This window comes from Salarias fasciatus, chromosome 18 (assembly GCF_902148845.1).
Source record: "Salarias fasciatus chromosome 18, fSalaFa1.1, whole genome shotgun sequence".
NCBI classification, from domain to species: domain Eukaryota; kingdom Metazoa; phylum Chordata; class Actinopteri; order Blenniiformes; family Blenniidae; genus Salarias; species Salarias fasciatus.
In genome coordinates, this window is record NC_043762.1 from 20256993 (window position 1) to 20400154 (window position 143162).

General features: G+C 45.2%; 5 protein-coding genes across 13 annotated transcripts; all 5 read right to left on the minus strand.

The window, feature by feature from the left end:
- Window positions 1-320: 320 nt before the first annotated feature.
- LOC115405977 (ras-related protein Rab-3A-like) lies at window positions 321-7174 on the minus strand. Its single transcript, XM_030115805.1, has 5 exons — window positions 7100-7174; window positions 4641-4865; window positions 3416-3534; window positions 3111-3235; window positions 321-2498 (listed from the first exon to the last, which is right to left on the minus strand). The coding sequence occupies exons 2-5, from the start codon at window positions 4863-4865 to the stop codon at window positions 2308-2310; spliced, it is 660 nt and encodes a 219-aa protein (XP_029971665.1). The 5' UTR covers window positions 7100-7174; the 3' UTR covers window positions 321-2307.
- A 1186-nt stretch (window positions 7175-8360) lies between these two features.
- pde4ca (phosphodiesterase 4C, cAMP-specific a) lies at window positions 8361-59789 on the minus strand. 8 transcript variants are annotated; one of them, XM_030114632.1, is made up of 17 exons: window positions 59252-59789; window positions 57291-57529; window positions 19854-20045; window positions 19235-19279; window positions 18071-18107; window positions 17331-17404; window positions 17178-17230; window positions 16177-16289; window positions 13762-13855; window positions 13430-13602; window positions 13252-13350; window positions 12957-13121; window positions 12707-12806; window positions 12469-12623; window positions 12250-12372; window positions 11980-12162; window positions 8361-11893 (listed from the first exon to the last, which is right to left on the minus strand). In XM_030114632.1, the coding sequence occupies exons 1-17, from the start codon at window positions 59291-59293 to the stop codon at window positions 11399-11401; spliced, it is 2382 nt and encodes a 793-aa protein (XP_029970492.1). In that variant the 5' UTR covers window positions 59294-59789; the 3' UTR covers window positions 8361-11398. The 8 variants fall into 8 exon arrangements, with proteins under 8 accessions (XP_029970492.1, XP_029970494.1, XP_029970493.1 ...); XM_030114634.1 differs by lacking the exon at window positions 19235-19279; XM_030114633.1 differs by lacking the exons at window positions 57291-57529; window positions 59252-59789 and adding an exon at window positions 52077-52587.
- A 189-nt stretch (window positions 59790-59978) lies between these two features.
- Window positions 59979-63935, minus strand: ifi30a (IFI30 lysosomal thiol reductase a). The gene is made up of 7 exons (XM_030114641.1): window positions 63750-63935; window positions 63037-63225; window positions 61330-61404; window positions 61118-61204; window positions 60862-61014; window positions 60707-60775; window positions 59979-60520 (listed from the first exon to the last, which is right to left on the minus strand). The coding sequence occupies exons 1-7, from the start codon at window positions 63873-63875 to the stop codon at window positions 60464-60466; spliced, it is 756 nt and encodes a 251-aa protein (XP_029970501.1). The 5' UTR covers window positions 63876-63935; the 3' UTR covers window positions 59979-60463.
- An 8514-nt stretch (window positions 63936-72449) lies between these two features.
- Window positions 72450-93951, minus strand: pik3r2 (phosphoinositide-3-kinase, regulatory subunit 2 (beta)). The gene is made up of 15 exons (XM_030114640.1): window positions 93509-93951; window positions 84489-84581; window positions 82247-82321; window positions 81734-81883; window positions 75643-75853; window positions 75477-75562; window positions 75282-75384; window positions 74544-74642; window positions 74271-74451; window positions 74059-74178; window positions 73714-73856; window positions 73435-73611; window positions 73270-73341; window positions 72828-72998; window positions 72450-72745 (listed from the first exon to the last, which is right to left on the minus strand). Exons 1-15 carry the CDS (start codon window positions 93825-93827, stop codon window positions 72532-72534), a joined length of 2214 nt encoding a protein of 737 aa, XP_029970500.1. The 5' UTR covers window positions 93828-93951; the 3' UTR covers window positions 72450-72531.
- An 11704-nt stretch (window positions 93952-105655) lies between these two features.
- On the minus strand, window positions 105656-132718 carry mast3a (microtubule associated serine/threonine kinase 3a). Of its 2 annotated transcripts, XM_030114631.1 has the most exons (28): window positions 132448-132718; window positions 130957-130988; window positions 125090-125178; window positions 124157-124229; window positions 121632-121652; window positions 121359-121440; window positions 118460-118617; window positions 116069-116144; window positions 115699-115908; window positions 114649-114750; window positions 114045-114177; window positions 113873-113958; window positions 113421-113506; window positions 112847-113055; window positions 112629-112767; window positions 112327-112459; window positions 112079-112244; window positions 111861-111962; window positions 111581-111703; window positions 111305-111417; window positions 111010-111191; window positions 110687-110808; window positions 110411-110599; window positions 109792-110015; window positions 109463-109585; window positions 109205-109341; window positions 108742-108926; window positions 105656-108618 (listed from the first exon to the last, which is right to left on the minus strand). In XM_030114631.1, exons 1-28 carry the CDS (start codon window positions 132484-132486, stop codon window positions 107753-107755), a joined length of 4200 nt encoding a protein of 1399 aa, XP_029970491.1. In that variant the 5' UTR covers window positions 132487-132718; the 3' UTR covers window positions 105656-107752. The 2 variants fall into 2 exon arrangements, with proteins under 2 accessions (XP_029970491.1, XP_029970490.1); XM_030114630.1 differs by lacking the exons at window positions 130957-130988; window positions 132448-132718 and adding an exon at window positions 127928-128395.
- Window positions 132719-143162: the final 10444 nt, after the last annotated feature.

Genomic DNA, 143162 nt, shown 5'->3' on the forward strand with positions numbered 1-143162 from the left:
GAATGTATGTGTACGTGCTGAAAAAGAAGAAGAAGAAAAAAAACAACCCTTATGTATCCTTGTAATGGACAGGTGTCTGCCATACATTTATTAAATTCACTACATTACTAAAGCTGCGGTGCTTCATTGGAGGATCTTCCCCATCTGCCACTGTGGGTGTTGTTAAGAGCAGCTGAACCAAACCATAGATGGTCAAACAACTCAAAAGGTGGAAAACCCAGACATTATTCCAGTGCTGTGCCCTCTGCTGGGCACAACACAAAGCTGCACGACAAATCAACTCCAGCTTTTACAATTCATTTATTGACTCCTCAGTTTTCAGTAAACCTGGTTTTACAGAATTACAGCACGATTCACACGACGAAGGCCCGGCGGGCAGAAAGATCCTTTTACAGGGGTTATTATGACTGACAGGAGGAGGAGGAGGAGGAGACGCTCTGTGTGTGTGTTCCTAAGTCATCGGCGAGTTTACAGCTGTAGCAAAACAATAAATACAGTAACAAAAGAGAGAAAAAAAAAAAAACAACCAAAAATCCAAACAAGCAAAACGTGAACCAATGTAGTAAGAATCACTTTTTAATGAAGTGTTCAGTGTATTCAGTTTACTTTACAAAAATCTATCCCTATTCGAAAAGTTAAAAAAAATAAAAATAAAATGAAGAACTAAGTTGGAGAGCACTAATCTAACATGCGAGATTTTTGGCTTTAACTTTAGAAAAAAAAAGAAAAAAAAACTTCTATAAAGACTCTAAATACAAACTGTACATTCACCTGCGTTGGAAACTTTCAGCAGAGGGCCGAGTCTGCTTTGCTTTTACACTAAACGGCTGACGTCAAAATACAAGAGATTTTTTTTTTTTCCCCCACTAAAGATACTCGATAAAGAGTTTCATACTCTGGAATGTTTGGTTTGCCTCCCGACGAGGCGTCTCAAAATGTAAACACACGCGATTTCATTTTAAAACCTGGACAGCTGAAGCAAATAAATACTACTGAACATCTCTTTAAAAAGTCAAGTGCAGAAAATGCGAACGCACAAATCTAGGAAGAACCGTGCCTTAAATATAAATTAATTTATATTATAAATAATACAAAATAAATAAGTGAGGCGGCGAAACGTTTGCTGTGAGCGGCTGACATGCGCCTTACCGTAACGAGACTCACAGCTCCACAAGCTTAAAACCAGCTAAAAAAAAAAAAAATCCTCAAACCAGATGAAAACCTTTCAGAAGACATGAGGCTGTCTGTCCCTACTTTCAGTTCATACTTTAACTCTATAAAGACATCTCAAAATGCACATATATATTGATTTTTAATTTTTTTTTTTAAAATAAACTTTCATGTAGTGAAAGAGATCCCATCATTTCAGATTTTCTGGTATGACGTTAAAAACAAACAAAAGGTATAAAAAAAAAAAAAAAAAGAAAAGAAATGAGAATGGATATGTAAAATGTGGTGGCCTGGAGGCAGGATCATCTTTTTTTTTTTTTAATATCTAAAGCAAGGGCCTAAAATCCAATATACGACGACGTCACTTCTTCTAGTAAACCGATATGCACGACTGCCTGCGCTTAAGAAGAGAAACACTCCGGAAAGATGAGTTCACAGGCCGAGAAACAAAAATACAACCCCACGTCTGACCGACTCATGGAAATAAAAAATAAAACAATCAAGACATCAACTATCCACAGCAACAAACAGATTTCCAGCAGGATTCAAAGCAGAATGATTGCAAAATAATCGGTCTCCATTCAGGTTTGAGGCGCTAGTGCTGAGTGGGACAGCAGGCTGGAGGAGGAGGGGGGCGCTCTCTCACACCCTGATGAGTTCAACTCCATTACAAACACACACACACACACACACACACTCAAACACACACACGCACACCGATAAGGGACGTCTGATCTCAGCCTGGACTGGCCTTTGTTATATTCTTTTGCTAATACAGGATGCAGTAGAGTGTGTGTACGTGTGTGTGTACGTGTCGATAAAGAGCAGGTAAACGCTCTGCACTCCTCCGACTCAATCAGCACCATCGCATAATCTGTGTTCCTGAAAACAAAAACAAAACTGAACCATAAGTCTGACGCTGGTAAATCTGAAAAGACTTTGGAGAGGCAGCTCATGTGGACGGTGGATTCAAGCAGCCTGTTTATCACTGTGTGTGTTTAAGGAAAAAAAAAAACAAAAGAAAATGTGAAATATAAACAGAAAAATCAAATAAGGTGTGAGGCGTTCAGGGCAGCAATGTAAGTGTTAGTGTGTGTGTGTGTGTGTATCTGTATGTGTGTGTGCGTGCGTGTGTGTTCAGCAAGCACAATCCTGATGGGACCTCTGCGGCTGCTCGTTGAGCTGCGGCCCCTGCTTGGCTCCGGTGATGGTGGGGTCGTTGTTGTCCAGACTCTCGGCCATCCGCTCGCAGATGATGTCCACCAGCCGCTCGAAGGTCTGCTTCACGTTGATGTTGTCTTTGGCGCTCGCCTCGAAGTACTCGAAGCCTGCCGGACGGAGACAGATGCCAGCTGCAGTTACACTTGCCGCTCCAATGCCAGGCTTATCCGCTTAATCCATTTATCTCGCGATGTCAGGACATATCGAGGCCGCAGGCACGCATGAGCAACCTCATCCTCATCCTCGTATCGGAGAGGGGGAATGTTTGGAAGCAGGTTAAAGTTGTTTTTAACGAGGTAGCTGGATAATTTCTTCTTCATTATTCAGTGGATGTCGTCTGTGACGTTTTGAAGTTTTCATTGAGCACAGAAATGATGAAAATGCACTTTTTTGGACATTTGGCGGTAAGGAGAGCGGAACCCGAGCGTGGCTCCAGGTCTTGAAGGGTTAACACCTCACATATGCTGCTAGTTCAGTCTTATGTTAGTGTAAGCTGTTGGCATGCCTTTGATATGGAATGAGTTCTTAAAAAATGAGATTTTAAATTGCAATAATATCTTAAAATAAACCTGAACGCCTCATTACGACGTAACAACACAGCCTTAAAGAGTTAAAGAGCTTCAAGCCTGGACAGATTCTAAAAACAGTGCAACATCTGACCATTATAGAAACGTAACGAGGGATAATAAGAACAGACACATGGAATCACGTTTCCTCACCCAGCTGCTCTGACAGCTGCCGGCCCCTCTCCGCAGCCACCACGCGCTCATCCTCCATGTCGCACTTGTTCCCCACCAGCAGGACCTGAGCGTTGTCCCAGGAGTAGGTCTTGATCTGGGTCGACCTGCGAGTGGACACGAGGCGGTGAGCGACACGCATCGTCCAGGTTTTAGATCCACAAGGGACAAGAAACAGACGGAACCTGACTCTCAGGGTTTCATTAAGTGACCGGCGAAGGTCGGACCGTTACCACACTGCATGGATTCTCAGCAGAATCTGCCTGCTGCACACAGACGTCCCTCACCAGTCCTGCACGGCGTTGAAGGACTCCTCGTTGGTAATGTCGTACATGAGGATGAAGCCCATGGCCCCCCTGTAGTAGGCTGTGGTGATTGTCCTGTAGCGCTCCTGCCCTGCAGTGTCCTGCAGACACAACACACACACACACACGGTTCAGGGTTCATACAGTGAAATAAAAGCCAAACATACAACAAGCGGCCTGCTGAGAATTTGACACTTATTACATTTAGGACGTCTCCCATGAGCATTGCAGCTTCTTCTGGCGTGGCCAGTAAGAAGCAGCTGACCTCGGGGTCATCAGGCCTTGTGGAGCAGGTGAAGCGTCGTGTCGCTACATTACAAACACAGCGGTCCTGAATTTAAGTGGACGGTTTAACAGCTGATCTTCCGTCCTCCAAACAATCAGGAACATGGTGAAATCAAACCGAAATATTCTGTTTATTATGAAGGAGAACAGAAAACTCTGCAGCCTCGCACTATCAATTCAATGTGACTGAACCGTTTCATTAACGGTCACATTTCAGAGGTGTTTTAATATCTGAGATACAAACCGCTACTTTCCTTTGTTGTAAAATAATTCCTCTTCAGTCAACAGCTGAACCACAGAAGGTTGAAGCAGCAGCTCACAGCCTGACGCCTCCTACACATAAAGCTGCAGCTCAACATCAAACCCAAGAATCAAATCCTGATAAGAAAATATCTCCAGAGTGATCTCTGTCACAGTGAAGGGTGTTCATTAATTAGTCAGCTAAACAATTAAATGTCTACCGACTCTTTGGTCAGCCTTAAAATGTTTATTTTAGTCAACAGAGAAATTAATCATCTGAACATTCACATCTTTCATCAGCCCAAACGAGAAGAAGCATGAAGAGGCCAAATCAGCCCCGTGTCTCCGCTTCAAACGGATCCACGGGCTTTTCAGGATGTGTTTACACTTTTCACATTTGGTGTGACTGAAACAAATCCTGCAGTCTATTTCTGGAAGTGTGAAAGCCGCCATCTGCACTCAATGAATCCCCCGGAAAAGTCTGATTAAAGTTGAAACCAAAATGCGGTTTGTTGCTATTTATGCACTCATGATTTTCATTTGCTCCCGGTGAGCTGGTCATCATCATAACGGGATTATGTTTAGGTTATCTTGCAGAATAATACGTCGGAATGTTTTCTCCAAACTGGAAATAATAGAGAAAACACAGACTACATAACATCTCATGAGTACAGTCCCTCACCCAGATCTGCAGCTTTATCCTCTTGTCGTTCCTGTAGATGGTCTTGACCTTGAAGTCGATGCCCACCGTGCTGACGAAGGCCGGCGTGAAGGAGTCGTCTGCGTAGCGGAAGAGGAAGGAGGTCTTTCCTACGCTGCTGTTGCCGATGATGAGGATTTTAAACATGTAGTCGAAGTTCTGGTCCGAGGACTCCTTCTGTCCGTACGTGGCATTTGCAGACGCCATCTGCACAAGAGGAGAGTTCGGACAGTTACCGGATGAAGAGGTGGGTTCTGCTGTGGTGCGCGTGCACGGCGAGGGGTTCACAAACAGCCCGAGATCAGCGTCAGATGTTTCCTGATTGAAGTCTGAGTTCGTGGTGCAGTGTCACCGTTGCTATGAGCTACAAGCAGCAGAAAATGACGATCAAAGGACAGAACAGCTCCGTTTCCACAGAGGAAAAATGCTGAACCATGTTCACATTGTTTCTGAGTCAATGATCAGATGTAACCCAGTAAATAAAATACTACTAGATCTGCTCCACTCTGTTTTTTTTTTTGGAATCTTGGCGGATTCACTTGAACCCCAGAGAGTGTTCACGAACACGATTCCCTTGATGTACATTTGCATTTTAAAATAAGATCCTTTTATAAAGTCTCCTGACAGAAAGTTATGAGGATTTGTGGCAAAATTTTAGTGAAATTATTCAAAAAGAAATGTGAAAATATTGCATGTTTGACATGAAGATATCTGGTTAGCACTGATCCAGTTTACAAATAGACTCCAAAAGTCTGATTCTGAGGTTAACCTGTGACTCTATCCAGCCTCTGGGTGAGAGCGCGTGACTCTCTCAGGTCCAGAATGAATGCCTCCATCACATCACATCCCGCTACAGACACCCCAGGCTGAACTGAGCCTGATAAAAGATGGATCAATAGATAATACTCTACGAGAGCAAATCATACTCTTATTTGAGGAATTTCAGTCAAGCAACAAAAGCACAAGCTTTGTATATGTGTACTGAGAAAAGGTCAAAGAGAACAATATGTCTATCATTCCCTGACTCTTTGTTGTCCTAATAACTGGAAATAAGGTAAAACCTATTCCATGTATGATTACACTGCTCCCTTTCGGAGCAGCAAGTCATTCACTACCTGAATCATAAACTTTTAGCTAGTTTTTATTCCGGGAGTTCCTCCTGGATTCAAACCCAGCCCTCCCACGCCCAGTGTTTCTAAGACTTCACTCGATGCCTCACCATTTCAGAATACATTCAAGCAAAGTTTCAATTTCAATTACAAAATTCTTCACGGTTTTCAAAGTGCTGTTGAGGCATAAAATACAAGTGACTCATAAGAAGATGGCATAACACATCTCAATATGCAAACAGAAACATGATTAACCACATTTTGTATGCTGCATGCAAACCCACACATGATCAAAGTCTGGATAAGATCTGCGAAAAGGTCAGATGAGTCTTAGCTGACTGAATTATTATTTTGTGATATTTTTGGCAGCTAAAAATGATTTGCAACACACAAAGTGGCCTTGACAGTCAATATGATTTATAAAGCTGGTTATACTTGTCAGACTGGTCGATCAGCACATCCCATCTCAAGCTGTGCCACTGAAAAGATATGATTAGTCTCTTTCACCTGACCAGTTAGTGCTAAGTCAGTCATGTGGCTGATCGGAGTGTACCTGTGATGGGTTTATGTCTCAGACCAGGATCAGGTTCATATGGGTCCCAAACAGTCCCACCCACTCTTATAGAGGTGCAAACTGAACCCACAGCCTGTGCCCCCCCCTTCCCATCCCTTGGTGAGCGTCGATGCTGCTGGTGGGATAAGGAATGCACACCTCCTCTCAGATAAGAGGACGCAAGTAGCAGGGCTTAGCAGGCTAAGCATCAGCTAAACTGACTATCCCGTCCAGGAGGGCAGGAGCCTCCGAGGAGCGCCGCGGCGCACAGCCAATTACCCCGCACCATATGGTTACACACGATCCATCCGGCCGGCCGCCCTGCGTGCATGGAAGACAATAACCGCGCAGTTTTCTCCGGATTTCACACTGATGGTCTGAGACACGGCCTGAACCTCATCACCTGTCCACAGCGCAGTGAGACAGTCTACCAGCAGCAGCGGGGTGGAAAAAATAACACAAACCCCCTCTACCTCCCACTTGAAAACACAGGTGGAACTAACGAAAATGAATACGATTCTGCTGTAAACGCATCTGTTCTGTCAGAATCCCCGTATTGAGGCGAGCATCGTTCGCCGCTAGCAGAGCTCCCGTTACAGCGCCCGCCGCCGTTAGCTAAGCATCCCCAGCTATGTCAAATGAAGGTTACTCTTGCTTATTTGCGACTAAAATTTCAATCCAATTCGGCCTTCCCGTCACGGAGAAATAACCCGCATCCTATCCGCTAACGCCGTAACATCTAAACCGGCCCCGCAGAGAGGAGAAAACGCTGGCGTTACCCTGAAATGTGTGTTTTTTCCTCGGCTAGCTCCGAGCCCAGCTTTACACCTGCAGCAGCAGCTCCTGCGTCTCTGCCTGTAAGGATGATTGACAAGGCGATGGGCCAATCAGAGGAGAGGACTGCTCCCGCAGACCACGCCCACCCACCTTTAAATTATGCAGGGTTTCGATTCATAATTATTTATAAGAGTAGATTACAGCGTAAAGCTGATTGAAGACAGTAAATCATGGCCGCTTCGGTCTCAAAAAAGACTATTTTGTGTTATAATTCAGCAGTTTCATCTAAAAAAGCTTGTGAGCATCATTGAAAAGGTAGTTTGAACTAAAAACTGTTCATTGTGATGAATTTCACCTCCACTTTGTGAAACTGGAGTGTGAATTTGTAAACATGAAGATATTCGATCCTGTTGAACATTTTTACTAAGTTGAGATACTGCATATCTGTATGCTCTCAGGAATTGTAAGTCAAAATCAGACAAAAGGAAACAAAATGGGCTTCAGGTTGTAAACAAGTGTTAATTGATTGAAGCCTCACTATCAAACTGAATAAGTTAAACGAATGTTTCTGTTGTTATCATGTACCTGTAAGTTCTCTCTGCTTTGAGTGTTGTTCCTTCACACAGGTCAGCAGATGTACAGTAAAAAAATATTTAAGCTTGATAGTTTCAATTTCAACTTAACTAATTTAAATTTCTTTTTAACTGAAATTTAGTAGAAAAAGGCATCAACAAGCATGGCAACAAAAGCAATTAGCGCAGGTGCCTCTTTGCAAAAGTAGTCTCTTAACTGTACCCTTTTCTTTAAATGATCTCAGTAGATTACGCTCTTATTTTCTACAGATTTATTCAATAAATATATGACAGACTGCACTTCATATTGAAAAGGTTTGAGTCTGGTTTGGTCTTGCAGATCTTTCTCTGTGAAAATAGATGCAATAATTACCATAATGTATTCTTTTCACTGCTGTTTGATACGCTATAGTTTTGTGCATTTATGTCAGCACCCTTTGCATATTTAAATCTCTAAACAGTGTATTCGACATGCATTGTTTTCTACATCTTATCTAAGATTAGGACGTCACATGAAATATTAGTACTCAAAATTCTTTCATTCTTCAATGCAGGAACACGACCTGATAAAGTGATTCGGTTGTTTTTTTTTTTTTTTACAGAAATATTCTCTAATATATATTGACCATGTGAAAACTTAATCCATCCTGTTTTCCAGCCACTGTTTTACACAAACAGAGTCGACAACACATCAAAGAGTGAGGAGCTTTTCCTTTATTGGCAAGGCATACAGTTCTAGTTGGAGAGAGGGCTAACACACCCACAGTTAAACAGCAGAGTTTGGATTGTCAAAGCTGCAGCATCTCAGTTCGTCCCCCATATTCATAAAATCTCTACCAACAGAAATACTGGTACGGGATGACATTTGAGGCTGTGTGACTATATTACCATTGCTATGAATAGAAAAAAAAAAAAAAGAGTCAGAACAGCACACAATCAGTGAGATCTTTGAAGAGTATGTGATCTGCACAGGAGGAAACAGGAGCGAAGAAAGAGATGCTTCTGAAAACCCAAGCAGAAATCTGTCAATCATTTTTATACCATGGAAAACAACGAAAGTCAGTATTTTGCTTATGTAAAATGTTATAATCAGACATATAGAAGGAAACAAAGCGGCGTAATAGCTGAAATCTGTCCCGTTTGACTTTGTCACAGGTGAACCTACACATACACACTAAACCTCAGACGGAAAAAAAAAAAAGTCTACCTGTTTGTCTCAGTTGCTGTTGACAGATAACATAGAAATAATAAATAAGTTCTGTGAGGAAAATGTACAAAATCAAACAATAAGTGACATGCAGAAAGACAGACCTTGCATGTTGAGCTGGTTTAGATGTTAAATAGTCCTTAGTGTTGAAGGCATCCTCGAGTGTTGGTCTGTTCGATGCGGTTTATGGCTACAGGAAGGATTGCACATATTTGACTCCAGCATGTCAGTGAACACAACTGTGACCTGGAAACATTTCCCAAGTTCAAAAATAAGGCGTCAAAAAAAAAAAATCTTTCAACTCATTCGCACATTAACACACAATTTAGAAGGTTTGTGGCAATAGAATAAAACCTTTCTCCATAGGCAAATGTTTGTAAGTAGTTCTTATGCTATCGTTTGAATCCTCCAGCCAACGTCATGCATTTCAACAAAACACATCTTTTGTACAGTCAGGTATAAAAAAAGAATAACAACAAAAACACGTCTCATCCCTCTGAAGAGTCGAATGTTTTAGCTTAAAGAGCCGTAAAGTTCCAGCTCACGCCATTCCATCGAATACCAGACCCTCTGTCAACAGACGAGAAAAGATAAACTGCTACGAAACAGTCGTGTTTTATGTCTTCAACTGAACTGGAAGTGCAGAACTGTTGTAAAAGTACCTTACAAAGTGCTTTGGTTTTTTTTCTTTTTTTTTCTTTCTTCCCTAAAAAAACACTTCAGAAAAAAATCTACCTGCTCATTCATCCACACAAAACACACATACATACACACACACACACACACCACTGTTTTAAGACAATATCAGTTTCTGTTATTGTGTTAACAGGAGAAAAAAAAAAAAACAGAGCAGAGACATTGAGGTCAGATTGGCACACAGGGTGCTACAATCAACCAACTTTATCAGTCACTGATGGAAAGTAGCCAGTGGCAAAATGGAAATTACAGTACGGGTTGTGTCATGCTTGCTTGGCACTTGTTTTGTCATTGATTTTGTCCCTGTGAAGAGCTAAATATTGATCAATGAGAGGAAAAAGAGGAACATTTCTGGCACACGGATCTGTCTCCTGGTAACCTCCTGGGTTTTTACAGTCGCAATGGCGCCAACGTCCAGCCCTTGCAAACCATATGCTCTGGTATTTAATGCAAGAGGACGTCAGCAGGTGAAACACACTGCGCGTTGAAGATAATGGATCTGGAAGGATGGTTTAATGCATCGGTGGCTGTGCTCTGACGTTTAGTTTTTGCATTATGTCTACACTAGCTGCTGTTTGTCAGTCAACAGCCTCCGTTGTGTTCATGTTTTGGCTCAAGCCCTTAGGAACCCACGGCGAGGGCCAGCTGTGAACAAAAACCACAAAGTGCTAAACTCAAAGGCAAACTGATCACCGAGGCGCCGGACATCGCCAATGCAAAGTAGTGTGACCACAAAAATTAAAAAAAAAAAAAAAAGAGAGTAAAAAGGAAACGTGTGCAACAAAACCACAACAGAACTGACATTTTGTGACGCTCTGTTGTCAGTTAATGCATTTTCTTGCTGATCTTTCGCCTCAGTATCTTCAGTACCAGGTCTTCAGTTAAACTTGTGGACACCAGGTGGCGCCACATCCACATTGCACTGCATATAATTCCTACACCGTCAATCGTCTATACTGACCAATTCTGCTGCAGACAATATCTCGGTCCAAGAGCGTTAAAATGGAAACACGAGATTAATGTGAAGTGCCTGCTCTGTTGCTATTATCGGAGTCTTGAGGAGAAGAGGAGTTGTGCAACACCGGCTGAAAGGAGCGTCCATGAACACCAGCGATGGAGTCACTCATAAAATGTGCTACATTTAAACTTTCCTGCATAAAATATGTGGATGGCTTCATTTCAGCCATCACTTAGCTTACACTGCTTTCAAGTGTGCTGCGGACTGCACCTTCATTTAGTGTGAATGGATCTGAATGAAAGGATAAACAAACATCAAAAGAGGAACTAAAAAAAAAAAGGCAGGCAAAACAGCAATGTCCCTGTAAAGTTTGGCAAGAGGTCTTAAAAGACTGTCGTGTTCACTCGTCACTTCCTCACGTTCCTCACAAAATACTTCAAAAGAGGAAGACAGATCTGTCTCTGGCCATCGGAGACCACAGGCAGGCTGGTGGAAAAGGGAGTCTCCTCGACCGTCTCGCTGTCGCTGTAGAACTTCATCCACTTTAAGTCTGAATGAAAGAATACAAAACACCAGCCAGAAACTTGGTTTCCCGTCCGTCCTGGAACAGCGACTCCGTCCATCCGTCCGTCTGTCTCTCTCCAGTGCAAGTGACTGCTGCCTCAAACTGCAGACCTTCCTTATACCCTCCACACTCACCTGCGCTCCTGTTCACCCCACACCAAGCCTCGCCTGCCCCCCCCCGCCACAGGGAGACAAGAGGCGGTGTTTGCTTGGAGGGGGACAACAGGAGTGTGGCAGAGGAAGAGGGACAGAAATGAAGACGAATCAAACGAAAAGGCCAAAAGAGGAACTCTTCTGACAGGTGCTATGTGCCGAGTCTGAAGCGTGGAACCCCAGACACACTCTCCTGGTCTGTTTCTCTGTCTTCTGCCATATCTTTTTCCGAGTCTAGAGAAAACGTCCTGCCCGAGTCGCCCGTCAGCCTTTTGGGGAGCCGCCTGGACGCCGGGCTGAACCCGCTGGACTCAGTTCTGCGGAGCTCGGTCCCCCGGACGCTGCCGTAGCCCTCCTCGTCTTCGGGCGGACTCTCCGTGTCCGACTCGCCCTCTTCCTCCAGGGTCAGCTCGAACTGGAACTTGTCTGCTGAAGAGGAGCCGACCCCGCCCCCGAGCGCCGACGCCTCCTCCGTGAGGGCCTCCTCCTCCGGGCCCTCCGGGTGTGGCGAGGGGCTGTGGGGGATCATGCTCTGGTACCACTCCCTGTTGTCCTCCAGCGTGTCCAGGATCTCCTGAGCGTCGGGATGCACCAGGTCGGCCCACGTCTCCCACAGCGGATGAACTATGTAGTCGATGAAACCCACCTGGAGGGCGGATGAAAGACCGTATTGATTCCTTTCTACACCCCAAACACAGCAAAGACTTGAAGTGAGTTTCACGTATTCCATACCTGGTTCTTCTCTATCGAAGCATTGTGCTTGTCACACATTGGGCTGATCTCCATGCCTTTGTCCCGTTCCCTGTCCCCCTGCGTGAAAAACTCCACCATGATGCGGTCGGTCCATTTGCGGTACAACTCGAGAGGTTTGGTGGGGTTACTGAGGTCTGCACAGTGAACCATGTTCTGGAGAACCTGCAGCGACCAACACACAACACGTAACTATTAAATACACAGATATATTCACGGCAGAGCAGCGATCTTTAATAACGCTGTTCTCACCTGGATGCGGTCCGAATAGTTGTCCAGGAGCAGGACTCCGAGGCTGGTGACCTTTTTCGTCTCCACCATGGTCTTCAGGTCCGCCAACAGATTCATATGTTTAGACATATCTGTAGCCAGCACCTGCAAGCAACCACAATGAAATCACACTGATTGGAATACAAAGTCTGACGGTAGAGAGGCGGCGTCTGAATCAAGGCTGAGACAAAGCGGTCTCACCATGTCGATGACCATCTTGCGCAGTGACTGTCTCTGTTTTTTGCTGAGGTTCTCAAAGATGTCACAGTTGTCCTCCTGCAGGAGCTTGAAACCCACAGCCAGGTGGTGATTCTCCAGCACCGAGGAGTCGTTGTACATCAGGGCCAGCTCCGAGTCTGAACGCAGAGCAAGAAAGAAGACTTTAGACTACAGATCCAGCAGCCGCACAGATCGATGTGATCGAGTTAGGAAGACTCACTGGTGTTGATGAGAAACTGATTGGAAACTCCGGGGTGATCTACATCATGGATGGCGCTGGCAAACAGGGCAGCGAGGATCTCCAGGTCGGTAAACACAGCCTGGGACAACACACACAAGACGAAGAAGAAGAAGGAGAAGAAGAAGAAGAAGAAGAAGAAGAAGGTCAGCGTCAGCGTGTGGGAACTCAACATGTCAACATTAAGAGCTGCGATCTGATGAGGTCTGTCTGCTTCCTGAACAGTGATCACCTCCAGAGCAGGGGTGGACAGGAGCACATGTGTGGACTGGACCACGTCTGCAGCGTGGATGTTGTTGTGGTACGCCACGTCCGCGTGGTAATGATCCTCTAAAGTCATCATGAATGTAATGAAGGTGTCCACGGGAATCTTGAAGGACTTGAGCAGGTCACGCTCCTGCAGTGATAAGAAGGATGGCAGGTGCCGGGTGAGTCGTGGAGATTGTTCATCAATATTTTATCCCACTGTGGTCCAAACTTTTAATATTCATTAACTCTTGTTTTGAACAAAATTATTAAGATGTTACCTGGAAGATGGTGTACATGGTGACCGTCAGTGGGCGATTCCCAGAATACTCTGAGATTTTAAAGATGTCAATTCCCCATCGGTTTACATCCTCGAGCTCCTGCCAGTGATTAGATATAATTAAGTATTAAAAAAACACACAGTGGATTGCAGAACATACAGTATCAGCTGCAGTGTACCTTGGCGAGGAGTCCTTCCTGGCTTGCGTTGACCCCGAAGCGAGGGATGGTGGAGGGGGCGAGACTGGGGCTGTGGGTGGCCTTCTTGACTCCACTGATCTGGGACATGGGCCGCTTCTTCTTGTCTTTCTCCTTGGCAGGTGGAGACATGATGTCCATGTCATGCTGCTTCTCTGTCGGGTGAAGGAAATCACCTTGTTAGAGCGTCACCCCGCTGCATTTTAAAGCCAGTTTTTCACCGCAGACCTTTCAATCCAACACGTGCCGGCTGTCGGCTCACCTGTACACCGATCACTGTGCAGAAGTGCTTTGTACGAGGAAGAGAAATTTACCTAGGAAGGTGCTGGAGATGAACTCAGACACCTGGTTTCCTGACCGGCTGGTTTCTGACAGCTGGCTCAGCTCTCGGTTCAGCATCCTCTTGAACTAGAGTCCAACAGAAACACCGGGACAAGGACACCATTTCAAACAACTGCAACAATGACATTTATGCAGGAACGCTACAACTGTCATTATACTATAGTATGCATCTGTAGCTTGCCTAATGCAAAGGTTGATGCAGATTCACTTCACGCATAGATCTGTGGGTGAATTGCTGCATAGTAAAACGGCAGATTTGCTCCATCCATGTGGAAATGCACAGGTGCGACTGAGCAGAGAATGAGCTGACATGAAGATCTCAACCATCAGCTGCACTTCACATTCAAGCAAGCAACATGTGAGCCTCAAGCAGCCTCGTCCCCCTTCCTCCCCGCCTCTCCTTACCTGAATGAACATCCACGACGCGGAGATGAGATTATTCACTTCTGGCATTTCAGCGCAAAGTCAGGCATGGGAGCACAAATAAAACAGGGTGACAGAGCCGGGTTTTCTAGTTCTCCTCGAAAGCTGCCAGTTTGACAGCCAGACCGACAGCAGGGACACTTTGTGCTCCTATACTGCTTGCCTGAGCAAAATCCACTGCAAGCAGACAATCCACTGGTAAGTGCTGTGAAAGCTTTGATCGGCCGGTGCGGAACAGATGCTAAAAAACCACTGACAGGTCCACAGAAAAAGGAGGGGGATGGAAGCACAGCGGCGGGAATGCCGTGGGATGCGAGGATGCAAGGCAGACACGCCACACTCCCTCGCTCCCCCAGACTCTCCCTCATTCACTCAGTTACTGGCTGCTCACTATGTGTGTAAACAGAGGCAGAACGAGGTACTCTAATCTCCGCCTCCTTCCAAAAATGCCTAAGAATAGCAGCCAACCGGCTTCCCGCTGCAGCAAGAAAGGAAAAAGAGAGCGCGGCGATTGGCCGGCGCAGGCACGAGTGGGCAGGGCCGAGCCTTCAGCGGCTGAGGTTGTGAGACACACCATGTGCATCAAGTTTGAAGAAGATATGAAGGAAAACCTTTGAATGGATGGGGAGGGGGCTTGTTCTTTCATGGATCCAAAAATAAAAACAGTACACAGTGCACCACAAAGATGTGGTTACATCAACCATCGTGGCGATGAAGATGAAAAAAAGACGGCAAACTGTGTGTCCGTGCAGAAGCACTTTCAAAGCAGACTGTTTGAGGTTGATGAAAACCACCTGGGAATCAGCACAAGTCCGTGCTTCTGAGAAAAATGGACATTTTAAGGCTTCATTCAACCGACTTGGTCAGAAATATCCAATAGCTTCATCAATATCACAGAGCTGCTGCTCTTTGCAGCCAGACTGAATATCTGTTCTCGCGCTGGCCGGAGCGGTCATTGACTGATCTGCAGAGATTGGAGAGGAGGGGGGGGTCAGGGGGGAAACCACCCACCAAACTCCAGCTGTGAGAACATGTGTAATCTTATATGCATCCCATGTATGTGATGGGAATCAAGCGCAACGTAAGCGATAGGACGGTGTGTGTGTGTGTGTGTGTTTGTATGAGGAGCACGTGTACTATGTGTGGGCGGTCCAATCGTGGAATCACACGCGAGTGGAGCTGCAGTCTGCTGGAGGGAGCAGGAGAGGAGGAGCGCAGGGATGCATGGAGCGAGGATGCATAGGGGGACGCCGTTTCATCCTCGGCTCCCACTACTCATTCACATTTTTCTACACGAGTGGGGGGAAGGGTGTGTCTCGCTTCTCTCTGCATGCATGGAACCATCTCGCTCATTCATGGAATGAGCTTCTGCCTATTCATGTTTTCATGCTGGATTCTTTTTTATTTCTATTCAGCGAACATTTTATAGTACATCTCACACAGTTCTCAGGTTTAGGTTTTTCCTTCAAATTTGCGGAAAAACAACTTTGGCCAGATAAAGATCCGATGTAACATTGATTAATTAAAAATGGTGAAAAATATCAACATATCTCATGCTTTTTTAACTGAACTGATCAACTGCTGAACTGATCTGACTGCTGTATTTTGTTTGAAGTTAGTTACATGAGAGAAGAATTTCAGAAAAGATAGTCACTGCATCTTTTTTTTTCTCCCTGAAACTCACGGCTCAGTTTCCATCCACACAGTTTGAATATGAATACTTGAAAAACGACAATATGACGCTCATGACTAATGAGATCCTTCATGAAGGAGAATCACAGTACAGACTGAGTGGTCCTACAACACTGCAAAGTCTTTCTGTAATAAATGTGAACCTGAACTATACTGTGGTCAATATGTCTGTCTCACTGTGGCAGGTTTAGTACATGACCCTGACTTTCAACACTGTCCTGCTCTCCAGGCTGTTGATAATGCCTTTAGCGCTCTTTGTTATGTTAATTTACCTTGTTGGAGGCCATTTCGCTGACGGAGTGTCGAGTTTTCAGCGTCTCCAGTTGCTCCAGACACCAGTCGAGCTCGTCCAGAGTCTCTATGGCCAGCTGCTGGTGAGGCTCCTCTGTAGCAGATCAACACAACACATTGTCTGATGGACATTTATTTAGACATTGTGGATGCTTTACTTCTTCACAACGCAAAAAGACGAGTTGTCGTTAACACAGAACGAGCTATAATCATATATCGTTGCTGACAATATTGTGACACACATCATGAAACGGTATGATGTTGCAAATTTATGGTACTGTCCATAATGCATGTAAATGAGTACTTATATCTGAACCCCCAGACTTTAAGTGAAAAATCACATTTTTGGATCTGTACAACTAACCTCTATTATCAAAACACAAACATGCTACCATTAAATTCAGCATCCAGGCTATAAGATAAGATAAGCTACGAGAGGGTGAAAGCTCTCGATCTCTTGTGAAGCTGTGAATCAGTGATAACAATAACATAAGATATAATACAGTTCTAAGGTGTGATCGTTTAACGTGCATTGTAAAGTGAGAGAAAAGCAGTATTAAGTGTGATCTCCTTTTGGCTTCGAAGCAGTGTCAGTTTTTCTCAGTGCGAATTTTTCATGAAACTCACACATATTGTTTTCAGACATGCTGGAGAACTAAGCACGGACCGCCTGTGAAAGTATTCTGGCTCAGATCTCTCTCGTCTTTGCAGTAAACCCAGACAGACTCGATTATGTAATAATCAGCGGGAACCACACCATCACTTCCAGGAACCCTCCGTTCTTCAGGCTGGAGGTGGTTCCTTAGAAACATCGGCTGCATGTTTGGGGATTTTTTTTTTTTTTTTTGCCTTTGTTGTAGATCACATTTGGAGCCAATCAGACTTACTCTGCTGGTATTGATAAGTAGCATTACATTGCACTAATCTAAGACTTCATCACGTCACAATGTGTTGTTCATGGGATATCGATTAGCTGACGGACCTGCGAGGCTAGTCTTGCACATGGATGGCGGGTTGCTGCCTGACGATCGCGTCCTGCAGGGAGAGATTGTGAAAACAGCATGAAGATCTTTATCAGGGGAGATCAATCAGGAAAAAAAAAACAAAAAAAAAACAACTAGTGGTAAAACCCTACTTGCTGGCTGTGCGATCTTGCTGGCCAGTTATGATGGCAAAGTTACTTCGGACTGTCCTCAGACTTGCGAGGACCTACGAAATAGAAAGAAAAGGTTAAGTCCACATACTCATGACAATATTTGTGAGGTAATGAACTCATAAGTGGCCCTAAATAACTATTCGTGCCTGGACTTGATTCATCTCAAGCGGATTGAGTGTCTCTCAATATAAATTGCTGATGAGCACTTGATGCTGCGGCTTCCATCCTCTGCGCTGACGTGCTCTGAGGAGGCATCCCCCCCCCCGTCAACCCTCTGCTGTTCTGATGGCATCGCTGACACTCGGCCATGTAACGTCTGTCACTCCACCCGACTCGTCGCGCAGAGAAAGCCCGCGGAGGATCAGATGTCCAGACCCGACTCGTGTGGAGGCTTCATCAGCCAGCATGCAAATTTTAAACAGCATGATCCAGCAGTATTGGATTCGCGGCGTCGTTCGCCGTGTAAAGTGAGCGCAAGAGTGACGCACTTTCCATGCAAGAGCCAGGCAACAGCAGCGGGATGCCCGATCCTGTCACCGGGCCAGGCTGAGGGGCTGTTCCGGTGGAGCAGTGAGCCCACGCTCAGGCCATCTGGACTCGAGCTATTACGGCTTTATGATCCCCGCTGCCTGAAGGGAAGGGGCTCAGTGCTTCTTATGAGACCTCGCGGGAAGTGGAAGTGAAGTAGCCTCGAACGCTAAAGGTTCCAGAGGACTCACCTGTGCAAATGGAGTGACTATCATGTCTTCTGTATGTCTGCAAGTCAGAAGAACACAGACAGAAGAGAATATAAATGAAAAACAACAAAAATACTGACATTAATCCTAACCACAAACTTTCATTAAACAGAAAAAAAAAAAAACTGTATTAAATAACCAAAATAAACAGCTTTTTGTTAAGATTATAAACAGAAACCAAACTGCGCCTCATTTTAAGATATTATTTTGATAGTCCAGAGTTTCCCAGTCCTGGTCCTGGGGATACGCTTCCTGGCTTCCTTTAGATGTCTCCTTGCTCCAACACATCTGATTCAAATGAAGGGTTTGTTATCAGGGCGCTGCGTAGTGGTGCAGCGTTGAGGACACTTTCTAAATATTGAGAGTATCCCTGGTTTGAGGGACTTTCTGTGTGGACATTGACTGGAGTGCGGGTTTTCTCAGGCTACTCCAGTTTCCTCCCAGAGTATAAAAAACATGGATTTCAAGCTAATTAGCAATTCTTAATTTCCCGTAGGTGTGAATGTCTGTGTGTGTTCCTCTGTGTTTGTCCTGTGATGGACGCCTAACTCATAATCAGCCGGGACCGGCCTCAGCTCCCTGGAGGCAGAACAGAAGCTGGATGGATGTTTTCAGGTTATCTGATTACCTGTTCGTTTGAATCAGGTCTGTTGGAGTAAAAACCATCTGAAACATGCAGCGCAGCAGGTCCGTGTGACCAGAATTAGAGGACGTGATTAGTTCTTGTTTACCTGTGTGCTGCCTGTATTACATGCACTGCTCATAATTAAAACTGGTGAAGAAACAGACTGGGGGGAGGTGGTGAGGTGGGGGTGAAGGGGGGGGGGGGGGGGGGTTCTGTAATGCAAGTACATAAAAACACGCAGCGTGTTAATATACTTGACTGTCTCTCTGATTAAGCGTCACATGCAAAAAGAAAGAACAAAAAAAAAAAAAAAAAAAAAACAGTCCTGGGTGTTTTCAGGGAGCCTGACAGGGAGAACAGGTGAGGTGCTTCAAACATGTGGTGGGAAACGACCATGAAGCCATCTAGAGGGAATGCAGTGGCGGGGCTCCAGGAGGGGTGGGGAGGGGGCAGAGTAGAGTCAGTGTGTTGTTGTTTTTTTTTTTTTAAATCTACTTCTTGCTTTATCATGTTCTTCTCACCGAGACGACAACCAGTTGACTTCCCAGTGCTTCAAGCTTTCTTCCCTTTAAACACAGATAGGTAAGAGTCGATGAGGACACCTGTGAGCGCTCACTTTACAAAACTTAAAGGTGGTTAGGCAGAGCAGGATTTGCCTTTTGGACACAACGAATACAGTCAGTCAGAACGCATGAATGAGAGAGCACGGCGTCTAAACTGAAAGGCCGCATTTTGACTTTAATGGTCTTAAAGGGACGACCCCCAAAACCACAGCGTGATGCTAATCCTCCAATGTGGGGACCTCCCGGCACAGGGAAGACTAGCAAGAGGAAATAAACATCACAGGAACTGACAGAAGAAATAAATGTGATCCAGCTGTAGCATCACTGCAAGGCACACAGAACTGCTGAAACAGGAAGTGAGGCTAAAAGTTTCAAACTCTGAGAAACATGGAGTAAATGACGATTAGCAATTTGCTGAATGTCGTGAAAAACCAAACACTGAGAGGAGAATCAATCTGTAACTGATCTGCGGGGTAATATGTTGAAACTCCTGCAAAATTGTCCACAACCTGACATCAGAAACCGTGTGAATGTGATCATAAAGTCCATGAAGCAGCCGAGATGGAGATGAACTCACAGGTCACTGGCGGTGGACGAGTTTCTGGAGGGACCTTTGGGTGAAAGGTCAAAGTCGGAGTCGGAGCGGTACAGGAAGGACTCCCGCCGCTGGCTGTGAGGGAAGTTGGCCTGGAGGACCAGGCCCGAGCCGGGGCTGGCCTGGGGGTCCAGGGGGCTGCGCCCCACCGACAATCCATTCTCCACATCAAAACTGAGAAGGGAGAGACAAAACCGAAGTCCGTCATGGATGGATGGAAGACTGTAGAGACATTTTAACAAGTGGAAAAACAAACATGCGGAAAAAAAACCAAAGACATACATGGAAAAGAAAGGAAAGAAGCAATCAGTCCGTCCGCTGAGTCCTCTATCCACCTATCAATGGACTATTCATCCATTTGTGTATCCATTCTGGAATAGAGACTCTAAATCTGAATCTGACGGCTGTTTTTCCATCATTCAGTGTAAATCTTCCACAATCTGTCTGCTGAACTCATGCGTGAGTGCCACAGAATTCATGTTGTGAAGAGATTATTGACCCGCCCGTGGCAGAAACGGAGCCGTCGGCAGAGTTTTTGGAGTCGTACTGCCCGATACGGCTGGTCAGAGGACATTTTTGCGTCCTCGCGCCTGAAATTAGCTCCAGTGAGAGGAGTGGACCCATGTGAAGGTGACACAGAGACAAATAGAGGGATCAGGGAGGATAAACTGAGGAGATTGACTTCAGACAAACAGTTTCTCCACAAGCAGCACAGAGAAGTATATCAACTTTCCAAAAAACAAAAAAAAAAAAAAAAAAAAAAAAAACTGCACACAAGAGAAAGAGGGGTCATGACTGCAAAAAGACTGAAGAAATGTGAGACTGAAAGAGTAAAAATAACACCGGCTTTCATCACTGGTTACAACATCCAGCTGTTTAATGTCTGCAGCAGGAAGTGGCGTAATATAGACGGAAAGCCGCTGAAGATCATGATAAGACCGACACGTTTAGAAAGGTGGCAAAAAAGACCTGGCATTGTGTTTTACATGGGAATAAAGTTAAATACTGAATATATCCCAGGAAGGAAGGCAGAGTTCAGCAGCACGGCTGAAATTTCTCCCACAATGGGGGATAAGAAAACAGTGAGAAGCCAAAGTGAGGGAGGATAGATTTCATGTCTGCTGGCTGCATGGGAATGACGTTACTGCTGGAGGTGACTGATCATGAAAAATGACCCCCGGAGCCAATAATGAGCAACAACCAACATCAACAAGCGGAAAAGAGCACAGATGTCTTCATTTCCTCAGGGAATCAGACGTAAATATAAACTGTGACCATAAACAGCATCTTGGACATTATGATCTTCATTAAAGGTGTGAAACGTGCGCAGAAATCGTGCTGCTGAGTGTGAGAGCATCAAGTGGAGGACTGCACTGTGTGTATCCGTGTGCTGAAGGGCTGCGAGTGAGCGGTGGGTATAAAATTAGCATCAGGGTATTGACGTGGGGTCATGTGAGTGTGAGTCTAAGAATAGCCCGGCGTTCAGGTGAGGAGGAGTTCCTTCTGATCAAACACGATCCATCCCCAGAGGGGAAAAAAAAAAAAAAAAAAAAAAACACCAAACGAAGGCACCACAGGGTTCCTCTTCGCAGTCTGGGCACGTTGGTGCCTTGATCCACATCTCTACTTTCCCACAGCCCCTCCGCTGACGCGCAGCCCGGGAGATTCAGTCGGCTCACGGCTCCATTTGGCAACACGTCTCCCCTTTCTAAACAGTCCGAGGAACTCCGGATTAGAAATCCAGTCTCTAACAAAACAACTATTAGCTGGACGACGACGACGACTGGATGGACCGGCGCTGAGATAAACACTATCTTTTCCAAATAAATCCAGCAGAGGAACAAATATCTCTGAAGAAAAAAAGTAGACAATGTTGAATGTAACACTCAACACCACCATAAATATACGGTGCGGTTTTTTAAACTACCAGTAACCAGATTTTATACACACTATGCAACAAAATGCACGTTGGTTGAAGACATGTGAAAGTCGTTGACATTATCAGATGCCTAATCCCTCACACAAAGCGCAGCTGAGGATGATGGGAATGTGATTCACTCGGAAGATAATCGTTCATGAGCCAACCATCAACTGATGTTCACACTTGACGAAGCAGCAAAACACGAAGTCAAGAAACCGCCTGCATGGTAACGATTCATCCAGAGGTGGATACAAAGAGTAAGATCACAATAACTTTGACTGCAGACTTAAAGATCAATTTTTGATGAAGGATGGAAGAAGTCCTGATTCAAACCTGGATCCTCCATCCTCCAGGTTCAACTCTTTACTGAGCAAGCTGCCTTCGGAAAGCGATATATTTCTTCCAAACAAATAATTGTAAGTCATAAAATAGATGCTTAGGTGCTAATTTAAACTTAGCAGAAGCACGGTGAGTTATTTAGGGTTCTTTTTAAAACTGAAAACAGACATTGTATGTCAGTAGCACTCCATCATGTATAAGATTTGAAAAAATGCGAGAAGCCTGATAGAAATGATTTAGATGTGTTTGAGTTACAAATGGTGGAAAAACGTGTTTTGATCAGTTTTGCACACAAATTTGATTGGTTAGCAATACCATCAAATTACCAGCCTATTGGAATATGATTATATTGAGACTACATGTCACCTTAGTCAACAAAACAGTATCGGTCGGACTGATAATTCTTAAAAGAAAAAGCCGTTCGTTGATGTTTTTGTCTGATTCCAGTTCAGTGTAATCACAGCATCACAGTGGGGGATACCAGTGATAGAAGTCAGTCAGAAACAATCCGCTTAAACGTTCCAACTAATAAAAAGTTTGCAAACTAAAGTAATTCCTTCTCCTAAAGTATTAACTTGGATGTGAATCGTATGTCGTCTCCCTGCAGTGAAACATGCAGACTGACAGCGTCCGTGCATCCAGGGCTGCGTGCGAACATCCCATTCATCCCCCCGTCCTCCCCCTCCTCCTCCTCCTCCGCCCTCCACCCCCCAAGCTCACCCTGCTAACATCCTCGGATGCTGCATGAGTACAAGACATCGGTGTGTTACTGGCTATTACATAACAGCAGCGGATACTGCTCCATTCATGTGATAGGCTCAGACACACTGACTGCAGGGGGTGGCGGGATGGTGGGAGGGTGGGGGGGGGGGTGGGGAGGGGGGGTGTTAAGGCTGGGGTAAAATAGAGAAAGTACGGGAAGCTAAAATTTCACAGGCGAGGAGAGGACAGTCTGTTCTGAGATGTGTGGCCATAAGCGTACACAGTGTTACTATGCCAGTGTGAGCCGTGTTCGTGAAGCTCTACTGATATCAGTGCACTATCGTCAATGCTTAAAATAATATATATATATTACAATAACAAATCATGGTGATGCCTTCAACACTCCTATTTTGACTGTATGTCTGAAATATAACGACATTTAATTCATGAATAAAACAACACAGTGCACCACACACACACACACACCATCACTGTCCAGTTACGAACAGAAGACATCCATCTATCTGCTACTGTCCACCTCCCTAATGATGCTGCGGCCATGGCCGCTCCTGCGTGCTCTGACCATAAACTGGTTTCTATTTTTGCTCCTGCACCACGCTTCTGTCTCTATGCAGCTAAATTTAGCCTCCACAATGCGGGAAGAGCAGGGGGGGGGTGCAGACCGAGAGAGGCAACGACCGGGCTAAAAATAGAGTTTCAGGTAGAATACACACTACACCCCCTCCTCTCTCCTGCTCCGCTGCATCACACAGCAGCAGACCCCCCCCCCTCCTCCAATCATGAATATTCATGAGGGAGTTTCTATTTGAAGCCAACTCGGAGCTAAAATTAGATCACAGATGAAAATATCGCCTACGTCTTTCCCTCTCTCCCTCGCTGCTATTTCACTTCCACTTCTCTCTTTATCTTGCTCTCAGCTGCTGGGAGTTCAGTGCAGGGAAGCGACTGAGGAGCCCTGACTTCATCGTGACAGAGGGCTGTTCACGGCGGAGTAACGCTCTCAGACACAATACTGGAGTATTTTTGGCACAATGTGTCAGCTTCGCACCATCTCGAGCCACGCTTTGTCGTGTCACTCCTCGGGGTTGTAGTAAAAAAAAAGAAAAGAAAAAGAACACAGTTGATAATTTAAAGAAAATATAACGACTATGAACTATAACATCCCTATTTCATACTCAGCTAACCCGACTTCAATCCCAGGCAGGCCACCACTCATACATTCACTTCTACAAATTCAATGAATATGAATGTGTTTGGACTTTGGAGAGAAAAAACACAAACATGCAGGGGAATAACTTGCAAACTCCAGGAAGGACTGGACTTGGGTGTATTCTCTCAGTGAGATGGATGAGAGTGTGAGCCACTGCATCGCGGTGCAGCCCGAGATCTGAAACGATCAACACCGGCTTAGCAGAGCATTTCCAGTCATTCTGCAAGTCCAAGGTTCTCATTTAGTTTAGATCATTTTGTTGTTGTTGTTGTTGTTGATTTACAGCTACAATTCTTTTCATCCATCGTTTATCCTGCTTTGTCCAGTTCAGTGTTGCGGCCGAAGGAGTCAAACTGTGACTGAAAAGTCGCTTCGTTTCCAAAGCCGGGTGACATGGAGGCGAGCGAATTTCTCACGTATATATCCGAACGCGGCCGCCGCGCCTGATCCTTAAGCACACAATTTACAACGTGCATACTAAATGTGTCAACTGAGGCGTTCTGTGTTTCTAAGAGGTCAGGGGTCAACGGTCAGGCTCAGCGTGCACGCCGTCCGGACAGGAAGCTCCCATAGACGGGCTGCGACTGTTTGGACGGCCGGTCTTCAAAAACCGCCCCATTGTCTTTGTGGGACTTTCACATGCCAGCCAGCCAGTCGCACCCGCCCACCCTTCACTCACACCCCGGCCGCCCCCTCGCCGCCGCCTTTCTCAGAATATAACTAACTGGCAGGCGACAGAAACACAGAAAGGGACAGAATAGGGCTGGCAAAAATAATCCTGAGGCGTAGGAGGACCAGTAACACGGCGTGGCGAGAGATGGCTGGCTGGTGTGTGTCGCCGGTGCTGAATGGGGAAGGGAGATGAAAGTATTCAGTCACTCTGAGGACAGACGCCCTCTACTGGGCTCTGGGGAGACTGCAGCAGCAGAACGCAGCATCAACTGATGGAGCGAAGATAAGTTTTCTGTATATTTGATTTTATATTAAAAGAATCACATGGACACACAGTTTTTAGTATTTCAACTTACAATATTTTTAAATAAAGAATATAGTTTTATTAAAGCTTCTGTCTTATTCACATAAACTAAAATAATCTTGGAATGAAATCTATACAAGCTGAATTATCCTCCTTTTTTTTTGTTGTTAAAACCCATATTTAAAACAGAATTTGTTAAAATAATCAAATGTCAGGACACACATGTAGATGGACGATAATATTAGAAGGCCATTTTTTTGTCTGTATGCAGAAAAAAGACGTAAAGGTTCAATATCAAATAATAAAAACTAGCAGGGAACCAGGAATGACCAAGTAGAGTCATCCCAGTTCAAAATGGGCAGGTGTCTGTCTCTCAAGCACACCCTCACTATCACACACTTACATCCCGACGACTTATTGTAAACTCAAACACAGCAGCGAGTGTCTCGTTTAGAGACAGATGGAGATTGAACCACCAACCCTGGGATTTGAATAAAACCCGCTCGAAAACAGCGTCATCTGAAAATCTGCTGATTTCTTTCTCTTTCTCTACATTTGTCCCCACAGTGACACGAATCCCAGTGGGTCAGTGTGCAATCAGGTTAATGATCCGATCGTCCACACCGGTATAAACGACATCAACGCACATGCAGTTTACGTCTCTTTTATAAATCTGAAACTTGAGCCATCGAGCCAAAATTCCTCAGAAATTAAAAAGACTTCACCAAAAAAAAAAAAAAGTGTAAAGCGAGAGAGGTGTTACAGTGTTTGTTATTTAAGTGGCTGGCCGGTACAAAGTGTGATTGATGGCTCGCTGTCAGTGGCCCTGATACTCGACACCCTGCCTGCGTCACCGCCTGTCATGGCAACGTCAATCCCATCTGGGGAGCATTAAAATACAGGAGCTACGGGGCAGGAGCGAGCGAGAGGGGGAGCGCCGGCGACAGATAGGCCTGTAAACCAGGGCAGGCTGTCATCTGAACCTTCATTCATCATTCGCAGGCCTTTTTGCTGCGACACAGCCAGGGGTAGAGTTAGCTGCACCGCAGCAGACTCGCACGACCGGCTGGGGCATTTACTCAAAACACATTGAAAAGAATGCAGGGCGCGTCTGTTATACGTGAGACAGAGCTCGTCCCAACGGTGCGTGTGTGTGTGTGTGTGTGTGTGTGTGTTCTGCTTCCCTCGCTGATGTTAAATAACTTCCACGGCGTGACGGAGAGTCTGACTGACGCTCGTTTTCGTCGAGCGCTGATTGAAAGTATTTAACAGTCGGCATTGTCAGTGCGGCTCACCGGCTGACACATGAGAAGTGCCGGGGACCAAACGGAGATTAGGACGGGCTTTAGCGAGACCACAAAATTCACACGCGCAGCCCCACAGCTCAACACACACAACAATGGCGAGGGAGGGGGTGGGGGGGGTGGGGGGGCAGTCGGGGGCCTCTGGGTCAGAGGTGGTAAATCTGCCCGCATTAGAAATCCACGGTGACATTTCTCCGAGCATGAATTACTGCATGGCACAAGTGCTGCTGAATGTTGTTGTTGCTCTGCCGATACCGTGGCCCTTCACACACAGGCGGGGACCACCCTGTTTGTTTGTCCTGCCCTTCCTCTCCTTTCCTGTGACATTTAATGACGCCCGTGCCCGCACACGAGCCAGACGGCGGCGGCTTATACCAAGACATCAGATGCCTCTGCGCGCGGCAGCCGCCAGACAAACAGGTTGATCTTCTCATACGGGGATCGTAATTATAAATCTGGTTTAAACAAACAAATCAGACACGTAGTGGTATTTCTGGAACGCATTTGGAAAAAAAAAAATTGACCTAAATCAGGGGCATTAGCAATTTGTACATGAATGACAAGCATGAATGAGTGAGAGACGTCTGTCAAACCAGGACATCTCCGTCCAGCTGGTCGATAGTGCTGCGCCACCGTGACAAGACGTCCAGGTGTGAAAAGAAAGCTTTGAACAAATCTCCACAGTTTGGCATCTAATAAATGATTGATCGATGGATTTTTGGTTGAATTTATTCCATTATCACTGTATTGATTTTTCTTGTGAAGCATTTTGATCACACCAACCTGTTTGCAAAAGGAAACATAAATCAAAGCTTGATTGATTGGCTGATCGCTCTCTCAGGCAGTGGAGTCATATTCAAATACGTTCCGGTTCAGTTGAATTCTGAGTCTCAAGACAGTGAATTGGCAACGTTTTGGCACCACAGAAACAAGTGCCGCAAACTGAACGCAACTTTATATCAGGACACCTCAAGAGTGAAAACATCTGATCGTTTGTTTCATCTTCAAGTGACAAAGACATATAAACCAGAGAAACGCGGTGAATCTTGATCAAAAATACTATAATACTTGGTAACTGTAGCTATAAGTTATTCAACACTGATCTGATTAGAACCGTGTCAGGTAAACACTTCAATCTCATTCGATCAACCTGATCTGATTAAAAAAGACAATCACAGGAGGTGCTGTAATCCTGACGATGATCTGATCAGAGACCATGAAAGTGGCACATTGAACAGCTTCCTATATCCGGAGTTTGGCGTACATACCTGCCACAAGACCCTTCAACACACTGCGAGAAAAACTGAGCGACACCGAGAACAATGCATGTCAGATACGCAGTGAGTTAGATGAAATTTCCACATCAATTAATCAGTGACTGATAACGTAGTTCGATCTTTCATGGTATTTGGTGATAGAAGTCTCTATTTGGTTTTTACAGTTGAAATCACATACCGGTACACTTATTTTAAACCTAACTGCAAGTCTTCAAAAGAAACACATGTACGTGTGCCACTGTACAGCAATAATCCTGATAAGCAAAAAAAAATCAGTCAAATAAAAATAATAGTATTGTGAACTGTATTTTCGGTGTCCCCCCCCCCCCTTTCTGACGACTGTAATCACCGTCCGAGAATTCAGCCCTCTTCCTCAGAGCTTTCCTTTGGAAAACAATGCGACGTCGTCTTGACGCCTGTGAATTCTGACCTCTGACCTCCCAGCGTGAGGACCGTCTGCGTCCATCAGCAGAGGACACCACACAGGGACGGCGCCACGCTCACTGGTCTCAGGCGATGAATCCCTCAGTGTTAAGAAGCAAGACAAAAAGTCTGTTTTAACCAAAAAAAAAGGGTCATTTCAGACATCAGCTGTCACCCAAGACTTTTCGAAGTCACTGTAAGGGTTAAAGTATTATCATTACTACATGCCATTTATTACTGATTACTACAGTAAAAGCATAATACTAACTAAAACTGCTTACACTTCATGACTTCAATAATTGTGAAAATGGGGTAAATTTGTCAAATTTCTGTAAAAGATATTGAAGTCTTGCTGACATGTGCTTTACTAGTCATATCAAAAGCAGCTCAAACTTCCTCCAATGTGGCTATCAGACTAAAGTGAGCCTCAATAACAAGACCGTCGACACACTGAGTTTGAGGAAGAGGTGTATATTCGATTCAAGTGGCAAAACAATTCAGTATTTCAGTCATTTAATGTGTTTAAAGCAGAAGTGTCATGCCTTTTGTTCCTCCATTATTTACACGCATTCTAAAAATAGCACCAATTTATCATTGTTAGTTTGGAGCAAACGTAGAAATAAGGAAGTTAACCCATCATGGTGAATGATGGGTAAAAAGTTAAAGAGACTTTGATATCTATTTATCTATTCATTCATTTAGCAATTCTCAAAACTTTATTACAGAATTATTTTCTGTACTGTATAGAGGCTGATGCAGTGGAATTTGCATGATCTCCCTGTGTGGGTTTTCTTTGAGTTATGTAATTTTCCCGTAGGCGTGGGTCACTATCAGCACAGCAGGTTCCGACACCCTCGAGTTGAATAAAGTGGTTTATCGGATACCTGGACCGACCAGTCATTGAGAAATTCTTGCATTTTTGGCTCCCTCTTTGTGAAACTGGATTTGGAAAAGCAGCCTTCCACTGCAAACACATTCCTCCACTCCTGAACGCGGCGGGCTGTCTTTCCCTGAGTGAACTTTAAAAATGACTCTGATATCCTACATATAGTACATATTGTGCTCCTTCAATCTGCAGCCCATTGTTCCAGCTGGAAGCGAATCGGTCATATTCTTCATGCGATTTCTTAAACAAATACGTCTGCCCATGGAAAAACCTCACAATGTACGACTATAATCTTGTTTAAAGGACAAATGAGTGAATTTCCAAACCCTAGAGGTGGTCATTTTAATAAATCTGAGTGAGGCCAGAGGAGATTTACAGAGAGTCACAGGAGAGTCTTCATCTATACACACATTCGTACAAACACACGCCAGCTTGTGTTATCCTTTCGGATCGTATGGTAGAAAACGAGGACGTGAGAGCAGAGGAACCGGAGGGGAGAGGAAATGAGCGGTGGGTGTATGAAAACACTGAAAGACGAGCAGGTTTTCAGGTATTAGTGGGAAAGTCTCCCGAAGTGAGGAGAGACCACAGACAAACTTCAGACAGCATGTGGGAAGCGAGGCCCCCGCCGCCGCCGCACCGTGACGACATTTCGCCCGGGACGCCGCACCCCGACGTGAACCCGATATATGGTGCGTGAATTATTTCAAGCGCAAACCCACTGACCTCAAGTTAATCCAGAAAAATCCGATCCGGTAACACCGGCACATAAATTATCTGCAAAGTTTGCCGCAGAGGAGCGTTCAGCGAAGGCCTGAAGCTGCGGCGTGAAATCAGAGGTCGCTTTAAGAAAATATTTTCCAACACTGACCACATTTTTTTTCAACAATCGCTGAAAAACCGCAAGACGATCAGTCATTTTGACAGATTAGATCACGGAGGGCAGATCTTTACAGAGCTGCAGAGGAAGAGCTGCACAACTGTGTCGATTCACCTGAAGAAGTTTCAGTGATAAAAGTTACATCAAAATAAGAGGAATGCCAGGATATCCTGTTTAACTTGAAAAAAGGTGTTTTATATGAATTTCAGTCAAGCTATTAGTTATTTCAAAAATAATTTCATCGCTGATTCATACATGATGCTTCACCGGATAAAACTTGACTGAGAGAAATTTCAGAGGCATGAAACATAACAGAGATACTTTATAAGAATGTTTTTGGGCTATTCTGCTTGTATATGACGCAGGATATAATAAATCAATTACACAAAAGGAATTACATTGGTATCTTAAACCAATTACAATGATCGGATATCAAACAGGCCTTTGTTTTGAGGGTACAATGTTTCCAAACCAAATCCTGCAGCGTAACTAGATAAAAAGTTAAGAAATGAAAAGACTTGGAGGAAACAGCTGGTTTTAACTGCTTCCAGCTGGAGCAAACGGGGCATCAGTGATCTTCACAAACAGAGCAGGACAGGACATCTGATGTTTGTCCACTCTGAAGGATGCAGCAATGCAACATGTTGTTGGAAATCCTCCACTAGAACTGGGCCGGTGTCTCAGGTGAAAGGAGGCTTCCTCTCGAGACCTGAGCAAACCTGCAGAGGCTCGTCGACGCGGGATTATCCCGTCACGCTGCGCAGAGCCATGCCTGTGTGGCCGCGTCTGGAAAGTTCATCACTGGACAGTAAAGCTGTGGGTTTAAAGCGGAGCATGCAGTCCAAGACGTCTCTCACACTGTGTAAACGCTGAATCATAAACCCATCGGCTCCACCGGCTCAGGCTTTACAGTTTTTTTAGTGCTCAGGCACTGCGTACATATTATTAACTGAGGTGCTGCCAGGATGGCATGACAGATTCCTCTAACTGGTTTGTATCTGCACAGGTAGATTTGTTATTATTTCACTAAGCTCCTATTTACAGGAGTAAGAGTGTCTCAGGCGTGAAAGATTTCTAACTGTGACATCAAAATCAGCCTGGATCAACAGAGTTGAAGTATTTCTAGAGGTTGATGCTGATATTTGCTGATAAATCTATCGCTCACATTATAGAGCTCGCTGCTCCAGCTGATAACGTCACTGGAAATTGAGCTTATGCTCAACTAAACCCCGTTAAGCAAACTAAGCCTTTTAGCTTGTTGAAAAATAAGTTATATTTTAATTCCTGTGGCTCATAAAACAACTTTTTAAGGCACAACTTCAACAAACAGATTGCTACAAAGAAATCAATACTAGTTACAATTTCTCAAGCTTTCCTCAACTTGTTACTTGTTAGTTTTATGGATCAAAACATTAAAAGAGCTGCTGTCTCTCTCTCTCTGTCCCCAGGCTTGTGCTGGTAACTAGTTGCTTTTTTATTTATTTTTTTTTTAATTTAAAAGGAGGTAACAGGTAAAGCGGCCAGCAGCAGGGGTTTCATCGAGCGAGGCCTGCAGTCCAGGAGCTGCAGATAAACGAAGCGCTGCCAGACTCCCTGTGGACCACATCACCATTAGAGGCAACTGATGATTTAACAAATGCTGTGGAAACACTGTCAGACACATTTATTAAGACAAAATGCCTTTTGGCTGAGACGCCTCTCCTGGACCCTGCCAGGATCGGTGGGAGTAATGCTGCGTGCGGCGGGCACGGGACAGCTTCATCTTCTCAGCAGACGCGCACCCGCAACGCAGAGCTGGAATTCATCCATCACAACCGCACCGACCCACCTCATTTAGAGAGAAACTGACCCCTGGCACAAGCGCTGGGCGTCCATCTCGGAGACAAGAGTTTATGTTAACAGAGTTATCTGTAACAAGGAGGAAGAAGAACGGCCTGGTGAACGACACTTCAGCGAGTCCAGCGTTCACACTTAAAGGTTTTAATAAATTTGCCTGATAAAAGCATCTTTCGCCCCCCCCCTCGTCCCAGACTGAGGCAACTGTGCACAGTATTGGGTTTCTATGAAATGTATCTGCGCCTCACTCGCATGCAACCAGCCAAAACTGCTGGATTTGAGAGGCTTTTAATTCATATTACTCGAGTATAAATCACTCTTCCTCACTTCCAAATAGCCAACAAAGCCCAGTTTTATACTCGCTGACAGAGGTTCATCTAGAAATCTTTAAGGATTTTTCCATCTCTTTTCTCACTGTCGGAGCTGCAGAACGCTTCGTGCACGTTTAGACAGCACTGAGGGAAATTAGGCAGAAAGTCAATGGACCAACAGAAGTGAAATAAAAAAAGTTCAAGTTGGTGAAGATAAGAATGCCGTTTCTGTGATAAACAAGTATGGAGCTGCAACTCTCATTCACACGGGGGTGTAGTGGACAGCACTCTCATCTCATAGGTCCCCGGTTTGAGTCCGCAAGCCTTTCAGTGTGGAGTGTTAATGTATTTCTTGTGTGCATCCTTTTTCTGAAGATATTTAATTTTCTCCCACAGTTCAAACACATGCGTTTGAGATTAAATGTTCACTTTAAATTGCTGGTAGTTGTGAATGTGTTCAGCAGTCTTTCTCTGTGGGATCAGTTCCAGCGACTGCAGCTTGGATGAAGGGGTGCAGAAGATGGATGGACGTAGCTGTTAAAAAAACAGCTACTGCAAGCAAAGCAGCATCATTTTGTAAAATACTGTCTTTCTCATTAGATGCATGACGCTCTTATTTCCTTGCCAGCCAAACTGAGTTTTACTGTGGCACCACTGTTACATAGGAGATGAAGATTATTTGTTTTGCTCAATTTTGATTTGTGCAGTTTCAAAGGGATGAAGTGAAATATGAATTGAAGAGTTCCTTCTCTCTTACTCACACCCACAGATAATTCAGAGTAATGTTCAGGCCACCATGCCTGCGTTTGGAGTTGGGTTTGAAGCCGGAGGAGTCGTGGGGAACTCACCCAAACTGTAGGAGAACATCCAAACATTCAGAACACAGTCGGTTCTGAGCAAAGAGATCACCAAACGAAATGGAGGAGATAATTCATAAACCCACTAAAAACCATTACTGTCACAAAAAACACGATCAAATGATCTCCAGCTTAAGAAATATTCATCCAACAGCTGAAAGTGTTTAGTCTGGATCAGATCAGCCACCTCCAAGAGCTACAAACTCAACAAACCCATTTCCCAGAGGCTTTCTTCAAAGGTACATCTGAAAACAAGTGCAGGGAAGTTGATTTGCTTGATGACTGAACCTGGAGAAACCGACCACGAGAACAAAAAGCCTCCTGACAACCAAACGGACACAACAACAGAGTGTGCAGCGTTCTAATTCTCTCACGCAGCGACAATACTGTAAAAGCGCCCTCATTTCTCTGCAGTTTGAGTTTAATAAATGTTTTATGGTTGCACATTTAGATTACTGTAACTATAATCTTCAAGTGAGAAACGATGAATAAAGCAGCCAAACCCACATTAAAGAACCTTATTAAAGTTTAACAACGTAAAGTTCTGATGAATTGTGGAACTTTTTGGATAGTTTTCTGTCCTGCAGGCTAAACGTAGATGGGCCTGTTTCAAGAATTAATCAGTGAGGTCAAAATAAAGTCAAAAAAGAAATCAACATTTAAACATTAAACGGCCTGTCTGACCAGCGAGCTCTGAGTGAAAAGGTCACTGAACTTTACTTTGGAGAAAATTCATTAAAGATACACACGGTGTGTTTTTTCCCCCCCCTCATTCTTTTTGTTCTGGGAACTTACTGAGAAGCAAAATTGACACCGATTGACGACACAGTGAGGTTGCTGAAAGACGCTGAGCAGACCGCTGGTGCAAACATTAGCGGGAACTGAAAAGTCCTGCGACAGGCCGATGGAGGGATTTCTTCACAAAGCGCAGCTCAAACGCCAAGAAGTCATATTCACGGTGACAATCGGCTCGTACGGACACTCCGGCGGAGTCTGTTGTGCGTCAGAGCCAGGGCTACCACATCATTTGAATTCTGCCTCGTGTTTGTTTTCACTACTTCCTTCCATCTTTTCTCCGGGCGGCCGGAGCAGGAAGTCCTCTGAAACCGGACTCCAGCTGAGGATACTTTTTAGGAAGCTGATCAAAGCGGCCCGTTTCACATTCCTGATCAGATCATCCAAATCAAAGACCGGCCAGCTCCGAGTCTGGATATTCAGTAAAAAAAAATGTGCTTCACAGGAGGATTTCAAAGCCTTAATCCACGTTCAGACTCATTAAATAGAAATCAAAAGACAAATAAATCAGTCCTCTTTTAGTTGAAGCAGATCTTAAAAAAAAAAAAAAAACTAGTTGAAACTTATCTAAGATAAAAAAAAAAAAATTCCAAGCAAGCATATGATATTAGTAAATTCTAAAATAAAAAAAGATGATTTCAAATGTTTGCAGCTTTAACTTAAGAACATGTGAAAACATGCATAACAAATGTTCTTTGATCCGGCGTCAGTCTCCTTCTCCCGCGGCGAGCCGATATAATTACACTTTAAATGAAGCGCCGGCGGCACGTGAAGCGCCTCTGAGCGGAGCGGTGTCTGATTCCCAGAGCCGCGCTTCTCCGCGCGGGTTCGTCTTCTGAGCTCGTCTCGTTCCTACGGCCTCGTGCGCGAGTTGCGTTTTACACACCGAAAACAGCTGATGTGCCAAAAGAAAGCCCGATTTCCAAAACAGTTCTGTGCAGAAAGGCAGGGAAGCGGAGCAGAGGATGAAGTGTAATAAAGGTTTACTGTTGGACAGGCTGCAGAAGACGGCCTCCCTGCTGAATATGTGATATTAATAGATTCCCAAAAAGGGCAGCGATAATCTGGCTGGTCTCTCCCCTCCCTGCTCTCCTTGTCACTGTTCCTCTGAGTGAAGCGGTGAAGGAGACTCCAGCAGATTCTGCTCTTCTATCTTCCATCAGGATCGTTCTTGTTGTCTTAAAGGCCAATAACTCAGTCTAAATAAAGCGGCCTCCCGGCCTGCGACTCCCCTCTGAGCACGTTAACGGATCTGCTTCGGCGAAGACGACTCCCCTTAAAGATGTCGTCCGGAGTGGAAAACAGTCTTCTAGCTTGACCTTTTCAAACATTATCAATTAAAATTTTGGAAATCTGATGTTGTACAGAGCGAAGGTCAATTATTTTTCTTGGCACGGGTCTTTGAGTCATTAAGCGGAAAGGACGGCGGGCCTCTAAGATCCGCGGCGCTCACAAATGTTCTGCATTACATCTGATATACAGAGACCGTGCCGGAGGAACAGGACAGCGGAACGTAACATAAACAGGACTTTATCTCAGAGTTCCCCATCGCAGCCTGCCTGCTGGCACTGAGGATCCCGTGCGAAGCAGCAAAACTCACGCCGGGCTTTTCCTTGTGTGAAAGGCGGCGGCGGCGGCATTAGGGGATGAGACCCCAATGAGAGAAGTCTTCAGTGAACGAACGGGATTCCTTATTAAAGTCACGCATGACTGACTGGGCAGGATCGCTCCGCATCTTTATGTTTCCTATATTAATTCTACTTTTACAAGACGGATTGCCTTAAACCAGTCATCACTTTTCCAACCTCAGGAACTCCTTTTGGAGTATCTTTTACTTTCAATGTTTTCTTTTCCGTTTTGAGACAACAGCTTTGATTTAAATAAATAAGAGTCTGAATCTGACAGCTTGCGGGATGATTTTTCTGAGCCTGTTAAGCTGCAACTGTGGTCGTCGGCATAACGCACAGGGGTCACCAGTTTGTTTTCATTCAGATGCAATAAAAAAAGAAAAAAAAATTCAAAATCATCCAAAACTTTTCACACAACTCCCACATGGTCACTTTTAGTAGCAGCTGCCAGAGCTCTTCACAGCAACAAGATTTGTGGCGTGTTTTGTGTAATCATAATAAAAATCAGGCCTGGAGCAGAGCCTGGCCTGTCAAAAGTGGCGACTCTAGAAGATGTCCAAAGGAAATATGATTCACAAAGCATTGTGGGAAACGCTGATATCGAGCAAAACAACTGATAAGGACTAAAGAATGTTTTGGTAAATGCCACGGAAAGACCGTATGTAGACTTCGGGGTTCAGATATTTAAAGTTATAAATTATGTTCTTAAAAAGTGAGATACCGCAGATAATCAGAATCCCTCCTTTAAGCCCTCTGCACGTTTAAGTTTATCTTTCTGCTGCAGATAAATAACATTTAAAAAAGCCACAAATTTGCTGTTTTCTTTAATTCAACAGCTTGAAGCTCTTTTCTGAGAGCAAACTTTTGATCAGGTCGAACTGTGTGTGACATACACAGTGCGTGTGTGTGTGTGTGTGTGTGTGTGTGTGTGAAAGAGATGAAAGGAGACATGACACACAAACGGAGGACAAAACAGAGCGAGCGAGAATAAATGAGACAGCTCTTAATTACCGCCTGCGTTTCTGTACGATGTCAATAGGCCTGTTGACGGCGCACGGTGATCCCCACTTGTGCCCACTCCGCACCGTCACACTCCGCTCCACGGAGTAACAGAACCCGCAGTTGGTCGGCACACTCATCCTTCCCGAGCCTACTCTCTTTAACTCGTCCTCACCCTCCTCCTCTTCTCGGCGGCTCCGCTGATCTCCCTCTTTTGCTCCTCCTCGGCCGGCGGCCGCTCTCATCCCTCGGTCCGGCCCGCTTCCTCGTCTGTCTGGCGCTGTGGGGCTGCCCGGCTCTCCACGGCTTCCCGGGGCTTCTCATTACCGCCGGCGGGACGCTGGACACCAGCTTTTTAGGAGCGGCGGCTCCGGGGGAGAGCCGGGGCGACCGGGACTCTTCAGTGATGAATCTGGAGCGTGTTCACCTGAATTCCTGGGAGCTGCGCTCTACCGGCTGCAGACGGAGCTCCTCATCACTCCCAGCAGAGCTCCATTAACCGGCTCCCTCATGTACATCTCGCCTTTGCTCTGGGTCTAAATGTGGCGCTACACTCTTGCCCTTCGCTCTCCCCCCTCCCTCCCTTTCACTCTGTCTGCTCTCTCTCTCTCCCTCTCTCCCTTTCACTCGTCTTCTGTTTCAGCTTGCTCCAATCCCCTCCGGCTGCTACACCTTCAATCACACAGCGAGCGGAGACCTTTCCTCTCCCTGGGCAAACTTGTTCTCCTGCTCCAGTCTGTCACTGCAGCCCTCTCTTCTGTGTGTGTGTATGTGTGTGTGTGCGTGTCTCAGTGAGCAAGTGTGTGTGCAGGCATGTGACCGAGTGTGTGCGTGCGTGTGTGTGTGCATCACATACAAAGGGGAACAAGTTTCAGAGTGAGGTCAGAGCTGAGAAAGGGGGCGGGCTCAGAGCCAGCACGGCTCCTGCCTTCCCCAAATGTTTCAGACCTTTTAACTCCTTCACTTCTCTCTCAAGTCTTACACACACACGCATGCACACACACACACACACACACTCCAGATAACCCTGATCCTTTCCAGATGGAGCGTTGTGTATTTGTGTGTGTGTGTGTGTGTGTAGCAGTTAGGTCTCATCTTTGTTTGGTAACGAGATTGATGACAGGATGAGTATGATAAGGTATTACAGTAAGCAGCTCCTGAGACACAGCTTGCTGAGGAGGAGGAACACGTACACACACACACACACACACACACACACACACACACACACACCCTTGCATGTATACATTATGGGCTCACGCACAAGCTTACAGACGAGCATGCAAGGTCACCCATAGCTGGGGGGCAGAGTATTTCTGAAGCGCGCAAGAAGTGAAAAGTAAATATGAAACCGTAGCCGATGGAGCCTCTGCGAAAACCAGAGGAAATCTGAAACAGGAAATATCTGACAAGAGATCAGCTCAATCAGGCGGGAGCCACGAATGTATAGGATATTTTCCCAGGAGTACATGATGTGGATTTTTCAGAACAAAAATAGCTTCGTAAGATTTGATTCCAACAAAAACGCCCCTGTGCCGTGGTGAAACCCCTGAGGGAGTTTTTACAGCGTTTGGTATTGAATAGCAGCTGATAAGCTCCTCCCCCTTTAAAAGGCCGCCTGGCAGCACATTAAAGCAGGAAGGTCAAGCTGAAGTAGTGAAACAGTGAGAGCAAGGCTCCGGTCAGGGAAACGTGCTGATTGGTGCTCTTTTCTTTTCAGATTACTACACCAGTGTGGTGGAAATATGAGACACTACAGGATGACTGCTCAAATTTTCAGTTCAGAATAGAAACAAATAGTGAGACATTTGTTCTATACATAGTTATATATGATTTTGTAGACTTTTATATGACTTTTTTGTTTTTACCTTTCAAGGAGATGTTAATAATAAACCAACTCGTCTCATAGTTTTAATTCAAAAACAGAACAGAATCTCTCTGGTCTACGTGACCTTTCTTTTGCTTATTATTTTTGTCCACTTTGGGATCATATTTATCCGCCTTTAGTCATGAAATTCACTTCACCAGTAAACCTGATAAACATAACTAAACAACATAACTAACAAAACATAACTTTGCTTCAATATAACAAAAAACAAAAAAGCAGGGCTGCTATACATGCTATTAACTATTAATAATATTATCCACACTTAGGAACACTGTCAATGATAAGTAGTCATTTTTCAGCACTTTCAGTATTTTACCATCTTTAACTGTAATAACTAGTTGCATATACTTTATAGTTAAACAACCATCGTATATGTCCCACTCATGGTTTTCCATTGTTTATTTAATAACTTTAATCTGTCTTAATAACATTTACATGCTTTTATTATGGAAATATCAGTCTTAAAAAATGTTATGAAATGTTTTTTTTAGATTATTTACAGTTTTTTTCTCATTATTCTCAAGGAACCTGCCATGAACCTGTTATTTCAAAACGTGTAAATTTTGATGAACTTGCCATTATTTCACTGCAGCATTTGAAAACATCAGGACTTTGGTCAATCGTTGAAAGCATGTCTCCATAAATGGATTTATCCAACGAGTTATGCGTTGCACTACGACGCGGTTCATTTAAATCAGTCATTACCATCAGCTCATTGCAGAGGAATTCACAAATGTCAGGCAGGGGACCACAGGTGAGAGCAGGAAAGAAAAAACATGGAAGCGGCGATACAGCAGAGGCTCTGCGCGTATTTTTAATATGAACCAGGTTTAAAACGCACCAGACGATCACTGCTCCACTACATGCACTAAAGGCCAGGTCCCCAGACTCATGGTACCTGCAGTGTTTGCTCATGCGGCTCGTTTCATACACTCCTTTGCTGTTCTACAACAGTCCGTGATGGTCAAGAAAACTTCCATTTAAGGAAATCTGAGGCACACAACAAGGGCAGATCGTGGCCACAAAGCGAACCGAGGCACAATGCTGCCGCGTGTTGTGGCTTTCTGGAAACGGGTGTCGGAGCAGCAGCAGGTTACAAACCCGACAGCATGGCTCTGATGAGTTAAGAGGTGGGACACAGGGCTGCATAAACATTTCAGGAAGAATACTGCTTGTTCCTTCAACTATCGAAACGGAGCAGATCGGTTCTACGACAGAAATGAACTGCATGATCTGAAACTCCAAGGTGGATGAAGCTCCAAGATAAGGCAGATGGATCTGTGCCTTCTGCTGGAGGTGAAACAAACTGCCCCTGGAGGCATCGATGTCCATCTTTACCCAGCCTTGTAGCACAGTACTGCACGTGTGTCTTCAGCAGAACTGACTCTGCAGGAACGCCATCGTGATCGGGGTCGTCGCCAACTGCAGCGGATCAAAACGTTCTCGGGGAATGCTTTCCCCCTGCGGTCGCTTCGTTTGGTTTTCACGCTAAACTGGATACTCATGCAAACGTGCATTTTGCATGTGATAATGGTGTGATCATTAATACAGGTGTTGAAATGAAGTTGCTCATGTGTTAGTTTATAACTACCAAGAAAAGAGTGGATGTCCAGAAAATGTCTCGTTTCAATAACTCTTTAGCAATCTCCGCTAAAGTGAGCTGATCTGAGCCTTAGTATGAAGATGCAGTTATAAAAAGCACAATCGCTTTAAGGTCTTGTAAGCCACGTCACATGTAGTAAATTCATCTGTGCGTTCCACCTGTTATTGAATATTCAGAGTCAAAGACGTTAAATGAGCAGTGTGCACTGCTTTCTCTAAGACTATCAGCGTGGCCAGTTTAAAAAGCTCAGAATCTATGTGTTGACGTGCACGTTTGCGCAGTGTGCAAACTTTTAGAAAAGGGTTAGGGTTTCTGGTGATTTCATGCCATTTAAGGACATCCATGCTCCAGATTGTCACTAAACTGCTGCAATGAAATTTCGCAGATTTTTCCTCCATGGATCAGTTTACTATCAGATTGATGTCCTGTCTGTGTGTGTGTGTGTGTGTGTGTGTGTGTGTGTGTGTGTGTGTGTGTGTGTGTGTGTGTGGCCGCACGCGCACAAAGATGAGCAACACACATGCAAGCACACACTGAAATCCTGCGTTTTCAAGCCGTTCTATAATATTGCTTTGAACTGCATACACACACACACACACACACACACACACACACACACACACACACACACACACACACACAGTGTGTGACTGTGGGCAGCGTACCAGAAGATTTCACAGTGCTCCGTGTACCTGCGTCACCGTGGTGGAAGAGAGTGGCGTTCTGAAAAAAGACAGGCACTAAATGTTTGCGTCTGCACAGTGTCTTCGCGCTGCGCCTCGCGGCGGCTGACGAGCCCGGACGACGCGGCCGAGGTAATCTCCGAAAACTCATAAAACTGCGGGGCATTATAAATTCTGGCTGACCCCTCAGTCGTGGGTTTAATAGTCCATTATTTGCTGAGGGGCCTCATGACATCATGGCGTTGGCCGCATGGAGGCATGGTTAGCATTCCCGGATAACGAGCTTTGAAGTCACACAGAGCTGCGTGTCGGGCCGAACACACTGTTTGTTTTTGGTCTATAAAGCTGCCTGACAGTAATTATTAGCTGTCCAGAGGAGAGGATCCTCCACCACCGCTAAAACCGAGTAAAAGACGCTAAAAGAACGCAGCTTCCATCATCACTGGAAACAAAGTGAGAGCCGAAGACCGATTTGTTCTGGGAGTGATTTAAAGGCAATAAATGAAGACTGTTATGATGACTCAGCACAACTGAACAGAAACAGCTGCCACGCTGACAAGGCTGCACACGTTCACCTGCTGCTGTGCCACAGCAGCAAATGTCACGCATGGAAATACTGTCAACAAAAAAAAAAAGATTGTAGGGACTCAAACATGCAGCCTCTCTTCAATAACTTCAACAATAAAGCCACAAGAAAAGTTACTTGACGCCTTTGTCTCAATTTGTGGCATCAATTTATATTCCAGATCGTCACATCTGCGACAAGATTTATTCTTTTCCTTTATAAAGAAACAAAACAGACTAATTTCTCACTGATCCTCGAGATGGACCATTAATCTGTCCACAGTGGACTGGATCTGACTCAGCCGATTCACACATTAACACATTCATTCATTCATTCATTCATGACAGGCGCAGATAAAGCCGGCCTCATTTCACTGCTTTAACAGGTTTAACAACAACCTTCCAGCTCCATGACGGAGCCCCGCGGTGTAAATATTTCACATCTGATTTCCAAATCAATCAATGCGACACACACACACACACACAAAAAAGTAAACACAATCTGCTTCATTTCTTTACGACGCAGACGTCCCCTACACAAACTGTATAAAAGCAGCAGCACAGGTGTGCGTCTGTGGCGGTCCTATAATTAACCCCCGGCGTCTCTGAAGTGGACGTCGTGTTACACCGTGTTCTATAGTAAAGGCTCGTGTGTCGCCTCATGATTCATTAGGCTGCCATCTGCCAGCGTGACGGCGGGGTTCGGGGGACTCCACTGATTTGGGGATTGAGCGGATGACAGATCTGTACGCACACATGCAAACACACACACACACACACACACGCACGCACGCACGCACGCACGCACAGAGCAGGTTGTTGTTCTATTAGTGACGACGTGTTTATGGGACAACAAAAGATCCAATTACTGTAAGAAAATGGACAAACACAGAGTCACAATGCAGCTTAAGAGAAATGCGTTCAGGCTTCTTGTCTGTTTATGGATCGGAAAGCGCAGCATATTAACTTCGTTCAACTAACATCAATAGTCGTACCGTGACAGAGGAACTGTAAATCTAAAAATAAATCTAATAATAACTTTACTTTCAACTTTATTCTTTTTTTTTTTTTAAGGTTATTTCAGGGGTCAAATTTAAACTTCTGAAGCCACAAAAGTACAACGTTAACATTACGTGAAATTTAATATAACAAAATTTGTGGTAAATATCCCATGGGTGAATAATTGTTTAAATAGGATACACTTCTGATTACATTTCATTAAAAAGTGATATCTTGTTGATGCTTTCACTAAATGTTACAACGTAACATCAATGCACCTATTATTTTTTCTTTTACCTGTATAGTCTTTAAATATCTCAACTTTTTAAAACATTATTAATCAGATTTTACACTTTTAAAAGGAAAATAGACAAAAGACGTCAGTATTTTTATCATAGTGAGAAGTTTAAAGCAGAAGCTTTTTATCACAATTTCAAATCAAAATCAAACACAAACTGCACGTAATGTTTTCAGTAAATGTCATTAATTTCATATTTGTGCTTGTATAATTTAAATTTTGAAGCATAAAAACTGTAAATGTTTGAGCTTAAAAAGAAATATGAACCCCCACAGTAGTCTGGGTTCCAGTCCTGCTCCAGCAGGAGGTCGACTGGCTCAGCATCTGAGCATAACTGAGCCGGTTTCCCCCTCTAGTGGCTACAATAAAACCTCCTGGATGGAGTTCAGTTACAACGCTGACGCCCAGCGTTAGATTTTGTTTTGTTTTTTGTTTTTTTAATAAGGCAAACAGAGAAATACCAACTCTTCACTCTTTCTGATCAGACAAGACTAAATAACAAGAACAAATCCCCGACTTATGCTGTGATCTTCACACAGCAGCTGAAGCTGACGCTCCACCCCCCCAAACCCTCCATCCGGAGGTCAGGCTGTACCGCTGACAAACACACACAAAAGCACACAACCATCGGTTTTAGCTGCTGGAGTGAAAATGTTATCTCATTTATGTATTTGGATATTCTGTGAACTTTGCGGTCAGAGGACAAGCTGTTTGGATTCTCTTCATGTCTCCTTCAGATTCCTGTCTAATGATGCTCATCTGTTCTGTTTGTGAAGCCAAGCTGCCGAATAAGCAGACATTCAACCATCAGTGATGTGGCTGTCACAAAATCCATTCAATTCCTCAGACTGCTTTGTCTTTAAGTGCTGCATATTGTCAGAGTCGTGTTCCTCGTGGTCGTTTGAGTCCCGCCAGGAGAGAACAGTTTGCAGGTTTTTATCGAGTTCAAACGTTTCGAGTCTTTTCTACAAGTTGCGCAGTCGCTCCGGTTGCATGAAGGAGAAGCGCATTTTCCGCGTCCCGCCGCTCTCTTGACGAACAGGGAATCCAGTGGAGCCGCTCATTTTGAATTTCAGCAGCGTGAGTGCTGTCCCAGGCCGCTACTCAGGAATCGATGAGGCTCTGGAGGCGATTGGGGAAATCAGTCATGCTGAAAATATGGAGTACAGCTGTGACGCACGCAGCAGCCAGCGTGCCACAGCCTCACACAGGCCCTATTGACTAATCTGGGTGTGTGTTTGGGGAGGGGGGCACTGGCTGCTATATTAGGACCTCTGACATTGACACTGTTGCCCTTTGGTTGGGTGGCCTCACTTGACACTTTTTTTTTTGTTTATTTTTCTAATTATTTTTGTTGTCACACTCATTTTCTGCTTTGCCTTCGTTTTTGTTGGGTTGGGTTTTTTTTGTTTTTTTTTTTTTGGTTCACTTTCTGGCCTCCGAGCGATCGGCTTCGCCTCTCGCTCCAACCCTCGACTCCTCGCCATTATCTCTGCGTTAAGAGCACAGCACTATCTCAACCCAAGTCCCCCCCCCCCCCCTCCCCTCCTCCCCTCCACTATCGCCGCTTCACCGCCTTTTCGTCTGCGCCATTTCCGCGTTTGTCTTAATTATCTCCTTTTTCCAGCCACTCGTCATCTTCTGCCTCAGATAAAGCGACGTCTTCGCCAACTGCCGCAGCAGCGCCGTCCGCTTTGTCAGGGCAGCGGTTTGAGAGCTCTCGTCTAACGTGATGTTTAGATGCACCCCGCTGCCAGCGGAGCCATAGAGAGAAAGAGTTGTGCATTGTGGAGCAGGCAGCGAACGAGGAGGAGGGCGAGCACAAGATGAATAGTGTCCTGGTACTGTTAGTACAAGTGAGGATAAGAGCCGTCACTATTGTGATGGACACAGTTGAGATGACAGAAGCTGCTTTGTCTCAGGGCTGCGAGCATTAAAGTGTGTGTGTGTGTGTGTGTGTGTGTGTGTGTTTATGTGTGGAGGGGGGCAAAACCTTGACCTGAACTAATTTGACATTATTAATGCTACCCTAATGCTTCGCAAAATGAAACATAACTACAAGGAAACCGAACTTTGATCTGAAACTTCCAACAGCCGCTGATTCTTTTTTCTTCTTTCTTTTCGGTCAGGAAGCTCAGTGTACGGATCAGGTAATAGGGAGGAGAATAGAGGCTTGTTCTGTTCCCCTCTGCACTTCTGTATTTCTGGCTGTGGTCTAAAAATCTCCCACTTTGATCTCCTCATATGATCCAAACAGGCTCACGGCTGGAGGAGTTAGGATGACACTTGTGAGGCACATGCCTTATGGCCAGAGTTCAGAAAAGTTTGCTGCACCGCACACTGCGCTCACCAAAAAAAATTCCCACAGCAGCAGCTGGATGGGGTTTTTCTTCTTTTGGGGGAAGCCAGCAAAAAGGTTCTGCTTGAGAAGATTAATGCAGTCTTTCTGCAGCTCATGTAACTATCAGACAGCATCAACAGATATGTTGCCTGAAAAAAAAAAAAAAATCTATATACATATGTCTTTTTCTATGTGTATATTGTTGCATTTTTTTGTATGAAGCCTTTGTTTTTCGGGTCTGTAAAGTTACATAACAAAGTGACCTGCAGGGGATCTCATGACGGCGGTAGTAGATTTTATGCTCTTCGCGTCTCCAGTCTGCTGATTCCACATTTGTATCACGTTACAACTACAATTTATTTAATGACTCTCATCAGAAGGAAAATGGACCCATGTCAGCATGAAACAAGCTCATTTGACAGGTTTTTGGGTTTTTTAACATTTTTTTTTTCCCCCTCAGGGTTTTAGTTCCTAGAGGACGACATGGACAAGAAAGCTCCGATTATTCTTCAGCGTTCATCCCAAAAAACATGAAGCTGTGGCCCACATGATGTGTAACACAGAGCAGCTGGGTCCGGGCCAGTCGCCCTGAAAGCAACACGCAGCAGCTTCACCAGAGCATGCACACACACACACACACACACACACACACACACACACACACACACACACACACACACACACACACACACACACACACACACACACATACAGACACACACACTTGTGGTATTTGTTTGGGGCATTAAAAGGTCTTCAAAGTAATCCTGACTCTAACTCGGCAGACAGCTGCACAACTCACTACTTGACGCAGAACTTGTTTACGTTCGGGGATTTGCATCTCATGCACGTTTTCCGAGAGTGTATGAACAAAACATAAGTCAGACAGAACCTGGAGGACAAATCCCAGCAAACAATCAGATTAACGCCAAAACAATAGTGCGCCAGCACCATGACAACAGCGTGCCATGATCCCTCAACGCATCAGAGAGAAACAAGGAGAATCAAGTCTAAACTTTACACAAATGCATGGATGTCATTGCCTTTGCTGTCCATCAATCAGTAATCACCATCGCTCGACTCTGTACACAAAACATGATACCTACCCGATGCACGAGTGCCTGCGTGTGGAGAAGCCGCCGTGCGTCTTCCGAGGGAAACGAGAGTCTTTGTTCATCATCTTTGTTGAGCAGGTTTTGAAAAGTGCAGAGGGCCGAGTTCAGGGAATCATCAAAACAGCTGCTGCTAAGTGGCAAAGAAAGAGAATGAGCTTCTGTGGCGTGAATAAAGCCCCCATGCTGCCAGAAGGAGAAGCTGTCCGAACTCCTGCGAGCTGTCTGCAGTCACAAGTTACAGCGCTTCCTTTGACAGGTCGGCACCAGCAAAACACATCCAAGAAAGGAAAATGCAAAACAACGCTGGGATGCAAAACAGCAAAAAGTCTCATCGGGTGCACCTGGAGAGAAAAAGCGACGCACAACAGTGAGGCAGGCCTGTTGAGCCCGGCTCTGTGTTTATGAGATAAAACTCCAGCAGCGACGGGCGCCTCACCTCCGGCTCGCTGCGGGAACAACAAACTAAAGTGCATTCAAAAATATGCAGTTCATATTTCGCTCCCAGCGCTCAGGATATGTCCATTTGTTTTAGTGGAGGATGAGGAATCTGAAAAGTTCAGATCAGCTCGAAGTGTATGTGTGGGTGTGTGAGTGTGTGTGAGCGTGTGTGTGTGTGTGTGTGTGTGGGTATGAACAGCCTAAAAAGGCAAAGAGTCTTGGCTGCTAAAGACCTATCATCGAGAGAGTTAGCGTATCGTCTCACTGACAGAGAAAGTATGGGCTGAATCAAATCAAGGAAAATTGGGGCTAGTGTCAGCTGTCAGTGCTCATCTGGGATTAACTCCTCACCCTCCTCCTCTCAGCTCGCCACAGACGTGCCAAGATAAACGATTCTCTTGTGTGTGTGTTTTTTTTCCTCCTTTTTGTCTTTCTCTGAGCTCCTGAAGAGGAAACAAGAACAAGCTTGAATTCTTCCGAATGAGCTGCAACGCGATAAAACTGAATTCCTCAACAGTGACCCCCCAGGTGTTCTCTGTCTTTAAAAAAAAAAAAAATAGAAAAAAAATAGAAAAGAAAAAAAGAAAAAAGCCAGGGGAAACGGAAAACCTCGAGTGAACGCTGTTCACCGGAGTGAAAGCCCGCCTCTGTGATAATGCACCACCAGCAGACAGAGCAGAGTTATTCTTAGTGGGGAAAAAATGAGCTGGAAAGAGTGTTATAATCCCATCAGATGCTCCCTGGAGTGGGCCGTCCCACGTCGCCCCTGTCAGCGGGCCATAACGGACTTCTGCTCTCTCTCCTGCTCCCCGGCTCTCCTGAGAGTGGTGGGACCAAACTCGGGCTTAAAACAACAAACAACAACACTGTCTCCCCTGAGAGTGAGAGGCAACGAGAGCGAGCGAGAGAGAGAGAGAGAGAGGGAGAGCGAGTGAGTGAGTGTGGAGGGTGAGAGAAGGGGTGGGCTGCCGGGTGTTTAGGAGAGAGAGAGAGAGAGAGAGAGAGAGAGAGAGAGAGAGAGAGAGAGAGAGAGAGAGAGACAGAGAGAGAGGCATGGAGCAAACCTCAGAAAAAGAGAAAATGATAGTCCCTGCATGCGGACGTGAACTCCACCAGCGGAGGTGAGGCGACAGGAAAAATGTCGCCCTGTGCTTCATGAGTTTATTATCAAAAGAGTGCAGTTCGATGTCTGTGTGTATAAACACCCTGCCTCCACGCCGGCAGCAGCAAGAGTTTACTGGTCAATCAATACTTCAATATTGCATGCGCCAGCTGTTTTTTTTTTTTTTTTTTTTTTTCCAAAGGTGACTCAATTTTCCTTTTTATGTATTGAACTACTTGTTGTCATGTCACGATATAATCCATCTGATTTGTACAATATCCTGCGCGGTGTTTGAACAAATATTTGCCGTCACTCAAACGCATGACAGTGCAAATAATTGAGACAAGAGGCCGGTCGTCATGGATGGATATGTGTCGTTTGTTTTATCACCACAGTGAAGAGTCGTCCACAGGAAGCGACGTGGGGCACGGAGGTGTAAATATGAATGTAGGAAAAGGAAGAGAGGAGACAAAACGAAATAAAAAGTGTTGCCCGGATGACACTTTAAATGATTTTGAGAACACTGGAGGTCGAAAGTTCAGTAAAACAGCAGAAGAGGAAAAGAAGACAAACAAGAAAAATTAAGTGTATAAAGTAAGTAATAAGTTCTCTGACTGAGGAATAAATGAGGATGAATGTGAATAGGGATGAAACAGAGGGAAAAAGAACACGATGTATCAACGATCACTCCAACGCTGAAATTTCAACAGTTCAGCAACGCTGACATTAAGCAGCAATGAAGAGAAGATCCTGACACGACCTTCATCAGGTCAAAGTTTACAACGAGTGTGAAGCATGAACATACATAAACCAGCAGTAAATCCAGGTTATACATTCTCAAGAGCATAAATTGTTTATATCTGTAACCTAACAAGAGAATATACTTCACGGATTGATGAATCGCTCACTTTAAAGTATAAAATAAGTCAAACAACTGGAAGTGTCGGACTTTCTCGGGGAATTCTGCACAGTTTTTCCTTTTTCCACTATTCATCAAGTGTGTCAGTCTGTCCGGAGTCTGGCAGAAAGACGCGGCTGAATTCACCAAAGTGCTAACTTTGTTCCTCAACAGCAGCAGGCCAGAAGATTCTTTCAAACCATTTACAGTCTTCCTAAAATATGAGTCCCTGCAGAGTCACACTCCAACAAAAGCAAATGTCGACTGTGACCCGTCAAACAAACACAGTCCCCGCTGGCTCATGTTTCAAAACACAGCGGCCTCTAGTGGGCGATGACGGGAAATGCACGTGGATCTGAGTGAAAGACTGAATCTGAATCTGCTCAAACTGGACAAACGAGCGGACGATGTCCCCCTCAAGTTGCAGCATGTCGTCACTCCTACACCTTGTAGAAACATCACGGTCAACAGACGTCTTGTCTTTCCACTCACACGGTAAACACAGAAAGACGCACACTATAATCCCCGCACACGCCTTAAGGAAATTCATAGAGTCATTCCCTTCAACGTCTGAAAGCATGTCTTTAGAGAGGGGAGGAAGCCACAGAAAACTCACTTTTTACAGCACTAACCGCAGTTCCAACAGAGCTTCCAAAACAACTCCAATCTTTCACAGAAGCAGAAGTGCAATAACTTCTGTAGCTGATTGTGCTGAATTGTACCGACCCTGAATCTTCATTATAGAGGTTTAAACCAGTTTTAGGAATGTAAGGAGGAAAAAAAAAATAGCTAGCGTTTAAATGTAGGGAGAATCAGTCAAAAGTCACAAGACAAACAAATACTATGGTTCTAATTTTTAAAAAAAAAACTACTCAGAGTACTAAAGTAGAAAAGCATTTGTGCACTTGTCACTTCCTTTGAGATTCAGGAGTAAAATAAAACAGCTGAAGACCTCGTGGGGGCATAGAAATGATGACGTGAATATAAACTGAATAGTTCCTCAGATTTTAGATGGCGATAAACACGTCAGTCCAGACTGCAGTCTGTTTGTGAAGTTTGCTCCAAAACCATCAGCTGGATAAAGAAATATAGAAGATACTGCACGTGTGTATTAAAAATATCAATGCTAGAAAGTTATTGTAGCTCCGCAATGAGAAACAACACCAGACAGTCTTTCTAGTTTTTCCAACAATGCTCCAAGTTCATTGAGCACATGTCTGTCTAACTGAACCACCAACCAACGTCACCACTGAACCGCAGAACACACAAATTACATAATCAAATGTGATCGTCTCCCAAGATATTTAACAAGTCATAAAGAGCCGGGAGCAAATATTAGCTTTTTTGCTGTGTTCGTCCTTGGAGAGAATCCTCCCGGGCGACCAGAGAGCTGAAGATGCTCATCAATACAGCGATAATTACTGTTTGTTTGTGCTTTATTGGCCCATTAATAAGGTCGGCTTCCAAGTTTTCTTATCAGTGAAAGATGTACCAGCGAGAGCACTGACGGTCATCCTTGTATCAACAGTTTTCATGAGACGTTTTTCACCCGAATCTATTTGACGTTCTGTCACTGGAATGGAAGAAGGAGTTTAATCAACCCGGACACTAAGTGAAAATAACTTTGCGGGTATGTTCTATATTTGAGCCGCTTGCGACATTTATTTTCCGCTGGACCCCCAGTTTGTTTAATTCCTCCTCTTGCCAGTCATCCTGCAATAACTCAACTCCGGCCATTTATATCGCGTCTGACATTATGGGACGCTGCACAAACCCAGCGGAGAGGAAGCTTCCTCCACGGCCTGACTTCAGAGCTGCGCAGTATAAAAGCTGACATGTTGGATATCTATGCTTTCCTGACAAACCTCTGACTTTCCAGATGGAGCCCTGAAGCCCCCACGACTGGACTCTCCTCCTCTAATATTTAGACTTCGAACAGGCTCGCTGAAATTAATGAAACTGCTTGGCTCGTGTGTTCAATAAAGCTGGAACAATGTCAGATTCAAGACCATTAAACACCATGTTTATAAAGGTGAATGAACTTATAAACACGTTTCCAGATTTCCAGCAGGCAGCGACCTCTTGGGGAATGTTTAATACTCATTTCATGCCAATAAACATGCGACAGAGTTTACAGCGCCGTGTTAGGGCTTCTCTCAGGCCTTTAATTTTGTTTCACTAAGGTGGATGTGCTCTAACGTCACTGTAACAGCGCCTACGTGCACAGCGTCTACACCCAAGTGTGTATATGTGGAAAGTAAACACTGACGAAGAAACGGCGGGGACGAGCGTAAGTTTTTGTTTTACAGAGCTTTAAAATTTTCCACAACAGGCTCGTCCTTGGAAGTGTTTGTAACAGCCCAACAGAGAAATAAACCATCCCCTTCAAAGCTTAAAAAAAAAATTAAAAAAAAAGGCCAATATTTGTCTGTTTGCTTATCTCGTCACATATAAGTTTAAGGCCCTGTCAGGTCCGCCTTCAGTTAGGATGAAACGGTTTTACTGATCATTCAACTCTCATCCTAACATTGTTAACCAGGTAAATGTTTGATGTGCATTGGAATCATGCGCCTCGCATAATGCAGTTACGGCTCGTAAAACTAAAGCTGTCAACAGGTAGCAGAGCGGCGCTGGCTGATAGCGCGGCGGCTGTGTTCTTTACCAACCGGATTTATGGCCGCCATAACAAATAAATAAATTAAAGCGCTTGAAGCACCAGCAGGAAGCATCCAGCTTGTGTTAGGTGTGTTTCATTGCTCCGCCGGGACAATTACAAAAAGGCCGACAGGTTGAGGCTCAAGTGGAACAACAAACCGCGGGTCCAGAGGCGCCGCTGAGCCGTGTTTGCGGAGACGATGCTGCACGGACCAAACACAAAAGCAGGACGAAGCTCAGGACAAACACTCACACCTGCTACGAATTAAAACCAACGGCAGGCCTGGAGATCACATGTTACAGAGCGACTTCGGCTGAAAGTCAGAGAAGCACATGAGAGTGTAAATAATGTCCAGTAAAACAGAAATAAATGGGAGAAGATGCAGCGGGCAGGCTAGAGGCCCTACGAGGCCCCGTGGTCTTAAAGGTCTGCATATTTCCAGTTCGAATATGTTATCGTTGAAATCTAAATGGAAACATATTGCTTTTTAAACAGCAGACATGTTCATAATGTGGAGAACTGAGAGGTCCCAGCTTGTCACGAACGCCACTGATCCACAGCAACAGTAGATATCGGCGGATCTGTCCACTGGGAGTCACACACCTGGATAGTTTCTGACCCTGCCCCCACAGAGGGGCTTATTTTATCCCAGGAGCCGACGGTGTGCACGTAGCAGCACGTGCTCCCCGTTTCTCAGAATCAATTTCATAACAAAACCTTCGGGCCAGCCGGTTCTGGAGTGTCAAAGACGTCTTCCTGCATGGGAACAAACCAACTCCAAGAGGAGGAACCGTCCGGCCGTGGGACGAGAAGCCAACCTCAGCTTCAGCAAAACACACAGGAACCTAAAGGTCACCAGCGCCAACGAACAGGTAAGCAACGTTTAAGCTCGTGAAAACACAACTGTGATTAATGCTGGCTGTTGAAGGTCTTACACAAATAACTACAGCTGAGAGCGTCACATATTGGTGAGTTTTGTGAGTTATTTACTCGATGTGATAAGATCCTGCGTGTGACAGAACTGGGACAATGACAATGTTTTCCAACTCTGTAAGCCAATTTAAAATGCCAACACGTCCACGGGTTTGCATCCGTTCTCACGCACACACACACAGAGAAACTAGACGTATCGTATGAATCGTATGATTAGCTCATTTCAAGCTAATGCCAATTTTAAATGTCATTTTAAAGCCATCAGTAAACAGCAGAACTAAACATCTGCTTTCCCTCTCGTCCTCGGAGTGTCAGACTCTACCTGGGCGTGTGGGCCAGGGTGAAGCGGCGCCTCTGCAGGTTGATGCTGCGATTCACCAGCAGCTTCCTCAAAAGCAGCGGGGAGTTCCGGGGGGAGCCCCGAGGCGAGTCCCCGGGCGAGATCTTCGGGGATCCTGCCGCCGAACCCGCTCTGGACCGGGACTTGAGCTGGATGATGGGCAGCCGGGTCATCCTGCGCTCGAGGTCAGACTCCTCAACATCAGACTGCTCTTCCTCAGAGCTCAGGTCACTCATAGTGAAACTCTTTGCTGGGCCTGCGTCTGGCAGCCGAGCTGCAGGTTTATTTATCAGTTTCTCTTTCTAGCTGTTCTGCTTTTGTTCCCGTGACCTGCCGGCTCTGATTTCCTACTTCCAGGTGAGGCTAATGGCTCACGCCCGATCCTCGCTTCTTCATGTTCAAACAAAACTCATGCCTGCTCATGATCACTCCAAAAAAATCTAAGGCGCAAAGTTTCAAAATGCCAGAGAGGACAAAAACCCACAAAAACTCAACACGGCACCTCACTATCAGACATTTTACCTTCACGTGAAACTTATCAGCTCCGTCTTTCCTCGTCTCTTCCTATAAAGACCATGCTGCCTGCCGCGCTGGGCGATAGACTCAAACATTAGTGTTGATGTACTCTCCCTCCCTCCCTTCCTCCCTCCCTCCCCCAGGCTTTGTTTACATTACTGCTAGGCCTTCCCTCTCTCCAACTAAATATGGACGTCTGATTTACAGGGAGGAGAAGCATGACGGATCACCTCCTTCTGCTTCTCTCCCCCTCTTTCCAGCCCTCTGCCTCCCTCTATTTCCTCCCTCACTCGTAATCTTAAGGATCACATTGTTCATCAACTTCAATCTGTGCTTCATAATGACTTCCGCTCCGAGTTCCTCCGGTGGATAAACATTAAGCAGTCGCACGGCTCGGCCACGCAGCTCACCTTTCTGCTGCTCACTCTGACTCTCAACACTCGGGCTTTTTCTTCGCGTCCCTGAGGTGCTATTTGTTGTTGGGCTGCCTCAGTCCTCAGAGGCGGCCTCTTTGCCTTTCACATGCTCTGAGCGCACACCAGGAAGAGTCACATGAAGGACCTCTGACTATAAAAAGCTGAGGTAGATAAAAGCTATAGAGAGCATGGGGTGCTGCCACGATGGCGCTCTCTATCTGTGACCAGAGGCAACATCATCTTCGCCCTCCTCCACCCGATCGCTCCGTTTGTCGTCAGAGAGCGAGAAAAGGTCCTCCTGTGATTAAAGGACTCCCAGCTAAACACCGCTAACCCTTCTTGAGAAACTGAAATAACCTAGGGAGCTAGAACATCTGACACCAGACTGAACCTATGACAAACAGCTGGTGGAAACTGCAGGAGAGACTTTGTTCTCCGGTTGAAAGCTCTGCGTGGATAAACTCTCAAAGCCGTAGTCTGAAGTCAGAGGCAACAAACCCTCTGTGCTCATTGGGATTAAACTCAATCACGTCCAATGGAAATTTCAAAACGTGGAAAAACAGTTCATACGAATGTTTTCAATCAGGCTCACTCTGGCCATAGAGACATTTTCTTCCTCAGGTTGACTAGATGTGAAGTGGATCCCCGGCCCAGACCGGCCCTGAGGCCCGTCAGTCTCTCAGACATGTGGTCGACAGAAGATGTGCGAGCCGCACAGTTAACCAGAGCCCTGGTGAGAGCCGGCTCAAGTTCATCAATCATGAGAGTGAATATAATTCCCTAAAGAGTCGACTTTTTGACACATCATCCGTTTGTACACTACAAAATATCCCACTTTGCTCAGAAGAAGACATAAAGACAGCAGAGGGCGCTCCATGTAACTATGCATTCATCAGGACTCTTCTTTCATAAAACCAGAACACTTTCTCTTACCTCAATTCAAAGAACTTCCATGACAACCCAAAACTTCATCAAGATACTTTTGTATTTGGATTCTACCTTCCAGCAGAGCAGAATTTGGAAGCTTCCTCACTCTAATGGCGGTACTGTCAACCTGAAGAGACACATTTCCTGATTTTGGTCGACCTCGAATCCAAACTCCCATAAAATCTCTTCTCTGTTGACCGACGATACAGTCTGTTTCCACCGCAGTCTTTCAAGGGACGACTGTCGGTTTGGGAAACCCTGTTCTTCTTATTATTTTTGGGAGGCCTTCTGCTCCATCCTGGATCTATCTCCTGAGATTTTCCGGAAAGTTCAATCCCCAACAAAACAGAAATACAGACCGGGGCTCATTTTGCATAATCAGATTCGTCCATCTGGAGCTCCCATTTCCCACAGGTGGGGGCAGACGAGTGTACTCAGAGTATTCCCAAATCCACGGCTGCTCTCTCATCTAAAATCAGAGTAAAATAAGTGTCTTACATAGATTTTTAATTTTCTTTGCATACATCCTTGTTCAGGGAGCTGAGGTCATTACCATGACTGGTACCATTGCATGACCACTGCATGATCAATTGTATTGATAGATCGCTACGTAAATAATGGATCTATTAACAATCGGTAGATCGCGCAAATCGCACAAAAGCACTTTGCATGCTAACATCAGCTTACCGTTCTAAAGGCTCTCTGCTGCAGGGCACGTGTTTGGAGTTAATGTCAGCTGATTTGTTGCTTCTTATTTCCATCATCATGACTCCATAAATCAGTCTTTAAAGAACGGATGTTCTGCTAGGCGTTGCACGACTATATAAATATTATACAAATTAAAAAAAAAACAATATGTGAGCTCAACATTTAACTTCCTATTAACTGATCTAACTTCAACTGGCACACACAGTTTAAGAAACAAATTTGTTATTTGTGCAACTTAGAATAAATCTGAGAGCGTTACCATGTCAACAGTGTGTCAGCTCCTGAGAGAAGCTAAAAACTGAGCCCATGTGCTTATTTTGAGAGGGAACTTTTGTTATTTCTTCAGGGTGATTATATGACTCTGCAGAAATCTTCCAGTTAACAATTAGTTCCTTGATACACCGCAAGTACCACCATTACTCAAAAAAAACTCACGTTATCATGCAGCTGGAGGACTTTGTTCTCAGATTTCCTACTTTGTCTGACCCCCTTCACCTCCAGCTGTAATGATGTTGAAGACTGACGATCACAGCGATGTGAGAACATGTCAGATATTAAACTATAATTAACAACTTATCTGAGCACGGACGTCTGTCTGGATTCCCACCTAATAATATCCGTCCACATGCAGCGTCGGTGTTGCTGCCGTGGTCATGAGATTGTTGGAGCTGTGTCCTTGAGCAATGATTTGCAACACTTGGTAGAAAAAAAAACAGCGTTGTATGTACTTTGTGGCAGAGAGAAAACAACTCGCAGGATGTGTCTAACTGTCGCCTAAGTAAAATATTGTTCACATTTATTCACAAGACGTGAGCTCAAATTAAAGAGAATTCTTTCTTCAGTTAAACCTATTTCCATTACTGGTAAATCACACGGCGAGCGAGAGAGAGGAGAGAAACCCAGACTGCAGGACACACTAACAACCCATTCTGTGGCAGTTCTGTATCTCTGTATCATCTCACATCATTTAGCAGCGGTTTCACGTCCCTTCACAGTAATAATTCTTACAATTTCGGCCATTCTGAGTCTCACTTGGGTCTTGCTATGGTTGTATGAGGTTTTTGTTGCTGATTTGTGCTAATTGTATTGCTCTGGTTGCATTTTAATATTGCCGGCATCTGAATTTGGTTATGCTTTGCCAAATATGAGTCATGTTACATTTCTCTTCTAGTATCTTCTATTGGTTGTTTTGCGCTCTTATCTTTCTATTTTCCAATCACATTTTAAAAACAGTTAATTAGTAAGAGTCGAGGCTGCGATGGGGGCAGCGCTGAGGTGTTTCTCATAAATCAAGAGAGATGCTGTGGATGAAGATTTCATTACATGCAGACGATTGGTGTGAGGCAGGAGGAAACAGGAGGCTGAAAGAAGATGCTGCACTAAATTTCCAATAGAAAGAGAAGAAACAGATTAATACAAGATCAATTCTGGACATTTTGGGCCCCGGGGCCTCTCAGTAATCTGTTCACACTGCATCTATTTCACATGGGAAGAGCAATCACAGCAGTGATGATATATGAATGCTGCCTTCAGTCTCATTACTGCCGTGCGAGAGCTGTGGTGAACAACTAGCCTTTGACAGAAGCTGCAGAACATAGTTCACCAGCAGGTTGCTTTTAGATTTGCATGACAGACGAAGACTCTTTCTCCAGCCATCCCGCAGAAAAAAATAATGACGAATAATGGGAGCGTTAAAATAGAAGCAGAGCCTCTGGTCGGCGGCCACCCAACAACTGTGTCTTTATGGTGAAGTACAGCCACATCCGACCGCCTCCGAAACGCATTACAACTGCTGACGTATGAAAACCGATGCAGCTGCGTTGCCTCAAACACACGTGACACAAGAGAGCAGAGATACTATACACACACGCACACACACACACACACACACGCTATGCACTACAGATATATTTGCAGCAGGACCTTGAATGTCATGATGGAAAACAGCTCTGTCCTGCGATCATTTGTAGTGATAATTACAAAGCACGGTGTGACGGAGGGGGCAGCGAGGCCTGGAGCCAGAGACTGTATATCCAACACTCAAGAAGAAAATCCACTGTTCCTTAAAAGAAGCAGGAAGGCAGCCAAAAAAAAACAAAAAACAAAAAAAAAGAGGGGGGCAACAGAGCTGGAAGAAGGAGCTGCGGAGTTATCCTGTGTGTTGACTTCCATGAGCACAACGTGCTGCAGTCACAGGGTTTAGCTGCTGATTGAGCAGATACACGTTTAATCACTGAGCCTGAGAGGCTGCCCCACAGTCTGCTCACTGCACAGCAATTACCATGTTCAGAGGGAGCACGAGCCTCATAAACAATGACTAAATAAGGTCGTTTTTTTCCTTTTGAAAAAAAAAAACAAGTGAAATGAATTACAGCACAATTACACATTTGAAAATAACACCATCTTGTGATCCAGAGAAATAAAACTGGCAAAGTCACAATCTTGACTGAGGCTCGTATGCAGATGGAAACATTTGATTTACTAGGATAGAAACGAATGAAGGAGATAAAGACAAAGGCAAAAACAGGATGAAAGAGTTTACATTGTGTTATCTTGAATTGTGGAGGATTAAAGTGATAATGATCATAACAGCGGTGTGTCAGGTACGTCATGTTTGTGGCCGACTCACAAGGCTCTGGAGATGCAGCTGGTCAGAGTCCCGTAGCTCCTGGAGGGTTTGATTCCCAGGGGTTCGGATCGAGAGGTGGGGCCCGACGGGGAGCCGTCTCTCGGCCCGTCCTGGACGGAGTGTCTGCAGGACAGCCGGGGCAGGTGGAGGGTGCCCGAGAAGAGCCTCTTCACGGCACATTTCACACCAGGGAGCTGCAGAAGCTCGAAGCAGGGGTCCTGCTCCGAAGGCCACTGCCTCTGTGTGGTAGGACGGGGAAGAACAGTGAAACAGACACCAGTCAGTACAATATCTGGGATTTGATTACAAGAAGTAATACATTGTTTTTTCTTTACAAAGCTCTGCTAAATGACAGGTGGATCCAAAGTGCTATAAGAAGAAATCTGATCAAAAAATTGAATGTTGAAGTTGAGAATCCTTCATTATTTTCCAGCAGCAGCTTTCCCCAGAATGTCTTTAGTTCATGAGGATAAGCACAATCCAAAAAGAAATACAGTGAACTTCCTCCCTTCAACACTGGAGGTTCTTGTCATTTCACACACACTGATTCTTTAGGAAGTGAAAATTCTGCTCAGTCCACTGAACGGCGTTTATTCTGAGGCGCCACGCTGATTTGTCTTCACATGTTGACTCTACTGTCACTTCATCTTCCTCACGGAAATGAGGATGAGCCGGTCGCTCTTCAATCCTCGGCCTGCGACTGCGCCCCAAAGAAGAGAAAGAGTGTATATGCTTCAGAGTGTGTGTGTGTGTGTGTGTGATTGCCTGAATGATCAGCTGAAATAAGTAACAAATATAAATCACTTTAAAACATACAAAACAAGCAGTTTTAATGGCAGGGTAGGATTTGATCTGACTACAATGTGCAATGCTCCTTTTGAACATGAGGTGGAGACAGCGAGTCGATGCAGCATCTTCATATCAACAAGTCTTTCTTTCGCTGTGCATCTTATCAGGCTGATCAATCTCACACTGCCATTAACTGGTTTTCATACAACATACATAGCAGAGCTCAAACTCATTTCAACACCAGTCCAAAGTTGTCGTTTTGTCAGTTGATTCTACTCACAACAAGTAAACTTAAAAGTTTCAAACATTTTGAAATTGTGATCATCTTTTCTACGTCTGATTTCAGGAAGGCGTCGCAACACAAAAGTAATTCGATAGCTCTGATGGAAATTAAGCAAATGGATCAGGAAACATATTGATGTACCGGTAAAAATACATAACACAGTATTGAGTACAAAGTTTTCTTTTATCAAGTTTCCAATTAAGTAAAAAAAAAAATTAAAGGTCAAAGTAGTACTGTGAACATCTTGATTTTTTTTTTTTTTTTTTTTTTTAGTGTGTGGCTGAAGGTAAGCCACAGACGGGGCTGTTTCGTCACGCTCTTCAAAAATGTGACAAGCCCTCTCGTCCGAAGCCCACCCGGGGATTATTTCTGGAACATTTATCTGATTCCAGGTCCTGAGACCTGCACACTATCACCTTGAACACAATAGGCGGTTCTCAGAGGGAGACGGTGTTTGGGATCTAGCCCTTGGGGCGCCGCTCTCTCAGCGTCAGCGCTGCAGACAAACATCTGAGAGGCCTTGTTTTCGCCACCATCCCGTGACCCTCTCTCCCCCCCGTCTGCTTGGGAGTTTCACCTTTTCATAAAACACTGTCGACACGCTCCAGCTTGGTTTATCTAATTGACCAGGCTGACCAAGACACGGTGTTGGTTTTCTACATTGTGAATTAAATTCAACACAGAACTCAGCATTTATTCCCCCTTTTGATACAATTACTGTACTGCTGTTGCCCGTTTTCACACACAAAGGCCTCCATTAATATTCACACTAACCTCAACAGTTAAATATCATCTTGATCAATAACACATGTGGAACTTTTTGCGCTCAGAAAACAGAGTATCCGTTTGAATCCTACGCCACGCGTGATATTTAATTAACCAGCCTTACCTCTGCAACGTTGAAAAACTTTGACGAGCTATTTCTTCTCATAGTTACAGCTGCTGCGACATGGGAACGAGACGGCTTGAAGGAAATGCCAAGGAGGAGGATGCAGGAACCACATTTAAGATCAGATATGGAGACATTTATGGCACCAATACTTGACGGGGATGTCACTCGGTAGGTCTGAGCTATTTCCACGCCTCTCCGGAGCCCTCAGCAGTCATTATTATGATAAACACCAGACTTCCACCACGCTGTTTTTGGTTTGACTTCAGACTTGTGACTGGCATTTCACAAACTAACACAAAAGCAGTGGGCTTTTGTTTTTGTAACAGAAACAGGCAAAATTAGAACACAAAGCAGAAATAATGGCAGGGAGATGAGGTGGAGGTGAAGCCGCTGCTGTGACAGGTTGTTATTCATGCTCTATCTCAAGAATCTGTGGACCTCACGAATCCAGAACTTCTGGTTAGGCCGGCCAGAATCCGGCCTTTATCAAGCTGCTGTCCACAATCTCTACAAAATGCACGTCTTCTGTTGTTAAACAGACTGTAAACACACATTTTGTGCTTTTGATTGTATTCTAAACACCCAGTATGATCATAAGGAGATGTTATGAACTCTAACAACCCTGCCCTTCCTGATGAGCACCCTCATGAATGCTGGTTTAAAACCCAAATACCACAGATGCCTTTATTCACTCAGGAAATTTTCAGCCCCTTATGATCCTTACTTTCATATTTAGAATGCATTCTTTTTTTTTTTTTTTTTTTTTAAACAGAAGCATGCACGTGTCTTGTGTTGATTGAAGAGTGAGGGAGTCTGGCCACTACAACCATGTGAAGGCAGTCATGAGATTATCAACACTTCACCGTTTCCTAAAATATCACAGGGCTGGAGATGCTTTGAGACATGGCGCCCTCTGCTGGACACCTTTTAAAGCGCTTGTCAAAAAGAGCAAATACCAAGAAGCTGCAAATAAATGTTTGATTTCATGGGTTCAGCTTGTAAAATTACTTTGAGGACACATGTTCAGCTTGTAAAATTACTTTGAGGACACATGTTCAAGAAATTGAAGTGCATTTATGTTGCATGATTCTTTAAAAAAGTGAGGCGATCAAAGTGGAAATACAGCCAAAATCCCATATTTGTTGATATTCCTGGGTGTCCGTTGTTTTGTGGCCACACCTGGAACAGAGGGGGAGACATTCTGCCCCTTCAATCTCTGAAGCTGGAATGTCTCTGGAGCCCTCCGCAGGCTTCAGTTTTAGGACCCTGAGGGGACAGAGGACATTCATGAAACAGGAAGAGAAGATAACTACAGTCCATTAAAAGAAATGAGTTCCTAAAAGATTAAACTAGAACCCCACTATTAAAAATAATCGTGTCAGACTGTGCGGATGTTGTTCATTTCTTCTGTTACCAATACGACTGCAGCGTCCATGAGAGGAAGAACCATACCTTATACATGCTGCAGACCAGGGTGAAGAGCGAAGACTCGGCTTTCTGCTGAATCTGCTCGGTATGCTCCTGTGGGCCGACAAAGATCAGTTTAACCAAGTAACTCTCCTCGCCGCACCTTTTCAGGAATCACAACAGCGGTTTGGAACCCTCACCCCGTTGATGGTGATCCAGGGCACGTATTCATGAGGCGGCTTCAGGGCTTTGGTCTTCAAGGCGTTCTGATGCATCAGAGCGTTTCCCAGGTCGCCCTTCACGCAGGTCATCACGCCGGCCCAGTCCAGCTCCGGGCTGTACGCATTCGCACACTGCAAGCGGCGACACGGGGACATAAACTTCAGGTTGTGTGCGACCGGGAACCAAACCCAGACGATCAGGGGTAAGATCGTGAGCGTAACTGAACTTTCTTACACTTTCGGCCGCCTTGATCACATCAGCGGCAGATTCCATGCAGTTTATGATCTGGAAAGCTGCTTTAGTCATGTTCAGTAAACAGGTCTGAGAAAGGAACAAAAAGAAAGAAAAAAAAAAAGTTCCAGCAAACAACATTCTAGGCATTTTACAGAAAGGGAATCTTAATCTGTACAAGGTTCAGAGTTTGGCTTGTTCAGAGGAACAGTTACCTCAATCATGTTTCCCAGACATTCCTGTTCTCCATGCTGGCACTCAAAAATATACTTCTTTCCATCAAACGTCTCCTGTGATGTGGTGAATAAAGTAGATTACAATGCAGATCACTGGTTAAAAATGGAATCCTTTTCCGACTTGCGTTAGCTTGTTTGCATTTTATTCCCCACAACTTCTTTCTTTGAAGAAAACAAATATACTAACTAAGCGATTCTCTATCTCACTGGGTTGGCACAACTCAGAGCAGCTGGAGATACAAATGCAACAAAATCAGCATTAATTTTAATTCTGAGTTGCACTGGTAGATTAAGTTGTATGTGTCACACAAAGTCCTGGAGAAATTTGCATCAAAATCCTCCTGGAGTCAATTCCCCTGCTGCTAAACACTCACATGATACTTTTTTTTTTTTTTTATAGAATGCACGTCTGATGATTACAAAATCTGAAAATAATGTCCATAAAAACACCAAGTGTCTCCAGTCCAGGAGTTTATTAGTCAATGAAGGTCAGACTCTGCTAGATGAAAAGAAGGACTTACTGAACGCTAGTTTTCACAACGCCTAAAGAAACAAAACAAAAAAAAAAATCTTGCAACTTTTAGAACATGTTGAAGTTTTGAGAAGACTTTCCTAAATTCTGTTTGGAGCTTGAAAGACGAATAAATTGAACCAACACGCTGAACTAGGGCTGCACGATTATGGCCAAAATGATAATCACGATTATTTTTGTCAATATTGCAATCACGATTATTCATTATGTTATGTAAAACATACCTTTTTATTGCACTTTTTTTTTTAAACAAACAAGTGTCGAATTGAAGATGTGCGTCTTCAGCACTTCAGCGAAGTCTGGTGTGCATGCGCACATAATTGAAGATGTTTTAATTAGAATCTAAACAACTATTTAGAACCATGTCAATGTTGTGAACGATCGCTTTCCCTTAGAAACAAACATATAGACGCGCCGACTGTGAGTTTTTACAAACGTTTGACCAGACCTCTGTTCTGAAAAGAGCCGGATTATGACTTTGGAACCTGAACGCCTCACAGCTGAGCGACCGGTCACTTGCTGCATTCTAACCCCTGAGAGCAACACGATGATCACTGAACAACAAGATGAAGATAAAACAACAAGAGAACAGTAAACAGCCACGCTAAACCCAGAAATGAAGCCTACCAGAACAATGATTCCCTCTTTCTCTCCAAGCCGCTGCTACGCCGCTCACATCCTGAACTGTCCGTCAATAACAGCTTTTCCCGTTCCGTCCCAGACGCTCAGCGTTTGCTTCTTCTTTCCACCGGTACAGAAGTTGAGATGCGTTCCATCGACTGATGTTTGAGCATGAAGGAATCGTTCAAAGCCAGCTAGTTCATCGGTGGCTAACAGCTAAGCTAACAGCTGACTGAGACACCGCAGTGGCGTCCATCAGCAGCTACTTTTACGGAGTGTCCCTGAAGGCAGCAGGAGCTACACGGCTCAGGTCGCCCCCTGGTGGTTGGCTGATTGTTGGATTAAAAAAGTGCTTGATTTGACACGCAACAGAGCCCGTTTTTTCAATTTAAAAATCGCGACGATCATCTAAATTTAATCGCAGCAGCCAAAATCGTGATCATGATCAAAATTCGATTAATTGTGCAGCCCTACGCTGAACCACATCTTTGTTCGTGTCAGATAAATATGACTCAGATATTAATGGACAGTACCTCTGCGTTGCCGTACGGCACCAGGGTGACGGTCATGATGTCGTTCAGCATTAACCAGGTGGGGAAAAGCATCTCTGAGACAAACATCCTGCAGTCGGGACACAGACTCTCAATGTAGACCTCCACCTGGACCGGGTCCTCCTTCAGATGGGCCCTGGTGAAGTTGGACATGAGGCACTGCTTCAGAACCTACACAGGACCAGAGGAGGCAAAACAAAAACAATAAAAAAAATAAATAAATAAAATGACTTTTATACATATATATATAGTGCATCAAGGAAGACTATGCAAGCTGAGCATACCATTTCAAAATCATTGAGCTTGAGGCTCTTGGAAAATAAATCAACACTTTCATCATATTGCATGCGATTGTTTCCTTTTACTTTGACAATTCAGTGCTAAAACACTAGATTTTTCCAAACTTTAATTTAGGGCTGTTTTTTTCTCCTTCAAACAGAAGGAGAGAATCTGTGGGGAGAGGCTTCCCGCTCATCCTCCACCACGCAGCTCTCTAGCGCCCCCAGAGGTCACCTCCTCCACCACACACTGGAAAACAACACAGCTTCCGAAGGGAGGTCAAAGTTCACGGAAGCTTTGCTCCACAGACCCGGAGAACAGATTGAGACAGAGCAGGATTCACGCGGAGCTTCGCTCCTCTGTCCGGGAGGACGGGCCGGACGTGGCGGACATGTCGGAGGCTGACAGTTGCTTACCCCGCACTGGACAGCCGTTTCCAGGGAGGAGCACCACCGGTGAGGAGGAGAGGAGCACGAGGAGGAGCAGTGGCCGGCCTGGGAGTTCAGCCACACGGCCAGGAGCAGCAGCAGCGCGGCCTTCATCTTCTCAAAGTGTTTCACACAACGCCACAAACCGCTGCGCCGCTTTAAATACTGCACGGCGCTTCCTCGTGAACGCTCTCTGGCTTCTGATTGGCTGTTTGGGGACAGCGTCATCTGTTTCCAGCAGAACCGGCTTCTAAAACACTTCTCACTTAAACGCCCCTAATGTAAATAAGTAATCTTTCTTCATCCTGCTTTCCACACAAGAAACTTAATTGCATTGCTTCGTGAGTCCACTAATAAAGCACTCTGTAAATTATATTTGAATTAATGTATTAATTTATTTAACCCCAAAAGTGATGTTAGAGGATATTTTAAGCTTCAAGTCAGCGTAAATATACTACATTACATAAACTATTGATTGTTAAAACTCTCCCCATTAAAGATCCTGTATAAGTTATTGAGTACTACTAATTTACAGCACAATATTCTTTATAGAAACGTGTACTCAATGAACAGGAGATGTTTTGCTTGAGCAAAGCGGCCAAATACCACAAGTAACACTACAATATGACTCCTTCCTCAATAACTACCTTGAATTAATCAATTTGGTGGTAGTACTCCTTTTAATTCACCATTAAGGTTAAAAAGAAAGAAAGATGTGCAAAAATAATGAAATACAGAAACATCCGATAACAGGAGAAGACGCTGAGGTGATGTTTTATTGAAAGTGAACATGGATTTGGGACACTAATTTTTCTTTTAAGCCCTTTTTTTAATGTCTTATTAAGGGGATTTCCAGTGTTGGAAAATCAGAGCGCACTATGCATATTACTTACACACACATTAATAAAATGAGGAAGTGTGTGTAGAGGAAGACTGTCAGTCTGATTGTTAGTTCACTAAACTTGTTCCTTATAGAAAGAGATTTTTCCAAACACGACTTCTATGAAACTTTTGTTACTTCTTTTGCATGATAAATCGGCGGCATGTTCAAGCTGCAGAAAAGTCACATGAAACATCAGCAGCCCTTGGACATTATGAAATGTTTCACCTGGTGAGCCTCACATGATCCCGGCACTAAAAACAGGTTGGAGAGAAAACAGACAGGACGGGGTGTGACTGTGATTCACTCCGCTCCATGTGTGGTTCACTGTTTAAGACAAAATCCAAACCGCCACTTCACTGAAAGTCCTTCTGTTTTACTGCTTCCTTTTTCTTGTGTAGTTCTTGCCACTTCCCCAAGAAAAAGCCATCATGTGAAGGTCAAAATCTAAAAACCAAAGAAGACGAGGACACACCTGATTTTATACATCTTTTATTGTCTTTTAAAATCATTGCATCAGCCTAAAGAAAGAACCGTACAGATCCAAGAGTACCTGTCTGAGGACAAACACAACTCTGAATCAAGCTGTACATGAGACAAAGAAAGAAAAAGGTGTTGCATCTGAGTTAAGACAGACCAACGATGGAAGAGTAACAAGAAACGAGAAGAAGAATAACCATCTTTTGTTTTTGTTTTTTTTTTCGTGCATCGGGGTCGGCCACGCCGCAACCAGCAGGCCTCTACTGGCTGGAACAACAGTGCTCCCTCTGCGCTCAATTGCACTTTGGTGTAGAGTAGCTTTTGTCTGACTTCCCCATTCGTTGTGTTTTTCTTTTTACTTTTTTTTTTTCCACCCCCCGACAGGAAAAGAAGACCGTATCATTGTTAATCGCTAGCTATACATCTGCTGCTGAAGCTGGTGATACACAAGGCAACTCGCTGGGCAACACTGTAGAGCAATAAGTGCTGTGATCAAGTAAAAAAACAACAAAAAAAAAGAGAGGGGAATAGGTCAGTCTGCAGGCTGCAAGACGAGGGCAGAAGTTGTGGTCATCACCAAACATGCGCACCTTGATATTATTAATCACAAACTCTAGACATTTGTCTGCTGTTGTAAAAGTGGGTAATTTCTGTATTGTTTTGAAGTGTTGCTGCTTCATAACGTTGCCCAGGCCGTTGCTCAACGGACCACCTCAAATCTTAAGTCTCAAACGTGCAGGGTTGCGTCTCGAAAGTCAACTACTGTACACCAGTGAGTGAAAATGCCACAAAGTAATTCTCATCGCGTTCATGGAGGGGGATCTCAAAGCCTGGGAGGAGCCGTCCTCGGAGATTAAACCACTTTTTTTTTTTTTTCCTTCCATCCCGCCATTGGCTCACAATTTGTCTTTTAAACGTGTGATATCTTTTAATTTATCTGATAAAGGAGTAGAAATAACTGACAATTAACACTGACGTCAAAAGATCTTTAGTCTTTACATTAAATTGGATTGGAGAAGGGTTTCCCCCCCCTCCAGCTCTGTGGCGGCCCCCGGGGGAGGCCCCGCCCCACGCTTTGAGAACCTCTCCGCTAATAAAACAAACTGCAACTGTCCAGATGAGAGTTCGGACCTTAAAAACATCGCGATCGGACCGAGAAGTGATGATGTGAGAAGACTGGAAGCAGACAGGAAGGGAGGGAAATCAAAGTGCAGCTGTCACGGTTATAAATTACATGCGAGTCGAACACAATGAGCCGAAGCGAAATATTGGCTGGAAATTTGGTCTTGAAGATGATTTCTAACCAACAGATGGATAATCCCGGTTCAGCTTCTAGTTTCAACATCATTTGCTGTGTAGTGCAAAATCAAAGAATAGGATGCCTCTTGATAGTTCTTCCTGAATTTAAATGTTTTTTTATTTTTTTTATTTTAAATGTACTCAAGTATGTTCACCAAGTGGCATGACTTTACTGTCTATTCACAACGTGTGGGGGTCGCCCCCTCTTATATGAACTCCCGAGGCGGAGTCGGCGCGGACTCCGCCGTACTGCGTGTTAAACAGAAACAGCAAAAAGATGCAACAGGGTCTCAAGTTAGGATTCAGCACACACACACACACACACACACACACATACACACACGCACGCACGCACGCACACACACACACGGCTCAGTGTAAGGTGAAGGAGTCAGCAGGTAAAAAAGACCGATGTATCATGGAGTTATCCGTTTGAAGTCGAGGGAGCACTGTTCTCACGGGTAAAAATTCAAAACAGGAAAAAACAGAACAAGCAGTCATAACATTTTCAAGTTTAAAATGACAGGAAGTAAAGAAATACGGATCAATCCATCACCGCCGCTCTGAGGGACAGACAGATTGATTCTCAAACGCATATTTACTATTTGGTTAATTACATGTTGTAAACATTTGTATTTGTTTTTTTTTTTCTGTATGGATGAAAAAAATTCAAGCTAGCTTATTTTTTTTCTTTATAGGCTCTGTAAGGTTATCATTAACAGATATGAACAAACAAAAAGACAAAAAAAAACACTTGGACAAGACAAATCTATCAGCTTTTTTAAAAAGCCAAAATAAAAAAAAAACATATATTTATCTGTATATATATTTATATAACTGTACTCAGGCACCATTAAAGATCACTTTCTAATGCCATCATTGTTCCATGTACAGAGTGACCATGAACCGTTAAATCATGTACCTTTACTTGGTCTTTTTTTTTCTTTTACTCTTTTTCTTGCCTGTGAGTCGAACTTCAGGCCAAAAAAACCCCCGCGAGCCTCCGCAGAGATCCGCCAAAGTGAGATACAGTGGCAAGATCGTTTTTTTTTTGTTTTTTTTTACAGCATCAGCGTCCGATCAGTGGCGGACCTCTGCGGCGGCGTCGAGCCAATCTTCTCTGGTGCAACTTTTAACACTGCCTCTACTCACAAAGAAACACAACAGAACCGAAAACGACAGAACAAATTCTCGAGTTCAAGAAAAGAAAAGAAAACAAAAAAACAACTTCTCTAATATTTATTCAATGCAAAAGCAGCCAAGACTGCATTTAACATATAAACTCAGCTCTGTAAATATTAACACATGTACACGAGCTTGCTTCGTCCTCTGAACGCACCTGATAATCATGCTTTAATACGTGGATCGGCGGTGAAGTGTGTGTGACGGCGGCGAAGCTCACTGCGGCCGATTAGTCTAAAAACGCTCCGGCGGGTCTCAGTGAGCGCGATCACATCCAAAGCCCCTCTCCGATTTGCTTCAAGCACAGTTCAAACCAGGAGGAAATCATCCAAAAATATAGATATCTAAGTATATATCTGAAAATATTTATTCTCTGATACATCTCTCGTTCTTCAAATTTTAACAGACACCAAATATAGTTGTTGTTTTTTTTGTCCTCTTTGTAAGTCAGTGAAAGCTGTGCTTTGTGTATGAGGCCATTTCAAGAGAAATCATTTACAGTGTACCAAAGAAGGATGAAAAAATATTTATTTCCTTGAATGATCATTTGTCTTATAGAAAAAGTTTTTTTTTTTTTTTTTTTTTAAATCTTTCAAGAAGCTTCACGATGCATATGTAATAATAAATGAGCAGGATGAAAGCTTTGAGTTTCAGCTCCTCGTCAAAAGCACGACAAAAGTCTTCACGGCCTGCCCCGGGTTTCCGCGCCCGCCTCTGTGCGACCAGGTTCCACTGCTGCTGCTAGCGTTGCTTCAGACGCCTGTGAACTACATGGCATATATGGCAGACGGGAGCGCGTGTAGGTAACGCCGCAGAAATGTTCCCCTGAAATGATGCGACGTCGGAGCCGCCCGGTTCCACGTTTTCCGTTTTGTCTGGAGGAGTCGTCGAGCGAATACGGTGAAATGAAAGCGGGACCACCAGGATCGCGACCTCCAGCTTCAGAAACAAACCGAAACCTTCCGACCTCGACCGGCAGAAGGAAAAAAAAATCCCCCCGGCGCGGGTTTTTCCCACTCACTTCCTTAAATGACCTGATTTGTTTTTTTTTTTCGTTTTTGAGGAAAATCTGAGTTCTTCATCGTGTCAAGTAGGACAATTTTGCAGTGTGGACAAGAATTGCATAACGAGCCTGCGGCTCCTCTTAAAAGTCTGTTTGAAAAGAGTTGAAACAGTCCACATCTTCAAACTAAAGCCTATCGGAAGAAAACGGCGCAATCAATCAAAAGATTTACAAGACAGTTGTTGACTGCAAAAAGAACAAAAGCATATACTGTACACTGTATATCCCATATTATAAGGAACATATTGATCACTCCTGATATACTGAATATAAAAAAAAACAGCTAAAAACACACGGACGACTGAGCATGAGCATCACCACTGTCTGCTAGTTTATGGTTGTTGGGCGACGAGGGGGGAATAAAAGTGCAGCCAAGAAGTGTTGGTCCAACAAACTGGATGATGGATGCACCAGCAGTGGTGACGACTCCAGCGGATATTCACAGAGGAACCCACTTAATACACACAAAAAAAAAACAAAAAAACACTGAGAAATGCTGCATGCATCAACTTGTCCAATGAGCTTCAGAGAACTGGGCCACGGATGTGTTCTGTTCACATTTCTATCCTTGTCTGAGCTTCATCTGAAAAGACATCAGACAAACAAAAAAAAAAAAGAAAGAGAAGCGCAGCTCGGGTGCAGAGAGAGAGAAGAGAGCACCTCGCTACTGAACAGCCGCCGCCGCAGAGAGAAGGAATCTGTAACAACGAGAGGCGCTGCCAGGATCTCTCACTGCTCATTCTCACACACACACACACACACACACACACACACACACACACACACACACACACACACACACACACACGACGACTACGCTAATGGCGTCTGGCGTGAACCGTGGGGGGACGATGGAGCGACACTCCGACGACGAGGGGAAACACGAGTTCACTGTAACGACTGGAAAGGCACTTCTCATCTTCCTCGCTCTCCGTTAGCCCTCTGGCACCGCCGTCGCCTCCCGAGCTCGACTCCCGGGACCGTCTTCTGACGCGCCGAGAAGAGTGCGAAGTTCAGTACAGCCGATTCGTCCTGACTGAAATCGTCGACGGACTTCGCAGGTTCGGCAGAAGATGGCGGCCGGGCGCCGTTGAGAAAAAAAAACTACCTGAAATTTATATATATATGTTTTTTTTAACCTTCAGATTTGGGAGGCAGAAATGATGCTGTGCTTGAAAAAAGCTTTGTGATTTGCTGGAAGCTTGTCTAGAGATGAAACGTGAGGTTACTGACTGAACAGAGGAGTAGCCTTTAATTTCTAACCGTCGACGACAAAAAAAAAAGTACCACAACTTTTAAAAAGATTACTCCTGTTTGACACCCTTCTACAAAAATAGCTTCTTCTTTTCTTTCTTTTTGGCATTCTCAGAGATTTCCAAGATTATTGAGATTATTAAAGATTATTATTTGTCTATCTTGAGAAACGAATCAAGTTGAAAAGCAGCATCGATTAACAGCTCCTCTGTTTCTGAACAGCCCTGCGTCTCCGCAGCTGTGCTTCGATAAGTCCCACTGAGCGGCGGCGGGACGGGACGATCGTCAGCTCGAGTCGGTGGGGAGGGTGGAGGGATGTGAGCCCCCGAGTCCCGACACCTGAAGACAAAACGCACGGCTCCTCCAGTGCTGGCCGAAGGCTTCTCATCCCTTCTTCGTCCCTTTAATCCGTCTCAACAGATTCAGAGTCCCGGCGTCTCACACTGTGAGACCCTCCGCCTCGAGCTGAGTCAACGACCACGACAACAACAACAGGGACAAAAACCTGGAGGAATCCAGAGTGAAGGAACCGATCGTAAAAACTCTCCGTCCGATCGCCTGAAACTTACCATACAGCTGCTGTGCATAGCAAGACACACACTCACACACACACACACACACACACACACAGACACACTCTCTAACCACAACTAAACGCACAATTTTCAACCACTAGTTAAAAAAATGAAGGAATCCGTGCACACCGTCCTGGATAACCTGGACCACAGAGGGCTGTGAAGCATGGCTAAAGGACTCGCTCTCTTTTCCTCCTTGCTACATGAAAACACATCCTTCATTAGGCTCACATTAGCCGGATACGCCGCGTGATCAAACAGAAAAACCAAAAACAAAACAAAGAGACGCACGGGGTCACCATGCACCGACCGCACGTGCGTCCGAAATACACTGTACACGAGCTCGACGCCGGCTCCCGTCCTCTCTCTACATCGATGATCCACGACTCCGCGAGTCTGAAGGTCGAGAGGGAGGAAAAAAAAAAAAAAAATCGAACAGTCGAGTGCAAGAAGGGAGAAGTACCGCGAAGCCGAAACGCCGTACCGCAAAGAAACAGTCTAGTCTGGCGAGAGACGAAGCTAATACAGTACCCAAGATACGAGAATCACATCGGCGAGCGCCTTCAGCGTACGGGGCGAAGACGCGCAGGAGGAGCGCCAACAGTGCCGCAAGTCAATGGCTACAAGTGCTACGGTGTCAAAGAGGAGGAGGGGACGAGGGAAACTGAAGACACGCCCGAAACAGGACTTTTCCTGAATCGTCGTGTGAAACTGCATTCGTTAATGTCCCTCTCCTTCTTCTGTATTGTGATCGGAAAGAAAAAAAAAAAACAAGTTGTTCTATATTCACAATAAACCCAACGTGTACCATGCATTTCTATCCTGCTATACAGCGTTCCACTGTACGTTGTACCTCGTCGAGAGACAGAGAGAGAGAGAGAGAGAGAGAGAGAGAGAGAGAGAGAGAGAGAGAGAGAGAGAGAGAGAGAGAGAGCAACAAGCCAAAGCAGGTGGAAATAAAGATCATTTTGTAAAAAATATACCTATGTGTAGATATTTTTTTTAAAGCTGTAGCTTCGTCTGCGTCGACAGCCGTTTATTCTTCCTTCTCTCTGACTCAACGTGCCCCTTGATTCTGAAAACACAGGCTTGTGGTCATTCAAAGCTAGATACTACGGCACTTGAGCGAGCTTTAAATTGAATCCATCTTCTTTTTTTCAATAAAAAAAAAAACAAAACAAAACAAACAAAAAAGCCCCTAAAAACATCCCCAGTGACGCCACACACACACTTTGCTTTCTGGGCTGCCGATGGGCGTGAAGCGAGCGGGCGGGCGGGCGGTCCGGGCCGGGCCGGTCCTCTCGATGGGGTGAAAGCCCGGCCTCTTGTCTACGGAGAGTTTTTGCAGGCAGTCTGGGGGACGACAGATTGGGCCTTTGTCTGCAGACATTTATCTTGCTTTCAAGGCAAAAAAACCAAACAAAAAAAACAAAAACAAAAACATTTTTTTCCCCATCATCCCTCCATCTGGTCTCTCCACCATTTCTGCACAATCTTGAGGAAAAAAAAAAAAAAAGATCTGCGTGTGCTTTTGTTGTCGTCATTAACACATAAACAGAGTTTCTATTCTTCTCTGTGCCAAAAAGAAAAAGTGTTTTCTTGTGAGTTTCTCTCACTTTGTTTCATAACCGGCGCGCTACAGTCTCGGCCGACGGATGCAGACCCTCCTCAGGCGAGGCTCGGCATCGGCCGGGCCGACTGCACGCGCCTCGTTATCAGTAGTCGTGTGCTTATTATGAAGCCATGCTGTGAGCCGGGCGGCGAGGGGGCGGGCGGGCGGGCGGGCGGCGGTTGTTTGTTGGGGGGAATCAGCACCAGCCTCCACTTCACCCCGCCTTGGAAAACAGCATGATTTCTTCTTTTCTTTTTTCTCTTTTTCAAATGCTGGCTGTGTCGAGTCTATTTTAACGAACGGGCATTGTTCAGAGGTTTCCCCCCCTCCCCCCCACCATCCCAACCCCTCCCCCCTGAAATGCATATGAGTGAAAGTTTAGCTTCCCCACCCTGGTCGGCGTCCGACGCCGCTGGTGGCTGGATTCATCTGGGGTGCTGGTTCTGGTTCTGGTTCTGGGAGCGGGCCAGCACCGGGTAGGCCAGGTTTACATTCAGCTGGTCGTTGTGTTGGACCAAGGAGACGTTCTTGTAGTGGAGAACCAGGTCTTTGAGGGAGGAGTAGAGGTTGTAGGGCTCGGCGAAGCCGTAGCCGGTGGCCGTCTTGTAGATGACGCAGTGCTTGCTGTCTCCGTCCACACTGGAGAAAAAAAACACATTTCCATCGTCAAGTGCGTCTCGGTCTTAAACAAAACTCCTTCGGATCTGTTGTCAAAACTCACACCACAGAGCAGGCGTAGGAGCCCTTCTGCGATTGGCTCTCCCGGATGAGGAAGGTGCCGTCACATTTGCCTCGCAGCATTTCCTCGGCCTGGGTGCGCTTGATGTCGCCCACGTACCAGGTGCACTCGTCGTGATGAGGCGAGCTCTCGTCCTCCTCCAGAGAGTAGGAGCTGCACACAGAAATAACGCACATCTAGTCCACATGTCCAGAAGAGCTGCTCTGTTACCCACAATTCACCAGATGGAACCGTCACACACGATCTTCAAAATAAAAGCAGCAAAAATTATAGGCAGATTTTTTTACGATGTGTTTTATGAGACACCAAACATGTTTTATAGAAAAAGGCAAAAAAAAGTCCTTGAAGATTTTAATTCAGAAGCTCCTTATTTCCTGGACTGTATCACCGGTTTCTGAGCCGTCCCTGGATGTGAAACACTTACTCATCAGCGTCGTTCTTGATGCCCAGCCACTCGTTGATCTTCTTCTGCCTCGTCCCCTTCTGCGTCAGCCATCTGAGGAGCGGGAAACAGATCGGACGTCGATATTTTTACTTCACGAACACCGGGCTAACGCGCGCCAGAGGGTCCGGGTGTCCCGGTCCTTACATTAAATACTGGTCTCTGATCTTGCGGAGCTGCATGAGGTCCGGCTTGAGGCTGTTCATCCTCTTGTCGATCTCCCTGTTGTCCGAGACCTGCTCCCTCAGGTCCTGCTCCAGCTTGCGCTTGCTGTCGTGGATTTCCTTCACGCGAGACTTCAGGCGCTCGGAATTGCTCTGGATCCTTCATTTTACAACAAATATAACATTTAAGGATTTATTCGTTGCATCTACATGCCTTGAAGTGATCTTATTGAGTTTTTATGATAAAATTCTGTTGACATACTTTTGCACTTCCTTTTCGTTGCCCTCGCGCTGGAACCGCTCCAGAGACTCTCGGCTGTATCGCTCCTGAGTCTCGCACTGCTCCTCAAAGATCTTGATGGTCTCGTTGAAAGCTTCGATGGCCGTGCGCTTCATCTGCAGCTCCTGTGGGAAAGAGGCAGGAACACACACACACCGCTCTCGGCTTTAGCGCTCACACTCACACAATTTATTAAACATCCACTCTGCCCACAGCTATAAGATGAGGCTTATATTTTTTGAGCTTGCGTGTTTCATGAACATCCAGTGTGTGTGTGTGTGTGTGTGTGTGTGTGTGTGTGTGTGAGTGTGTGTGTTGACCAGGTACCTGCGACGTGCGAGTGTACTCCTCGTAGAGGGAGTCGTACTCGCGGCTCTTCTCCTGGTATTGCTCATGATAAACCTTCAGCTGTTCTCCCACCTCCTCGATGCTGTTCTCCTTCACCAGCTAAGAAACAAAACGCAGATAAACAGCTCAAAAAATGTTCACTTTGGCCCCAAAATGGCCCAAAGTAGACTAAACCAAACTGTCTGACCGACCTGCTGGTACTTGGAGATGGGGTACAGCAGCTTGGTGTCCAGCTTGGCGTTGTACTGCGCCAGCGACTCGTGGCGGTAGTGGTTGATGAGCTCCACCACAGTCAGGAAGGTGAGCGGCTCGGAGAAGCCGTACCGCCCGTCCCGGTGGTAAATCTTGATGAGCTTGCTGTTCCCGCCCTTCCTGCAGGGGGCGACAGGAGCCAGGTGGATGTTACTGGACACAGCTGCCAACATGCATCTGTGTTCATCTGTGAGAGAGGCCCGGATCATTACCTGAGGGTGAGCGTGTACTCGCCCTCCAGCTTGCTGGACGCGTCTCGAACCAGGAAGGTTCCGTCTGGAGTGTCTCTGAGCTTTTCGTTCACCTCCTCTCTGCGAACACAGCAACATTTTCACACTATTAACAGCTGCGTTGATCAGACAGGAATCACAGTCATACAGCTGCTTGAGGAAGGCGATCTAAAGTCTGACGTAGACTACAACGCCGGAGAAATCTCAATCCTCCACATGTGAAATGAAAGCAAACATCTAACGGACCGACACTGGTCCGATTGTCAAATAACTGTACACAGCCATCTGTCAAAGACCAAGGTGAACAACAACAGCGGAGACTGATTTATGTTCCTCTGCAGCAGGAGTTTTGCTTTCAAAGCAGACGTGCTGTTTTCATCTTTCGCACCATCCGGCGCGTCGAAGTGTGAAAACACAGCGGGAGGCTGTGATGTGAGACGGCGAAACTGTAAAATAGGCACATCTTCTGTTGCCACAACCCCACCTGTGTCGCCTCCGTGTTTTCTGTCCACATGTGAGGCTCTGCTGAGTCAGTTCGCCGCTTCATGCAGGCGGCACGCAAACCGCACCGCACACACAGACGAAATATCAGACACATCATGGGTCTAAACTGGAAGCTGGGTCGGTGGCAGGGAATCGATCTGTGATGGCTACAGATGCATGATCGAGTCCAATTTAGACTTTACAGCGCACAACCGAGTCCCGACCGTCCTACTTTACCTGGAAATGTCTCCCCAGTACCACTCGGCGTCGTTCAGCAGGCTGCTGGTGTCCGTCATGGCCGACGGTGTCATCTTTGACTTGGCCGGCTTTGCAGGGAGAACTGGAAACAGACGGAGACGGCGGCCGTCAGAAACGCCTGGGAGGGGGGGAGGGGAACGGATCTGGGCGGGTTTCAGGACGGGATCGCCAAACCTGGAGGAGGGAGGTCCTGATCGGCGTTCCTCTCTATGAGCAGCCGCTCCACCACCAAGGCGGGAACGTCCTCATCCAACGACAACCTGCGAAGAAACAAGCAGGCTTATCAGACTAATGAATCAAAGATGCCGTTTCCCTGCTCTGTGAGTGAAAGATATCTCACCACGGCGTGGAGGCGCCCGTCCGGATCAGCAGGGGGCCGAAGATCCTCCCGAGCGTGTGTGTGTCCAGGCCGTTGCTGGCCTGCGCCTGGGCGACCTTGGCCAGGTGTATGAGGAGGAACTGGAGGGTGAGGCGGTGGTGGAGGGGGACGGCGGTGGAGTTCTCCAGGACCAGGCTCACCTCCCTGTTCCGGCTGCCGGCGACTGCGCCATCTGGAAGAGATTGCAACGCCGTCATCTTGTGGTTTGGAGGTTTAACTACAACACGGACCGCCGCCGTCGTCTCTGAAAGTGTTTTTGAGAAACGCAAGTGCGTCACAAGGTTTTGTCGGAGTCATTAATATTTAGGATTAAATCAAGCCTTTGTGTGGAGGAGAATCGCTCTCAGTGTTCCCAGCATGCCTCGAGCAGCTCGTCCTTCTCGGCGCTCCGCTCTCTCTCATCTCGCTGCTGACACGAGACTGAACTCCGTCGGCACAAACTCGGCCCTTGTGCAAAGACTTTAACCCAAATCGCAGCGGCTGAAGCATTAAAATGTGGCTTTCCACGCTTTAAAAACAGTGACTACGTTTACATGCAGCTAATATCTGGGTTCAGGTCAATATCTGGGTTTCTGAAACATTAGGAAAACCCCGTTTACATGCTTTAACAGACAGAGAGTTACCCCGTTTACAAGTCAGCGCATTCATTCGGGACCTCCCTTTCCAAACCACGGCGCACGTCATCATGTTCTCAAAACAAAACAGCTCAAACCGGAGCAGCTTTGTGTTGCCAGATTGGGTGGGATTTCTGCCAAAACAAGCTTCTTTTTTGAACTCGTTGGATGGGTTGATTAAATGATTATGTGCTTATGACGTGTTTTTTATCATACAAATACGGTTTTAACGTGCATTTTCAACCGAGATGGAGGTTTGGGCTGCTTTCTACGAGTTTCAGATGTTTTTACAGTGTAGATCGACAGATCTGGCAACCTCCTCCACTGGTGAATTTCGCGCCTACTCGTTGCTGGACTCAAAAGACCATGATTCATTGCGGATGGAGCATGCGCAGAACCTAAAACAATGTCCCTTTTCTCGATATCTGTTTACACGGCGGCACTTTCGAGTTTGAAAAGGAGTAACCCAGCGGTCTTTATCGGGTTTTACAAATCTCGAATATGAGCTTTTCCGGGTTTTGGCGGGTGCTATTGGGTTATTGCCAACATTCGAGTTTGAAAAGGGTTTGAAAAGGGTTATTGGCTGCATGTAAACGTACTCAGTGTCAGCGGCATACGGCTCATTTCAGGATGCGTGCCGTTTTGCCATTTCGACAAATCTCCATCTTATTAAGTTATTTTTGTGTTTTGTATAAACTCCAGCAATCACTTCATTCACTGAACAGACGTGATTTGTCCGCCGCAGGGACCGGAGACATGATTTTTATGTCACACATGTGCTTCATATTTAATCTTTTACTTTTTGGAACGACGCTTTTCACCGGGTTTCGGTTCATGCTAGAAACATCAAGTTGAAGAGACTTGATTCTTTTCTTTTTTTTTCTTTTTTTCTTTTTTTTGTGATATGTATCAATCATGTCAGAGTTTTTATTGGTCCATAGCTGCAGGAGTAATTACGGTACATTGTTTATTGGTGCATTGCTACCTACATGTAGACATACACTTTTTTTTTTCCTTTTTTTTTTTTCACTGATACAGCAGGGTTATTAATTTATTATCAGATCATTTGACATTTTTTCACGGACCCCCAAAGCTCAGGCTCACTAACTCCTGGGGGTCTGGGGACCCCGGTTTGAGAACTGCAGTTGTAAACACACCGTTACTCTGCAAACTTTCATTTGTAGTTGTACTGTATCAACAAACAAACTGAAACAATAATTAGTTGACTTTTTATTGTGTATCTGTTAATATATCATTTAGTATCCTTGGACAGAGTTTTGCACACTGGACCGACGAGGCTGCAGCGCTGGATCCAGGATCCCAGAGGCCAGAGGGAGGGAACATGAGGTGAGCTTGGTAATTTCACCAAGTGACATAGTTCTGTTTGTGCTGAGTCAGCATGACTTATTCATCTACTCAGACATATACTTGCTTTTTTTTTCTTTTCATTCCTTTTCCTAGCTGCTTTGTCATTACTCTTTCATTATTCTTTCATTACTCTTTTTCAGCCATGCAGCTAAGATTTTTTTCCCCCCCGATCCTGGAAAAGAAGTGATGGACATAGTCCTTTTTTTTTTGGTTTTGTTCAAACACATGAGCCCCAACATGCCTGCAGAAAGAGAGAGAGAGAGAGAATAAACAGACAGACAGGTGACGGCTCGACGGAAGTGGTCCTTCTCTTTCTTTTTGCTCATCCTCGTGGTCCGCACCATGCCTGCAGAGAGTGAGAGAAACGGACGGACGGAGTTTCTGATTCTTATGCAGCCACGCGGCTGGTCAATATTGTCCTGATCCTGGAAAAGAAGCGATGGAAGCAGTCCTTTTTCTTCTTTTTGGTGGTCTTCTCGTCCTTGTCCTTCAGGTCCAGGTTTTCTGGATTCAGATGTCTGCTAGTGGAGTCAGGACCATCACCAGACTCCAAACAGCAGCTGGAGATGACAGAAGCATCGGAACAGCCAGCACGTTGGGGAGGCGTCACTATTTCTGAAGTTTCTAAATAGTTGAAACATGTTGGAGGTTCCAGGATGTCTGAATTTCCTAAAAAGTTGAAACTTGCTAGAGGTGTCAGGACGTCTGAAGTTTCTAAAAAGTCCAACGTCTCTGGAGGTTCCCAGATATCAGAAGTTCCCAAAAAGTTGAAATCTCCTCCGAGAGGGTCTGGTGTTTTCAAACAACTGAAACGTGGAGGAAGCTTTGAACTTTCATAAGTTGCTGGACAGTCGGCCCTCGCAAGAGACTCCAGCATTTTTGTAGTTTCTAAACAGCTGAAACGTGGAGGAAGTCTTGAAGTTTCAGACGTTTCTAAAATGTTGAAACATGCAAGAGAATTCAGCATTTCAAAACTTTCTGAAAAGTTGCTACTTGAGGGAGAGTCCAGCGATCCCCAAGTTTCTGAAGAGCCGAAACTTGAGGGAGAGTCCAGCGATCCCCAAGTTTCTGAAGAGCTGAAACTTGAGGGAGAGTCCAGCGATCCCCAAGTTTCTGGAGAGCTGAAACTTGAGGGAGAGTCCAGCGATCCCCAAGTTTCTGAAGAGCTGAAACTTGTGGAAGTGCTCAGCGAGTCCAAAGAGTTGGAACACGGGGAGATTTTTGAACTTCCTGAAGATTCCGAACAGCTGTTTGGAGGGGCAGCTGGGGAAAGACTTTCCTCTTCGGTGCTTTGACTCGAGTGCAGCCTGTTGTTGACATAGCTCCTTGTGATAAATGGATGGTTCATGATGCCCTCAGGGGTGATCCTCTCCTTCGCGTCCCACTGGAGCATGGCTTTCAGCAGAGCCACACACTCCCTCAGCTCATCTGGATCGTCTTTCAGATATCGACGCCACATTTTCAGATCTCCCAGGGCGCTATCTTCATCCCGCATTTGAAACGGAGGTTCCTTTTGCCAAAACGCCCTGGATGCCTTCAGTGTCCAGGAATCGCCCTCCTTTTTGAAGAAGTCTTTTGTCCTCAGCCCGGCATCCAACAGGTGTTTTGGTGGAGGTCCCAGGACTTTGATGATGGTTTTCAATATTTGGTGCTGGTTGTTACCAGGAAAAGGATCCGAACAACATAGCATGAAGGCCATAATGCAACCCAGCGACCACATGTCAATGGCCTCTGAGAAGGGCAGTCCGAATACTATTTCTGGTGCTCTAAGCGATGTCGGCTGAAAGATGTTTCCTGGCTTAGTTTGCGTTTTGAAGACCGCCACACCAAAGTCTATCAGCTTGACCTTGAGTGGCTGATTGATTTCATCCACGAACATGATGTTGCTCATCTTCACATCAGTGTGGATTATACCAACGCTCTTCAGTGCATCGAAAGCCACAGCCAGCTGTGTGATTATGGCACGGATGCCATCAAGGGGCATTGGTTGGTTATGGTGCGAAATGTAATCCTTTAAGCTCTTATCCAGAAGCTCAAACTCCAAACTCATTTTAAGACCAACAAACAATTCCCCATGAAACTTCACAATGTTGGCCTCGTCCAACTTGTGAGACTTGAGAAATTTCATCATCTTAGCCTCCCGATACATATGTGGTGCAAGAGTCTTTTGTATTTTAACAGCCACTTCCTCACTGGTCCCTGGTTTCAGACATCTGTAGACTGCACCAAAACCACCCTGATCCAAGAGTCTATTAACATGGTAGGACTTTGGTATGGGCAAATTCTTGCGTCTGGACTTTCGGTTGTTGGAGACCTTGAGTCCGTTTTCAGATGTCGACTCATCTGAAAGCCGAATGCTTGAGCTTAAAATCCCCATTGTGAAATATCTCTCTTGAAAATACCCGTCTCTGTAAAATACCTGTCTCGCTAAAGCTAATCTGTCTTCCAGACTCGATACAGCAACGCTTTCTGAAAATATCTATATAATCTGGTCAGTCTTTAAGAACGCAGCTTGCCTCTGTGAGCTGAACTCCAACACTGCAGCCAATGAGCAGGGAACTGCTACTTGTAAGGTTCCGTTACCCCGGCAACTGTGTGACCTTTCATCTCACTTGATGGTGATGTCATCAGATATCATCAAGTTTTTCCTTTTTTTTAAAAAAAACTTTATTGAACAAGGGGAAAACAGCAAAGAACTTAAAAAAACGAACCAAAAAAACCTTTATTAAACTACAACAACTGTTTTTTTTTTCCCCTTGTCCTGTTCGGCAGCCGGGGCGTGCAATATCGTATAACTGAAGCCTTTTACTGCAACAGAGGCCCCGCCAAGTTCATATTTGAGGGTACTGTTCGTTTGTTTTTTATTTCCATTACCGTTTTTTAGAAAAGTGGGAGCCAATATAGTCCAGAATTCTTTAAAGAATTCTGCTGGATAGCAATTTTGAACTGGAGCTTTATTATTGGGCAGATGCTGCAGAGATTTATGGAGTTCCACTGAAAGAGGAGAATCCAACACTATTTTATTTTCATCTTTCAATTTTGGGAGATTGATATTATTAAAAAAAAGAATAATTTAATTTCCTCATCTGTTGTGTCTATTTGTGATCGGTATAATCTTTGGTAGAAATCTCTAAAGATGTGATTGATCCTGTCTGGGTCATGGCTGATGTTTCCTTCTGGGTCTTTAACAGCTGAGATTGTATTTTTCTCTTTATCTGTTTTTAATTGATTGGTCAGGAATCTCCCAGATTTGTTGCTGTGCTCAAAGTTCTCTAAACGGAGTTCTTGGATGAAAAACTGTGTTTTTTTTTATCTAGAATTTCATTCAGTTGAAGTTTTGCTTTCCTTATATCCTTCAGCACGTGCTATTGCAGAAAAACATGATAAGCCTCCTCCAGCGATTTAATGTTCTCCAAAGTTCTTGAAGCTTCTTTTTTCTTGTGTGAGGAGAAGGAAATTATTTTTTCCCCTCATCACCGCTCAGAACACACGCTGAAGTGTCTGGCAAGTCGTTATTTTCTAAATAAATAGACCATTCTCAGCTGATAAACTCTGGATCTTTAAGTAATGATATGTTAAATCTCCAGTTTCTAGTTGGTGGTTTATTCGTCTTATTTGTGAGAGTAAATGAAAGTGTTGCATGATCGCTGATGGTAATGGGATGAATTTTGATTTGTGAGATGTCATTCATCAGTGTGCTGCTAGTTAAGAAATAATCTAATCTAGAGTAGGAATGGTGAACTGAAGAGAGGAATGTGTATTCTCCTGCAGTCAGGCATCGCAAAGACCAAAATCCTTCATGTATTGTTTCAGTTTCTGAGGCTTGCCAGACTCGCTGGCTTCCTGTGGTACTTGATTCTCTTCTGAGATGCATCATTCATCACCGTCACCACACAGCGTTCACACTCACGGGGAGTCTGCTTCAAAGAGGCTACAGGCTCTGCCAATGCTTTTCACACAGCGCTGGAATAAAGGCGAACCTGAGGCGTGCGGATAAAACCCGTCTGCCGCTAACGAGAAGATCCCGAAAACATGAAAGCTGCTCGTCGCTCAGGAGAGAGTTCACCAACCTGCTGACTGCTGCAGGATCTGCTGCTGCATGACGGCCGTCTGCAGGTGAGGGTAGATGCAGGCCGGGATGACGGGCGAGGGCAGCTCTCTCAGGAAGTGCAGGACGCTCTCGGACAGGAAGCACACGTCCGTCTGGGCCGATTCGCCCTCTGCAGGAAGAGACGCAAACAATCAGACGTCTGAGGAGGGCAGGTGAAATCACTGCAGAATACCACCTTAGAGAAGATCTTTTTGCAAAAAGGGAACAGGAAGTCTTGGCTTTCAGCCACTATTGATGACTGTATTCGTCATCTATCTCCTGCAGCATCATTACTGATAACTGAGACTGTCGCCTACTTTAATCCTGTCGTTTTAACTCTGAGGCATAAGAGGTTGAAAGATTAAAGAAGTGCGAACAGTTAAATAAATACTAATAAATTCACATTGAAATGTAGGGAGTAAAAGCACAAAGTCAACAGAGAAATAAATATACAAATCCAGATCTCTGCTAAAGCAGAGTAAAGCGGACTGACCAGAGCTCAGGCTGTAGACCGGACTGTCCGGATCGGAGGAACCGGCCGTCCTGTACAACATCTTGCAGTCCAAACCTTAAACAGAGAGAAAAAAAAAAGAATGAATCCAGTAACTGAAGGGTTGAATAATAAATAAAAAACAGACTTATTGTCCTTCAACATAATGATCCAAAGAGGAGATCACTACAGAATAAAACTGGACCTCAAAGCGCTTTATTAGCTGCTGGATGATTGAGGAATGCAAACAAAGCAGATTTTTCTGAGTGAAATACTGAGAGAGCCTCGCATTGTTTTCATCCCGGCCTCACAAGCGTCGGCTGAGAGGAGGCGATCAGTCGGCTGGGAGGGAACCATCCTTCACAACTTAAAAGGCAACGGCCACAAGAGCGAAGCCAAAGAAATGTTCCCGTTTTGTTTGTTCCTGACTCGCTAGAAAATATGTGCTTCATCTAGTGACTCTGGAAAACACGGCGCACGGCAGAGACACTGAAAAAAAACGATTCTCTTCTCAGGACATAGTTTGAAACATGCGTCATGACTAAAAAGGAAAGGTTTTTCTTTTTTAAATTTATGATGGAGCACTTTTTAAAAAAAAAAAAAAAAATCCCACTCAGTCAGACAATTCCTTGTTTCCCGGACTTTAAAAAATGCTTCAGAAACGCCGCGTCTGGACTGTCTGTATTCCTCGAGACGAGCCCGTCTGTCAGGCGGTCGTGAAAACCGCAGCGTGCAGCGCGTCCGTCCAACAACGAGCGAATTCAATATTCCTGTGACATTACAGCATTTACGGCCGGAGACAGACGTCCTGCCGCCCGGCAGCATCGCCGTCAGAGAGGCAGCGTGCTCACAGTCAAGCTGAGAAATCCGTCCTCATCACTCGACGCAGGCTCCATGTGGAAACACGTCACATGTTGTATAATGTCACGGTGCAAAGCATTATGGGATCGATCACTCCTGATATGATCACTTTATTCGGTGTTCGAGTGAACGGGACGATTTAATGTCTCAATCGGAAATGATTCAGCCGCTGCTGTTCCAAAGTTCATCTCAAGATGTTTTGATGCAGTTCTGAAAAAAGTTACGGTTAAAAGAAACATTTCAGAACTAAAAAGCATGAAATATCAGAGAGGTTGAAAGATTTGGTGGAACCGATTGTTTTAATTGGAAAGTAGAGCGGATTTCATTTCCGTTGGCAGCTCTCTGGTATTTTAAAACAGAATTATCTGAAATGTTTTGTTGGGTCTGCGGCTAAATGTCACCACCTGTAAACGGGCCAATTATTTAGTCAAAACCTTTTCCCCAAGAAAAAAAAAAAAAATCTTCCTTATTTTCACGCATAATTCCTAATTTCAAGAGTAAAAATACAAACGTTTATTAATTCCTGCTGTTATTGATGAACTCAATATCTTAAAACCACACAAGGCTTATTTTTAAGGTGTTGGTTTCTATAGATTTAAAATAAATAAATTATTGGCTGGTGAAGATGCTACAAAAAGAAATGACTGCTGACACTGAAGGGGATCAGTTTAATATTAATTGCGATCATCTCAAGATGATAAGCTATCATAAACTGCTTTGTGATTATTCTCTTAATTTTTTTTTTCATATATTCAACTCAAAAAGATCCCATAATTCATTTCTTCTCCTCATCAGATGCATTTCTCAGTTAACTCTCTGGCTGTTTGTCCACATGTATTTTACTGCGTTGATTTTTCAGCCATTACTGAACACTGCATCACAAGAGCCGAACATGAATGGCGCCTTTTGTCGTGGAGCGTTTCGCAGAGGAAATGAGCCGCAGAGAACGAGACTGCGCTGCTCTGGATGACCACGCGAAAACTCAATTGAAGGAAATTAAAAAAAAAAAGACAGATAAAAGGTGGACTGGCGTGAATGAGAGACGGTGAAATGGACGGCAGGAGGAGGGGACTGTGAATGGAGCCCCGCTGGGCTCTATTTGTTGATAACACGGTGTGAATCCAGCCCACTGTGCAGCGCCGCTCCGACCTCGCTCCACTTTTATTGATACAACACAATCGTACGAAACACTGTCGCGAAAAAGATAAAAAAAAAAAAAAGAAAAAATCAATGCAGAAGATGCGCACGGAGTCACGACTGCACGGAGGAGGCGCAGCGAGTCTCTGCACGAGACGGGGAGGGAGGGAGACGGACAGACACAGAGCAAACACAGAGAATAGACGGATGAAAGTGGCAGACACACGGATATATTATCAATTTATACCTCTCTTTTCTATGGCTTGGATGAGGCTGACGAGGGCCGGGGGCGCCGTCTCCGGCGGCGTGAACTGCTCGCTCAGGTCCGGCACGGGAGCAGCTGAAACAACAAGGAGAAGCTGGGTTACTCCGGCGAGCGGAGGGAGATGTAGAGCGTGGATAATGTCCGGAGCGCAGATCCGATCTGCAGGGAGCGCCGGCAAGTTTGGCGCACAATTCGAGTTTGGAAAATATGTCAGGAGCACACCCAGTGTGGAGAGGCAGAGGGGAGCTTCAGGTTCTGTAGGACTGGAGGATGAAAGTAGAAAAAGTTGTATTCATGTGGATTATTCGCTATTTTTTCACTTCTTTTTTTACATAAAAATGAGCCATTTTTCACGTATGAAAATTAATAAAGGCCTCAAACAGGAGCAGGACTGGAGATGGTGAGAAAAACTATCTACTTTACAACTCCCCACAGACTGAATCAAACCTCTTTTCAGTTGGGGAGAAAGAGAAAAGGAGAAAGCAAGATTGAAAAAAGAAAAAAAAAAAGACAGATCCCATTTCTCTCCCTCCTCCTCCTCCTCCCCTTTCCCCCCCTTTTCTTTTCTCCCCTCTCGCTTTCTCTCCTCCCCTGCGCTCCGCTCCGTCCTGCTCGGTGTTTCGCCTTCGCTCTTTGCGTGAGTGGAGCACAATAAAGGATTTAATCAAAACTCCTGAACAAGCAAAAGCCCCGTGGCAGCGTGCCAGGCCCCGGCCCGGCCCGGCTCGGCCCGGCGAGGACAGCACAGGCGGCCAGCGCCTCCTGAACGGGGGTGTGTGTGTGTGAGAGAGTGTGTGTGTGTGTGTGTGTGTGTGTGAGGGGGTAACACTGGGAGTAGGAAGGGCCCGGCCTGGCCGGGTCTTGGCATCGGCTCCTGTTCCTGGCACGGCTCGGCTAAACCGCTGCTGATTATTAATTTGGGGAGTTCAGACAAGAAACGCCGCGTCAGCACATTCCTCTCCCTCTCCGGACTTTTCTCTCTCGTGTTTCTTCTTTCAGGCCCCTTTAGGCCTCTTTTATTTCAGTTTTTATTTGATTTCTCTCCCCCCTCCTCCCCCTCCTCCGCTCTTTGTGCCTTTCTCTCGCTCCCTCTCGGGATAAATGTGGAAACTTTGCCTGGGAGTGTCTCCAGCCTCCGCCGCCACTTCACCCTCCTCGGCCGTTTGGGCCGGAGGGCCCTGTTTCTTCAGGTGTGCGCTTCACACTTCACATACATGTCCTCTTCTAAATATAAACCCAAATCAAACTGCATTCGTAGCCGCTTTTCCAAAAAGCAACTTGCAAGGGGAGTTTTCAGATCTGGATCCAAGATCTGAGAAAGCATTCGCTCAAAACTACCTCAGGACAGATAGCGCTGGTGATTAAATGAAGCCGAGTGTCGGGGCGGATATCGGATGCAAACGGCTCTCTCGCGTTTCCTCCCTGACCCCAGGCCTCCTTTCCAATTGTTCACGCCACACAAAATGTGTCACGTCCCACAGAAAGTCTCAGAAAACCAACGAAAAACAGTGAGGAACGCATAAAAACCAGAGCGGAGCAAGTTAACGTGCCGTTTTCTGTAACGTGATAATTGATGAACGGCAGTAATAAGTAATATCGGCTTGGGATCGGTGTCGTGCTGTGTCTCAACCAATGAGAGCGTCTTGTGGGCGGGTCTGAAATGTTTTGAACTGTCTCTGGTTCTCAGTTACATGTGGGACAAAGTTTCTGATCAAAACAGGGACGAGAGACGTCCAGAACTGATAAAACAATATTACAACATAAGACTGCTGTGGAAATCAGCTCATCTGACAGCAAGAAGACGAGACGACGGCAAAGTGGGGAAAAGTTCAGGACTCTTGTTTTGATTTTTTTTTGTCTTTAGGTCTCACTTAAAACACAAAACACTTTGTTATTGTCAGCATCTGTACTGCAATGCAACAGCATTTAAATGATTCTTTTTAAGCCGAATGTGTGTAATTTTGTTCTGAGTGCAGGACGAATGAAACACACTCAATAAGAAACTCATCACGTTGAAATAACACAATAATGGAAAATACAGCTCTATAAAACACAATCCTGGAACTCCAGTTTATTCAGTGAGTCATTTGATCCTTTAAACTGAGCTAATTTGTTCAGATTCTTCTCAAAAATCATCCATCCTTATATTTTCACACTTCATTGTGTAGCCTGTGTAATGGAGCAGATGCTTATACTAACATACATTTTCAATATCATCAATTGGCTTAAAGTTGAGTAGGACCAACTAATAATGGCTTTTATTTTCTCGTAGCTGACGTGCAACATCATTTCACATGATTAGTACATTGTTTCATGCCGTGTTTTGCAGAGATTTCTTCGTTAAACAGTTAAAATATGGATCTTTTGGAGTTACACGGATCCTCAAAAGTAGCTGATTGGAGACAACAACGGTTGACTGAACAAAGAATTTGTTCAGAAGAGAAATAAAACCTGGAAAACCTGGATGGGAATAACGACAAGGTGCTGCAAAATGTAAATGGTGTTTCTTTTAGGGAGCTGAGTGTATCTATTATTCAGCAGGAACAAAAAGCCGCTCTAATGGAACCCGTCCAGTCTGCTCCGGGCAAAAAGACCAATCTGAGGGGGAAATAAACACCACACATCATGTATAAACTCAGTCACTAATCATATTTTATTAACCCCTTTGGAGAAATTGCTGTTTGACCTTTTTGACTTCAAGGTTCCTGCTCAGGGGCTCACGGCAGAGGCCTGTCCACAGCAGGGGATTGAACCTGAACCTTCAATCTCAGTCCCCGTCTCTCCAGCCAGAAGAAGTGCCGTTTTGTCAGAAGGCGGACCGGTTTCCTCTGGTTCCTGCTCTCCAGGCTCTGAAGTGGTCTCCGGGTTTGGAAACGCGGGCCGAGAGATAAACAACTTTATCTGGGGAACCGCAGCTCCGGCGCTCCGGCTCCCTGCGAGACGGATTTAATACGAGCCGACCCGACGCGACCCGGGCTGCGGTGCACTTCGGGCCTCCGGGGTCTGACGTACGGACGCATTCACTGCAAATCATTTTCGCAAACAGGACCTCCTGACAGCGCCTCTCTCTCCAGAGCCGGTCGGGAAGGTGTTTTTACGTTCGGCTCGGTCCGAGGCGAGCGGCAGAGAGGCATGAAGCGGAGGGCATGGAGCTATGTGAAGCAAAAATATTTGCTCTATCTCCTCTATCGCTGAGCTTACATAACGTGGAGCTGGCTCTGCTGCATTCCCCCCGAAACTGAAGCTCCTCCGCTCAGAGATACAGCTCCAGCTCACACACAGATCCGACCTCTGCAGATCCCTCCTCACAGCCACAACACTCCGCTCATTTCATTTAAAAAAAAAAAAAAAAAAAAAAACGTCTTTGACAAAAACAACTGAAATAAATAAAGAGACTGATTTGATAGAAATCAGCTTGAATGGATTTTAAATGCAGGACGGTTCACTCTGAATGAGCATGGAAGAAGAAGACAGTTCAGTTTGATTTGCTTCATCTGGAAAGTACAGGAAATCCAGACAGCTCAGCTTTATGTGCATTCTAAACCGTTTATTTGATGTTTTTTTGGGTCTGGTCTGCAGCTCTCGTCCTTTGATTGCGTTACAAATATTTAAGCTGAAGGCAGAAATGTGCAGAGCAGTAAAGGATCTGTCTTTCCAGCCTGCAGAGGACTCAATAAGAAGTGGATTACTGTTTATTCAACTCCATTCAGGTGCTACGAGTTTACTGTAAACTTATGTATTACTATTTGCTGAACGAGTGTCATGACTGGATCAAAACACATCAGAACAGATTTGATCATATCAAATATGTTGACGATCCCCTAATTTTCCCCGACGCAAAGACGGCTGCTTCCATCCATCTCACCCTGACGAAGCGCTGAAGCGGCTTTAACCAAGTCACCGAAGCCCAGATGACATGAAAGACGTCACACAGATATGTGAATATGATGAATCAAGTCAAGTAAATGAAACGGTAAAAACGTGCTACGGAATAAACTCTATTTGTCGCTCTCAGCTGTCAGTTAACACAACGGCTTTAAAACGTCCTCCTATTATTATGCACAGACTCGGCGTTTGAGCAGCGCAACGCTGAGAAATAGATTAAAGTCTTACCGAGCTGGAAACAAACTCTAAAGAGAATTCAGAATGAAGAAAAAGCATCGCATTTTTCCAAAGCTTTACAGGAAAGCAAACAGAAACAGCGATGGGAAACTGAGTTTTCCAAGGTCAGGAAGTGAAACATCAAAACCCAGATTGCAATTAAATTTGACAGCGGCAACACTTTCTTGTTTCTGTGCAATTAAGCGTCTCAAAACAGCGTAACTTTTCTGGTTTCCATCTATCTGCAGAGGCATAAACCCTGCCTGGACGAGTTTGCCAACATCAATAAATGCAACGCCCCAAATAAACACGCAGCCCGACGGAAATGTTTCCATTTCCACTAAAACGTTCCTCTATTTGTGATTGGCATTATTTCACCAGATGAGAGAGAGAGAGAGAGAGAGAAAAAAAAAGAGTTTTGTTGGCCTTGAAATGGGCCTAAATTTTCAAAGCTACACTGAAAACGAATCTGCTTGATCAACAAATGAGGGTAAATATCCGCCGCGCCGGCGGCTCCATGAATGTGTTCCTTGTGCGTCGCGGTGACAAGGCCAGTTGGCGTCCGGCTCACAGCTGATGTGTAACGGCGAGCGTGTTCGCCGCTCGGGTTTCACTGCCGCCGCGTCCCAGCTATGCAGACTGGCGACTCGCTATAGGGCTCCTCTGTCACAACACGCTTCGGATCGCCGCACGTGGACGGCCGGGCGCAGGTGATCGCTGCGCACAGCGCGACGTCTGGGCCCGCAGGGGGGTCCGGGGGAAGCCTTTTCCCAGCAGGATTCAGCTTCCACTTTTAGCTTTCTTTTTGTTGAAGAAATTGCAAATATTAAAACACATTTACATCATTTAACGGTATTTAGTGTTTGTTCAACACACATGCATTCAGAATATGGTTTACCTTCTGCAGGAAGGCTCTCATCCTTTCTAGAAGAATGCAGAGGGTTCGATAGACGTGTGCAGTACAGCATTCAGTACATGAGGTGTGTAGGTTTTTGTAATATTCGCACTTTGCACAGCTGCATAATGTTGTTTTTCGATTGCTCAAACATCACCTGGAAGGAGCGAGTGCCGTTTCGTATTGTTCCTAATGAGACCTTGAACGTTACGCAACAAAAGTGACTTTTTTGGGCACAAGGTTTATTATCTTTCTCTTTTGCAAATCACTACTTCCTGCAATCCTGCGAGGAACAGATGTCGACGGTCGCAGATCGAGGCAGTTTTCTTTATTTTTTTATTTTTTTTATCTTCTTTGAGCAGCTTCTGCAGCCACAACAGCACAGGCAGCCAAATCCAACGGTTGAAGCCTCACAACAACCCGTCAAGGTCGGTGCAAACCCAGTTCCGTACGGTTACTATTAGTGCAAACTGCATCATCTTGCTATGTTCGCACCGAGTTGACTTCTTATTGCCCCAAAATAAAAGATCGTGAAAAAACTAAAGCTGTGCAAAAAAGCTGCGCAAAACCTAACTTGCAAAACTTCCTGCAAAACTGCATGAAAAACTTCCAGCAGCTGGTTAAGAAACCAAATCCAGCTGGTTACTATATCTGCTGCTGGGAAGGGTGGCCTTGGCACACACTCTCACCCTTGTCTCCTTCCCTTTGCAGCCTCTCCATAACATTCCCCATTCTCTTTCTCTACTGTCCCGCCCCCTCCTCGCCTCCTCCTCCTCCTCCCCCTCCATGGGTTCTTTGAAAGTGCTTTCCTGGTAAGGCGCAGGGAGAGAGTGCACGGAGGCCTCTCCTTTCTGAGAACTGGCTTCGCTAACATGGTTTATAGCTGCCCAGAGACAGTATCAGACGTGTATGTGAATCAGGGAGAGAGGGAGGGAGGGAGGCGAGCGAGGGGAGGGGGGGGGGGATGCCGGGAGGGGTGAGAGAAGGAGGACGAAGGGAGGAGTTTGCAAAAATGCCAAGCCATGGTTCACTTCAGCAGGCAGTTAAAGTGAGGCCAGGGAGAGGAGAGCGAGAACGGAGGGGGGGGGGGGGGGGGGGGGGGGTGAACGACTCCCTGCTTTTCCAGACTTATTTCAACTGCAACTTAGAACATGTTTTGCACCCATACCAGAACGTTACAAACTATTCATGCATAAGTGTGCATTTGCCTCTACTGCTGCGTCTTGTTGCAGCCACTTTCAGAATGTTGCTCATAACTGAGCTGAGAATTTCCTGCAGAATCAGAAACGCCAGAATAAAAATGCACTCAAGTGCAGCAAAGAACATTTGCTGAGTGCACGCCAGTAAAACTTGAGCTTCACTGCGGCCTCCAAACATTCACACTGAATAAGATTGCATCTGCAAACCCACAATCCTGCCTTTGCTGTGTCACATCGGAAAGCACAGAGCTGAAAGAAATTTGCATGTTTTTTCCAACCAAAAAAACCTGCTTTTTGCATTTTGCTCACTCCTGCTGAAAAGCAAAGGTGCATTTTCACGTCTGCTCAAGCTGCAGTCACCTGACTGCCCCAGTGCAAAACCAGAAACCACCTTCCTCTCACTTGAGTGACAGAATCAGGAAATCCTTGCCAACAGGAAGCCGTTCACCAAGATAATCTACTTTTTTTTTTGCAGTGCTTCACCTGATTTATACCTACAATTGTACAACTTTTTGGACAGTAACAATGACAAATGTGTTCGAGCAGCAGAGAAAACACATCAGTTGAACATAGAACTAACTCTGTTTAAAGAACTGACGGTTGAGTTATCTGCTAACTCACTGTGTAAAGGCAGATTTAAAGGTTATTGCAGGTCATACCTTTCACTCAGGCTTTACATTTCCGTGCATGTTCATGGATCGGTGCTGAATTGCACATGGAAACAAAGGACACTGGGATCCATGCAGTGGACCTGGTCAACATTCGGCACCACCAGGTTGTGGCCCGAACTGGCTGAAGCCAAACGTTACCATCTCTGTAAATATGGAGTGAGCCGCCGTCACAACGGCTCCATTCAGGCCGGGATCCCGGTCCCTGCTGCCTAACGGCGGGGAAACGACGATGATATCCGTAAAGATCGAACCAGACCATTTGGAATCTACAATGCGCCGTTGGTGCCGAGCCAAGGTGTCCTTCGCCCGGCCCGCTCAGAAACACCTCCCCTCTCCCGGGGCTTCGCTCGGGTTGCTGCTCCCGTCTCCCCGGATCACAGACACAAACGCCTGCTGCCCGGCTGGTTTGTCTCACTGTCCGTCAAACGGCGAGGACACCGCCGCCGTCCTCCTCACCTGCCCCTGCAGAACGCTTTTTAATCAGCACACTTTCTTCACTTCGCTTTCAAAATCATGCCTGCAAAGTGAAAATAATTGAGTGGAAATTCTGGATTTCTTCTTTCTTTCTTTTTTTCGATCCACGACGGAGGTATTTTACTTTTTCGGGGGGGGAAAAAAAAAGGAAAAAAAAAAAAAAAAAAGAGGAATGAAACCCGACTGTCGAATCTAAATGAGGCTCAGTGTACATTGTTGTTGGAGCTGAATGGCCAAGTTGCCAAACCAGAGGTAATTCAGAGTTCATGGCCTGCAAACGCAGAGCGGCGCTTAGTCCATCTGTCATAAAAAGAAAAAAGCAGTGAAAGGGAAGGACGAAGAAAAGGTCTTTTGACAGGAGAAGATGTGCGGTTTAATGTGCAGGTTGATATAAAAACCTTTATTTATCTTTTTTGGCCGCGTGCGCATTTTTTTTCTCTCCAGCATTTCATACAAGGAAGCAATAAATTAACTGACAGAAGCCAAAAAGCAAAGGAGTGCAAATGAGGAGAGAATGATGGAAACCTTGGGAGAGCGGAGGAGGCTTTGGTAGCAAATCAAAGTTCTACCTCGAACTGAGCCGTGCAGAGGTGGGGCCGCCCGAGCCAAGTGTGTGTTTGAGTTGGACGCGGCTGCAGCTGAAAGCAGACTCTCGCCGTTGTGAATAAATATCAGTATAAATATCAGTGTTTAAATAAAAGTGGTGGGAGCGGACCGTGGCGGCACGGAGCACTTATCTGAGCGAGCCGTGATGTTTTACTTCGAGTGTTTTCATCTGCACAAAACACAAATACCCCCACAAAAAAACATCCCTCTTCCTCGTGGGATCTTCTACTCAGCTTTAATCCTTCACGTCTTCTTGAATCTTTATTTGATTTATTCTTTTTTTAGGGGGGGGGGTTTATTGTAATTGATTCCCAGAAGCGATGGGCTCATAAACAGAACAAATCGCTCCTTTTAGAAGGAACTCCTGCGCACTCGGCTTGAGCGATGTGCCTTCGCCTTGACCGAACGCGGGTGTGAAATGACGGCGATTCAGATGCGAAATGGATATTTAAGTCATGAGAATCACAGCAGCACAAAACCGACCGAGTACGAAATGACTGGCGAGGAAAAAGATGGGCGGGCGTTTTTGTCCAGATAAGGCCCGACGCCGCCGTGAAGGGGCCCACACAGACGGACCGGATCAATGCCAGACCTGGAGAGTCCAGGACAGTCCGGCAAGAAGATGGATTAGCGCTTTATGATTCAGCACGGAGTCTGGGTGGCCCTGCCGCGTCTCAGGAATAGATTTAGGGATCAGATCAGGGGTTAGAATTTATCAAAACGAACCCACGAAAGGTAGATGACAGTGAAACGTCAACTGAACGGACAAACAGCCGACAACAGCCGGCCACATGTGGATGTGTGTATTCCTGCGTGTGTGAACCGTCCGGTTCTGGACGTGAAAACGTTCCGGGAAAGCAAAGCGGAAGAAGGCAGAGCATGTTCGGGAACATTTCGAGCAAACCGTCGGGATTCTCACGTCTTGGCTGCAGAGGGATGGACTGCTTCCAGACAGTTAGTCGTTACGAACAGAATGAAATCAACTACTGTGATTTCAGCGTTATTTAGCTGAATAGAAAAAGCTGCAGAGAGTAAAGATATATGAAGAGCCCCTACCTGGTGCTGAGTCTGGCTTGGGAGCTGCGGGAAGCGGCCTCTGGGACCGGGGTTGACTCGAGGGGAGCGCCATCTTGACGGGGCCCACGTACTCCACGTACGTCCCGGGGAAGTCGCCCCTCTGCTTGGTGCGCTCGTTGTACCCGAGCAGCCAGCCCAGGCGCTCGGGCTGCGCCTCGCAGCCTTCCTGGTAGCTCTCCGAGGACGCCAGTGACGCCTTGCTGACCGTGAGCAGGTCTCCGGGCTGCAGGTCCAGGTCCTCCTCCTGGTCCTTGGTGAACGCGAAGAGGGCACGGTACTGGAAGCCTTCCGCCGCCATTTTGATTCAGAGTCAAAAAATGAAAATGGCCACCCAACAGAGGATTAGACGCCGCAGCTCGAGTCCCACCGCAACAACGGGATTCGGCAAAAAAAAAAAAAAAAAAAAAAAAAAAAGTCCTCCTCAGAAACTACAACTGGCTGTTGAGTCACTGAGATCTGGTGTTGGTACAGCGGCTTAGCGGGTCGGGGGAGCGAGGGGGGGAGGGGGAGGAATCACCCGAAGCTCAGAAGCATTTTTAAAAGTTGATAAGGTGGCGTTGAGCTGCTGCTCCTCTGTCTGCGGCGGCGGCGGGTTCAGGCCTGACCGGTGTTGGTGGACCGGCGCACTTTCCTCAGCTTGATCCCCCGGTTGAGCCAGATGATGGAGCAGAGGGAGCAGAGCGTCGGAAACATGCTCCTTCAGACGGCGGGAACCTGCTGGGTGGCTGACGACCGGAGCGAGGTTTGGCCGCGTCGCCGGTCGGGTCGGGCGGTCCGATTGGAGGACGGGAGGCAGAGTGGGAAGGTCTTCAGTCTGCTTCGGTCCACTCAGACGTCCCGCATGATCTGGGCAGGAACCGTATGACCTGCATGACACCAATAAACATGAGAATTAATTAATTAATTTAAAAAAAACAAAGATTTCAAAAAGGATTCTTCACCCGATTGAAAAATTAAACTCCTAGACGATCAGAGGACGGACATAAACGATCGATCGGGTTCGATAAGTATCCATAAGAAGAGCAGCTCTGATACAGCAGAAACGAGGCGCTGAAGCGGTGCATGAAAATGGCGAACTGCGGCAGCCCGGTGCGTCTGCAGCCTTCGGTCGGGACCAAGACGTCGGATGATGCTGCTGCGTCACAGCCAGCAGCAGACCGGGTCTCTGGACTGGAGGCTCCACGCTCACACACTCTCAGCCTCCTCACACACTTTTCACAGGAGCAAGAAGTTTCACCACGGAATCAAAAACGTCCCTTGAACTTAACGTCGTGCTCCAGTAACACGAAAAGGGCGGATTTTTTTTTCTTCGCAGAAGCGAGCGAACGAAGATCGCAAGAGCCGCCGGTCGAGCGCGGGGCGACCAGAATTTTGGAAAACGTGCAGAAGCCTTTGCAACAGTTCCCCCCCCCCCCGTAGGAGAGAAAGCAGGCGGCTCGGTGGAGCCACAGAAAAAATATTTTCGACTTCATTCTGTCAAAATGGCTAAAATCACGGTGTAGCAAGTCTCGGTGGGACGAGAGCCCCGGACGGACAGTCGGCTGAGCCACTGAGACTGACACTGTATCAAAAAACAACCACTTAGATCTAATAAAATCATCCCTGCTTCCAGTCAGTCAGCTCCAGGGATCTAAATACAGCAGAAAGGTCAGTCCATGAGCAGGAGAGCACTCCGACAGACACTGCAAGGCCCAACCGATACCAAGGAAAATTGTGCAATTCACAAATGTAGCCATGAGATAACTGAGCAAAATCATCATGATTTCGAAGAATAAAACACGTTAATCTGGACTCTGGATTTTTATTTTTCAAACGTGTGAAATTCCACCATTTACTGACAGTAAGACATTATATTCCAGGGAAGCATCCGGATGAAAGGCGCTCATCAATTCAGGCATTCGAGACGTAAGCAAGTTAAATTTTAAAACGGCAACCAAGCCGGGAGACGGCGAGACGTGGAGCGAAAAAAAAAAAAAAAAAAAGACGGAGATTATGGAGTCCAGATTAAGTACGACATCTGTGGTCTCTGGACCAGGCAAGGACAACGGTGCCATTAACCTGACCGGACGGGAAGAAAGGACGTCAGGGAGGGAAGCCGGCAGGTGGAGAGGGGAGCCGGACGAAGGAGAAAGTTACGGTGGATTCTGGCATGCCAGGGAGAAAGTCTATTCGGGGGGCTTCGTTCCCGAAACGTCGGCTTTTAAATGAGCACAGGCCCGGGCTGCGAGGCCCGGCGTGGAGCCACCGCTTCAGAAACGTTCATCGGTGGACGATGTTTCCAAGGATTCGCTGCAGATGCTTGAATATAATCAAACAAAAGCATGAAGAATTAAAAAAATAAACCGAGCGAAGCCTTCGCCTTGCAGCCTTGAATCCCGAAGTGCATGCTTTTGAACCTTAGTCTAGATCAGCCCCCCCCCCCCCTTCGATATTCGCAAAGCAAAACGCACATTCGCTGCGAACCTTCATGAATAAGGGTGCCGTCTTTCTTTAGAAAAACGTTGAGGAGTTACGGCGGGAGCAGGATGCGGCAGAGTGCAGAAAACTCACCCGACTCCCGGTGGAGAGCGACGCCGGACGGGCTCAGCCAGACTCTCCGTCCAACATCCTCCGAGTGGAGAAGCGAGAGGTGCCAGGCGAGACACGTGGCACTGGCATACCCAACCACAGCCCGCAATCCTCACACCACCAAAACCCCCCCTCCCCCCCCAACACACACAGCCCCAAACTCTCCTCCCTCCTCTCTCCACCTGCTCTTCACCCCCCCAACCAAACACACACCCCAAACACAGACCGAGTCCTGCCTCCCTCCACCCCCACCCCCACCCCCCCGATCATCCTCAGCAGGAGAAAAAGTCCAGCGGTTTTTCCAGTTGCCGCGTCTGATTTGTTTACAGTCAGAGCCCCGCTGCCGCCAAAAGGTGGAAACGAGACGAGAAGGAAGTGGAGGGGAGAGACGGCGGCGGATCAGCCGCGCTCTTCCTCCGCCGAGTTCCAGAGTGGAAAAAGTCGTGCGAGGTGAGAGAGGAGTCATCTCTGGTGAAGTCCTGTTGTAGTTGAGAAGCGGCGGCGGCGGCGGCAGCAGCGGCAGCTGGCAGGCTCAGTCAGCGTCAGTTGATCCTTCTCCTTTTTTCTCAGAGTTTGTGTTCGCGCCGCCGTCTGAGCGCCGCGGAGCCGCGGGAGGAAGAAAAGAGAGACTGGGAGACGGAGCACTTCGCTATCAGTGGACTCCAAGCGGCTGAGGGAGACCACGGGAAAATAATTAATGAATAGCCAGCAAGTAACTCACTGTTGCTAGAGAGAGGGAAAGCTAATCCCGCGCTCTGATTGGCTGCTGCTGCGGCCATGTGCTCCCCAGTCACCAGAGAAGCCGGGCAAATCAAGGAAACGTTCTAATATTAGAAAATGTATCTAGGCAGCGATCAAACGTCTGACCTGAACAACGGCGGCTTTCCCTGCACCCCTGACCCCCTGCAGCCCCTCCGCCTTCATGACGGCTCAGGATGCTCGATGAAGAGACGATCCTGATCGGGTCAAACTGCCGCAAGAGAGAGGATGTGAAATATAACATGTAAAAACTCAGGGCTGCCTGTGATTGGCTGGAGCTCAGTGAGTCACTCTGAAGTCCTGCAATGGGATGAAAAGGAGATGTTTGTGTTTCTGAGTTAACATGGTGATAAACACAGTGATTATGTGCAAAAAGAAATGAGGGGAAATACACTATAACCGTCAGAAAAGACTCAAATTAGAGACAAAATCCACGGAAAATGAATACTTTCAGAGTAACAGTTCAATCAAATCAGTTCAGCGTAATGAATGAAGACGATCAGGGATTACTCTTTACTTCCACAGTGACTTAAGTCATTAGTCATTCACATTTCTCCTTTCATTGGAGGAAGAGAGAGGGAGACCTTGTCTGAACTCAGAACGGCATCTAAATTCTAGTCTGCAGCTATCAAATGAGTCTTGATGTGTTTAGTGAGCCAGAGCAGCTCTGACCTGCTCATTATCCTCCAGTACGCAGAATGGAAAATGTCAAATAAGTTATTCAGAGCATCACTAACGCAGTCGAGTCGTGTCAGAACTGCACACAACGATTCAGGATCAAAATAGTATTAATCCTTACACTGCTGCCAAAAACACTCATGCTTTACTTTTTTCTTTTTTTAAAAGATTATAGTGTTATGGTGGTGACAAACAACTTGGTTAATTACGCAAAGTTCAAGCAGAAATGCTAAATACTTGGCGATTAAAGTCTATTTGACTGAAATGGTCTCATTTTAAATATTAAAATAACTGTAGATGCTGCATGAATTGGGAATTGCTGAAATGAAAGCTGAAACATGACAAAAACATACGAATGAGAAACATTTAAAGCCCGAATATACAAAAAAGAAAGCTTGAAGCTGAAATGCCCATCAGTCCGTTTACTCATCAGCTCAAGCCTTTGCTTGTCTGTGTCGTTTGCTGGAATCAGAGCTTTCCTCTCATGATCTCGCTCACCTGCTTGGTACTTTGTGATAAGGAGCTTTCAAAAAGGTTAAAAACAAAAGAAGAAGAAGAAGAAGAAAGAAAGAAAATAACTGGCAGACCTTTTAGAAACTGTACAATCACAAAGTGAGTGAGTGAAAATGAGATTGGGATACTTGTGCTCCTTCAACATACTGAACACGCTGATCAACTCAACATCAAACTAAAGATTAAATTGGTTCTGAGTAGTTTGTGAGGCCAACATTCAAAGGTAAAGGCTTCAGGCGGCGGATAAATTATAAAATGACACCTGACTTAAAAATAAACACTGAAAATCTGCCATCGATGCCGAAGAATAAAATGAAAGTCTTCAAATAGCTCTTTTTAGACAACGTTTCTGGGGAGAACATTGAAATGTTTCTTAAAATGCATCTTTAACAGGATCACTAACATTTTAAGTAAAATATTTGTTTAGCTGATGCAGGAATTAGTTGCCAAGAACACTCCTACATGCTACTAACTTCATACCAAAATGTTCCAAACTGTCAACCAGATTTGTTTACTGCCTATCAGCTGAGACACTCCTGATGTGTGTGACACCGGCAGACGGCTGATACTCCTGCTGTACATGTATCCTACTCGCTCCGTACAGCAGAGGAACCTGAATAAAAGATGCAGTCGTGTACATTATGCGTCTATAGCGCGCTTTAATCTGCTGTTCAGCTGTGTGATTGGAACGCAGATCAAGGATTACTGAAAACAGGAGCGGACGAAAGCTTTTAGCACATCTTTTACTTTTCAACTGTCACTTCAAAGAGTTTCTCATTTCAACGTACTGGTTTTTTTTTTCCTTGTATTTTGTGGATTTGCTTGAAGAAGAAAGGCAAAGGTAGACCCAGAATGGAAATGATTTCAAAGGCCGAGGCTGTGCTGGAGAGGAACTGGCTGCCATGCATGCGATCTGGCCTGGAGCCATCTGTCCACATGGATCTGAAAAATCTGCTGCGCCACAGGCGAGGCCAACGCAGGCCAAACGCCGGAGCCCGTGAGGACGTATTTCTCGCACTGAAATGGGGGCTTAGCCATTTTATGATTTAAGTTATGTTCACCTGAATTCTATCTGTCTTAAATGAAGCTGAAAAGCTCACGTCGCTAAGCAGAACCAGCTGCTGGCTCTTTAGCACTGAGACGGCACTGTTCTGAAAAGTCAACGGTGCCACAAGGCTCCACAGTCAGACAGGCCCAACTGTATTTACCAGAGGATATAAGATGCGGGCAATTATACACCTTAACTAGGTTAAAGTCGCATCTTAAATCTTTATGACCGTGCCATTGAATTTAAACAGTTTTACAGCAGCAAAAGAAAGAAATGTGATAAACCTGCAAACACTTGAAAACACCACGAGGCTTCTTACAGCGGAGTTAACAGAAGTCTGGTTTTTCTTTTTTCAACCCAGATGATTGCAATTCTCCTCATAATAAATAAAACCCTCTACCGCACCTTAAGAGTCACGTAAAAACTACACCCAAGCCCCTTCAACCCCCTAATCATGTTTCCATGAGCACAAATGCTTGAAATGGCAATCACTGAAAATCAACACAGGCCCTTTAAACACAAAGGAGAGCAATAATTGACTTATTTTACTTGGCTGACGATGCAATAACTTGAACAGATTGGGTGTAGCTTGCATCCTCTGGTCTGGCGTTGCATCGGGGTACAATGAGGAATTTTCATGATGTGCGTTAAGGCTGCAGGAGATATTGTGCACGCTCAACAGTCACACCGAACAACATGCAGTGTCAACAAATCCTAATCAGGTCTGCAGATTTTCTGCAGCAGTGGAGAAAATGACAACTTGGCAACATGGCCCTAATTTTCTGTCCATGTTTCACAACGTCTTTGACCTCAGATTAATGACTCTTGGAGGCAGAGGGACGTGTCCGCTCAAATCACTCCAAACACTCGACCATCCTCTGTTCTGCTTTATCCAAACTGACGATGGAGGAAGGACGATGGAGGAAGGCAAGCTACTGTACAACCGGGGTGATACACTCCCATATTCCCAGCAACAATGTGACCTCCGCCGGGTTCCAGAGGGTTTGGATGGACAGGGACCGCGTCATGAACCGCGAGAATAAGGGGGCAGGCTCAGCAGCCTCGTTAAAAAATGGTCCCACACATATTACAATGAAAGAATGCGTCTGCTTCCTGGACACTGAACTGCCCACCGCTGGTCCCAGGCTTTACTGTATTTGCCATGTGAGTTCTCCAACACCATCGTCGTGGCTGTTTATGATCCTATCTCTACCAACCCCACACCTGCCTGCCACACCATCCACTCGACAAGAGTGGCTGGTGTGGCAGGCAAACGTGTTCTGGAGCAGTCCAGGGCCCTCATCGAGCCGACTGGTCACCTCTGGAAGTTCTCCGAGGAATCCGCGGACTGACACCAACAGGCTCAACAAACTCATCAGAAAGTCCAGTGACGGGGTGGGGGTGGAGACGGTGGTCTCACAGAGGAGGATCTGGTCCAAACTGAAGTCCATCCTGAACAATGTCTCTCACTTCCTCCACATTGTCCTGCTCAACAGCGAGAGCACCTTGAGCAACAGACTCGTACCAGCAAAGTGCAGCAAAGAGACACAGGAGACCCTTCATTTCTGTGGCAAGAAGAATCCAGAACTTCTACTTGTAAATAGTGTTTGTTGTGTTTTTTCCCCATTAAATTCACTATTCTTACACCAGTCTACACTTAAAGCGACACTAAGGAACTTTTCAACCTTAATAAAACATTTTAATATCTTTTGTGATGATACATCGACTTACAACGGGTTGAATGACCCCTCTGTCACGGGCTGAGGGCGTCAGTATTGCTTTCACTTGGACTAAGAAACTGTGAGGAGGGTGGTAGGAACCCAGCACACGGCATGCGTCACATTATGATATAATATTGTTTAGCCACCATTAGATTCATTACCTCGTCGCTGTCCGTCCTTCACACAGCCATTGGAAACAAATGTAGGCGAGTTCAGTCTGACAGCATGCCACGGGAGCAGCATTTTACGACGTCACGCACTAGTCCTCATGGGAACTGTAGTATTCCTTTAGGCAAAACACTACCGCTTTTGTCCACTGGCGCCGCCAAAATCAACGGAAACTGAAAGTTCCTTAGTGTTACTTTAACTTAGCCCGTGTTAATACTTACACATTATTACTTATTTTACTTCATTCCATCATATTGATATTTTAACTTCTATATCATTTATTCTGAATTATTTTCTATCTAAAGCTTTGCTACAAACATTTCCCGCCGAGATTAATGAAGAATTTCTATTCTCTCCGATGATTTCAACAGGTCCGGCTCTCTTAACATTGGCCACCCCTGCTTTAAACAGATGTTCCAGTGATAAAGTTCAGATTTCATTTCGGGAACAAGCTTAACAGAAACTTATACCGTTATATGTGTTGTTGTAAAATGTGAGTTGTTATTGATTGTGCAGGAGTGTACGCCTGAAGTTACACTTCAGTGACCAACTCACACAAGTAGTTCACTCGGTTACCCCCGAGCATGCAGTGCACAACAGCATGGTAATTTAATTCAATTAAGTCTCAAAGAAGTTTAGGATGAAAGGAAAAAAAACACATTATTTTTAGTTTATGGAGTCCAGCAGTTTAAAGGTGCATTAAGGAGTTTACATGTTTTATGCAAAACAACGGCCCCTGCAGGCCTTGGATGTAACTGCAGCTTAGTGAAACGCTCGTGCCTGTGGCTTGCGTCCATGTACGTGCACTTACTTACTTGTACTTGTACTTGTGTTCGCGTGGACATTACGTGACCGTGGCGACCAGCATCCTGAAGGTGGCTCTGTCCTGGGCCTTGCAGATAAGATCGGGCAGTGGGCGGTCCTCTGAGACTCGTTTCAGCCAGGAAAGCCTCGGACGGCCGCGGGGGCGCTTCCAGTCGTTTGGCGGACGAAGGGTGGCCTCGGCGACGATTGCTTTCGCAGGGATGTCATCGCCAAGGCGAGAGACGTGTCCGAAGAGTTGCAGTCTTCTTCTCTTGATGATGGTCGCGAGCGGTACGGGATCAACGGCTCTGGCGTATACAGCCTCGTTTCTGACGTGATGAAACCGCCTGATGCCGAGAATATTGCGAAGGCAGTTGCGGTGAAAAGCGTCCAGTCGTCTTGCTTGTTCATGCGAAAGTGTCCACGTTTCACTCCCGTAGAGGAGAACGGGGAGTACAACTGAATTTAACAGGCGTATCTTGGTGGCTAATCGGATGTTGCTACGTCGCCATACGGGGTGCAGGCGTCCAAAGGAGCTGCGGGCGAGTTGCAAGCGTCTTATGATCTCTGAATCAGAAGAGCACCATCATCTCAAATTCTGCCCAAAAAAATTCTGGAGCCGGACCGGCACTGCAACTTTCAAGTGACAATTTAACGCTGTTAGCGGTACTTACAATGAATATGTCAGGGCACATTGTACACATTATTGAATATTTGCAACATATTTATGGTGGAAAATAAGTATTTTTAAAGTTGAAAAACTCCTTAATGCACCTTTAAGGAGAGTTTTGAGACTTCTGAGATAGAATGAGAGAAAGCAGCTTCACCTCAGCTGGAGGTCACATAATAAAATCTACCATTTCTGCCTCTGAAGTAGACAAGTGGTGGAACTGGGACTCCAATCAGTCCCCATCCCCATTCTTTACTGCCTGTCAGGCAATTTAAAAATATATATATCTATTGTTGGTATCACACATTATGAACAAAGAACTTGTTTTTGAAAATTTGAACCTATTGTTTATAATCACAGCCATGAGTCAAATTGAAATTTGGATTTACGGTGGATCCTTGGTAGGAGTGTTCGGTCACATTATGGCTCTCTAGTGAGAATGAAATTCATAATAATCTGGAGGAACTCAACACCAGCTCTTGCTTCACTGATTAGAGATCTGATGGTTTAACAAAACTATTTTGGAGAAAAAAAAAAACACCCCTTGCATCATTTTGAAGACACACTGAAGATGTGACAACCCACCAAGAGGAGAGCCTCCACTGTCGGTCTTCATGTGTAAGTGGCACAGTTTTTATTAACTCTTCTGGACATGTCAAATCCTTGAACCAGGCCAGGGATGCAACACACACACACACACACACACACACACACACACACACACACACACACACACACACACACACACACAGAGGCCTTCAGCTATGTTAGGCCCCTGCACACTGCATGGCCTCCTATAATCTCCAGTCAATGTAAAGGCACCACAGTAACACTGCTCAGGTTGTGCACAGGCAAGAGAATGCAAAGCTGTGTCTGAGCACAAATTTCAACGTCAGTGTTCACAGTATTAAGTGACAAATTAGTGCTTTTCAAGAAAAACAGGCAAAAGGACCCAAAAAAGTTACATATTTTACGAAAGCAAAGAACTTTTAAAAGCCACAAGTGCATTAAAAGCCGTGCGTAACGCTTTTTCCGTGCGCGCAAAGAGCATGGAACCAAACTAAACAAAAAAAGGAATACAGTGTAAAAAAGAAAAAAATAATAACAAAACTTCGCGTCTCGCTAACTTAACGGGCTCGTTTCATTACATACACGTCAACTGTAGAAAAGGTGGTTCAGTGAGAAAAGCTGCACAAATAAATATTCATCACGCAGATTTCTGCAAAAAAAAAAAAAAGACCCGAGCGACAAAAAAAAAAAAGTGCGTTTAAAGTTTAAAAGTGTGAAAAAGTCGGCGGCGTGGATCTGCGTGGCCGCAGCACACTTGCACGGCGCTTCCACCATTTTCCAGCAGTACAGTGGCTGCTGCCCGAGCTCTACTGGAAATGTGCAATAACTTGGAAAAACTCACCAGCGGGATGATTCTCCACTCTGCTCACTTCGGGCTCCGCGGCTTTAAAAACTCTCCGGAGTTTTCCGGCGCTGGGATCCCGGGTCGGTGTTTAATCTGCAAGCCGCTCGCTTCTCCGTGCGCGTTAAAAGTCCTCAGCAGACCTCCGGCTCGCTCCAGACTCCTGCGTCTTTCTCTCGCCCTGCCTTTCTCCTGCCGTTCATAACTCCCTGCTCCTGCTCACAGCCATTTTCCAGCTCAGCACGGCGCAGGCAGGCTGCGTGGGAACTCCTATCGACAGGCGGAAAGACACGAGCGCTGACGGAAAAGACCGAGCGGTGAGTGAGGTGTCACCGAGTGGCCTCGGCTCGGACTGGGAACGTGAACGAGACGATCTCGGGCTGTACGTTTTTGGTTTTTATTTATTTCATCTCCACACCGTGCACTCTCAGCTGTATTTTATTCCGCAGGATCACATGAAAAAGTCAAAGTGCCGCACCACGTGCTAAATCCGTGTCTCATCCCACGCTGGGTTAAACAGGGACAGTTTCTCGTTACACTTCTCTCAACCCACTTCTCTGTTCCACCAAGCCGAGATCCATTTCCACATCATCCGATTTGTCATAACATCAGATCTTTTTGATATCTATTTCATATCCGATGTTGTCTGCGCTGTATTGGTCAGCAAGAAGGTTCAGGCTGGGATTCGGAGCCTGTGTGGAGTTTGCATGTTGTCCATGTGGGCTTTTTTTCCAGGTGAAGTTTCCTCCCACAGTCCAATAACATCCATCCTTTCATCCTCTGCACCTTTGTGTCAACAGTCCATCACATGACATGAGAAAATTACAAATCAACCCATAGTGCATAGTGTCTGTGAGGAGTTTGCATGGTCTTCCTGCACACATTTCCTCTGGGCTCCTGCCGGATCCCAGCTTGCTGCACTGTGACTCCAATTTCTTCTGTAGGTATGAAAGTGTCATTATCTGTTTAGTTCCCACTGTCAGACCAAAGCTCTGTTATCATGTTGCTCAGTTATTAAAAAAAAAAAAAAAAAAAAAAATATATATATATACATATATATATATATATATATATATATATATATATATATATATATATATATATATATATATGTGTGTGTGTGTGTGTATGTAAAGACAATCATTAAAGATAATCATGCTCAGACGTCATAAATACCCTCATATATTTACATATCTATTCAGGCATATACTTAATTCTTCTTTTTGTCTACTCTACTCCTTTCCACACCACAGCCGCCAGTAATTTCAACGTGCACCACAAACTTGACTGGCTCTCCTGCAACACCCTAGATTAAAAATCAGTTTCCACACTGAAGGTCATGACTTTATCTGATATTCCACTGAATTTATCTTAAATCTGATATTTTTTTATCCCTTTGAAGTCGATTATAAATACCTTTAGCCGCTAAGATATAAAAGAGCTGCTCCCATTAAATTATCACTCATTATGCACTTTATCCACCCCTGTCGGGTTAACCCTGCAGCCACAGACCGAAACTCCAGGGCAGACTTCAACAAGAGCTTAAGCAGCTCTGGGCTGACACTGAAGAGAGCTAGATATAGATACTTCATATTAACCTGTGTTTCTAATATTTTGGCAGTCCCAACAATGTGTGTACATCTGGTTTACACTCAAAGGGGAAAGTTTGTACCCAGGAGTTATTTTGTGTAATGAAGTGTCTGACTTGCTCAAACTTCTTATATTCCTTTCAGAATTTATTGCGAGATGGGCTCATGTATAGAAAAGACAACAAGGACGAAGAGTGTGTAGTTCAGACTTTGAGTCCTCTGCAATTCATTTATTTCAAGCACTGTTAAGACAAGAGAAAAACAGAATGTTACACCAGTCTGCACCAGATACCCACATGGTAGGCATCTCACCAAGGCCAGTTTGTCGTGTGGGGATGGAGGGGGGGAGGGGGTTGTATACACAAACACACACACACACACACACACACACGTGTGTGTGGAAACGACAGTGGGCGAGCACCTGTGGAGTTCATCACACAGTCGTGTGCAAAAGCAGAGAAGAAGAGTCCCTTGTGATGATCTGAGATGATGGGCTGCTGGTTCGGACCGCCGTTTAAAGTCGGTCCAACGTAAAGTCAAAGGATACGATGATAGAGCAAAAATAAAACTAAAAAAACGTGAAAATGTATATTGCATCAGATACTCAGTGACAGATCCCACATGCACAGTGAAACATCGCAGTATGTGGTGAACTTCTACTCCTCACATGTTTAAAGCTCCTTTAAGTGTGAAATACGACCGGAAGCATTCTTACTCACTGATCCAAACAAAACCTGAATTAAAATGGTAAAAAACAAAAAAAAAAAGTTTTATGTTTTCAACAAAATTACAATAAAATATACAACTAAGGCTAAATCCCATATGTCTAAATCTCATCACAAATCTTTAAAATCAGCGACTGAAACTCAACAGTCTGATCAGGTTAGTAAAGCTTCCAAGATGCAAACGGACCGATGTGGGCGCGAAGGTGAGGGAGCAACGGGGAAATAAGACGACATGACACTTCGACTGAGTCCATCCAACCCGACAAGGTCACTTTCAAGAAAACATCACTGACAGCTGTTATAAGGTCCACCATTGTTTACACAATACATGTCAACAGCGTAGGTTATTAGTACTGCAACAAGACTGTTTCCATATCAAAATATACAAAAGCAGGATCACCCTTTAACCCAGGCCTTCATCCACGTCTTCCCTGTCATTCAGTTTTTTCTTCTTTTTTTTTTTCAAATAATTTAACAAAAAACCATGACGTGTACGCGCACATAATTCCACTAAAATGTAAACATTCATTCATAATACATGTTTTTAAAAAAAAAAAACAGCCGAGTGAGCCAAGTTTGCATCCACTGTACAGTTTTTTTTCAATCCCACACACAAAGCGATCGTCCTGACGGCAACGACGACTTGTGCGAACACACTCGGGGCGGGACGACACTGGCGAGGAGCTGGACGGAGGCTTGATTTGACAAAGGGTGACAAAACACGACAGCCCGGTTTCTGAAGGCAGTCACCAAGCTCTATCTACACGTCGGCGGGGGTTTATCGTTTACCGGAGGAGTGTCGGCGCTGACAGACAGCGGAGTGGCCGGAGTGGAGCCCATGCATACACTCAAGTGTTCTATATACAGATACAGTACCTCTTTTTCTATGGTTGCTATGGCTAAACCATGCTTTGGCACCGCAGCTCTGTGTGTTCAACTAACGATGAGCCCAAATTGTCAATACCACAATCTGTATGCTGAGAGGCAGCACAGAATATGTAGCGAGATGCTATAGCACATACAGTCCAGGATGAACAGCGGAAAGCCCATCCGAACACACACGCGCGCACACACACACACTCACTGTGGTATAAAAGAAACAAACATGGTGCAATGTTGTGTAATTTCACCTCTTCTTTTCCACACGGAGAAGCTGTTGCCTGGTTTTTCTCTTGTGCAATTCCTGAAAGAAGAACAGCTGAAGCATCCAAGGCATTGTCAGCAAAAAAACAACAAGATGAGCATTAAAAAGTCATAAATAAGTTTCTTCATTTAAAACAAAAATATTTACAAATACGTCAGGTGCCACAGTGATTCGAGAACCGAAAGAGAGAACAAGCGACTTGGAAGTAAACATAGTTTTTCAGTCGTTATTGGGCTAACAGTGTCACAGGGTGCATGTATTACTGAGAGCTATTGGCTTATTAGAGACGTCTGTCTTCAGACAGTTTGCTTGTGGTGATTTTTGACTTGGTCACAGTTTTCTGGACACATGCAAGGCCTTCGTTGTAGGAACAGCAGCAGGTCGAACGCTTCGCTCCGCTGACCTGTCCCTGGCGAAGAGACTGACTAAAATCCGTCTCTGCCTTTAGACTTGGCTTTGGGCTGCGCGGCGCTCGGCGCCGCTCTCTCTTCCGGCTTCACGCCGCTCTCTGATTGGGTGGAGTTGATCCAGGACGCCTTGAAGGCCCTCGGCTGAGTGGGAGGGGGTGTGGGGCTGGGCGTGGCCTCCCTCTCCTCCAGGTCGTCGAAGCTCACCTCCTGCACGGCCTCCTGCTTCTTGAAGGAGTCCCGGCGCTCGGACAGCGCCAGCTTCCTCATCACCACCACCTCCTTGGAGTGGTGGTTGCCGCCGCGGTGCTGAGGCGACGTGGTGGGGCGGTGGTAATCGCCGCCGCCGCTCGCCGCGTCCTGGTGGCCCCGCAGCCCCCCGACGCACAGGCCCTGGCGGCCGTGCTCCCCGACGCAGACGAACCCGGTGGCGGTGTCCCCCTCGGCGTCCTCCAGCCCCTCCCCCTCGGACAGGGGCACCTCCATGGTGTGGCGCCGGGTGCTGTAGGCCTTCCTGTCGGCGTGGTAGCCCCCCGTCGACTTGTCCCCCGTCAGCTTCTCTGCCGACTGCACCCTCTTGAGCAGCGGCGAGCGGGGCGGCTCGGCGCTGCGGGGGCGCACCGAGTGGCGGGCGATGGTGGGCGGGGACAGCGTCTTGCCGTGGAAACCCTGCAGGGACTTGGGGTGACTCGGGAGGCAGGATGGCGAGCACTGAGGGGAGAGGGGCTGTGGGGGCGGGATGCAGGCCAGCGGGGACGGGGGGATGCTGCTGGTGGACTTACACCGACCAGCTTTAGTGTAGCGGCCGAGGACGTGGAGCGAGCTGGGACGGGCCTGCGGGACGGGGGAGTTCGGAGAGCTGGAACAGGGAGAGGAGCTGGAATCTGAAAGAGAGGAAAACCAAACGGAGGAATTTATGCAACAGTTAAGAAAAAAAAAAAAAAAAAAGAAATAAGATGTGGTCCCTACAAAAAACTGGATCTCGCTGAAAAGGCAGAGTGACTGACCTCCGGAGTGGTCAGGAGCAGGGGAGCGGCAGGGCGTGGAAGGCCCAGGAGAGAGGCTCTGGGTGGGGGAACCTGAGAGGCTGTCGCTGGACGACTGGTGGAACCCCGAAGAGAAGCTGCGGCTGCTCTGCATGGGCGGAGGAGGCGTGTGCTTCGACAGCTTCTTCAAGATGCTACGGCGCCGGCTGGAAGAGGAAAGAACACCGTCAGAGAGGTAGATGAAGCTCAAGGTGCCAGTATAACTTGAATATAAAGGATAAAACAATGAATAATCACATGGAAAACCAAGGTGAGACATCTGTATAATCGCTTTTATGACAAAAGAAAAATGAAGCAGGAAACAGACGTTGAAAATATGATGCTCACTTAATATGTAAAAACAACAAATAAAATTAGAATTAGCTGAAGCGATAGTGAATGTGAAAGATTAACGTCTGGAGGAGTCGGTTCCCTCCTCGTGTACCTGTCCTGTCCATCCTTCTTCTTGCTCTTCTTGCTGCGTCGAGCCATCTTCGCCCTGTAGCTGGTCTTTCTGGCCGGGCCCACCTTGATCGAAGTGTTTTCAAGAGCCGTCGTCTGCAAGGTCACCCTGTTTCCACTCTGACGAAAGCAGATCATGAACACAAACACTTAAGAGAATTTCAGACCAAACGCGTTTTTTTCCTTTTTTAATAAAAATGCAATAATCAAAGATGCGATCGCCGTTTGCAGATCCTGCTACCTTTAGCAGCAGCTCCACCACCTCCGTGTGCACGAGGCCCTGGACCGACTCGCCGTTGACGTGAGTGATGAGATCGCCTGCCCTCAATCCGGCCTCGTGCGCTGGGCTGCCGTCCTCCACACACTGGATCAAACACACACACAACCTCAAAATTACTGGTCCTATAAACCCTTGATCAGCTGTTCTGAAGACAAGAATTCAAATCCCACAGAAAGACCTTTCTACGCAACATAATCGAGCTCAAACCTAAACAAAAAGTCTGTTTAATCTTTGTTTATTCAAAGCGGTTACTGACAAAGGAAGGTGAGAAATGAGGTGAGGACACGTACCCAGACCATGTGATGGACCGTGTAGACGTCACTGTCTCCCATGTAGACCCTGATCGCTCGCAGTGCGAAGCCAAACCTCTTCCCGGAGCTGTGGATGACCACGGGAGGCCGCAGGCAGCTGATGCTGATGGACAGATCCCGGCTGGGAGACGAGTCCCGGGACGACGGGTTGGACGACAGGGACAAGGACGATTTGGGGCTCGTAGGAGGGCCGGCCGAGTCGTCTGGTTTAGGACAAGGAGACAGGAGACCAGTCAAAAAAAATCTGAAATGACGGGTAGTAAACTTTTAAAAACTGTATCTGATACTGGATGAAACCACGAATTTAAACAAATGTCATGAAATTATTCTCATATTGAAACAAGCAGCTTGTGTTCAGTGCATGAATACACTTTTGGCCAGTAGAGGGCACTGTAAACACACAAAATCTTCCTGTAAAAATGGAACAGCAGCTGTGGAACCTCTTAGGTTTCTTGAAAAATATGTGAAATGAGCAAAACTCAAAAGCCTCTCTTTGCTCACTTATATTCATTATTACCTAACATGTTATGAATGGATAAATAATTCAATTCCAACAGCAAACCAGTATGTTTTAAGACATGCAGGTCATTCTTTGCACCTGGAGTGATGATGAGGGAAAGTCCGGAGACGGAGGCTGATTTGGGGACTTTCCCTGCTGGAGATCGGGGTTTCTCGGGCGTCTCCAGCTGGTGAGCGATGCGCCGAGACGCCCCCCGGCGGAAGGCCGGCCGAGTGCCCGTGCTGTTGCTTCTCAGACGGATGCGCCGCAGATTGGAAACCACCCCGTCTGCAATCAGCGGGGTGTGATGTGTGAGCGCGAGCATTCCAACGACTGCTAAATAAGAACCAGAAGCGGGCCGCGTCCGCTGCTCACCCTCCTCCTCCGCTGAGATGGCGAAGCGGGGCATGATGTCGAGGCTCTGGGTGCTGTTCATCACCAGCGGACTGGCGCTGCGCTCTGACTGCGAGGAGCTGGAGGAGGCGCGTGGACGGAGGCTACAGGGAAAGAAAATGGCAGATATGAGTGGATCGGCTGAATCTGGTTGAGGAACAACAATAAAAAACGAAGAATTAACTCCAGAAATTAAGACCAGAAGATCACAAAATCCCATTTTTCCATCTAATCTGTACTTAACAAGGCGAGACAGACTGGAAGGGGTGGCTGTGATTTCTGTAGTGATGAGTAATGGCTCTCACCTCCCCCTGTGCCCATCTGCCCTCCTGTCTCCCCCGGCCGAGTGCTTGTGCCCGTCGCCGGGGGAAAGGATGCCCCTGCCCTCCCACCGCTCCTCCTTCTCCTCGCTGTGGCTCCGCTCCGACGACGACAGGCTGGGGTGGGACGGCGTGGAGGTGGACAGGTGCTCCGTGCTGCTGTACACCTGCAGTTCAGGAGGATTCGGTTCAAGGCGTTTTTTTTAATCACAAAACTCCAGGAGAAAGAACGACGTTTGATTCTCTGATCGTGAACGCTAAGGAGGGGAAACGGCAGTACCTTGCTGAAGCGGTGGGCTACCGAGGAGAACTGTCGCAGCTCCAGAGAGGATTCGTCATCGTTGGTCTCGTCGTCGTCGTCTGAGCCCAGGTGGCAGTAGCGCTCGGACCGGGCTGCAGAGAACGCAGAGACAGAGAATTAAACACTGAAAAACCAGCGAGGCCATTTCAATCCAAATGAAACTAGGACTAAGTGTCACTGCTGAGTCTATCATGGTGTGTCTGTGCTGCTCGGTGTGAACGCAGACACACAGCGATAGACCGGGGAGCTACGTACTGTCAAAGTAACTGGTGTCCTCCTCAGTCTCCAGCTGAGGTATGAATTCAGCCTTTTGTCTCAGGAGGCCATTCCAGTCCAGACCCAGGAAGAACGTGTGCATCTTCACCTCAGTAGTTCCTCCTGCAACAGAACACACAAGTTCAGTTTGGTTTATTTAACCCAAAAAGACTTCATGTGACAGCAACTAGCAAAATAAATAAATAAATAAATAAAAATTCATAGAAATTTTCAATATCTGCTGCCAGCAGAGCCTCGTCCACACCCGCGTGTCACCGACCTGTTCCCAGGCGGTCCAGAGGGCTCTGCCTCAGGAGTCTGGTGATCAGGTCCTGAGCGTCAGCCGGCAGCGCGTCCTCGCCGTCAGGCCAGATGATATCGTCTGAACGTGGAAACACACACAGGCGACACCGTGACCGCGGTGCAAGGCACAGGATGCAGGAAGCGCAGCAATACACCACGGAGGATGCATCAAAACCCAGTTTCAGGATTTCTTACCGTTCACCACCTGACCAAAGAGCTGTTCTGGTGTGTCTCCAAAGAAAGGCACGCAGCCCACCAGAAACTCGTAGAGGATGATGCCCATGGCCCACCAGTCCACCGGCTTTCCATAACCCTGCCTCAAGATCACCTCGGGAGCAATGTATTCCGGAGTACCGCACACCTGGAGCACGGGGAGAGAGAGGCTTGTCAGGCCGTAAAGACGAGAGGCGAGTCGAAGCAGGACAGGAGGAGAAGAAACCAACCTGTTTGTCGATAAATTCTCTGGTGTCCTTCTCGATGTGTCCCTCATACAAGTTGGTGGTCATATTCATGAGGCCGATCTTCGACAAGCCAAAGTCTGTCAGCTTAATGTGTCCCATGGATGTAATCAACAAACTACACAGCAGGTAAGAAAGAAAACTAAGGTTAAACAAATCTTAAAAAAAAAAACAAAAAAACTTTCTTCGTTGACAGTGAATTTGTGCAGCTTGAAACCAGAAAAGAGGAAACGGGAATTGTGAAGTGTGAGGCAACGATATCTTTGTTCGTCAAGCTGAAAACTCACTTGTCGGGTTTGAGGTCTCGGTGCACGATGCCGTAGTTATGCAGATACTCCAGAGCCAAGACGGTCTCCGCAAAATACATCCGGGCCATGTCCACAGGCAGAGGGCCGATGTTCTTCAGCAGGTTGGCACAGTCCCCACCTTCAGACACCAATCAGGTCAGGTTTGGGCCGACTCTTTTCAGCATCACCACTTCGTGTGCGTGAGCCCACAAACCTACCTTCCACATATTCCATCACCATGCAGAGGTGCCTCCGCGTCTCGAATGAGCAGAACATAGAAACCACGAAGGGGTTTTCGGCGAAGGTGAGGATGTCTCGCTCCACAAACACCTGCTGGATCTGGTTCCTCAGCATCAGGTTCTGCCTGTTGATCTTCTTCATGGCGAATCGTTGACGGGTCTCCTTGTGGCGAACCAGAAACACGGCCCTGTGGGGCGGGGAAAGAGAGAAAACTCCACATAACAAACTGACCCAAATATAAGACAAAGGTTTGTTTTCCTGAAACAGATCTTCAACATTGAGTCCTTATATTCAGGGTGTAATATTCAGGTGTTACACTCAACAACAACAACAACATGCTGAACGTGATCTGTTTACACGTGACTGAGCTGGTCAAACGCCAGGAACACACAATGAACAGCCAGTTAGATTAGATTAGACACTTTATTAATCCCGAGGGAAAAATATTGCACTGGCTGGGAATCGAACCTGGCCTCTCGGTGTAAACACAAAAACACTCGGGCAGCACATCCTGATTTTAGTTTAGATTTTAGAGGAGTCTGTCTCACTCACCCATAGGCGCCGTTGCTAATGAGCTTTATAGTCTCAAAGTCGCTCTCCAGCGGTTTCCTCCGAGGAGGAGTGCAGGCCGCACGACTCTGAATCACACACACCCAAAAAGAAAAAAAAAAAAAGCAGAAGGAGAATAAGGGCGCCGCATCTGCTGCGTCGATTTTGACAAGCGTGGATGTGTGCACTTCATGAGTTCATTGTGATGATTCAAATTGTTTCTGTTTTCTTGTATAAACAGGCGCTCCATTAACCACTCAGGGCTATAATTTCATGACCTCAGGACAGGGAGTGAGCGCACACAGGGCGTGTCCACATCCACTTTAAATAGTTTAATAGCAGACAATCGGAGCGCACGTCGGGCGTATGGTTCAAAGTACTGAGTCATTAAGAATCCGAAAGGTGTGAAAGGTGAAGCGGGTTTGTTCGGCGGCCCGTTTGATGTGAGCTCATACCTGTACGGGCGTCGTGTCCCCTGCGTCGTCCGACTCTCTGCTCGCTGCTCTGTGACTCGGGCTCGTCTGCTCCAAATGGACCATTTCTGCAACAGAAGGCACCACAGATCACAGTCCGCAGTGAAATCAACCCAGAGCTAAACGTGTTAACATGCAGACGTGCTCGCTGTACCTTCCAGAGGATCTCTGGTGAGGCCCAGCTGGCTGACGATGTATCTGGGAATATCAGTCTTAATGCCGTGGCCGACCTTCGCTTGACCCTCTGCTGCCTCCAGACGCTGGTAAAACTCCTCGGGATCAAACTCCTGAAGGAAATAGAAAGACACAAATAATTGAACTATAATGAACTGTGCTGCCTGACTGTAAAAAGAAAATGATTAACTCGCGAAGGAGATCAGAGGAGGCTGGCGTGACACAGAGGTAAGAAAACAAAACACTGAAGTGTGTCGGGTGTGAAATGCTGCCGGTAAAATGACGTGGAGGGCGCAAACTGTAAACAGACGTGGAGTCTTCATGACGAGCTTGCTAAGAAGCCAGATTGAAAAAGTTTGAAGAGATTTACGGTTGATTACGGTGCGAATGCACCACACCGAGCAGCAGCATTAACTTGTTGTTGCTTTATTCTAACAGGCTGCTGGGTAATTACCACTGCGGTGTGTCATCAGGTGAGTCACCGGGACTCTCGCACACCATGGGAGACGCTGTGCTCTGGGCTTCGACATGGCGAAGGTAACATTTCTATCGCGTGTGCACGTGATCATTCCAGCTCGTCTTACCAGACACTCCAGCAGCCTGGCCGGCCTGGAGATGATGATGAGAATCTTCTTGACCAGCTTGGTGATGATGGTCACCTCCTCGCTCTCCGAGCGCTCGTACGCCTGGTCGGGACGGGACAGAACAGAGGAAGAGGGATTGTTACCGTTTTTTTAATCCAATCGGGAGAAGCAGTGCGGCTCGTCCACAGCGCACGGCAGTCCGGCTCATATTTTTAGCATCCATTTCATCTCATCACACGATCCGTTCGGGACTCGATGGACGGTGGCTGGTGTTTCAACATCTTGCATCAATGCTCACTTCTCTTTCCCTGCTCTTCACTTTTGGGAGCAGCCACTAACATTTCCCTGCTTCGGCCAAAGAAAATATCCTGAGAAGAAAACGTGCTCCAGGTGGTAATTCTCATAAGCTGTACACTGCCTGATTTTTGCACAATTACTGTACATTTGCAAAGCCAAGTATACATTCAAACAGTGAATTATGGATTTTAAAGTGACGATGACTGACATGAAAAATCCATCACAGAAGTAAGACTCCAGTGGAAATTTGAATAATGGCTGAATTGCACACGAACAGCACTCATCTGGCAGCAATATGAAAAGAACATATAAATTATCCAACTTTCTGAGCAAAAGAGAAAACCAGTTGGGGTCTGAGTGTCTCGCAGAAGCTGTAATCTATTTTGCAGAAGGCAGCATTTTCTGCAGAGAAATCGCGGCTGGCCCGGGTTACGTCATCTGTCATTACATAATCAGAGACTTGACCGCTGCACACATCTATGTGACGGCTCAAAATGACCACACTACTTCTGGCTAATGGCCTACAATCACCACCAATGACTAACAATCAAACACGCCATTTCATTTCAGTGTCCCGAGCACAACCACAGCGTTGCATACAAGGTCCCAGAGGCGGTTTGTGTTACCAACAATCAATCTCCTGGCAGCGTCTCAGAGGAAGTACACTTCGACCAAACGTCTGAATAATTAACAGAATTACACCTTTTTAGAAGCGTATGGAAAAGTCGATTCCTGACTATGAGAGACGCCCACCTCGTGCAGCAGGTTCTCCAGTTTCTCCTGCAGCTCCACGAAGTACCTGGAGGTGACCAGGCCGTTCTGCGACTTGTCCAGACAGTCTCTGGCCAGCTCCACCAGCTGGTGCTGGATGAATCCCAGCACCCCGTCGGCCAGAGGCAGGGCGCTGTCTGGGGAGCACTCCGCAATGACGTCCAGCAGCCGACCCTCCATCTGGGCTGTCGCCTGGGAAACCAAACCGGACCGCTCAGTTTAAAACAGCCACAGCAGGAGACACTTATATGAATCTCATTGGTCAGAGTGAATCACAACAAAGACATTGTTCTGTTCTGTTTCGGTGTTCGTGTATAACACACAAATTAGTGAAGATGAAGACCGAGCCTACCTTTGGAAAGCGTTCTTTGTAGACATGATTCATCATGACAATCTCATTGTCAAAGGTGCCGCATGTCCGCCCAGGACTGCATGAGAACCGAGTCGAAGGGGAAAAACGGAACATAAATAATCTCATAAACATTATGCGAGGCAACTCTGAAGCACAGAAAACCAACAGAACTCATTTCAAGCTGATTAGTGAGACAAAAGAGCGACGAGACGCTGACATCTCAAATAAAACAAAAGGGTTTGGTTCCATATATTTGGTGACAATTACTCAGCATAATAACTTTATAGCCTCTGAAACAAGAGCAGCATGTTAGATGTGATCTGTGGACACCTGACTGACGCACACGGCCTGGTGGTCTGCTGGTCATACACGGGCGGGGATGACCAAGTGGCTGCAGGTGCTGCATACTGCGGTTAACAAACCACTCAAAGGCTCTAGATGCTGTGTCTCAGATTGTCTTTTAATGGCAGGGAGAACGACGCGTGAGAGGAATGATCTATGTGCAGATCTATGTGAAAAATAAGCAGAGGACACTGGATATAAAACTGTATGGAACAGAAATACATGACAAGTTGTGCAGCGTTGCCCTGTTAAGCATGCGTGTTTGTGCCCATGTGCTGCTCTGTGTATCTGAAAATATTAACGACTGTTAAACGCCATGTGCTTTTATCGACTTCATTTCAGGAAATTCACATCCACGCATAAACATGACCTGATTTGTAAAACGTGTTTCCAAAAAAACGACCCTTGTCAAAGTAGAGAGGTTTTTATTAATTGGGCCAATACCAGACTATCAACACAAAATCCATGAATACCTTTTAGTGTGTATGACAAATGCTTGACTCATCGTGTTTATTGCCTCACTCGGTCGTAAACACAGCATGTTCAAATCGCAACGATGTGCTGCGGCTCAGGTTCTCATTTGCAGTATCCATGAGCACATCTGTTGTGTGCGCAGGGCTTCAGTTTCAAGAGGCTGCCTTTTAAACGATTCGTACGCATTGCAAATCAAAGCACTGTCAACACGAGCGTTAAAAATAGTGATCTGCAGCGCTCCTTTACGATACCCCGCATACTACAAATTACAATAGCAATATGTGACATTCACCGCACTATTTCTGGACAGCCACAACAGTTGCACATGCGGCGTGGTTTTATTTTAGAGTAATAGCAAACCCTAACCCACTTGGCAACTATTTTAGGGGGAGATATCCTTTACACACCGATGGAGCTATATTAAACCAGTGACATGTGTCACTCATCTGCGGCCAGAGCTGCAATCGAGATGTGATGCCATCGGTTTCATAAGTCTTTTAATTTAATGCGTGACACTGGCTGAAAGCTTTAGCTTGGCTGCGATCATGAGTGTATCTCCCAAGCATCCACAGACAGGGCACGTCGGAGAACAGCAGCCACATAAAGCTGCCGCCAACACCCGGCACATCCCATCATAAAACGCGAGCTCGCAGCTCCACGCCGCTGCAAATGATGGTTTCAGCGAGGCTGAGTGAAGAGGAGGTGCTTCGTTTCAATCCAGGGTGCCCAAGCTTTTTCCACAACCGCATAAAGTAATTATCTCAGCATATTTTGAGCTTTCCAGACGGTATTTATTGTTATAATCATGAGTGAAAGATGCTATAAAACACACAGCTGACTTCTGCCAGCTCCAGGCTTTGTGGCAGTTTGTCCAAATCTGTCCATATTCCTGTTTACAGCTCTGCTCCAGGGCAACGCTGATGACAGCTGCAGGCCTATGTTTTTGCGTTTTGCTACTGCTGACGACTGTAATTACACCATAATTGTTCTACATTTACATTTTTGTGTCTGTTTAATAACTTTCGTAATTTTAGTGGTGTACAGGAGAATATGTATCTCTCAGTGTAACAGTATCCAGTATTCTGGATTTTGAAGGTGACTGAAAAGGCAACAAGGTGTGTTTGGTAGAAGAAAAAGAAATCCAACAAAAATCCTTTCAAAACCAGACGTGTTCACTGCTTTGCGGATTTTTAGGCTTATTGTGGATATATTTCTTTTACCAGGCAGTAAGCTATTTGAAAAGTGTGTTTATAACAATAGTAAAAACTTATTTCATCAACTTGACACAACGACAACTTACTTGCACAACAAAATGCAGTAAGTGTCACTTTCCAAAATAAAAGACGATCGCTTTTCAATCAGCAATATGAGCAGTGTATGAGATGGAGCAAACAAATATTGAAGAGGTATTTTAACACTTTCTTGATGAGATCTAACATCAATCCTCCCTCATACACTGTGGAACGTATTTCCTTCTGTAAAGGTCTACATCAGTATTAACGATTGTGTCACATGTTTATGCTGAACTGAAACACTGACGTGAGGTCAGGATGCGATTAAAGTCTGATCCGCTACCTGAGACTGCGTGACCGAAGCCTGACGGGAGGCGAGTGGTGGGCTCCTTCTTCGTCCGCCACGCTTTCTGTGCTCCGGAAATGCTTGAAGAGGAAATGGAGGTCATCCTGCGTGGGCTGAAAGGGTAACTGGTGCAGCAGCTCCTGCGATGAAGACGACTGGAAGGGAAATGGAAGAGGGAGAGCGTTAGAAAAAGGATGCATTGATGTGAAGACTGGAAGGACTGAAAGAGGTCAGCGTGCTGGAATATAAATGAGAGCGAATCTATTAGTCCGATCCTTCTCGCAGCGAGGCATCCACATCAGGTGTTTTGGCCAGATACCATCCACACACCACTAGGGGGACCAGAATATAAACAAAACAAACAACAACAACCAAACAACCAATACTTGACCTTTTCTCTTCACGTATTTGTGTGTTTGAGAGGTCAAGCCTCGACAGCCCTGATGATATAACTTCCTGTTAAAAGCCTTCCTCTGGTAAGAGACTCGCATCGCGGTGCTCTCACACATTCAGTCATCATCCTGTTAATGCTCTTTGAGAGTATTAAAGGCTTTGATGTTCCACTACAGATCTGATTTACGCCCAACACTTGAGAAGGACATGCGAAGCACGGCTATCATGTAAACCACAGGCACCTCCCTCCACGCAACAAAAGACTGGGCGAACTCTGGGCACTCTGCTGAGAGCGGCTCTCAGCCCGGTGTTTTCCTTCTCGCTGCAGCAGGCCTCGAGACACGCAGCGCCGACTGTCGTGCCGGCCATGCACGCATTCGTTTTCTCTTTCCGAGCGAGAATGTGAGACACACGGCCTGGAATTTATGAGAGCTCCCATCTGGCTGGGGTCTCGTGTTTCACCGGAGGAAGAGGAAAGTGAAGAGAGGCTGGTCTGACGGGAGGAAAGAGAAGCATCCAACAGAGAGAAGCGGACAGCGAGAAGGGAGAACCAATAAGTGATAGAAAGTGTGTGTCTGTGTGAGTAGGGGGGGGGAATACCCCGAGGAGGAAACTGGAGACGTATTAGCAGTGAGCAAGAGCTGCATAAAGACCTCGCTGACAGCGAGCCTGAAAGGAGCATTGTGTTCGGAGAGACTGACCTCACCGTGTCTGAGCCATGTGGTCCACCACACCAAATTACAGCCATGACACCCGAGACGGACATTGTTTTTTTTTTTTTTTTATTATTTAATGCATCCAACTTGAGTTGAAGTTTTGGCTTTCAGGGATAAACTTTAAGATAATCGCTATAGAAACCATCAACGGTGCTGATGGGTGGAGCTGGGCAGCATGGCATGCCGTCTCCTTCAGTTTTCCTTGAATTAAAAGCCGAGCCGGGGAAACGCACGGTGCCTCTCGTCAGTGAAGTCATCCGGAAAAAAGAAACCGGGGAACTTCAACAAGACCTGTGTTATTTTAGCGATTAGCCATATTATTCCTGTACTTTCCCTAAGTCTGAAGCGGATACGCAGAGTACAGCTTAAATCATTTCAGTATGAAGTCATTTATTTGATAATGCCGGCCACAGGGTAAGCTATTAACTTCACCAGGAGTCTCTTTCTTCCTAAAACAAACACACAGGTTAATGCTGAATTCAAGGGCAAATATACACCGAGCAATATTTTGTGTGTTTCATATCCTCCTGTCCTGTTGAACACACTTTGCATAACTTCAGTAAAACCCAGGAAGTGGTGTTCGAGGATTAATCCCTATTTCCTCTTTGTGGTGGAAAACATGAATGAACAGGGCCAATGGTGGAGGGATTGGTCATCACTGCACACATCCTGCAAGTCTCTGTGACTCATTAAAAATACCAACATCAATCAGTCAGCTGCCCTGCTGAAAACAACTGGTGAGCACACAGCAATGCTGCACCATTTCCCCAAACACTTCCAGATTCTTCAGCTGCATCAAGAAAACAACCAGTCGAGAGACGGCGGGACGTGTCTTTCTGATTGGTATAAAAACTCGTCACTAAAGACTGCCTCTCTACCGATACATACCTCGATGTTTTCAATCAGCACCACAAAGACAAGAGGACCTGACTTCTTGTATCCACGTCAGATGAAAAGTTCTTATTTCATAACGCAGAACAGCAAACCTGTGCAACATTACCTGAGTAATGTTTGGCCTCGCGACGCTTCGGTGCAGCACTTCATGTGCTCGGGCTGAAGTGGGATTCTCATAATGACCATGATTAGTGTTTGGCAGTGCTGCCAACACGTGTTTATCTGGTTATAGTGGTGGAGCTGGTGTGAGGCGAGGCCTTGATAAACCAGCCGGACCTGCTGTGTTGCAGAAAGCGGAGCAGGTGACAGCGACACCAGGGCTCGCTCTCCCAGCTATGGGATTCACCGACACAGCGTCTTGTTTGTGCTCTTGATCTTTTTGAGCCTGTGGTTTGCACATATGAATGCATCTTGTAAATTCACACTGATTTTTAAACATAGAAAGGCTTTCAAAATGTAATTCTTATTATTACACCATAAGCTTTGCTGCTAACTTCTTTACTAAACTTTAAAATGTCTGAAAGTGTTCACTGTGAGCAAAAATATACGATGCAAACCATAGAAAATGTGCAGCAGGTGCATAGCGTTTTAATGTAAGAGTGAAGTCCATTTATCAGGCGCAGTGTGAATCAACAAACGATTTACAGGCGGTTTTATTTCCTACAGTGTGTTTAATCTGAGGGGATTTACTGCTCAGTCAGCACCAGGAGTTTACAAGACTCCTCAGCCCCGTAAACTGATTGATACAACGAGTCGAAGCGTATGTGGGAAGCTAAACGCTCCCATGGCGGCGATTTGAGGAGGGGTTGAATATCTGATGAGAGAGAGAGTGTGTCAGACAGTGAGAGAGTGAGAGAGAGAGACACTTGTCTGTCGACTGAGGCTCCACTTACAGATACAGATGAGCTTGGTGCGTTGGTGCAGTATCCAGAGGAGGGAACAGACGCCACGGACCACCTTCGACCATCCGCTCGACTGAAACCGAACAGAAACAGACGCCTCAGTGGGTGGCAGCTCTTGGAAAGCTTACGAAAGCAAGCTAATCTGTCACTCCTGTCTTTAAAGTAGGGAACTTTTTATATCTTCAAAAGTCACTCTTAATAAAAAAACATCTTTTGCACACAGGTTTAAAGAATGTGAGGAGGGAAAATGTGCCACTTTCTTACCTTTCTGTGCGGACCAGTTGGCTATCAGACAAAGAAGAGGGAGATGAAGGGAGAGGAGGATAAGAGGAGGAAGTGGGGCGGATGGAGACACAAAGTGAGAAAGAAAATAAACACCGGTTAATGACAGCGACAGAATAAGTCTGGCAGTCGCAGTCACGGTCCTGTTAGTCTGTCAAAGCAGGCAGCCAGCGGCTGTCGACTGTCTCAGCTTCTGAACACCTGCCAAGCTGCGATCGTGCTGCAGCGCCGAGACCCGCAGACACTTAGCTCATGTCTTTTAATACACACACAATCACATTAACGCGGCATGAAACATTTACCCAAACCACTGCCGCACACAGAAAACCTCAACCAGGAACTGCAGAATCCACACTCCTCCTCCTATTGCTTCCCTACTTTTTTCCATCCAATTTGTCCCTTAAAGGACGTGACCCAAATTCCCTTATTGATTCAATCTGTGGTGACAAAGACAGTCGACTGTTCCCCTGCAGAAATCTGCTCTTGGGTATGTGTGGCCAAATCTGAGGTGACACAGCAAAGCTTGGCAGTTCCGCTCTGGAGTGAGATGTGTTAGACGTGTTTTCTTTGGATTTATGTATCATCAACCATATGTGAATTAAATCCCCACCCAGAAATTCTGCATTAGTGCTATGTAATTCATGGAAGTAGAAAGACGAAAGGCTTCAAATCATTGTTTGAGCCAATCTGTTAAACAGTAATATCATGGACATGCCTGCAGAGTTGGCAGTCCTGCCTTTACGGGGATGCTGCAGCTAAATTCCTCATCATCTTACCCTTTCCTCTGCATTAGAAGATGACTGTACTCTTTGGTTGAATGCCAGCTGCACAGTATATTACATGTGCAGCTAATCTGTGCTCACATGACAAAATGACTGCACAATCAGCAGGGCTGCACAGCTTGTGTGAATAACAAATAAACCCAGTGGTGCAGTCAAAAGTGCAGTCCCAGCATCTGTCTGCACGTTGGTAGCTTCAAAAGTCTGAATAAATTTAGATGAGTCATACAAAGCAAATCTATAAGGAGAGGTTCTCTCTTTCCCTGAGCTTATGCTGCAACATCATATTGTATCATCACTACATTCTGTAAAGACAGATGCATATTCGCATCGTATTTGTATACATGTTGCTGTTCTGCCCAACAAGCCCTGTTGGAGCAAGGTGATGGCATTGCATTTTCTGCAACCAGACGAGGATTCCAGCTCCTGCTAGCGTTCTCCTAGATCCCAGTAAAGTCTATAAAAACAGTAGCAGGGTGCGTGATGAGAGGGCGAGCGAGGCAGCTTTCCCCATAATCACAGCAGCCCTGAAAAACGAGCGCGCGAAGCGACTCGCCGTCTTAATTGGCTCGACAAATGCCGAGGCCCGAGTCCAGCAACGGGCCCCGGGGCCTTTCAGCTGGTTGGGCTTGCTTCTCCGCTGCCTCATTTCCACGGGCAAACAGAACAAGCTAAGGCACGATCATTATTCATGAAACTCAGTTTCCACCGAAGCTTCTAAAGGATTCCTCTCAGATTTTTATGTAAAAGGCCGGAGGTAAGACTATGTGCAGAGTGCTGCTGCTGTGTTGTTTTGGGCTTGATGAAGAAACTAGTCCTGCGGAGGAAAAAGCCGCAGATGAAATAAGAATGATTGCTTCTCATTTCTCAATACAAATTCTGACAACTAAACAAATGGAAACACGTTTCTGCTGACATCATTTAGGCTGTAAAACGTGAAGGTGGATAAGTACTTTGCAAGAACACAGAATTTTTTTTTTTTTTTTAAACAAGAGCAGAACTCCTGGGAACCAATCACAGAATAGGCATCACATGAGGAAAATGTTCTACCAAGATGATGTGTGGAGAACAAACTGTGAGAACTGCCAAACCAGGTCTGTGAGGAAAGAATGGCATCATTCTTTCCTCACAGGGAACAAATTTCGCTTCTTGCTCTGATATATAAAACTTTAAGACCGCAGTAAAGAAGCACAACACATTCATCAATTTCTAGGTGGGCAACAAAATCTACTGTGTCCAGTCCAGCATCTGCGCTTTGTTCCAGAGCCACAGAGGAGAGCGATAAATATGACTGTCAGTGTATGAAAGTGTACATGCAAATGTATTCAAAAGACTTTCAGGAATAAAATCTCCTTTTTGTCTTCTCAGTTTTTCAGAATTACTATTTGAGTTTTAAAACAGAGTGAAAGCACTTTATTACTGAGGTCATGCACACAGGAGTAACAACTATGAAGACATTTTGCCAGGTTTTTGCATTTACAAGAATTGGACTGGTGAGTTTTCTCTGGGATTTAGTTTTCCTCAGTCCACTCCAAAAACATGCATTTACAGCTAATTACTGCCTCCGACACGGATGTGAGTGTAGGACTGTCGCTCTGTGTTTGACCTGCAAAGTTTTCTTAGATGTATGTGTCATGAAAAATTATTCTACAATGATGTGTCTATGTTCGAATAACTAAAAAATAATAATAATAATAATAAATTAAGAGAATTTGATTAAATTCTTACCTGCGGGCAAACTGGAAGTTGGCTGAGGTACTAGCAGAGACATTTCTGGGGCTTTCTGAAGGGCTGCTGCCAGCTGAGAAAACAAATAAGACAGACACAACCTTATAAAACTGGTCCAAGGTGAAGAAACTGTGTCAATTACTATTGGCATGTTGAATAACTCCCCTGGGATGTTTCTTTGTTTTACATGATCAGCTGACAGGTTAATTACTTTTACTTCACAGTTCACCCCGCTAACAACCGGTTAGCGTGTCATGTGAACAGGCCTGTTCAGCACTTAATCAACAACTGTGTGGACACAGAGCAGGGAGTCCAGCTGTGGATCACACCGCACGATTCCCCTGAACGGTCACTCGACCCCCTTTTACAGAGACATCCTGCAAAAGCTCCGAAAAAAATCATTTCTCCTTTCACTTTACAATAAGATACATGGTGTTCATCAGAAAAGCAGGGTTTAAAATACAGGTTTTCAAAATGAAAATCCTCTAGTTCGATGTTGATTTTACTGTAAAAGCAGCTTTAAGGACTTCAGTACAGCCAATTCAAGCCAATCACTTAAATAATGGATACAATGAATGAAGACATCTTTGCATAATGTCCAACTAACTCATTTTATCTTATGTTCAAACTGTTTGCTCCAGTCCTATAAAACAGCAAGAATAACTTATGAGACACCAGGGGGAAAACCAAAGCCGGTCTTGTGACATACAGCATGTAAATAAACACACGGCTGAGGGAACCTATATAAGAAGAGAAGCTCATCTTGTTGTCATCTGCCACAAATAAACCCCCTCAACCCAACTCGTCTGCCCTCCACATGACGATGACTGCATGCAGCCACCCTGAAAACCACCCTATGTGAATACAAAGCAAGCGCACACACACGCACACACACACACAAACCTGAGCAGCAACTGAAAACAAAACAAGTACCTGTGGCAAGAGGGAGAGGTGAGAGCGGTCGTGACAGCGTGGGGGATGGAGTCCCAACCGCCAAACTCCTTCTCTTGTTGTTACGGGAACTGTGGGAAGAATCAGACAAAGGTAAGATGGAGACAAAACACTTGCTTTAAGCAAAACCCAGTCACAAATATCATCCCCTGCGAGCACATGCTGCTGATCAATGTGTTGTCAGTACACAACGCGGCTGCATAAAATTAAGCACGCAGACTGGAGTTTGTTTGTTGTGACATGAAAAACACAGATAAGGGAAATGATAGCGGTGCCAATGTTTATACACGAGCAGGGAACATGTGTGCACATAAATACAGAAACACCCATGCAGACACATACACATATGGTGAGCGGTCTCCCCTCTCAGCAAGAATACCCTGGGGTCTAAGTCAGGTTGAGAGGTGTGTAGTTTGCATGTTCTCTCTGTGTGTTCGACGGTAATTGGTGACAAGAAAGATTTCCCACTGATCTGTGTGTGCTTGTCTTAGCTGAGAGTTAGCTGGAATCGGCTCCAGTCCTCAAAAACCCTGAATTGAATAAAGCATGGAAGAAGCATGAAGAATATAAAGTAACAGAGTATTTACTATGCTATTACCACAAAATACCCATGATAAACTACTGAAGACAGGGTATTTTCAGGTGAGAACATGAGAAACATCTGGAACTATGAGACCTGGTGATCCAATAAAAGTGTGCTGGCTGGCTGTTTGACTGAGATTAAAAAAAGTATGTGGCTCCACTGACTTCTATGATGTAACTGAATAAGCCATAACTACTGCCAATACCATTACACATCTGTCAGAATGGGTGACGATGATCTTTGTCTATATATCTGCAACACTATCTCATCTATACATTTATCTAAACTGTTACTTGATGTTGATCCTCAACAGCCTACACAATTTGGGCAAATGCTTGTTGAATAAGCACAACCATTTTGTTGTTTTGATTCGGACCAGGATGTGCCAAATGGGTATTCTGTTGCTTGTCTGGCTTGCACTGCTTCCTCCAGCGCCACTGGCTAGGCTGTAATTTGCCAATAATGTTCCCCTTTCCCAGGCAGGTTTTCTTCAGTTTAGTTTATTTTTTTGGTCTTCATGAGGCTGGTACCAAGCCTTTTTTTATTTCTGCAAGTACAAAACGGCCCCAATTAGAGAGACATAAATATTAACAACTACAAGCAGAAGCCTTCTTATCATATCGTGCTGACACAAATCTCAGTCTAATTAAAATAGAGTTAGTTTACTAAGTCATATGCTATTTGTCCACTCTGTTCGTGACATATGAGGCGCCTGCAGGCTTGGCATGCTGCTTACTCAGTGTTCACAACAGTCTTCACTCACATTGCAGAGGAACAAACAGCTTTGGTTTCTATTTCAATTTGTTTGTTTGGTGTGCTCTGGAAAAAAGGAAATCTGGACGTAATCCCATCATGTCTGTCCTCTGTTGCTATCCTGTCGATGTCAAAGCCGTCTCTCTTTCCCTCTCTAGCAGTGACCTAAAATAATTGAGGGGCTGAGATGGCAACAGAGTTTGACGTTTCTGGGTTGGAGCTGAGGCAGATTCACAGACTGCATGGCCCCCAACCCAAAAACAAGAGCTGCAGAGATGCCCAGCAACAGCGGGGGAATGGAGAGCCAAAGAGGTGTGTTTGATATTTATCTTCAAATTGCCTGTGACACACAGCTGCAGCCACAGACACACCGCGAGAGCGTGTGCAATTTCCCTCCTATTCGCAAAATAAATGAACACTATTTTTTTAAAATACGGCGCAATGAAAGCATTACTGTATTGCATCCTGGCCACATGAGCACTTCATCAACAGTTAGCAGTGATGTGGCTGCTCATATTTGAGACAAACAATGATGACTTGTAATATGATGAATCTAGGCCAGTGGGGAGCATGTTTCATATGTCTGCTGATGGTGAAGGGCTGCATTTGTTCACTGAGGGTCATTCAAAAATCACACAGAGGTGATTCATTGGCTCGGCTGGTGGATGACCCCAACGACAAGGAAATAGGGGGTTGACATTGAGAGAAAAACTACATCACAAGATATTAAAAGATGAGATCCCAGTTTTTCCACCAGGATTTCACCCATACGCCCTGAGTCCTGCAGTGTGTGGCACTGGAGGCAGAATAAAACAACACCACTTCATTACAGAAACACTGGGATTAGGACAAAAGAGATGGGGATGTAATAATCCGTGATAAGATCACCGTGAACTCACTGACTGCCACAGACACACCGAGACCCCGGGCTTCAAAGGCTTACACTGTAAAGGCTGATTAAATCTATCACACGGCTAAAAAGCACCGCCACAGTCCCGCTAACCGCATCAGGGGTATTGATCAGCACCGTGTCTGGATGTAGCTTTATGCGACAGCTGGCAGCAGACAATGCAGCCTGCTCACAAGCTCAAACACACACACATACACACACACACGCACTCATACAATGGCCACGTTTCTGTCGGAAACAAAAACTAGGGCGGATGTACGCGACACATACAGTACCCTACTGTAATGCTATCACACACACAGAGACCAGCCGTGGCGTAAATCTGAGCTGCGCCCTCCTAATGTGTCCAGTACCGGGAGATGATGCGTTTACGTGCTTTTAATCGCATAGCTCAACATAAACGTTCAACAAATTGCCGATTGTCGGACCGTGAATGCCACAGCTGATGCTAGCGACAGCAGACGTTTAGTGAAAACAGGAGACGGCCATAAGCGCCCATATTCCCAATGTCTTCCTCTTATGAATACAGTTTGTATATATATATATATATATATATATTTTTTTTTTTTTTTACCTTTTAGATCTTTTCATCATGGCCCCAGTCACAAAACTAGTTTTGTAGCTCGGCAGCACGGTCCAGTAGTAGTTCTGGTCCGACATATTGGCGGTGGCCGATGAAACCAGCGCTGAACGTGGATTTTAGCGTCCTGTGGTTACAGGGGGAGCCTCATGACAGGCACTCCGTCCTGTGGATGTGTCGTCGGCGGTGGTTAGGCCAGTACGCCGCGTCCCACGGCAGAAACTCCCCTCAGCTTCGGTACAAACTGACCCCAGACCCACGGCACGGAAGCACGGAGGTACTGAGCGACTGCAGCGGCCATGTCCCCCGCTCCATCACACGCTCCCAATTTTATCAGCAAAATGCGGGAAAAGGCCCGTCACCAGCGGGATGCCACATTATCGGGCGGGTATCTTCGTCAAAAATACAACAGTGTGCTCCAAAGTTTCCAGCGACAGCAGCGTCCGCCGCACTGCGCAGGCGCAGCATCGAGAGGAGGTACTAATGAGACCTTCAAGTGCTGTCGGAAAAACTGGCTTTACCGCTTTATCCTAAAGAAATCAGCAACTGAAAAGGTGGGGTGGGTGGGTTAATTTAATCACAGTGATAATCAACAGTTACATTTTTCGCGTTAAATTCATAAATACAATGAAAGATAAAAGTAACTTCGGAGTTTTGAGGATGTGTTTAGAAAAGCCCGATGTATTTAAATGTTACATGGCTGTCGTCAGGGAATACTGAGGTCTTCATGGTTTTAAGCACTGAGCATCATTTACAGACACTAGTTATGTTAAAACGGGGGAGTAAACTGTTTCAGAGGCTTAAATGTATGACAGCATCAAATGATCTCAAACCACATCATACCACTCTGCAACATAAACTGAAATCTAAGAGCCTGAAACCATCCCAAATCCTTTAATTCGATTTTCATCTACCCAAGCAACTGTCTGCAACAGTCTGGGACACTGAAATTCAAACATATGACCTGTTACCATTTAGACAAGTGTGTTTGGATGGTATCAGAGAGAGGCGGGATTGTCAGAACTGATAGGAACAACCTACTATAAGACAATATTGGGGATATCCAGGCTAATGGAAACCACGAGGAGGCCACAAGGGCGTCAACCACAACCAAATGCCCCCAGGGAGTAAGGCAAGTTCTGACCAAGTTAGTTGAATGGTAAGAACAAGGTCTGAGCCATCAAAATAAATGCACCGCCAGTCATCAGATTTTCAGCTGGGATCGTAAACTAGCCAAAGGAGTGTAGAAGCTACAGATATCCCAACAAGAAAGCTCCTCACCATGCATGTTCGGTTTCACCTGAAGGTGGTTGAGAACAACATGGCTATAATCTTGAGGTACTTCAGCTTCCGGACTGACAAACAGCTGCTGGTTAACCAAACCAGGCATTATGGTGGTTCACAAACAGAAGAGGGCAGTATAGACATGGCAGTGCCAGCTGAGAACAACATCAGAAAAAAGATTGAGAAGTCCCAGTCCCAAGAACAACATCTGAAGCCTCAGTCCAGAAGAGCGCAATCTGAGGGACAGCTACAGGTAAGATACTGCACAGACCCCTCAAACTCCCAGCCATCTGGTAGAGGACCTGGGTTTAAGGATGATACAGATGCCACCCTACAATGATGAGGGGTGTGGGTTTCCTTCAGGTACGGTGGTTTTGACCCACAGTTCAAAAACGTGTATGTGAGGTTATTTGGTGACCCGAAATTGACCGTAGGCAAGAATGTGAGTGTGTGCGGTCGTCTGTTTCTGTGCTTGCCATTGTGATGGACTGGCGACCTGTCCAGGGAACCCTGACCTCACCCATCCATTGGGTTAGGGTCCAGTAGATAATATTACATCTGTATCTGTATACCTGTGTCTGTATTACATCTGGTTGTGTATGTACCAAAACCTAAACACATACAGAGTAATGCAAATTCATATGAACAAAGTGTTAAAGGTAACAGCTGACACCACAGTGAGCTGTGGAAATGTTCCAGTTGTAATGTTTCATGCAAAATACTTCTGAGTGCTAATTTGTGTCTTTTCACTATTTTGAATTACAGTAATTTATCCACCTGTCTGTCTGATGTTTTGTTGTTCTTTTTACAATGACTGTAACTTTTCTTCAAATTGTCAAGTAGATACTGATAGATGAGACAAAGAAATCATTCTGATCGAGATGTGTTTGGGAATATTTTTTATCTCTTTTCCAATTTGTTAATACATGATTAAAAAAATAAATAAAAATGCCCAATGCTAAATATTACAGAAAATATATCTTGTTGTAGGGGTTCTCACATAAATCAAATTTAATGATAAATGAGCTGCAGGTCCCACAAGAAACACTTCAAGCTAAATTATATTCCTGGCAAGAAGTGTTACGGATCAGTGTAATTTTATCCAACTGCTCGAGCTGGAATTTTGAAAAAAATTTCCAAACAGTGAAACTATCCTGAATCCTGATTTACACTGAAATCCCAGTGCAGCTCTGAAGCTACTGATGTCAAACTAGATTTCTCCTGCTTCCTCAATGTGTCGCCACCCTATTAATGAAACTTGATATGAATGTTAATGATAAACAGATTACCTGGAATACTGGACAGGAAAAAAAAATCCAAACAAAATCCAAACCAATAATTAGTTACCTGAAGAAGTTTGTTCGCTAAAATATTGAAATACAGAAGAAACAGGGCTTTGGGGAAATTTGCAAATACATTTCAATGAGCATATGATTTTAAGAAAACCACAGGAGGGAACTTATTGATTCCGACAGTCGATTTCTTAAACCAACACAGATCTTTAACTATTCTTCCAACAAATGCCTGAGCAGTGAGACTGCTCTGTCTTTCACAGAGTTTACTCAGGTTCGTCCCTGTCCACATCAAGCTCATGTAAATGTTTGGTGTCAATGAAATGCATGCCTGATAATAAAGGTGACACTGGCACCCGGCTGGTCTGGTTTGTGGAGGATGAAGAGTGTAAAAGCGGATGGAAACACTCGGTGCATGCACAGAATACATCCGTTGATAATACTCACACATTTCCTCTGCGAGGAAGACTCAGTTCCTTCTGGAATAAAAAAAGATGACAACAACAGCATTGATAACATTTTCCAAAAAAAAAAAAAAAAAGATATTTTCATGTTTTCCCTTGTATTTAAATGTAAATGTAATTTGTTTTGCTTGAGCAGGGAGGCAGGGAGGGATGTTTGCTATTTAGCCTGAGGGATTCCTAATGTTTTAATATCATCAATCTATCTGCTCTCATTTCATGCTTCGGAAAAAAAAACAGGGAGGATAATGAAAATTGTTTCCTGTAATAACACTTTCATAACTAGATCATTAAAAAGCTAAAGTTTCATTGTTTTTTGATGGATTTTTTTCCCTCTCACCCACTTAATTTCCACTCGGAGCAGTGTAAATATCATTATCTGCAGTGTGGCCTAGTTCTTTGCACGACGTGGGGGCCTCGTAGTCATTTAATGGCGAGAACACAAATCCTGATTTGCCTGTGGCTACTGGAACTGCAAAAACTGCCCTTGCCAGTCAGGACGTGAGAGACAGGTTGACACACTGTCAGGCGGAGAAAGGCTGCACATGAAACCATTTTGAGATGTCTGCTTATGCCCTCTATTATTCTGAAGACAACCCATTTCAAGGGAGTGACTCAGACAAGGAGGGGGCACACATATCTCAACATGGCAAGTGTGAATGGAAAATGCAATTATGCTCAAGTTGTGAGTATTACTATAATTTCTACATACTCAGAGGGTTGCACAATTCAGAATCCATTAATATCAGGTGGAAAACAAACAGCGGAGGTGACATCTCAGATAGTAACGGTGAGTCTCTGACAACAAAACAAGATTAACTCCTTCATAACAAACCGGGCCAAAACAATGCAGCTCAGCTGGTGTGTGTACGGTGGAGATGCTCCTGGTTCCATCTGATGCTGAATGTTGAGCGATAGAGGTGCTACCCAGGAGAAGATTAAAAGGGACATTTGTGACAATCTTCAAGCAAAACATGAATTTTTGTTCTCCCATCACCAAGACAACCAGACTGTCTGGAGCACCCCCCCCCCCAAAAAAAAAAAAAAAAATCCTAAATGAACACATAAATAATTTTCCAGGTTGCAGAAAACAGGTCTAATCTACAGATCTAAAATGTCCATGAATTTTACAAAGATCAACAATCATACATGGACTCATTGTGTGTTCTGGTGAATGGCCACCAGCAGCGCGCGTGATGTTCCCAAACGATGTCACATCGTTTACAAAGCCATTGAACACATTACGGTTTAACTGTGATTGTTTTAGAAGGGAAACAGACGGAAAATCAAGTGCAACACCCAGAGCAAATCCTTGAAGAAATGCCTCGCACCGTCGCCAGCTGCTCATCATCACCACCACAACCAAAACCACCACCATCATCATCATCATCATCCTCCTCCTCATCTCCATCCTCCCCGCCCGATCATCCCGATTTCCCGGACAAAACCTCAGATGACAGCTTCAGCAGTTAGTTACCTGCAGACCGCGGCGTCTCAGGATGTTCGGCTCGTCCATCTCTGAAGACAACGAAAAACCCCTGAAGGAGGATCCGCGTGCCAAGCAGCCAGTCAGCCCATACTGCGCTCCGTCCGCTCCCCGGGAGCCTGGATACAGCCCTCCTCCTCCTCCTCCTCCTCCTCCTCCTCCTCCTCCTCCTCCTCCTCCTCTTCCTCTTTCGCCTCCACCCAGCGGCACGACCGGTCTGGAAAGCCCACTCCAGTCACCTGTTGTTGAAGGCTGCTGGAGTTGATCATCTGGTCTCGTGAATAAAGAGCGCGCGCCTGAGCCACACCCTCCTATTCATATCTCACTGAGGCGGAAGCAACGATTCACAAATACTGAAAATATTGTTCATTTTTGTTTCCCGGTGCTTGTACTTATTTTTCATCATTTTTTTTTTCAAGTTTGTAATTTTGCTGAATAATTTCCATTAAATTCTCGACTTTGCTGACTTATGACTGATTTTACTGAAGTGAAATTTGCACCATGTGCTTTAGAGTTATAAGCACAGTCAGTCTGTTTAAACCATTCAGACCCTTCTCATCATTTTTTTTTCTTGACAGTATAAGTTTGCTATTTCAACAGGGAAAATTTCCACTTCACGTCAATATTTCTCACAAAACAAATCAAACACAGATAGCCTGAAGTGCTGCCATGCAATTTTTTATACACCTTTATATTCACCTGAATTCCCTATACAGATTTATTTATGTTTTACATGCAAGTAATACTCTGGCTAGAAAGGAGAATTGAAATGTCATCAATACATTTTAAGAGAAGTAAATAACATTGTGACCACTGACAATCTACTTTTACGTTTGCTGTTTTTCAAGACTTTAAAAAAAGGTACACACCTTTTCCTCGTGTTCTCCCAGAGATCTGCTATCAGATTTCTGCTTTCAAATCCACAGTTTCCTCCAAACAAACGTACGTGTTGAAGCCAATACAGCTACAGGAGCACTCACATAAACATGCCCTCACAGAACTAACTCCCACACAAACACATGCACGCCACTTATTTCCATATGCTGTGAAACATGCAGGCTGTTGGTCTGTGCACTGTGCAGTCAATCCTCCGGTCACTCATCACAGCACATAACAGTGTCTGTCTGCTGGAATAACTGTTGATCAGAGAGAGGATGCAGAACAATTGGGTTTTAAAGCCCCGGCTGAATAGTTGTGAGTCTGATCCGTGCCAGTCACCCACAGCTGCCATGGTGTGTTTTCTTCTCTACACAACAATGATGGATCTCTTGTGCTGCGCAGTCACATGCCCTCTGACAGAAGCCAGAGGGATGTGAATCCCTTCCTTGTTCTCTTGTGAATTTCACTGTTTATCAGAAACATCTAAAAGCCTACCAAAGCCAGAATGTTTTCTGATGTCGGATTCGAGTAAATGTTATAATAAACACATGCATTGAAAATAAGCAGTTCTATTACAGTGATTTTTTTTCTTTTCATGTTATTTTCTGGCACTGGACACAGAAGTGTGATCCATTTGAGGTAGAAGAACATTTACATTTGTCCAGCGGGTTTAAAATGCATTAATCCTGAATCACTCACAGTATAGATTAGAGCACCTGATTAATCCCCTATTATCTACCTCTCAGATCACATTCAGGACAGGGGCTTTACATGATTATTCATATCATCCTGTTTTGTGTTCAGCACCACGGAAGCTGCAGAATTTTAGTTCAAGTCCGGGTTAGTTTTGTAGGCTCTACATTACTGTTGGAAATGGATTTTCAACATACTGAATATATCCATGTAATGAATCTGATTCTGATTCAATTCATAATTTTGAAAATATTTTTGTTTGGTTTTAAGTGAACATACATGCTGGCACTGAATTCGACATTACCGCACAGTGTGATACAATTCTTTAGGAGCAATGTTCCTTTCTAGAAATAGCAGCAGAAGGTGTTTGGACCTAAAGAAAACAGCGATGTTTATAGTCTGCATGTGTCCTTTGATTGTTCTCCCTATGTGGTCCAGCAGAGGTCATCTTCAAATGGCTGCAGCCCATTAGTGGAAGCAGTCAAGCATGAAAGTCATCTCTTCCTCCTTTCACTGCATTATGCTCATCATCATGTGTAGTTTCTCCTCTTTTACCTCACATTTCAACTTCACATATATGTTCGCTATAAGAGACATAAACAAATACTTTTTCAATCCATTCAGTTCAACCCAGCTTATTTTGCAACCTCTGCAGAGCTAGAATGGGGGGTGGGGGGTTTTCTGCTGATAGGAAGAGAAAAAAAGGATACTGCAGACACACAGAGCAACAATGAAACAAACAAGATAACATCAGAGAGCAAACTAATCCGATCACTGCGCGTGCAGTGTGAGCAGGAGGCTCGTATCCAGTCGGACTGTCAGAGATCCTGCAGGACAGCCAGGAGAGAGCACAGGCTAAAGAGAATGAATGTATGAATGAAGAGAGAGAGGAAACACAGAGCATTAAAGAAGGTCAATTTATGAACTGTAAGGTAATTGGGGACAAAGTGAGATCGCGATAAATGAACACCCACGAAACAGCTTTGAAGAGCATTACAGCTCAGGAGAGTCAAACATGAGGCCCACCGTCGAAAACTAACCCCAGCAGAGGGTGCAAGTCCTGGGGATTGTGAAAACATGAACTTTAATTTAGAAAATAATTGCTGTTTCTGAGTCCAGAGATCAGCATTCAAACCAGCTGTGGTGGATTTGTGAAAACATGCTTCAGAAAAGCACCAGAAAGCGTTGAGGAGCTCCAGGCTCATGCCAACCTCAGCCTGGACAGAAACCCTGTCGGGTACGTTTCAGATGTTTCAGCAGCTTTGTCAAATCAAAGATAAATCATTTATTGGGTATTTAGACACAACAGACGGTGGTCGTTTGAGTTGGAGGACTTGTTGAACTTCAAAAAGAAAATGCAAACACGTGTCATGGTTTTGGGGGGTATTAATGTGTTTTGCAGTAAGAAGAACAACAAAATAATCTTTGACATTCATCCCACTTTCACCGGAACCCTTCAGTTTGTCATAAGAGGGTTAAGTTCGTGTTGAATCTACTCTGATGAAATTAAGTGTTTTTTTGTTTTGTTTTGTTTTGGTGTGGTTTTTTTTTTGCTGATTAAACTTGTACTGCAGCTTTAGCTTCACCAGAGGGCGCCATGTCTTTATGCACTGTGTTTGCTTGCACTTCATTTCCTTTTCCTGTGAGAGGTCTCTGAGGAAGATTACTGCACACACACACAGAGGTCTTTATTGTATATTTATCTATTATATAGATCTATGAAGAAGACAGCCTCCTTGATCCAGATCAGACCTGCACATCCCGGGGCTCTAAGCTGGACGAGTTTCTTTACTTTCAAACATTTTAAAAAGCTATACTGGTCAGTGTAGTTTTGAACATTATGCATCACATCTTTTAATACAAAGGGTAATTATTTACTGCTAACTGGCATAAGCAAAGAAACACTCAGAAATACTCAGTTCTTTAACCAAATGTTACTTTTTTTACTTGAATTCTGCTCAGTGTTGTTTAAAAAGACTAACTGCCTGACCAAATATCTCTGCCAAAAATATATAACTATACAAATAAAATGAAACAAAAGACTATAGAAAGATTTTAATTCATATAATCTGAACTATAGTTAGTCACAAGTCATTTGAAGTAGATAACATCTTAAATTCTGACAAAACAATCAAGCTGTGTTTTAATGTAACTGTTAAATAAACTGGACTAATGTGCTCATTTAAAGACAAAGAAGAGAAGTGAATAGTAAAAACTGCAATAAAAAGTAAAATGCTTCAGAAAATTTATGTGACATTTAAAAAAAAGTGGGCCAGATAAAGACTACTACAATAATACCTTTCTTATTTATGATGAACTGTGACAACAAAGTATACGACGCAATGAGGAAAAGCATGATGGAGACGGACGCCTGCTCAAGTGTCACCCTGTGGGTTCACCTGGCATTTTCCCGGCCACCTCCTGATGTCTGCAGGACCCCGAACAGCTGCTTAGAACCCACTCTCTCAACAACTGTACAGAATTATCAATTAATGTAAAAACAGAAACAATATAAAAATCTATTTGTTACTCAGAGAAAAAGCAAATAATCAAAAGGAAAAAGAAAATTCAAAGAAAATAGTTTATATGGTAAGCTTTTATGATATATGATATGATATGATATGATATGATATGATATGATATGATATGATATGATATGATATACGATACGATATGATACGATATGATATGATATGAATTACATCCAGAGTATTAATGTCTGTATTAAGCAAGAAACAAATCTGTTTTCTATTTGTAGCACCATCAGTAATTGAGTTGTGAATCATCTGGCCACATTTTGATGATTATAAAAACACTTGGGTTGAACATTAGGATCAAAAAAGTCTAAATAGGCTGAGCTGAGGCATGTCCAAAGCAATCCACTGAATCAGTCCAATTCAATAAATCATTATGATTAGGATGGGTGAACACTCCGTAACCTCCAGTAATTAATGGGGACGTACAATACTCCTGATCTTTCCACAATGCAGGTCATTAAGCCTGTAAGTTCCGTTCCATTCATCAGTAAGAACAGTTGATCCACCGGTTTCCTGTCATAACTGCTGTTCTTCAGTTCTCCATCTTATCCACATCATTTTGTACAGATTAAAATAACAAATCCAGATATTTTCTGCTAATCCTGATATTCTTTGATGCCAACACTAAATAGATTTTAAACAATACACCGGACTAAATCATGTGTGTACCTATCCCTTTGTTTCAGAGTGTAATTAAGAATTCAACACCAAATTATGCTGAGTGTTGACAAATCCAAAATAATTTCAACCTGCAGAGACTTTGAGTTGATTTTTACAGAAAGTGCAGAGATTTATCTCGCATTTGATAGTCAAGGTGTTGGCCTTGACTTTTGTACTTTCTTTGTTTCTGAGTTGTTCCCATTTCAATGTACGTGGTTGTGTGTCTGGCGTAGGTGGGGGTGTGGCACCCCTCCTTAATTCCTGAATCGTCTCCCGTCGCTGCAAGCGATCAGCTCAACCAGCATGCAGCACATCTATCAGTCGTCTCTGTGACTGTAACCTCAGCCGGCGTGGGCTTAAGCTGTATTTGATGTTTCTAGTCCGAGCCAGCTCCCCGACCTGCGGCCACAAACTCCACTGTGGTCAATGCTCCAGCTTCACTTCAGCTCGTGCTGCATTTTGCTTTGCTTTCTCAGTGCGTGAGATTTTCTCTCTCAGTGCTCCAGTTTCTACTCAGCTTGTATAAAGTGCTACAGAAGATATCGATTTCTCATCCTATCAAGGTTTTCAAGAACATCCTCTCATTATTCACTCTTCTCTTCTCCATGTCTAAACAAACAGACGTTATCTATTATCTATGCTTTTATTTTTTGTTCTGCTCTAATATTTAGGTCTAAATAGTTTGTGTACTAAGCCTTTGGAAACACTTCACAACGGCCAAAAACCACATGCTGAGGTCGTGTATGATGAAATTCACTCACAGTACTCAGAAACTTTCCTCACTCATGGTGACAAAACAAACGGAGTGTGTGAGGTTTCTCCTCTGTGCCTCTGTCACGCATACAGAGAGAGAAGAAGAGGCTTAATGACAGGAAGAAGGCAGAGACAGTGAAGAGAGTGAGACTTTTACATGACAGCTTCAACAACAGTGTCAGTTTGCGTGACTCACTTTACACCTTTCACACACTTTGAGCTTGCAAAGGTTCACCTGGCAAAGCACATGACTGTTTCATCACCTGGGTGACTCACTGCTCAGAGATTCACACACTCTACTCTAGTAAAACAGCCACATTTCTCTCTGGCACTCTGCAATACTTGGACAGTAACATCTTTAACACCTTAGAATGTTTTCGGATTTAAATTCGGTGAAAGTTGACATGCTTTTGCTGCCAGCGGGCTGACATATTGAATGCTCCGACCTTGGTTTCCAATCGGTTGAACGTGTGACCTTTTGTAGGCCTTCATCACAGTTCAAAGAGTGATGTTCCCTCCCCAGATTCAGGTACAGATAAGCTATCAGTGTTATCATATCAGCGAAATCTAGACAAAACAAGCAGACATCAAGTCATGACTTCTGATTTAGACTTTTTATAACTGTATGGTGTTCATTTTTACTGTTTTATGATCTAAATTTATGCAATTAATGTTATTGAATTGCTGATGATAGTTTTACTATCCCTAACCGTTTTTCTGATAGGCAGAAAGTAAAATTTTTCCTTCCATTTTCACCAGAAAGCAGTCTTTATCAGTCTGTGTCTGTGGCAGTCGCTCTGGCCTGCAGTGGAAAGAAAGAAGAGGGTCAATGACACAAACGGACACGTACAAGGGTGGGGAAAGAGCTTTGTGATTCAACAGTGCGTTGACCCTATCTGCAGACAGATGGGTCCATTTTCACATTATTTGCTGATAACAGCTGTGTACAGGCGCCCCGCGTTCAGCTGTTCAATCTGTCCCACCAGCTTCACCGAAAATAGCAAGAACTTTGCTCTGTAATCTAAGACTGGGGATTTCATCATCCATGAACCAGACTAGCCCATTTCATTCCTCACAAGCTTCTTACATCAGATGTGTGATGACAATAATTACAGAATGAGACCGACTTGTCTTTTTCTGTTTACTCCTTTTTTTTTCAGCCTCTTGGGGCACATCCAAACACAACAGAGTCAGAACAAGATAGAGAGAGTTAATCATCTCTACATCAACTCTTCTTCCGTTCTATTTGACATAACCACACAATGTAAACACTCTTTAACATATGGCCCAAACTGAACTCAAAGAACCTACCGTCACGATTCAGACTCAGAGACACAGCAGAAACGATTATGTACGTTAAATCCAACGTTCAAATTACCGGATCTATTTAAAAATGCCCAATACATACACAGAAAGCAGGAACTGATTCAAGGGTAACCGGATTTGGACGTGCAAGGTGTCGTCTGCTTTTAGCCTTTGCTATTTTCTGTTTTTGCTTTATTTTAATTTTGTCTTCATCACTTCTCGTTCCCGTTTCACAGGTATGTTTGTGAGCTTTTCTCTGCTCCATCTATCTTGCCTTTTTTTAAGTGTGTGGCTTTTTTTAACTGCGACTGGACCGCTTTTTCAAACTCTTTATGTTCCGACAGCCGAGGAGCTTGTGCACCTACACCAGAAGACTCATACCTCTAAAATGCAGAACACACCATCACGGGATTTCCTTTATTCAGCACCAAATACAACACAGTTATTTGTAGACACTTTTACAGATAAAAACCCAACAATTCCACATGAGCAAGCATAAGCAACAGTGGAAAGAAAAAAAACTCTTCTTGATCAGGAAGAAAACTTTGCAGAGCCAGGCTCAGAGGTGGTGGCTTTCTGCCATTCTAATAGGATTCTATAATTCCTCTCTGGGAATAGTGCTTGCTGTGTTCGGTTACGGACCCTTTATGTGCTTAGATAAGTGACTGTTAATCCTTGAACATATTCATATATAAGAAAATTACTTCAATTTCATCCAGCCTTTTTTGATATTCAACATTCTTTTCTATTTATTCTGTGTGTTCTATTCTGTGTGGAGAAATGATTGAAGGAATTTTCTTCTGGGATTAATTATTATATGATATTAAATAGCAGTGAACAGTAAATACTGAAATAACCAAAGACTTTAATAACAAATCTGAAAAAGTACGAAATTAAGAGAGGGAAGAATTGCACAAAAACACAATAACAGAACACTAAAAAAAATCTAACATAATAGGACCCAGAGTAGATCAGAACTTACTGACAGGTCAGCACAGAGGCGAACAGCAACTGGTGAGGAGGATGGACAGTTGACAGGTGCAGCAGCCAGGTGATGAGAGATTCAGGGTCCTTTTCCAGAACGGAGTCAGGTGTGCATGTGTGAAGTGAACAGAGACCCATTATAGGTCCAAACTGAAGCAAAAGACAAGTAAATTAGTACACAACAGAGTAAGATTCGGAGCAGTTCAGAGGCAGGAATCACCAACTGTTGATAGTTTACTGCCAGGGGTTGAGTTGTGATCTGAAACCTGCTTTTAAGGAGGGAGAGGTGAAACGTTGCCCTACAGGTGGATGCACTCAGGCAATCGGGGATTAAAAGCAACTGTCCACACCTCACTCACCAACAACACATGCCCACCTAGAGAAAAAGAAAAGAGGGAGGAGGGAGAGGAAAAATGGTAAGAAGGGCTGCCACTAGGCGGAAGCAGAGGTGGAGGGGATGACAATAGCCCCCTCTCTCTGTGCACATCTGAAATGTTCTGGACGTTGCCTTATCAGGTGTTGCATCAGCATGGAATCCAGAATCCGGCCATGGGAAACCCAGCTTCATTTTTTAGGGCCACCCGCAGCCCACCGTAAATTAAAGCCTGAGTCCCCTTTGGTGCAAATCCAACAGATCCTTTGCCTGGGGCCAAGCTGGCACACACACCTGTGCAGGGAAGCATCAGCAACTAGATTGTTGCTCCATCCTCATATTGGACTAAATGAAGGAGGCCTGGCCCATTTTCCAAGTCTTTTTGCATTTTTCTGATGAACACTTATCTGGAAGGAACAAGTGGTATTCATCGGTATTCCATGGATCCTGAAAACTTGGGAGATCGAAGAATCTACAGTCTCTTAAGCAGATGGCAGTTCAGGCAGGGCAACAAAATGTGCTGAGAAATTATCAACCACAGCTAAACTGATAGCGTTACCATTGTACGGGGGTAACCCCATAATAAAATCCATCACCATATGGGACTAGGGCTGCTGAGGGATGGGCAGTGGCTGCTGCAGACCAGAACTGAGCTGGCCTTGTGACAGGCACAGATCGACAGGCTAGAGCTAACTCCTTCGTGTCCTTCTCTGCGGTGCTCCACCAGAACTTCCCCCCCAAGACACCAAGGGTAAAGGAAGCTCCAGGGTGGCAAGTCAGGCGAGAAGAGTAGGCTCATTGGTGGACCTGGGAGCAAAAAAGAGTTAGGTGGATCATTAGCTGGTTTGGAGCATGATGCAACAAGTTACCAGTGTCCCAAGTCAGGGTGGCCACTAAGCAGATCTTGGGCAGGACGGTCCCAGGTTCCCTGGAGGGTTCCTCTTTGGAGTACAGGTGGCACAAAGCATGAGGCTTGATGTCTCTTGATCTGGAATGATACATGAGTATGAACTCGAACCTGCTATCTTGAATTCAGCCTCCTAGCAGAGGGAAATGATGTAGCCAAGGAAGGATGTGTTTGTGGCAATGAATTCACACTTCTCCGCCTTGCAAAACAGACTGTTCTTGAGAAGTCACTCAAGAAAATGGCAAATGTGTAAAGTGTGTTCTTTGGGCATCTGATAGTAAATGAGGATGTCATCATGGTAAGTGAAGACAAACTGGCTTGTCATATCTTGTAGGACATCACTGATCCGAATCTGTATGATGACAGGAGCATTGATGGGCTCAAATAGCTTTGCAAAATACTTAAATGTCCCAAAGGATTATTGAAAGTCATCTTCCACTCGTCCCCCTGGTCGAACCAGAAAAGTTGTAAGCATTTCTGAGATCAGGTTTTGTGAAGATGGCTCCACGAAGTGAGGTAAATGCCAAGATGATTCGGAGTAGTGAATATGTCTTATTGATTGTAATGTTGTTGAGTTTGTGCAGGAACAGAGGGTTCTATTACTCTTGTACATGAAGAAGAAACCCACATCGACTGGGCAGATGAGAATGGTCTGATGATACGGGCAGCAAGTGAGTCGAGAATGTAAGTCTATATGGCAGACTGTTGAGGTTTGGATAGCTTCTGGGAAGAGTTGCACCAGGAAGGAGGTCTATTGCACAGTTGTCTGAGCGATGAGGGAAAAGACACATAGCAGTGTCTTCATTGAACAGAGGTACGAGGTCATGATACTCCAGAGGAACTTTGGACAAGTTTGGGAACAGGTGGTGGTTGAGGATTGGAGGCTGTCAGTGGTCCAAGATAGATCAGATGCATCTGGCATGACACTTTGGGATCCAAGACTCTGCTTTATTTCTGTTCCAGTTGATCTAGGGGTTTTGCTGCTTCAGCCAGGGGTAACCAAGGACTATCTGTGGATTTGAGTCGTTGATAATGTGAAATGTGAACATCTCATGATGATTGCCTGCCAAGACCAGCTTTACTGGGATGTATCAGAACTGTATTTGGGCCAGTGGGAGATCATTCAAGGGTCTGGCTTTGAGAGACTCTGTTGGGATCTGTTGCTGCTGAGCAAGGTGAATGTCCATAAAAGTTTCTTCCTTTCCGGAGTCAATTAAGATGTTGACTGGAACAGACTGAGCTTGCCATCAAAGAGAAGCCACCAGTTGGAGAGGTTGAGGGGAGGAGGTCATGATTCTGCTCACCCAAATTCCTCGTTACTGAGGAGCCCATTATTTTGTGGGTCTCATGGGACAGATTTTGATGTAATCTCTTAGTTTTCCACAGTAGTCAAGCTGGCTCTTCATTGTTGTCTTGATTGTGGTGGAGGTGTGCTCTACCAATCTGTATTGCCTCACGTTCAGGTTCAGAAGGTTGGGAAATCTTTGGACTCACTTGAACCAGGTTTGGGTGGCCAGTTTCAGGTGGATATGGTCAATGACTCCATTCTCATCTACATTCCTGGAGCCATTTCTCTAGACAGATGATCAAAAGGATGAGGACCTCCAGGTTGGCA

What these genes read in the sequence shown, in the direction of transcription:
- LOC115405977 (XM_030115805.1), bottom strand. Translation starts at nt 4,865, where the DNA reads ATGGCGTCTGCAAATGCCACGTACGGACAGAAGGAGTCCTCGGACCAG. An exon ending in TTCAACGCCGTGCAGGACTG is followed by an intron (nt 3,236 to 3,415) that starts GTGAGGGACGTC and finishes GTCCACTCGCAG; the next exon opens with GTCGACCCAGATCAAGACCT. An exon ending in GCAGCTGTCAGAGCAGCTGG is followed by an intron (nt 2,499 to 3,110) that starts GTGAGGAAACGT and finishes TCCGTCCGGCAG; the next exon opens with GCTTCGAGTACTTCGAGGCG.
- pde4ca (XM_030114632.1), bottom strand. Translation starts at nt 59,293, where the DNA reads ATGAGAAGAAATAGCTCGTCAAAGTTTTTCAACGTTGCAGAG. An exon ending in GTGCAAGACTAGCCTCGCAG is followed by an intron (nt 16,290 to 17,177) that starts GTCCGTCAGCTA and finishes GATCTGCTACAG; the next exon opens with AGGAGCCTCACCAGCAGCTG. An exon ending in CCATGTACACCATCTTCCAG is followed by an intron (nt 13,122 to 13,251) that starts GTAACATCTTAA and finishes TTATCACTGCAG; the next exon opens with GAGCGTGACCTGCTCAAGTC.
- ifi30a (XM_030114641.1), bottom strand. Translation starts at nt 63,875, where the DNA reads ATGAAGGCCGCGCTGCTGCTGCTCCTGGCCGTGTGGCTGAACTCCCAG. An exon ending in GTCTGGGAAACATGATTGAG is followed by an intron (nt 61,205 to 61,329) that starts GTAACTGTTCCT and finishes TTCCTTTCTCAG; the next exon opens with ACCTGTTTACTGAACATGAC. An exon ending in CCTGGATCACCATCAACGGG is followed by an intron (nt 60,776 to 60,861) that starts GTGAGGGTTCCA and finishes GTCGGCCCACAG; the next exon opens with GAGCATACCGAGCAGATTCA.
- pik3r2 (XM_030114640.1), bottom strand. Translation starts at nt 93,827, where the DNA reads ATGGCGGCGGAAGGCTTCCAGTACCGTGCCCTCTTCGCGTTCACCAAG. An exon ending in TCAGGACCTCCCTCCTCCAG is followed by an intron (nt 75,385 to 75,476) that starts GTTTGGCGATCC and finishes GTCTGTTTCCAG; the next exon opens with TTCTCCCTGCAAAGCCGGCC. An exon ending in ATCAAGAACGACGCTGATGA is followed by an intron (nt 72,999 to 73,269) that starts GTAAGTGTTTCA and finishes TTCTGTGTGCAG; the next exon opens with CTCCTACTCTCTGGAGGAGG.
- mast3a (XM_030114630.1), bottom strand. Translation starts at nt 128,013, where the DNA reads ATGTCGGACCAGAACTACTACTGGACCGTGCTGCCGAGCTACAAAACT. An exon ending in ATGATGAAAAGATCTAAAAG is followed by an intron (nt 125,179 to 127,927) that starts GTAAAAAAAAAA and finishes TTCTTCCCACAG; the next exon opens with TTCCCGTAACAACAAGAGAA. An exon ending in CAACTGGTCCGCACAGAAAG is followed by an intron (nt 121,441 to 121,631) that starts GTAAGAAAGTGG and finishes GTTCGGTTTCAG; the next exon opens with TCGAGCGGATGGTCGAAGGT.